Consider the following 119,433-nt stretch of genomic DNA (forward strand, 5'->3'; position numbering starts at 1 on the left):
CAGAAGGGAATGGAACTGACATGCTAAGTGTTCTCTTTTGATCCTCACCCCATCTTGGGAGGTAAAGCATCATGAGATGTGTTTTGTCCTGTGGAATCCGAGGCTTTGGTTGATGGATGCTAGGTCTGCATTGCTCCTAAGCACGCTCTTCTCTCTGTCACTCTGGAGTGCCAGAATCCTTTTCCTCTTCAGTTTAAGCTTCAAGGACATTTACCACTTCTCACTCACCCATCCAGCCATCCAACTTATGTTAAAAAAAAAAAGAAAAGCTAGAAATTATGTTTTTATTTCACATACACACACAAATGTGACAGGAGATACCCATCCTGTAACAAACTACAAATTTATGGAATACAGAGCAAAAAGGAAATCCAGGCAGTCTTGAGGAGACCAAAATTGAGTTTCACAACGTTGAAAAATCCATTACAAAGTCTCTGTTGTATAAATATAGTCAGTCTTTAATATAGAGTGAGACTGAAAAAAAAAAAAAAAAGGTTTGTTAACATAAGAAATCCCCTGGTCCTTGAGTCACCATCTTCTTCATTTGTATTCCCAGCCACATACAGGTGACACCTGCATGAGGAGAGTTACATGTGTCTTCTTGGACTCTAGGTAACCAAATAGGATTGAGTATTTTATCTCCCGAGCCCACATTCCCTCTCCCAATTGCTTGTGCAAAACACTGTAGTTTTTTCCCCACGTAAAATGTCTGTTCTAAATTTGAGTGTGATAATGGGTGCACAGTTCTGTGAGTATGCTAAAATCTATCAAATTATACTTTATTTTTTTTTTTTTTACAGCTGCACTTGCAGCAAATGGAAGTTCCCAGGCAGCTAGGGGTTGAATCAGAGCTGCAGCTGCTGGCCTACGCCACAGCCACAGCCACGCTAGATACTTAACCCACTGAGTGAGACCAGGGATCAAACCCGCACCTCATGGATACTAGTTGGTTCCTAACCCACTGAGCCACAAGGGGAACTCCCCAAATTGTACATTTTAAATGAGCGAATCGTATGGTATTTGAATTACATCTCAGCAGAGCTATTAAACAGTATCTAATGTGTCTAAGCTGTTTAGGGAGCATCAGGTGACCCCGATAGCATAGCTCATGAGTTCCTGGCAGGACACAGGGACGATCTGCTGAAGCATTATGACTAAATCAGTGGAGTTTGAGGTTGCTCTGGGGGAACTCACTTTCAAGATCAGAATAAAGAAGTCAGCAGGTATGTACTTTTTCCATCTGACTCTAGAATAATCTAAAGACCTTCTGTGGCTTTTGTCACAAAAGAAAGCTGTTCCCTGGAAAAGCAGATGCCTGGGGTATTGTTGATGCTACAGAAAACTTTAGGCTGGAGCTCAGAAGCTAGCTATCTGCATCCATCAGGAGAAATTCCAACACAGCCACAGGTTCTGAAAGCCTGAATCCTACAAGAGGAGGGAGGATTTAGATACCAAAGAAAAGCTTCTAGATTTATTGAACCAAAGGAACAGCCTGCCTTCAGTGGTGCTGTTGTTGGCCAGACATCGAAGCTGGGATCCAGTTCTCACTGTCTCTTTTATAAGACCATCTGCAGGACAGCAGTGGCCAATCAGATCAGCAAAACATCATGTGACAGACAAACCACCTAGAAGTGCCATTTCCGTCCTTTACCTAACATCTGGTCAACAAATGGCCATTTGAGAAAAGGGACAGTCACAAACTATGGGCAATTGGACCCTTGACCAAGGACGGTCATTTTAGTCTGCTAGTGAGGGAAAGAGAATTGCCATTGGTAGGAAGAAAAAGAGAATTTAAACTCTTGCTCCAGTTTTACCATTCTAGATGCATAAAGGTCATTGCTTATACTTGGTGTGGAAGTGGAGAAAAGGGCCACAGAGGAGGTTCACTTTATTCACCTTTCAAAAGTGGGTGCTACCAAAACCCGGGGCCACAGGTCTCTTTAGTTTTTTAGCACATGAAGGAAATGAGAATGGGAAAAAGGGGAGGACAGGGAATTGAAAGTGGGAAGGGTCCCAGTTTGGTGAACACTTTGTCCATCTCCCCCAGGCTTTCCTACTTGAAGACTTGATTTGGATCTGGTGCTGGGGCAGGGACTGGAAGTCCATGCCTTTCTTGGGCAGCCTAGAGGTTGTTTATTCTGTGGCTGAGCAGATGAATTCAGGTTAGAAGCAGACATCATGGCCACCTCAGGCCCCTCCTGTTGTGGGCTGGCTCCCCCACATGGCCCCATTAAAACCTTCACCTCCGTGTGTTCTTTCAAAACATGATACACCCGTGCCCTAATATGGCCCAAGCCTCTAGGAACAGGGGCCTCAAGGATGAGGACTCTTACTCACTGGCAGTGTGCTTCCTCTCTGGGGTGGTGATGGAAGAATGGATCCATCAGGGCATTTTCTCAAGGAACTTTCTCTGTGACTCTGGTGAGAATATTTATAGCTTCCTTAAGAAAAGGGAATGATGTACCTAGTTTAAAAAACAAAAAACCTTCCGCCTTGCCTCTTTTTGTGCTTATCAAGTCTTTTCTCACCCAGGCCTTACTCCTCTGCCCTCCACCCATCCATTATACCCATTTGCGCTGGTGTCCAGGAGAGCTGAGTCCAGGCCACCACGAGGGGATGCCAGTACCTCCTGAGCCAGCCTCTCCTAAGTCATGGGCTGAGGGCAAGTGGTCAGGGAAACTCCCAGCTGCCTCTGCCCTTAAATAAGAGGCCAGAGGAAGTCATCTCTATACTTAAGAAGAGAGAAATAGTTTCATTCCGGAGCTCTAAGAAATATGAGCCGATGAAGCGATGGTTCCGAAGGCTGGACCATTTTGGGAAACAAGATGCAAGCAAGGGAGTAATATAAACAAAGTGTGGGTATATTTGGCAGGTTTGAGGCAAGCAGAAAGGAGGGTTCAGGGATTCTATTAAAAAACAAAACAAAGATCTGAAATTCAAACTTCTGATAAGGCCACAATGAAGAGGTTTCCAGCAGTGGGTGTGGCAGGAAGCTGGCACCCACATTGCCACAGGTTTAGAAGGTGCTGTGCCGGCGAGGAGGCAGGTGCAGCAGGGCAGTGCCCCTCACAGGTCCATGTCTGGGCCTCCTGACGAGGTCTTCAGTGGCACCGAGTCAAATCCATCAGGAGTCCTCTGAAAGAGAGATGGTGACAGGAGCTGGCTGCTGCACGTGGACAAGTTTGGGGAACAAAGGAGAGAAATGGAAAAACAGGTGACAGAAGGAACCCTCAGGAAATTCCTGCTTGCAGTGCCTTTGTGGAAACATGGCCATAAGATCTCTTCTCTTCTTCTTGTTCCCTTCAGTCAGAGGATAAGAAGCATCTCTAAAACCCTTGCTTCACATCTTTGCAGTTTCTAAACTTCCAGAAACACCCAAGGATCCCAGGGTAAGTTGTTTTCCCATTAAAAAAAAAAAAAAAAAAAAAGTCAAGGTCTCGGGGAGGCCGGGGGAGTCACCCTGGAAGGTCAGTACAAAGAAGTGAGATTCAGCAAAGCCAGTACCTACCTGCCTGCCTGCCTTTCCTCGCCATCCCTCCAGTCCCGTCCTTTCCCCTTCCCACCCAGTTTGGACGAACTGGTTCAGAGCAGTAGTGAGCTGTGGGTGCTGGCAGAGTAGGGCTGCAGAGGGCAGTGGCCCTGGAGCTGTTGCTGGAATCCTTTCTGCTTGCCTCACGCCCAGCAACAGTGTTGCCTATGTTACATGTATGAGCTTCCAACTCATGCACCTGCCCACATAGAGTCAACTCTCCCAGCTCAGAATTGCTCAGGGATGAAGAGCTTAAGACTTGGCCATGACTCAACCCCAAAGGACTGCACCCTGATATCTGGATTACAGCACCCTCCACTGGCCAAAGGAGAGCCTCACTTCACCAGAAGTTGATCCTAGAGATCACCACCCCCCCCAAAAAAAAATGGGGCAGGGGAGGGGAGGATTTTTACAACACGGATGGTCCAATACTCCTAGAAGTTAAAAGGCCCAAACAGTCCATCCCTGGGAGTGCGTACTGGGAGAGAAGGAAGCTTGTAAAGGGCCCCAGAAGAAAGCGTGGAAGCACAGAAAGCAGAAGCCAGGTGCAGAAGCACAGAAAGCAGGACAGTGGTCCCTAAATGGCATGGGGCCATTCGGTGTCCCAGGACTGGTGTCTTCTCCAGTGCTCCAGGCTGAGCTCAGTGCACTGGCCAGGGTCCCTACCTTGGAGGTAAACGATCTGATCTTGCCAAAAAGTGACTTCTTGCTGGTGAAGATAAGGTCGTCCTCCACGTCCTCGCCTTCCATGATGGCACAGCTGTCAGCTGCTGGCAGGTCACAGTCCTTGAGGGTAGCGTTCATCACCAGCTTGGAATACTTGTACTCCAGTCTAGGAAACAAGGGGATGGGAAAGATGGGACATCAAAGTATGGAATGCAGGGGGAAGAAGGAGAAAGGCTGGGCCATAAACAGATATTCCCATGCCGTGGGTAACAGAGCTGAAGCGTACCACAATGGCATTGGGCTGGCCATATAGCTAAGGAATCTTGTCTCCCAGATCAGTGATATTTTTTCCTTAAGTCTAGCTGTTTCTGTGACCTCAAAGCTTAATAGAAATAATGGAACTGTGAAGTCATTGTTTTCATTTTTAACAATAACAAAACTAAGAATTCTCTTTGCTTTTCTTTTGAGAATCTAACAGCCATTCATAGAATGCCATGTGATACCATCCCTGTTTAGGAGTCAGGATAACTAAGGAAAAGTGGCTCAACAAGTCTCTGGTTGAAGCCCCAGAGAGAAACCCCAGGAGTTCCCTGGTGGCCTAGCCGTTAAGGATCTGGTGTTGTCACTGCTGTGGCACGGGTTTAATCCCTGACCATGGGTGGTGGGCACGACCAGAAAGAAAGAAGGAAAGCAAGGAAGAAAGGAAGAAGCAAGGAAGGAAGGAAGCAAAGAAGGCCCCATCAGTTTGTGCTCTCTCTAGACGCTCTCCTCCCAGCTCAGTGATCCAACCCCAGCCATCCCCACACTCCAACATCCCACCACGTACTTTCGATTCTTTTTCCAGAAGTAACAGGTCAAGACGGTGAGCAGGATGGCAGTACAGGTGCCTGCAGAGATGCCCACTTTCAGCCAGAAGTCTATCGTTTTGCAGATGGTGACTCTCTGCTCAGGCAGGGAGATGCCACCCGAGCACAGCTTTGGTTCACGCCACACGTAAGTGGTCTTCTATTGGGGAGAAAAACAAGGAACTCAGACACCACCTTCCCGTCTCTCCTGGGAAGCCCCCACACAGCGAAACCTACCTGGATCCCGGCTGTGCAGCTACTGACGATGGTATGGTAGTCGGCAGCCGAGCAGAGCGGGCAAGCGGCCACGCTCTCCCACAGGAAGTGGAAGTTACAGCCGTCACAGGTCCCATCGGAGCATGTGCTGGCAGAGCAGAAAGGAGATGTGAGCACTCACTCGCTGGGCTGCTGGGAAGATCTGGCTGAAGTCCTCTCAGATAGAGCTTGCCTGATACATCCTCTCCTTGCCAAACTGTTGGCTCCACCAGGATCCTTCCAACTAGCCCTTAACCCAGGCTTTGCTCTCCGATTTCCCTGATGAGAAGAGGCCTTCCTGGCCTCCCCCAGGCTCCGTCCTCTGCCCACTTTTGCTGCTGACCTCAGATGAGAGCTAACGTAAGCTGTCTGAGCTCTAGCGTGGCTGCCCAAATAAGCCCTCAGAGGCTCCGCTTCTCCCCGTGGACATGTGACATTTTCCAAGAGTCACTTTGATGCAGCTTCCCTGGTGGGGGAGGGTTCAGGAATGAACCTCAGGCTATGTGTCACATTCTTTACTGAGATGTTCGCCACAAGGACAGGATTCTCAGGGTGAGGGGATAGAAGGGTACGGAGGGTGGGGAGCAGGACAGTGTTTTGACACCACTGCTGAGTCAGAAGATCCTGCTCGGCTCCCCGTCTCCCTGATCAGTGGTTGTCTATGAGCAGCATCTCCCAAACCACCTTCCTCAAGACACCAGTGCCCCTCAAGAGGTTAGTTGGTGTTATATGAAATAAAAGGGAGGTGGGGGGGTCTATAATCAATCAAATTAGTGCACTCAGCTATTAAACTCAGACGTGGGTCTTTCAGTTGGGGGGAGATTCCTAGGATTTCCTAAACCTTTACTCATCCTCATGATAATAGCAAGTCCTGCCAGACACCAGGGCAAGTCCTCAAACTTCATTGCCTCCTTTAACCCTCACAACGACCCCCTGAAGAAATGTATTACTATCCTCATTTTACAAGAAAGGAGGAAGAGCCCTAAAGAAGAACTGTATCCGTAACAGAGCTAGTAAGTGGAGGAAGGGAATTGGATCTGGCTCTCAGCCGCAGCAGTTAGTCACTTTGCTGGGTTGCTGTCCCCATGGTGGTCAGGGAGAGCCAAGGTAGCTTTGACTCTTCCTTCTGCTCCCTTCTTGACATCTAAAGATCAAGGGTTTAGAACCGTGACTGCATTCCCAAGAGCCCACGAATAGATCTTGGATGGTCTCCTGTTCTGATCTTTTTCAGTCATCTTTGGTTCCTGGGACCGAATGAGGCCAAGGAAGGGAGACTTTGTTACATGCCTTTACCTTGGCAGCAGCAGACTTCCAGGAGCAGGTTTCAGGGGACTGCATCTGAGGCGGATGGTGGTTGATCTCCCAGAACTGCAGGACTGGGTCACATCATTGGACCTGCAGAGAAAGCAGCCACCATGGGGGAGCGAGTCACTCATCTGTGCCATTGGAGAGCCACGAACTCAACATGGAACAGTTCCCTCGCTGGGGAAGTCAGGACTTGTGTCTAGCCTGACACACAGGAGAGAGTGGGGCTCAGGGAGATCTGGTTAAGGGGAAATGCACTGGTCTAGAAAGGCTGGCAAGTGCATGAGCCTTCCTAGGAGCCTCCTTAGGTGGGAAGGGTTGTCATCCAATACTCCTCCCCGCCGCCAGGGGCAGACCTGCCCCAGTAAGGCCCAAGAAGCTGGCGTGGGAAACTCCCAGCCTTTCGTGCTCATGGCTGGGCGGATCTGCTAGACCTTGGATGTGTTCTGGCTTGATAAGTAGTAGGTGGCGAGAGAGGGAGGGACGCCACAGAGATTGCAGAGGAGCCTGGGTTGCACTGGCCTTTGCCTGGCCTCTCATTTTCACCTATAAAAGAAGATCACGTCCGGTATTCCCAAGGACTCCGGGTGGAAAAGTTCAGCTGGGGAGGTGATTCCATCCAGAGTCATAGCTGTTGTCACCCCTGCCAAATCAGAGCTCCTGTTTAGTTCTCACTAGTAGCATTTAGCTGGCACCCACTTCAGTTCTTTCAGTACCTGCCCACATCCCTCCTTCCTTCATCCCCTCCCATCCCTGGGTGGCTCATGAAAGAGGGGACCACAGGTTTGTCAGTGGCCCCGTGGGCACTTGGTCCCCCAGCATGGAAGAGAAACCAGGTCGGGAGGTTGGGTCCCTCCTCTGGGGCCTCTTCCCTCAGAGCCTGGCAGCCTCACTCCCTCTCCTACAGATGCACGCTCACACAGGCTAGAGCACCTGTGCTACTCACCGATGAGTCGATCGGCGAGGCTGACAGGCTGCGAGGACACTCCGGCCTTGTAGCCTGTCACCTCCGAGGGAATGATGACTGCCTGGCAGATGTAGGCCGAGATGGATTTGGAGAAACCCGACTCGCCATCAGGAATCCGGAGGTCGGTGACATTGTCCGTGCACACAGACATCTTCTTACCCTGGGGACGTGGGGAAAAGTGTGGAGGGGTGAGTGGTACAGAGGAACTCCCACAAGCTCCCCAAAGGCAATAGGGAACAGTTTTCGCACATCTAAAATTTCAGCCTTCCAGGAGTATGTTGCAGTGGAATGATTCATCCCAGTTCTAATTGCAAGACAGATTTAAAGCTGAGAATAAGGCCCAGGTGTCCTAGTTTCTCACACTCTGGCTCAGAGATCCCCAGTCTTGTTTGCTTGGAGTCCCCAGGGAGCCCTGTGTGAGAAGGGTTGTGATGGTGGCAGCCCATGTGGGGATCCGACCTACCAGCCCACCTGTTAAGGGCCTTCTGTACCTAGATACTGAAATGTGTAACTGATCCCATGAGAATTACTTGAACACCTGGCCTGGTTCACATTCCTTCTCTGGGTCTTCCTCGGAGCTCATCTTGGGAGCTCTTTCCAGACAGAGTCTCCCAGGGGGTTAAAACAGACCCCATAGTCAGCCCTCTCTCTATCTCAAGGGAGCACATCTTAGGACCAATTGGAACCTATTCCATTTAAAAGTATTTATCAATAGAAGATTGCTTCTCCTCCAGTCTTTAACAACCCAAACTGTACAGAACTCTAGAAGACGGTAGGATTGAGACGCCTTCCTCGAGATTTTGTAACAAAAGAAACATTGAGATATTGTTCCTTCTAAGGTCCTTAATTTTATAGAATATCAATATACAACTTGCTTGCTAGTATGAAATCATTTGTTCAATATTTGAAATTTAAGTGGGCTAAGCATTTATTTTTTAAATTATTGTTATAGTTGATTTACAATATTCTGTTAATTTTTACTGTACAGCAAAGTGACCCAGATATATATACTTATATATAGGCAATCTTTTTTCACATTATCTTCCATCATGTTCCATCACAAGTGGTTAGATATAGTTCCCTGTGCTATACAGCAGGATCTCATTGCTTATCTACTCCAAAGGAAATAGTTTGCATCTACTAACCCCAAACTCCCAGTCCATCCCACTCCCTTCCCCTTGGCAACTACAAGTCTGTTCTCCATGTCCATGAGTTTGTTTCTTTTCTGTAGATAGATTAATTTTGTGCAGTATATTAGATTCCAGATATAAGTGATATCGCCTGGTATTTGTCTTTCCCTTTCTGACTTATTTCACTTAGCACGAGAGTCTCTAGTTCTATCCTGGACTAAGCATTTAGAATGTAGGATTTCAATGTTATAAATTTTAGTACAAATAGAGCTAAGCTGCTAAATCTGTTATCTCAGTTTATTTTTAGAATTGTAAGAAGTAGATAAAGAACATGGGAATGGAAGGAAATCTTTACATTATATAAGAATAAGGAAATAGGAGTTCCCGTTGTGGCACAGCAGTAACAAACCCCACTGGTATCTATTAGGACATAGGTTCGACAGTAGGATAAGGATCCGGCCTTACTGTGAACTGCGGTGTAGGTCAGAGACACAGCTCAGGAGTTCCAGTCGTGGCTCAGTGGTTAATGAATCTGACTAGGAACCATGAGGTCGTGGGTTTGATCCCTGGTCCTGCTCAGTGGGTTAAGGATCCAGCGTTGCCATGGGCTGTGGTGTAGGTCGCAGACGTGGCTCGGATCCCACGTTGCTGTGGCTGTGGTGTAGGCCCACAGCTACAGCTCCAATTAGATCCCTAGCCTGGGAATCTCCATGTGCCACGGGAGCGGCCCTAGAAAAGGCAAAAAGACCAAAAAAAAAAAAAAAAAACCAAAAAACAAAGATGCAGCTCAGATTTGGCTTTGTTGTGGCTGTGGTGTAGGCTGGCAGCTGCAGCTCTAATTGGACCCCTAGCCTGGGAACTTCCATATGCTGCAGATAGGGCCCTAAAAAAGACCAAAAAAAAAAAAAAAAAAAAAGACTCTCCAAATTCCCATCTTCCCTCTCCCAACTCACTGAATGAACTTTTACTTTCTGGGCTTGTTTTAATAAGCCTCAATTCCCAAGTTATCACTGTCACTTCTAAGGCTTTCTTCTAACTTCTTCAAAGACTTTCAAAAAACAAGATAGAGACATCTGTCTCTAAATTTTCACAGATTAGTTTATTTTTTGGCATGTTCTCTCTATATACACAAATCAACTTTTTTTTTTTCTTTCCTTTTTGGCTGTGCCCACAACATGCAGAAGCTCTGGAAGTTCCTAGGCCAGGGATCAAACTTATACCACAGCAGTAACCTGAGCGACAGCAGTGATAATACAGGATCCCTAATGCACTGTGCACCAGGGAACTCCCAACAAATCAACTTCTTTGCATGCTGCTGTGGTATAGAGGCCTTAGCTCCACCCAGAGTCACAGACTCAAGATGCTCTTGATTTTGTAATATTTGAAACTAACTTTCCAACCACTAAAGACTTGTTTGTAATTTAGTCAAGTACAGTCACGGTGTGATTTCCCTTTACATGTCTGCCTTTGAATTTTGGACCCACAATATTTGCAACAGTGTGAAATGCTGATGGTAACATGCACTATCAGCAAAGATACATATAGATGAACTAAGAATATTTTATCCAGCCTCTAGAAAACAAGTGACATGTGCCATGATTACTGAAGACTACTTTTTTTTTTTTTTTGCTTTTTAGGGCTGCACCCACAGCATGTGGAGGTTCCCAGGCTAGGGAGAGGTTGAATCAGAGCTACGGCTGCCAGCCTACACCACAGACACAGCAACACAGGATCTGAGCCATGTCTGCGACCTACACCACAGCTCATGGCGAAGCCCGGATCCTTAACCCACTGAGTGAGGCCAGGGATTGAACCTGCATCCTCATGGATCCTAGTCACCTAGTCGGGTTCGTTAAGCGCTCAGCCACAAAGGGAACTCCTTGAAGACTACTTTCTTAAGGGGAAAAAAAATAAAAAGCTCTATCCTGGGTAGTTTTTTTTTTTCTTTTAATTGAAGTAGAGTTGATGTACGTGCATAGTTTTTGTATAATCATTTTGAGGGAAAAAGGTCAGAGAAGAGTAAATGTACACCTTATTTTAAATACTTTCATTTTCCTAAATGTTTATAATCCAAATGATTTGATTTTAGAGACAAAAGTCCCCAGGGAAAATAATAATTTAAAAACCTCTGTCGGCTCAGTGTTCTGCAGTAACCTATGTGGGAAGAAAGAACGGATATCTGTTTATATATAACTGATTCGCTTCACCATACACCTGAAACTGATACAACATTGTAAATCAACTGTACTCCACTCCAATACAAATATTTTGAAATATATATATATATATATATATTTTTAGGTTCACACGTGTGGCATATGGAGGTTCCTAGGCTAGGGGTTGAGTCGAAGCCACAGCTGCCAACCTACACCACAGCCACAGCCACGCTAGATCCAAGCCATGTCTGCAACTTATGCCACAGCTTGCAGAAAGCCTGGATCCCTAACCCGCTGAGCAAGGCCAGGGATTAAACCCAGATCCTCATGGATCCTGTTGGGTTCTTAACTGGCTGAGCCATAATGGGAACTCCTAAAATTTTTCATTATAAGAAAAAAAACAGGAGTTCCCATCGTGGTGCAGTGGTTAACGAATCCGACCAGGAACCATGAGGTTTCGGGTTTGATCCCTGGCCTTGCTCAGTGGGTTAAGGATCCAGCGTTGCAGTGAGCTATGGTGTAGGTCACAGACGAAGCTCGGATCTGGCATTGCTGTGGCTCTGGCGTAGGCAAGCAGCAACAGCTCCGATTAGACCCCTAGCCTGAGAACCTCCATATGTTGAGGGAGTGGCCTTAGAAAAGGCAAAAAGACAAACAAACAAACAAACAAAAAACAACCTTTGAATCTCTTCAATCCTCTGCTTGAATCTCCTGTGTCCTCTCTGGCCTCTGATCCACTGCCCCCACCCCTGTCCTCACACCATCAGCACCTGCGCACCTTACCTGGTTTCCGCAGAGACTGAGGGTAAAGTGGTGGAAATACTTCAACCCTTTGGAAGTGAAGCTCGGCCCTCCAGCCAGAGAGACAGTGTTTCCCAAAGCCAAGAAGTTGTAGTCAAAAGTCCGGGTCGTAGTGTTGACTGAGAAGGTACAATCATTGTAGCACAGAGAGTGGATCTGAGAGGAAAGGGGTGTGTTAGGCCTTGAGGGGGCTTGGCCGAGAGGGGCAGGACTCTCCCCAGCCTGGTCCAGCCCACAGAGGGGGGTGGGGTAAAAGAAGAGGAAGAACGGATTGGTGGGCAGTAAAAGATGTGAAACAGAGTGCCCTGGGGGTCTGGTGGTTGGGGGTTCAGTGCTTTCACTGCTGTGAGCCAGGTTCCATCCTTGGTCTGGGAACTGAGATCCCATATCAAGCTGCTGCGGGCTGCAGCCTACACAATAAATAAAAGAAAAAGAAAAGACCCAAAACAGAGGCTAGTGGGGTCTATGTACCTCTCGCCATTCAATCATTAGCATATATACAATGTACAAACCCAGACTTCTTTTTCAGTAGGTAGTTTGGTCACATTCTGGAGCCTTCTTCCTTTGCCTAGGTTATATCTCTGAAGACATGAACTAGCCCTTCTTACGTGCAAGCAGAAGACAACAGGGGGCTAACTGGAAGAAGGGTGTCCAGATGGCAGAAGAGCAGCTACAAGCCTGGTCCCCTCCCCCATTTAAAAATCACTGAGCCCCAGGCTCCTTTGCCCCAGGCTTTCTGCGAGAAACTGAACCATAAACCCCTTCCTTGCTTGTCTTAAGGTCCCCATGCAGGAGTGGCCTTACTGTCAGTCCCTCCCCGAGCAGCAGAGGGAGCCCTGGAGGAGGATGTTTGTGGCAAGTCCAAGGTGCCCCAGAGAGGCCGCCAGGGATCTGCAGGATTGATGCATTTACTGCACAGCTAAACTGAGCGATGTCTGCAGACTCTATAAACAATGTCTTACGCACAGGGATGTGTGTCCCTGTGGTTGTGATCAGTTTTAAACAAGTTTGTTTAAAAGCATTAATGAATCACTAAGAGCTTTTGGTCGCAGTATGTTCTTAGATTCAGACAGCGTGTTGGGGCAACAGCACTGCTGTTCCACTTTAGAAGAAACCCCTGAGAGAGGAGATAGCACTGCCAATTAACGGTATGTCCCAGCAAAGCTAGGCTACCTTCCCCCAGAAGAGGGGGCATGATAAGGGGCTGCATTGAAGTTGGCTGAATTTGAGCCACAGGTCCCATTACTCCTTCCCTTCAGGTCACTGCACAGATGCCAGAGAACCCTCTGCACCAGGTCACAGATCTCCCATCCCCTGAAGAGGAGACTTGTCCATGACTGAGGCCCAGACCATGAAAACCAAGCTAAGAACTCTCCACCCGAGGTCAGAGCCTGGATGGGCATCCTCTAGGAGTGTACCGGGCGGGGGAGTCCTTGGGTATCAGCCCCTCGAGAACCCCCACCCTCTGAGGTGGCCCATCCAGATGGCCAAGGGTAGCATGCACGGCCCACTGCTGGCACCTTGTTGCTCTTGGTCCCTGGACCACAGCGTATGCAGGCTTGGGCGCCGTAAGGCTGGTGGGCTTTCAGGATTGTGTTAGGCGGGCAGGAGTGGCAGGTTCCTGAATCCCGATCAATATAGTAGCCGGCAGGGCAAGAGGTGCAAGAGGAGCCCAGGTCAGAGGCCTCCAGGGCACAAGGACGGCAGTAGGAAGCCACCCCATCCATAACGTTGGTGACATTGATGGAGTAGATCTTGGCCACGTCATTGGTGTACTTTCTCCCCTGGAAATAAAGAGACAAGAGGAGAGTGGGCCAAGGCCTGAGCAGCAGCAGTTGAGTGCTCTGGACCTAGAGCATGAGCTAACCTATGATGCCTGAGAAAAATCTTTAGAAGCATTCGTGTCATTTTATCTATCTATCTATCTATCTATCTATCTATCTGTCTATCTATCTATTTATATTGGCCACACCCACAGCATGTGGAAGTTCCCGGGCCAGGGATTGAACCTGAACCACAGCGGCAACCCAAATCTCTGCAGTGACAATGCTGGATCCTTAACTCATTGCACCACAAGAGAACTCCTACATTTGCGTCTTTTTTTTTTTTTTTTTTTTTTTTGGTCTTTTTTTTAGGGGGCTGCACCCGCGGCATATGGAAGTTCCCAGGCTAGGGGTTGAATCAGAACTGCAGTTGCCGGCCTACACCACAGCCACGGCAACATGGGATCCAATCCATGTCTGTGACCCACACCACAGCTCACAGCAACGTGCCAGATCCTTAACCCACTGAGTGAGGCCAGGGATCAAAACTCATCCTCATGGATACTACTCAGATTCTTAACCCACGAAGCCACAAGGGGAACTCCCCATTTGTGTCATTTTAAAATGAGACTGAACAGTTTAAATGACATATAAAAATATTAAGTACCATGGGGATATATGCAGTAGATACTCATATTTTAAAAAAGCACTTTTTTCCTTATACAAGAAAAAAAGTATTTATGGAGAAATAAAGGCTAGGAGATACTCCATATGTTAACTGGGTTATCTCTGGGTAGTAGGATTGTGGGTGATTTTCTTCTTTTTTGCTCATGTCTTTAAAAAAATTTTTTGGTCTCACCCACGGCATGTGGAAGTTCCCATATCAGGGATCAAATGCATGCCACAGGAGCGACCTGAGCCTCTACAGTGGCAATGCTGGATCCTTAACCCTCTCTGCCACAAGGGAACTCCCTGTTTCTGTCTCCTAAGTTTTCTTGCAGTGAGACTGCATTACTCTGGGTTAAGAAGAGAAAACCGAGTTACTATTATTATTATAAACAAGAACAGGGCTGAATAGGGTATATCTGATCAGGCATCACACGTGGCCTCAGGGCAGGGTCTGCTCAGGAGGGAGAGGTAATTTTAGGAGTGTGCAGTGTCATCTTCCCCTGGAAGTTATTTGGACAAGGCGAGATGCTCCTTAGGGGGCCGGAAGAGGCAGTTCTCTGCTTGACTGCTTAGAGTCTTCTAATCCTTGGATTCTGAAGCTCAAGCTCATACTTAAGCTAATGCTAGGCACTCTCCCAGGTCAGAGGTCCCCGCTGGGAGCTGGGGGGGTCTGAGGCAGGGGAGGGTCTTACTGTCTCATGAGATGTGGTCCTCTGGAAGGCCCAGGTGAAGCTCATGGTTGTGTTCTCCTGGATGATGTAGGTATAGGACTGTTTGCCTTTGGAACCTTTCCAGGTCTCCACCGGACTGTTGGTCCTAGAATTCACACCCTGAACCCAAGACAGATGAGTGAAGAAGGCATCATAGCTGGGTGGCTGGAGGGGGAGAGGGTGCCCACACTGCTGCCATCCTGGGGGCCAGCAGTCAGTTAGACCCACGCTAAAGGGTGCAGCCCCTGACAGAGTCGGGCCCTTCCTCTGTGAAATCCCCATGAGCAAGGATGTCCGTTCTGTTGGTGCGCCAACGAGGCAGGGGGGCCAACCCTCCCAGTAGTCCCTGGAAGCACCAAAGCAGGCAAAGCCAGGACCACATACCACCATGAAGTAGAGCTCACAGTTCACGGAACAGTCGGTCTCAAAGACAAATGTGATCCTGGCCACCTCTTTATTCTCCGTGTCTGCCATCACCGACTGGGGACGTCTGCGGGGCAGAAATCCAAAGTCAGTCCCAGAGGCTAGATGGCAGCAAAGGGTCTGCTGGGGGATAGGACGAAGTTCCGAATATGTTGGAAAGAGCGCGGACTAAATCCAGTTCTGCCACACTAGCAGTGTGACCTTGACTTAGCCAAACTATAGTTTCCTCACCTGTAACACTAAAGTGATATCTTTCTTGTTTTCCTCCCATCATTGTGCTGAAATCCAAAGGCCCAGAAGATGTGGAAGTGCTTTGTAAAGCACTGCATGGTCTCGCTAGCAGGTGGTCTGCAGACCCACGGAATCAGGATCTATGCACTGCTGTGATTCCCAGGTGATTCATATGCACATTAAAGTTGCAATGTCAGGAGTTCCCATCGAGGCTCAGCGGAAATGAATCTGACTAACATCCCTGAGGACACAGGTGTGATCCCTGGCCTCACTCAGTGGGTTAAGGATCCAGCATTGCTGTGAACTGTGGTGTAGGTTGTAGATGTGGCTGGGATCCTGCATTGCTGTGGCATAGGCCGGCGGCTACAGCTCTGATTCAACCCCTAGCCTGGGAACCTCCATATGCCATGGGTGCAGCCTTTAAAAAAAAAAAAAAAAAAGTTGCAATATCATAAGATGTCAATTATCTACAGTCACTGGGCAGCTCAACACCCCCACCCCAGCCCCAGGATAACAGGGGTTTTGCCTAGGTCGAATGAAAAAGTACTTCAACCTGTAATTTCCTTTATTTTTATTTTTTTGGCCACAATTGCAGAATCCAGAGATTCCTGGGACAGGGACTGAACCTGAGCCACAGTAGTGACAATGCCAAATCCTTAACCATTAGGCCACCAGGGAACTCCCAACTTGCAATTTCCTTAGCATAGTGTTCAGGCTGGTCCTTTTGGGAAAGAGAGAGCCTTGCCCAGTGGGTAGGGTGGTGAGGTGGGTGGAGTGAGGAAGTGCTTTGGGGACTGTTATCCCTCAAAAGTCTAAGAAGTTTGAGGAGTTCCCTGGTGGCCTAGCAGTTAAGGATTTGGCATTGTCACTGCTGTGGCTCAGGTTTGATCCTTGGCCCTAGAACTTCCACATCACATGCCATGGGGTGGCCAAAAAAAATTTAATAATGTTTGCTCACCTCATAAACATGGGATATAGCTGTTCAGTTCTGAGTAATGTAAATTAAGGGAAGGGAAACTAATACCATTTTGTCCTTTTTTTTTTTTTTAGGGCCATGCCCAGGGCATATGGAAGTTTCCATGCTAGGGATCAAATCAGAGCTACAGCTACTGGCCTACACCACAGCCACAGCAATGCCAGATCCGAGTTGTGTCTGCAACCTACACCACAGTTTATGGCAATGCTGGATCCTTAATCCACTGAGCAAGGCCAAGGACTGAACCCAAGTCCTCAGGGATACTAGTAAGGTTTGTTACCACTGAGCCATGATGGGAACTCCCAGAAACTAATGCCTTTGGAGCAACTACCATAGGCTGAGCATTGTGCCAGGGATAGAAATAAGGGAGCTTGAAGGAGAGAATGGAGAAGCCACATTGGTAATAGGGAAGCCCATTCAGTGGGTCCCCTTCATCTTTTAAACACATACAGGCATAAGAGTTCACTTTGGTTTGAAAATACATTCATGGCTTTTCTTTTGGCTTTGGCCATTTGCTTGAATTCTGAGGACCTCCAGTTCCCAGCTCCTGTCTACATGGTGGTGCTGATGGACTGGAATAATGGTCTCAACCTGAGCTAGTCCAAAATCAGACTAACAGACAAAGAGCCTAAAGCCAATGGGGCACAGTGGCTTTCCCAAGTTCACAAAGCCAGTAAGTGGCAAAGTTCAAGTGCCCTGTCTTCTAGTTCAGTGTTCTTTCCACCATACCACACTGCCTGTAGTATTTTTTTAAATGGCAAACAAATTGCTTATTATCTTAGGTCTTCTTGGGATATGGGGATAAATATAACAGTAAGAACAATCTCTCCCAATCTTCTTTCCCCAAATAAAGATGAATTACCTATGGGCTCTTCTGGCCGTATTTTTTATAGATTTTAAAAAAATCTTATCTGATGCTTTGAGGAGGAAGAATTTGAATAGCATGAGGCCAAATGATGGGAGGAGCTAGATGGGATGAGAGAGCAGTAGGCGACCAGCCTGGGCAGCAACTACGAACGAGTGTTAGCACTCAGGAGAACTTTGTCAGACCGTTACCGCGGTCTCCTCTGCGCTGTGCTGACACTTCCACAAGCCAGAAGCCCTCTCCTCCCCAGCACTCCAAGCTCTCGGGGACTTGGATGTGGCCACAAGTGGCCTGGGCTTCCCCTTAGCTTTGTAATCCTCACCTAAATCCTGGCACCACCAGAGTGAGAATCATGAAGTCATTGTCTGAGGCTCCAACGGCTGTATAAATGTGGTCGCCAGCCACCTCCCAGCCTGGAAAAGGAGAGGGGGGGATTAATGCCCAGGGGTCTCGGGTGCAGGGCAAACCCGCACCCCGGTGACACTCTGGTCAAAAGATAACACCAGCCTTTAAGGCAGCACTGAATATGAACCGTGTTATTTATTGTGCTGCTCTGGTCAAAGAGTCTAAACCCTGAGCCTGACCTTTGGAGTGAGTGTACATTGTTTCCAGTTCTGTTTCTGTGTCTAAAATTAAGTTTGGCAGAATATATGTATATGTCCACAGGGAGTGGAGCTTCAAGGGAGAGCATTTTTCTCCTGACATCACTATTGGGAAGAAACGAGAGGTGGGAGGAGTGCCTGTGGCTGTGCAGGGAGTCGAGAGCTCAAGGTCAAGGAGGAGGCGCTTACCTGTCATGCCCTTGTACTCAAAGTTGATCCCACTGAGGACGGTCGTCTCCATGTTCGTGGGCAGCGTGTTCCACCATTTGTATTCAAACCCCACGGCGGGTTCAGTCCCCGCTGGGCAGTGGCTACAATCTGGGGGAGCCATAAGATCCATGCATTCAGAAGGAAGGCTGCAGCCACCCTGACTCTGCTGCCATCACACAGACACAACAGCAGTGGGCTGCCTGACAGGGTGGGGCGCAGTGCCACGAGCTGACTCTGACAATGTATTTAATTAACAATGTATTTAATTAACAATGTATCTAGGAGTTCCCGTCTAACAAATCCAACTAGGAACCATGGGGTTGTGGGTTCTATCCCTGGCCTTGCTCAGTGGGTTAAGGATCTGGTGTTGCCATGAGCAGTGGTGTAGGTCGAAGACTCGGCATGGATCCCTCGTTGCTGTGGCTCTGGGGTAGGCCGGTGGCTACAGCTCCGATTAGACCCCTAGCCTGGGAACCTCCATATGCCGCAGGTGCGGCCCTAGAAAAGGCAGAAAGACAAACAAAACAGAACAAAAAAACCAACAACCAATGTATCTAACACTCCGACAATGTATTTAACCAACTCAGGGTGTAAATACTGACCCTTCATTCCAGTATTCAGCCGGCCTACTTGTTGTCCATCAGATTGTCCATTTCAAGGCTGAAATGTCTCTTCTAGTCTGATACATAGAGTTCCCATTTTTTGTCACAGAATTATCAGCACATGCGTTTCATATCAGTAGCAACACAAATCCCCCACCTCCTTTTTGCAGAGTGGCTTACAAGTTCTGATTGTGTCAAGCTGGCCATCCCCACTCCCCAAACCTTCCTTTTAGCATTCCTGCTACATGCTGGAAGCTTCTGGGTTCTTGCTTTTGTTTTGTCTTTTTAAGCCCGTGCCCTGCGGCAATATGGAAGTTCCCAGGCTAGGGGTTGAGTCGGAGCTTCAGTGGCTGATTTACACCACAGCCGCAGCAAATGCCAGATCCAAGTCACATCTGCGATCTACCCTGCAGCTATGGCAATGCTGGATCCTTAACCCACTGAGTGGGGCCAGAGATCGAACCCGCGTCCTCATGGATACTAGTCGGGTTCTTAACATGCTGAGCCAGAATGGGAACTCCCTGCATGCTTCTGTTTTGAGGATCAGGTCCCTTCAGCCTGAGTCCCATTCAAGGTTGGAATGAAGAGGAAGGCAGATATTCTCAAGTGTGACTCAGGCCTATGGTCAGGGCCCACCCCAGCCTCTCCTCTCCTGAACTCAGTCCTCAGAGGTGGCCTGGCCTTTGCTGTGTCCCTTGGAAGGACGAGTCCAAGATCGGCTGCCCCCCAGAGTGTCCACGTGGGCCGCCCACAGGGGTGGTGTGGGAAGGGATGTGGGGGTGGAGTGGGGCAGGAGAGGGGTTACCGGAGCCGTTGGAGTAGGAGCCATAAGGGCAGGGCTCGCAGGTGCTGCTGTTGGTCTTGAAGAAGCCTGGGTTGCAGGGTGGGCAGTGGGTCTTCACACCAGAGGCGGGCAGCTTCACCGCCCCCTCCAGGTCCTCGCTGCAGATTTTCGGCTGGGCCCACTTGTACATGAGCTGCGTCTGCAGAAACAGGGACCGACTCAGCCTGCCTGCCTGTGTGGGATTAGCTCACCTTCAGGCATTTACCTTAAGGGTGGGGGATTCTGGGCTCTAACAAAAGCTCCACCAGAGTGGGAACTTTGCTTTGGCCACTGACACATCCCAGGCGCCTGGCCCCCTGCCTCAATAAGTATCTGCTGAATGAATGTTTATTGGATGAATCGGGATAGGCTGAACGAAGACTCGTGTTTCAGAGGGAGTGGGGTGACCAGCTGTCTCCAGAGAAAGCTCTGACTCTAGAGTAGAATCTTCGTATTACCAGTGTCGCAGGAAAAGCAGCCAGCGAAAAAGCCCAGAACACAAAAAAGCATGGAGTGGAGATGGTTTCCTTAGCCCTTGGGGAAAGAGGGGGTGGCTGAGGTGTCCCAGTTTGACTTCCAAATGTTTTCTTTGCCTTTTCACTTCTTCCGTAGGCATTTATAGAAAGTCAAATACATCGACGTGCCCCAGAGATGAATGCGACATGAACCCTGCCCTGAAGGGGCTTACCATCTAGCAAGGGCCCCTGTCCTCGTGTGGGTACACACACTGCGTTCTCTGGGACATCAAGGCAAGAGGAACGAGGTTGATTAAAGAGTGAAAACTTCCAGTTATAAGATCCGTAAGTTCTGGGGCTCTCAGGTACAGCATGGTGATTAGAAATGAATAATACTGTATTACATACTAGATTGCTGCTAAGAGAGTAGATCTTAAACATTCTCTCTACCAAAAAGAAATGGTAGTTGTGTGACCCCATGGATGGATGTGTGACCCAGCTCTACAGTGGTCACCACTTTGCACAATATAAATGTATCAAATCAACAGGTCATACACCATAAACTTACGCAATGTTATGTGTCAATAATATCTAAAAAAACTGGGGAGGGGGGAATGCCAGAGTAACAATCAGCCACCAGATCAGTGGACAAGAGAAGAATTGTGTCCGGCACTTACTAGCGCCACCCTAGTCTTGTGATGCATTGGCCTAGTCTTAGAGGCATTGGATAGAGCAGAGATGAACAGCAGGAGGTCCCTGGTGAATCAGGGCTGAGGCTGGGCAGCCCCAAGCTTCCTGTGTGGCCCTCAGGCAAGTCAGAGACAGGAGGATGGCCCTGAGGGCATGATGAAAATGCTCTGTGCAGCAAACTGTGCATGTGAAAAGGTGGGCGAATAAGGCATCGGTTGGTTTTATTCAGGGTAAGAAACAACAAGATGGGAAGTTCCCATGTGGCACAGCGGGTTAAGAATCTGGCCTTGCTGCAGCTGTGATGCAGGTCACAACTGTGGCGTGGGTTCACTTTCTTGGCTGGTAACTTCCACATGCTGCAGGCGTGGCCAAAAAATAAAAATAAAAATAAAAAATTTTAAAAAGAAATGACAAGATCTTAAAAGGGGCTCATGCTGCCTTCATTAAAGGTGAGCAGATAGACATCTGCTGCCCTGCCCAGATCAGCCTGCCTCCCTGTGAAGAGCAGCCAATGGCCAGAGCCCTGGCCTGGGGCTCTAACCTTATTTACCTGCTTGTCTCCTGGAGTCTCATGGAGAGAAGGGTCTGGGGAGCCAGTAGACTGACTTGGGCCAGTTCTCAGAGGTGCACACTCAGCAACCCCAACAGATTGGCCTTCTGAGTCCCTGAGAAACCTCGGAGGCACAGCAAAGGCCACACAGGCAGTCATAGGAGTCGGCTTGAGATGTGTTTCTTTTCTTTTCTTTTTCTTTTTTTTCTTTTCTTTTTTTTTTTTTTTTGCTTTTTAGGGCCGCATCCATGACATATGGAAGTTTCCAGGCTGAATCAGAGCTGTAGCTGCCAGCTTACAATGCAGCCACAGCAACTCGGGATCTGAGCCATGTCTGCGACCTACACCACAGCTCATGGCGACACTAAGATCCTTAACCCACTGAGCGAGGCCAGGGATCGAACCCACAACCTCATGGTTCCTAGTTGGATTCATTTCCACTGCGCCACGACAGTAACTCCAAGATGTTTCTTGATCTTAAAATACAGCTTAGGGAGTTCCTGTCGTGGTGCAGCAGTAACGAACCCAACTAGGAACCATAAGGTTGTGGGTTCGATCCCTGGCCCCGCTCAGTGGGTTAAGGATCTGGTGTCACCGTGAGCTGTGGTGTAGGTCGCAGACACAGCTCAGATCCCATGTTGCTGTGGCTGTGGCATAGGCCAGTAGCTACAGCTCCAATTTGACCCCTAGCCTGGGAACTTCCGTATGCCACAGAGGTGGCCCTAAAAAGACAAAAAATAAATAAAATAAAACAATCTATAGCTTAGAAGACCATGTGAAATCATGAGACAGCAGAACCAGCGTAGGCCTGAGGCATGAGGCCTCTGTCAGGCCCTCCCGGGGAATGTAGGTTCTTGGGCACTGCTTACCCTGCCTGTTCCAGGGCTCCTCCCTGAGCAGCACTTTGGCGGGACCACAGGGTGGGAGCACTGGATCTGGCCCCACCCAGCAGCTAAAGGCCCCCAGGTGGTCAGGAGAGGGCAGACCCCAGGCTTGCATGCATCAGAGCGCACCAGGGATCTAGCAGGCTTTGGTCTAAGTCAGGAGGGGAAAGAGTGGGGCAAAAGGGACATCCCCTGGCAGCTCAGCCAGTTAAGGATCTGGGGTTGTCACTGCTGTGACTTGGGTCACTGCTATGGTGAGGGTTCAGTTTCTAGTCCCAGAACTTCCAAATGCTGCGGGCACAGGAAAAAAAGAGTGGGGCAGAAGGAAGCAAAGGCAACCATAACTAGCCACCGATTATGTCCTGGAGGGAGAAGAAGAACAGGATTGTCCTCGTGTAATTAGTGAGTCAGCTGAGGCTGAGAAAATGACCATTTTCACAAGGTCAAACAGAACATCAGACCCTGGAGAACTGCGTGCAACTGACACGGTATTTCACCCCACTTGGCTGCTTGGGAAGGGAGTTGGCTCAAAACAGGAGAGCTGGGCGAGGTGGGGCGGAAGGAGTAAGAGATGACTGTAAAAACAGTCCCCCTTAAGGACCAGACTTTCTCCCATGCTTCATTAGCAAAAAGAGAATTCAGCCACCTGTCCGGCCAGCAAACATTTATGCATCGTAAATAGCCGAGCGTATGCTTAGTGCTGAATGATGCAGAATTCCCAGCTCCTCTTTTCTGAGAGGCTCTGGTTTAGGATGCAGATAATTCATCCAGAATGTCTAATCTAAGACCAATCTCTCCACTTGTGCCCTTGAGCCATCTCTGCTCTTACCACTCTTCCTCGGTATCACCAGACCCACGCCTGCCTCCTCCACACCTACGATGCCCTCTGTCTGGACTGCACTCTGGCTCCCTCTCACCCCACTCAGGTCTCTGCTCCGATGTTACCTCCTCAGAGAGGTTATCCTAACCCTCTCTAAAGCAGCTCCTTCATTCCCTATCTCTTATCTCTATCTCTTTTGTGTGTCTCTCTCTACCACTTATTACCGTCTGATATTATTATACACCCATTTGTCATTTATCTGTTGTCCCTTCCTCCACTCACTCCCTGACAATAATTAAGCTCCGCAAGAGTAGAGGTTCGCTTAGTTTTGGGAACTGCTGCATACCCAGTGCCCAGCATGGTGACTGGCCATAGATGTGAACAAATGACCTCCTCTGAAGGGCCTTCCCTGGCCCCAGTCCTGGTTGCTCCTCTTCTGGGTCCCCCCAGTGCCCTGCATACCCTTCTCTCTTTTTTGGCCACGCCAACGCATGCGTTTGTTCCTGGGCCAGGGATGGAACCCTCACCACAGCAGTGACAACACCAGATCCTTAACCCGCTGAGCCACCAGGGAACTCCTGTACCCCCTCTCATCACCTCAGTCTGGCCCATCTTTCTCCTCCCCACCCTCTCCCATGGGACCTGGAGGTCCCTGGGGGCAGAAGCCCTTCTTACTCGCTTTGATTCCCCAGCTGGAGCACAGGGCCCAGCACAGAGGCTGATACTAAAGAATGCCAGCTGAGTCGATGGCCAGGCAGACGACAAAGGAAAGTCTTTCTGAGGCAGACAGCCTGGGGGCAAGAGGAAACTGGAAGGGCCTGAACAGGTCAGGCCACTCTCCTGTGAGCCAGGAAGCAGGAATCCTCCCCTTTGCCCGCCCAGAAGGGCAGTGCCGAGGGGCCAAGTCTGATGAGTTCCGTGAAGAAGCAAGCATGCGTGGACGGGCAGTCATTGCCCAGGGGGGCGAAGCAAATGGGAGAAACCAAGCAAGAGAAAAGGAAAGCATTTTTTGAAATAGAGCATATGTGAATAATCAGCGGAACAAATGTGGCAAAGAGAGTTTCTGACCTGAAAGTGAATGAGGGCATCTGGCTTTGTCTCCCCACTGGCCCCGGCTCGCGGCTGGGGTCTGTAGGGGTCTCTCAGCTGCCAGCTTCCCTGATCGCTGGAGCTCCGAATCTGGCAAAGCCCAAGGAGCGGGCAAAGGGGCTCCGAGACTGTGCTACCCACCTCTCCGCTGGCATCACAGGCCGTGTGAGTGGAGAAGTAATCTTTGTCCGTGCAGGCTGGCCGCACTCTGCAGGTGGACGATCCTTTTTCTAAATGGCAGAAGCAAGGACAAACGTCTGGAGTTACACATTAGCAAGCAGAGCTCTTGACCACTTGATGCTCCAATGCCTGAAACCCCGGGGGTGCAGCACGACAGAGATATTGCAGAAAGGACAAAACCCTGCACACCCACCTTCCCTCTGCCTGCATGGCATCATTTCCAGTCCCTAAAGCCTGCTCAGATAGCCCCTTTGTGCTTCTCCTTGATGCTGATGAGAAGCCACCGGGCTTGCCCTGAGGAGCAGGGCACGGAGAGGTGGAACGGCCGAAGGACCGGCAAGGAGGGAGGGGCCGGAGGGAGCATCTTGCAGGTTTACCTACAACCCAGTTCCCTGAAACCCGCCAGCTTCCAGGTGCCTCAGAACCCTGATTGTGCAGGTGGTTTTTCTACTCCTGAAGGGTTGAAGCAAAACATAGGAGAGCTTAGGCCAGTGCCTTCGTCCTCTTATTCCGATTCTCTGGCTTTTCTCTTAGTATGTGCCCAGAAGAAGGGCCTTCCTCCTTTGCATTTCCCTGCTCCATGCAACCATCCTACCCAAGTAAGGTGATGGTTTCATCTAGTCCTTTCCACTTTCCCCACGCCCAGGCCTCATAGCACTATCCCTAACCCTTGACCTGGACTTAATGAAAAGTGCTATTAACCATCATTGTATTTATTTTACTCTCTGTATGTACTTCTTATACCTAGGTTAGTTCTGCTTTAACCCTATGATTAAAGGGGATGGCAAGAACTATTTCAGTGACTCACTCTTTAACACAATGGATTTCACCTTATTTTGAATTCACGGTATCATAATGAGATTGTTGATGATGTTTACAGACAATTCTATCAGCAATGAGAAGAAAAATAACATCAGGAATTCCTATCATGGCCCAGTGGTTAACGAATCCGACTAGGAACCCTGAGGTTGCGGGTTCAATCCCTGGCCTTGCTCAGTGGGTTAAGGATCCGGTGTTGCCATGAGCTGTGGTGTAGGTTGCAGACACAGCTCCGATCCTGCATTGCTGTGGCTGTGGTGTAGGCCGGCAGCTATAGCTCCAATTAGACCCCTAGCCTGGGAACCTCCATAGGTCGCAGGAGCAGCCCTAGAAAAGGCAAAAAAAGAAAAATAACATCAATCTCTTTTTTGTGTGGGTGTCTTTTTAGGGCTCCACTTGCACATATGGAGGTTCCCAGGCCAGGGGTGGAATAGGAACTGTAGACACCGGCCTACACCACAGCCACAGCAATGCCAGATCCTTAACCCACTGAGCGAGGCCAGGGATGGAAACTTCATCCTCATGAATGCTAATCAGATCTGTTTCCGATGAGCCATGATGGGAGCTTCCCTAACAATATCTAACTCTTCAAAACATAGTAGGAGTAAACAAGTATGAGTCACAAATGTTAGAGTGCTGGCATTTTACATATTTCTAAAAATATTTGTACATAACACGGAGTTTTCAGAGAACTGTTATGTTTTACTGGCCAACAAGCATATTTTTCCTTTTAGGTTTTTACTAAAATGTTGTTATTGCTATGCTAGTTCTAGAAAATTAATAAATTACAGTGAATAAGAAAAAAATTCTCTTTTGAGAATTTGGGAAAAGATCTGTTTCCTTACATCCTAAAAAATATACCTAGTTCATGCAAATAATGTTTTTTAATTTCCAGGGAATTTACTTTCTCCAGTATAAAAGCCATTGCTTTATAAAGTGCCAGTACAGTATTGCTACTTTTACTACTGTCACCACTATTTCTTTTGTTGTTGTTGTTGTTGTCCTTTTGCCATTTTCTTGGGCTGCTCCCACAGCATATGGAGGTTCCCAGGCTAGGGGTCGAATCGGAGCTGAAGCCACCAGCCTACGCCAGAGCCACATCTGCGACCTACGCCAGAGCCACATCTGCGACCTACACCACAGCCTATAGCAACGCCGGATCCTTAACCCACTGAGCAAGGCCAGGGATCAAACCTGCAACCTCATGGTTCCTAGTCGGATTCGTTAACCACTGAGCCATGACAGGAACTCCTTTCACCACTATTTCTAATATGACTATCGTGTTACCTGGGGAAGCAGGTGATAATGGTGAGACCTCCTCTCTCTGCATATTATCTGGCAGGTAGTTTCGTAGAGTGGATTGAGTTTTTTTTTTAGGGCTGCACCTGTGGCATATGGAAGTTCCCAGGCTAGGGTTCGAATTGAAGCTACAGCTGCTGGCCTACGCCAGAGCCACAGCAACATGGGGTTGGAGCCGCGTCTGCAACCTACACCACAGCTCACGGCAACGCCGGATCGTTAACCCACTGAGCAAGGGCAGGGACCGAACCTGCAACCTCATGGTTCCTAGTCGGATTCGTTAACCACTGCGCCACGACGGGAACTCCCTATGTCAGATTCTTAACCCACTGAGCCACAACAGGAACTCTTGGAATGAGACCTTTCAGCCAGATAGATCTGGGTTTGGATCTTGTTTAAGCATCAGTAGCTGTGTCACTTTAGGCAAGTTACTTAACCTCTCTTAGCCTTTGTGTGCTAATCTGTAGAATAGGAGTAACAACATCTACCTTGCTGGAGGCAACACATACTTGACACACTGTAAGTAGGAGCTTGCTAAATGCTGGTAACTGTTAGCACTTGGGTCTGTGGAATTATTTTGGTTTGGTAACTGTCATGGGATTTTTATTGAGGATTCAGAATCTCCTTTCTCTTCCAGTTCAGGCTTATTTCTCAGCTGGTCTCTTCTTCCTCCCAAGGCACCAAATGAGTTTCTACATCAGAGAATGTCCTAATTACCGTCCTGTTGGCCAGCACTGGGGATTTCCCTCAATCACACATTTCTCTCTTTTTTTTTTTTTTCAGGGCTGCACCTGCAGCATATGGAGGTTCCCAGGCTAGGGGTCGAATCAGAGCTGTAGCTACTGGTCTACACTACAGCCAGAGCCATGCCAGATTTGAGCCGCATCTGCGACCTACACTATAGTTCACGGAAATGCCAAATCCTTAACCCACTGAGCGTAGGCCAGGGATCGAACCTGCATTCTCATGGATGCTAGTCAGGTTTGTTTCCACTGAGCCACGACAGGAACTCCATCAATCACCCATTTCTATGCCTCTTCTGTCGCTCTCTTATTAGCCTGGGCAAGAGCAAACTACTGCCTGGAAACAGCTGGGGTCCTCTCGGCTCATTTACTTGGTTAACAAGCCAAAGGCTTCTTTCAACATAGAGGGATCCAGGGATTCCTGGTTTTGACAGGCTTGGCCACAAGAAATTTGGGGTGAGAGCTGAAAACACACCAGTTCCCAAGACCTTGCATATTAGATCTAGCAAATTGCAAGTTACGTGTTAAAAAGTGCATTCCACACAGGGATCTTTCTCTGCTTGTCAAATATTTGTGCAGCCTGACACCCCAGCTCTCCAAGTTTCAGCATAAATTGTCCAGCTGTTTACACACTGACAACTGCTAAGATGGTTTTAAATAAATGATTAACCCCAATGCTAAGCCAGACCTCACTTTCCTAGCTCAGGTTTCATCAAGGTGTTGAAACTGGGGACCAGTTGAGTTGGGAATTTGGCTTAGATGTTTGGTGAGAGAATGCAAAGTGATTCCTGTAGGATTGGCCCTGGGCAAAAGTGCATGAAGATAAAGTTTATCTTGGGGACTCCAACTGCTCTTTTTCTTTTCTTTCTCTCTCTCTTTCTTTCTTTCTTTCTTTCTTTCTTTCTTTCTTTCTTTCTTTCTTTCTTTCTTTCTTTCTGCTTTTTAGGGCCGCACCTGTGGCATATGGAGGTTGCCAGGCTAGGGGTCAAATCGGAGCTATAGCTGCTGGCATACACCACAGCCGCAGCCATGCCAGATCTGAGCCATGTCTGTGGCCTACACCACAGCTCATGGCAATGCCAGATCCCCAACCCACTGAGCGAGGCCAGGGCTCAAACCCACATCCTTATGGATACTAGTTGAATTCGTTTCTGCTGTGCCACAACAGGAACTCCCACCCAGCTCTTAATTCTTTAATGGCTTCCACCGTTGATAGGCTCAAGTTCCAGTTCTGTAGCAATGGCACAGAAGGATTCACGCATAACCTGTTCCCTGCCCACCTCTTAGTCTTGGATGCTTATTCTCTCCAAATAAGCTCCAGCGATGCTGAGTCACTCCCAGATCTCCAAGCCTTCTGGCCTTGGCTTCTTCCAGAACATCCTGCCCTCATCAAATGATCAACTCATCTTTCAAGACTCAGCTTGTCTTTCAAGAGCCCAGCTAGTGAGGCCTTTCCTCCCTCCCCAGAGGGGACTGACCACTTCCCTTGTTTTGCTTCCTCTGCCCGTTTCCCTCAGCACTCCTATCCCCGCACCACCTGTACCAGGAGTTCTTACTTTTAGTGTGGCCACTTCTGATATAAGCTGGAGAGCAGGCACCAGCTCTAACCCGAGCATCAAGCCTGAGCCATGGCACCTGGTGGGCGCTCAGATTGTATTTGCCAAGAATGACTAAATGGTCACAGGGTCTCCTGTCCCTCCCTCCATGTACCTTCCATTACAGGCTCTCATCAGACCCTCTTTGCATTTTCCCAGCCTCCCACTGACCCTGTATTCTGGAAGAGTCAAGTCCCAAAGAAATATGTACCCCAAGCTGACCATATTCTTCATAGTAAAAACTCACTTTCCAGTCAAATGGGTGGATTGAGAGATCAATGGCAAAAGGAGAATAGACTCCAAGAATTTGAACTCCCAAACACTTTCTGAACAGCTCTTTGGATAAAAATCAGTTTACATAGCACTGATTAAAACACTCGCAGGCAGTTTTTCTAGAACTACCTTGCCATTCAAAGCCTGTACCGCAGCGGGGCTGGAAAGGGAGCTGGAGACAGAAACTAACAAAGGCTGCCATTGATAGGACCGGGAAGAGGAGTAAGAAATTCAAGTGGAAAAACAGGAATTTAGACTTAAGGATAAAAACTTCCCCCAAGTCCTAAACATTTCTGGTGTTGCTGCAAACCACTCATTTGGCAAGATCTGTGTAGATAATAGGACTTTTGTTTTAGGAATAGTGTGGAAACAAGCAGTTCACAAGGTCAGTGGCTGGTCTTGGCTGAGCAAACACGCTCTGTAACACCTGTGTGAAGGGTGATGGGGCATCTGCTCGAGAGAGGGCCTTGAGCTGGGTTTGTGTCTATAGTTTTGCGTAAAAAGGAAAAAATGGAATAGTTATGGGCATTTGCAGGGGAAAGGACTCTTTCTCCCTCTCTGCTTGTTCATTTCAGAACCTGTCTTGGACATGGATCCTGGGCCAACCACTAGACCATCTGAGCAGAAGGCCCTCTGGGGTCATCACCCATCTTACACCAGAGCCCTGGTACCCCCAGGACCCCCTCAAATAACCAGGTCCCATCTCTCAAGTTGGGATGTTTTGGGACACTATCCGAGGGCTGCAGAAATAGGTTGCTTCCAGCTGTCTTAGTGTCCCTTAGAACGGTGGTTTTCAAACTGTGTTCCGGGGAACCCTGGATTTCCTGCTTTGAATTCAACGGATGCTTTGAATTCAACAGATATGAGATTGTAGCTTCTGTTTTTAGCCCTTGCTATCAACATGTTTTGCTCATAGATACAACTGCATGGCTCTTCTAAATTAACTTTGATAACAATTGTTACAAATTAAGTTATGTAAATATATACTTTTATTGCCTATATTTATAATTATAGTCTTATTTAAGGTTTCATTTATTTATTTATTTATTTTTGTCTTTTTGCCTTTTTCTAGGGCTGCTTCCTGCAGCATATAGAGATTCCCAGGCTAGGGGTCTAATCGGAGCTGTAGCCGCCGGCCTACACCACCACCACGGCAACATGGGATCCGAGCTGCATCTGCGACCTACACCACAACTCTCGGCAACACCGGATCCTTAACCCACTGAGCAAGGCCAGGGATCGAACCTGAAACCTCATGGTTCCTAGTCAGATTCATTAACCACTGAGCCATGATGGAACTCCTATTTAAGGTTTCATTAAAAAGCAAATGAACAAAAAGATTGCAACCCCTTTCCTAATCCTTCTATTCCTGAGCTGCTTTTTCTTTTTGCTATGCTACCTGCACTTTTTTGCTAACATAGTATAAAATTTATTCTTTATTGTATTTATCACTTATTGTCTGTCTTCTCCCTATCAGAATGTGAACTCCGTGAAGACAGGGACTCTTGTCTCCTTGTTCACTGATGTATTCCAAACACTGAGACGAGGGGCTGGCAGACAGTAGGGGCTTAATAAATACTTGAAGGAGTTCATTTCAAGAGTGATGAGTGGAGTGTGGTTGGGTAGGGCTCTTCCAGGACCCAAAAAGCAAGGGCTTCAGAATTACTGCCTTCAGTTTGGCCAAAAAGGATGGCTCCACTTCCTGTTTCTCCCTGTGGATGTGTTGGGTCCCCCACCAAACTCTCCCCATCCACAGAAACATCACCTGAATATTTGTCAGGGTCGCACTGGTGGCAAGAAGTTTCTCCCTTATTGGAATAAGTGTTGGCTGGGCAAAGTTTGCAGAAAGAGGAGCCCTGCTTGTCTGCATATGTGCCTGGTTTGCAGGGGAAGCATTCGGAAGTGTAGGCCACACCTAAGGAGGAAGAAAAACATAGAAAACAAAGATTGGAGTTCCTGTTGTAGCTCAGTGGCTAACGAACCCGACTAGTATCCATGAGGACGCAGGTTCAATCCCTGACCTTGCTCAGTGGGTTAAGGATCTGGCGTTGCTGTAAGCTGTGGTCTAGGTCACAGATGAGGCTCAGATCCTGCATTGCTATGGCTGTGGTGTAGGCCTGTGGCTACAGCTCCGATTCAACCCCTAGCCTGGGAACCTCTATATGCCGTGGGTGTGGCCCTAAAAAGACAAAAACAAACAAACAAAAACAAGGATTGAGCATGGGAACTGAAACCCCTGAAGACTGATCTCATCCCCTTTGCAGAGGTACAGGGTCAGGACGTCCACCCCAGACCCCTGACCCGACCCTACTCTGCCCTCCATACCTGTTATGGCGATGTTTCGCACCAGCACAGGCTTGGAAACTTTGGACCACACCGAGAAGGCGGTGGTTCTCCAATAGAGGACGTTATTGCCTCGATTTAGCTCCACCTAAAAACCACAAACGGGAAGACTTAGTTCAGCCACAGAGACAGGCATGGCTCATCCATCGCGTTAGCCTCCTGTTGTGAGCCTTCCTCTTGCAGTCTGCTTGGAAGTGCCTATTCTGTTCCTTTCTCTCAACTTCCTCAGCTTGGCCCGTCCTCCCATCTTGGCTTAGCTCGTCTCTCCTTCTAAGCCTCCTCTCGCAGCCCTCGCACACCCTCTCCTTCCACATTTCCCTCGGTCACGTACGCCAGGAGTATCTCCATGGTGAGACCCTGAAGGGACCTGAAGGTCCCTAACCACAGAATGACTGAAATTCCCTCACTCTTCTCCGGTTCTACTTATCCAGCCCCGGAAGACCGGGTCCCTTAAAGCCAGAGAGCTGCTGGTCCAGAGGGCCCTTCCAAGGGGTCAAGCCAGTGAATCCACACCCATATTAGGTCACCTCAAGAGGAGAGGAATTCCCACTGTGGCTCAGCAATGATGAAACCAACTAGTATCCATGCAGGTTGCAGGCTGGATCCCTGGCCTCACTCAGTGAGTTAAGGATCTGATGTTGCCTTGAGCTGTGGTGTCGCTGTGGCTATGGCATAGGCCAGCAGCTACAGCTCGGATTGGACCCCTAGCCTGGGAACCTCCCTGTACTGTGGGTGCGGCCCTAAAAAAAGAGAGAAACTGTATCATCTTCATCAGGTCTGACCCCTGGGGTCTAGGGAGAGAAGAGTGGAGGCCCAGACTGGGAAAAAGCACCCTTTGGAGGAAAGGCCCTGGGTCCCTTGTCTTGAACCTCCAGGGAGAAGGCCGCTGTGCTACTCACGCTGTGGAATTCCCATCCTTTCTCTGTGGTTTTCATCCACCTGGAGTCATCTGCATTGGGCTGGCACTGGTCATTCTGAACCTGGGGCAGCAGAAGTTTGAGATCTGAGTCTCAGCTAAGGAAATGAGTTCCTTACCCTAAGATGCACCAGCCTTCCAGAGGGCCCTTCTGATGGGAAAAGAGTTGCCAGTCTCCTTGAGGGACCGAGCTCAGAACACGTGAGCCTTGAACGAGGGCCGGAGCTAGTTACACACACACAATGTCAGTGCACTGACACAAAAGAAATAATGTGTCGCTCAGAACTGTTACCTGCTGTTTTCATGTCTGAACCGGGCAAAACACCTGGGAATCTCCCCAACTCTACTCTTCCCTCCAGGGCCCTCTGCTTCTGCCTTTCTCTCCACCTCTTGAAGCCTCAGCTGGTTTTGCCCACGGTTCTCGCCAGGGGGAAGACAGCTGTGGGAACTTCCCAAGCAGGACTGTGTGTGTGATTCCTGTAAATGAGCCTGATCCTGGGAAAGTCTTGACCTCCCACTTCCCCTTTGGCCAAGGGCTTACAAAAAACTCGAAGATGATGCTAGAATCTGGGTAGTAGTACTCAAAGTTAACGGTGCCAGACTGCTTCAGGTTGACGGCGTACATCAGCGTGGCTGTGCACTCATCCGTGTTGGAGGAGATGTAGTCGCCCAGAGGAACCCACTTGGACCTGTGGGGGGAACGGGAGCTAAGTTCACAGTCAGGAGCCCAGCCCACCAGGGATGGTGTGATATGCAGGTCTCACGTCCTGCTGAGTCTCTACGAAATTCCAGAGTTGTTGAGTCACAAGCGGAAGCTTAGACCTGAAAATGCTCAGTGAAAAATGACCTCCAGATCAAAGGTCTGACTAGCATCCGTGAGGACGTAGGTTCAATCCTTGGCATTGCCGTGAGTGGTGACGTAGGCCGGCAGCTGCAGCTCCAGTTCAACTCCTAGCCTGGGGACCTCCACATGCCGTGGGTGCGGCCCTTAAAAAAAAAAGAAAAAGAGGAGGACAGGCGGGTGTGCCCCACGTTACGCAGACCTACCCAGAAGATAGATGGCAGGTAAGGCTGGGGGCAGAGGTAGATAACATTTACTGGTTGCTTACCATCTCTCACATAATCAACTCTGCGTTTTACCTCCATGATTTCTTTTTATCAGTAAGAGGCAGGGTAACTTGTTCCACCACCACCACCCCATTTGATATAACTGAGGCTTCTGAGAGTTCACATTGTGGCCTAGCAGGTTAAGAACCCAACATAGTGTCTGTGAGGATGTGGGTTTGACCCTGGCCTCACTCAGTGGGCTAAGAATCCAGTGTTACCACAAGCTGTGACGCAGATCCAGTGTTGCTGTGGCTGTGGTGTAGGCCGGCAGCTGTAGCTCTGATTTGACCCCTGGCCTGGGAACCTCCATATGCCCCAGGTGTGGCCCTAAAAAGACAAATAAAATAAAAAGGGAGAGAAAGAGCCTCTGCTGCTCCATATTCTCCTGTTTGCAATGATCAGACGTTAAAATTGTTGCCAATAGGATACAGTCGGAGATAGTGTCTTACTGGGCTTTAAAACTTAGTTCCTTGACTGTTAGTGGGGTGAAGCTTTCTTTCTTAGTTTGTTTGCAATTTGGTTTCCTCTTCTCATTGTACTTTAATTCTTCTTAAATTGCCTGTCTTCCTGGCAAACTTGACTTGCTCACTGCTGTATCCCCAGCACCAAGCCCTGGACCTGGCATGTGGGGGCCGGGGCTCAGGGCATTAAACAGATGAGTGTAGGAAGTGAGTGATCAAACACAATCCCACTATTTCACTGTTTTGCCCAAGACCAGCCCAGGTACCCAATGATTAATAATGGCCAGTTAAGGGAGTTCCCATCGTTGCGGCTTGGCAGTCACAAACCTGACAAGTATCTATGAAGATGCGGGTTTGATCCCTGGCCTTGCTCAGTGGGTTAAGGATCTGGCGTTGCTGTGAGAAGACGTGGCTCGGATCCTACGTTGCTATGGCTGTGGCATAGGCCAGTGGCTGAAGCTCTGATTCCACCCTAGCCTGGGAACCTTTCATATGCTGCAGGCATGGCTCTAAAAAGACTAATAATAATAATAATAATGGCCAGTTAAGAGGACTTAAAATTGGCCCACCGGTTCCCCCAGTGTTTCTCAGAATACCATGCTACTTCCGGCTCCCCAGCTGTTAGTGTTCTTCTCAAATGGAAGCATATCCAAAATACCCAAGCTGAGTGCATCCAAGCTATCCAGCTAACGGTATTGATTTCTCTTTGTAAAAATAGACAGCACTCAAGGCAGAGGTGCTCCCCAGCATCTGCTATAAATAACTCCCGAAGGTGGATGAATAATTAAAAGGATGCCATAAGTGGGTTACCTTTGCAAAATGCATTACAATTCTGATTTTCGTCAGAGCTGTCCCTGGTGAAGATCATTTCACGTTCAATAATAGCAACATGTCCTGATTGATTTCTAAGGCCAGGCATTGCTCCAAATCTTTACAAGTATCATCTCATTTCATCCTTACCACAGCCTATAAGACGAGGGCTATCTCTTTTTGGCCACACCTACAGCATGCAGAAATTCCTGGGCCAGGGATTGAACCTACGCCACAGCAGCAGCCCAAGCGGGTGCCGTGAGAACACTGGATCCTTAGCCCACTGCACCACCAGAACTCCTAGAAGGGCGCTATCTTCATCACTGGTTTTTAGGGTGAGGACACTGAGGCATGAGAGCGATAAGGGGAACCTGTCCTTGGTTGTTTAGCTGCTTTGTTTTGCGGTGGTCCTGGGAAAAGAGAAGTAGGTTTTCAAAGAGGAATTTTCACATGGGCGCCACTCAGACACCGCGCCAAGCTCACGCTGTGTGGTACTGCCTAAAACGTCAGGTTAGAAAGAAGAAACTGTACAGGAAAACGCAGATGTCCCAAAGTTTGAGACCCTCGATGATGCTTCCGTCTATCTTTCTCTCATTTTATTTCACCTTCGCAGTGTTTGCGCTGTTTTTCCTCCTCCTCTAATGTACATCCTCCTCTCTATTCCTCCCTTTTCCCTTTTTGCTTATCCTGGTCTTGGATCGGAGGGCTCTTTCCAGCATCTTAATCCTGGGACCTTGACCCAGGAACCAAGGATGATCCCTTGAAGGCTCAGGATCCTGTCTTGGAAGCTCCATTCAGTTGGCCTGTTTTGTTCCCCCTTATTTATTGCGTGTCTGCTTTGTGCCAGATGTCAGACCCAGGAAAGCAGGAGACCGCCTGACCCCCTCCCTTCTGGAGCTTACATTCTGTTTCTAGTGGAGGAGACAGAATCTTATCACACCACTGATCCCGCGGTAATAGCTGTGATGCGTGTCCTAAGGAGAAACACAGGAGGAGGCACATGTGTGTCACAGGGACCCTCCTTTGAGGAAGTCACCTCTGAGGGTGACGTGGGAGTCAGCTGGGTGGAGAATTGGAGAAGAGCAAATTCAAAGGCCCCTGGAGGGAGGGGGCATGGTGGCCCTTGTGGCTGGAGCATGGAGCACAGTAAGCAAGAAGAGATGTCCCCCGGAGAGAGGCTGGAAGAAGGGCAGAGGGCAGAGGCCAGCCCAGGCAGGGCCCTGCAGTCCGTGACAAGGTATCAGAGTTTCTTCTAAGAGCAATAGGAAGCCGTAGGACACAGAGTTTAGTGCAGGAGAGCACTGTGATTGGGTTTGGGTTTAAGAAAATCAATCAGGCTGCAGCCTGGAGGAGGCTGGGGGTGGAAGCCGAGACCAGGTGGGAGCTGCCAGAGACAGAACAGGCAGGAGGGGATGCTGGCTGGGCTCAGGATGGAGGCAGTGGGCTTGGATTCAGGTAAATACACAGCAGAGCAGGAAAGCCAGACACTTGGTGATGTGACAGCAGCTGTCATTGCCTTTCTGGGGGGTGATGAGGAAATCACACACCCTGTCTCGGCAGCTGTTTCCATTCCTCCTTTTCCCCTCCCAGCAGTGTCATGAGATGCCCGAAGATCCAGGCCCTGAAGCCATCTGAGTGGCGGGGACAACGAGTCGTCATTAACAGGCCCACATCCCGCCTCGCTGAGAGAGAATGATTCCTGCAGCCCCCAGAGAGTGAAAGCCTTCCTTGGTGCGGGTGGGAACAGAGTGAGCCAGGCTGCACCCGTCCAGAGTCGCTACGTTCTCTTTGAGGACTAAATTGGGGTTACTTGTCTAAACCCACATATTCCCTCTCCTTCCAGCTTGATCTCTGCTGCCAACATTGTCATGCTCCTGTTTTTGACTCATGATACTGAACTCTAAAATGACATTAAAGTTGAACTGTTAAAGGCCTGCCGCCTGGCTCGGACAGTGGTGTTTCTAGGAGATATAGGATACATATATATATGAATGGGAGACGTTGCTCCCACCTTTAGAAATCCAGGTGTAATAAAATTATTAACTCTTCTTTATCCTTTTGATTGCTTGGGTATAAGAGAGACTTTTGTGGGCTTTTCCCCTGTAATCATTGTCAATATTTAACAAAGAGCAGTGGAGAACTGTCTTTTATTGCAATGCATCCCCCCACTTTTCCTCTCTGGGACCTGACATTGTCAGGCCTAACGACACTAAACATCACTTGAAGGTGGCAGCATGGGGCAGTGGAAAGCTTGGTTGTGGGTGTGAATTCTAACCTCCCCAGGTGGAAGCTGGCTAACAAAGGACAAGTCGCTTGATCTCTCTGCGCCTCCAGTTCCTCATTCGTGTAATGGGAACAATGATGCCTATTTCGCCCTCACAAGGGTCCTTGTGAGGATTAGAGAAAATAATTTATGTAAAGCAACCAGAATGGTGCCTGAATTATAGACACATAGCTCATCAGTTCTCTAAGCACCCTGGGCTGAGCTTTTCTTTTTCTTTTCCCTCTTTTTAGGGCTGCACCTGTGGCATATGGAGGTTCCCAGGCTAAGGGTCGAATCAGAGACACAGCTGCCGGCCTTCACCACAGACACAGCAACCTGGGATCCCAGTCGCATCTGTGACCTACACCACAGCTCATAGCAATGCTGGATCCTTAACCCACTGAGTGAAGCCAGGGATCGAACCTGCATCCTCATGGATACTAGTTGGGTTCGTTATTGCCGAGCCGCAGTGGGAACTCCCTGAGCTTTTCAATTACTGCAAAGATCGCCTTCTGAGTTGGAGAATTTTCTGGTCACTGGAGTCGCAGAGGATTTGGAAGATCTTCACCACCACTGACCAAAGCTCTGGTCTTACCTTATCCCTGCAAACCCGTAAACTCAGGTTTAGCTGATCAGTTTCAGAAGCTAACACCAAAGCCAGGAGGGTACCCAAAGCTTCACACATTGTGTTGCAATCAAGTAGAGGAAGTGTCTTGGCTGATCCTAAATTCCTTGGATTTTTTTTTTTTTTTCTGGCTTTGCCCATGGCATGTAGAAGTTCCCAGGGCCAGGGATTGAACCCGTGCCATAACAGTGACCCAAACTGCTCTCATTGACCATGTCAGATCCTCAACCTCCTGTCCCATGAGAGAACTCCAACTGGATTTTGTTTTAAATGGACTGGGCCATTTAATTCTTGTCCATCTCATCCGCCTCTATTTCCCCATGTGTTTCACAGTCCCAAATGCCTGTCAGTCACTTAGGTCAGTGAGGTTGGGCTGAGGCAGATGTCGTGACCAACAGTCACAGAGGCCCTGCCCCTGCTGTCACCCCAGCAGTACTGCCCCAAGGAGCAGGAGAGGAGGCAGTGCTCCCTGAAGCCCCTTCCCCAGCATGGGGAGCAGGGAGCTAAGGAGAGTGTCGGGCTAAGGGAGGAAGCAGGGCCCGGGGAGAGGGGAGACTCACGAAGTGCAGTTCCCGGTGGACCCAATGGTGCTGTCTTCAATCTCCATGTTGGTTGAGAGGCTGGCAAAGCCATGGGGCAGCTCATCCCATTCGTCGAACCGGATGCCTGTGCCAAGGGAGTAGCGGCCCTCAGCGCACGGCTTACACGACTGGTCCTTCATGTCCAGAAACTCCCCGGCTTTGCAAGAGAAGGCTGGAACACAGAGCAGGGACAAGGGCTGGTGGTGAGGCTGCTGCCGCCCTGGAGAAGTGGGCAGGTCGCGGGCATCCTGGGGCAGGGGGGTGCAGAGGATGGGGCCCTAGGCGTTTGATCCACTAAGGTTTAGAGCCTGGGCACATCTTGCATGATTGCACTGCCAGGGTCAGACAAGGCAAATCCAGAAAGACAGAAAGGAGATTTGTGGCGCCAGGGACCTGGGGGAGGAGCATGGGGAGAGAGCGCTAATGGATATGATGCTTCCTGGGAGATGATGAAAATGTTCTGAGATTAGATAGTGGTGGTGATCATGCAACTCGGTGAACATTCTAAAAAACCACCGAATTTTGTAACTTACAGCAGGGAATCTGATGATGTGTAAATTATATCTCAATAAAGCTGTTATTAAAATGAAAAGATTGAGGGCCTTGTCGCAGGACTTTGGGCTTGTCCCCATCAGTCTCATCTCCTGGGAGGAGCCTCGGCCATTCTAGACCTCTCCAGTGAAGAGGGCACCCCGGTCTGTCACGCTGACTCTCCGAATGGTGCCTGGCCCTTCAGCCTTGACGCTCCCCCTTGAGTTTCTGGCCTCTGTCTTCTCCTTTCTCATCCCACAGCCCCCGTGTAGGTGGGATTCTCACCACCTGTTATCTCTACCATCGCCATGGCCTCCTGACCAGTTCCGATTCTTGTTTTTCCTCATTCTGTGGTCAGAAGTATTTTTCTAAAACAGTGAAATATACTAGCATTCCTATTGTTTAAAAAATAATCTGGCACCCCCCACTTTTGGTTATAGAACTAAGCTCTCAGCCTGGCATTCAAAAGTTTCTGGCTTTCCCTCACCCTAACTTTCCAGCTCGATCTCCCATGATAGACTTTTCTCCACCCGACTCCCGCCCCGTCTCCTCCCGCTCTTGCCCTCCCCAGCCCACGTGCTCTTCCCTGAGTGTGTCTGGTGTTCTCCCACCTTCAAACTTTGTGTATGTGTGTGTGTGTCTTTTTAGGGCCGCACCCAGAGCATATGGAGGTTCTCAGGCTAGGGGTCCAATCGGAGCTGTTGTCACTGGCCTACACCACAGCCACAGCAACTCGGGATCTGAGCCACATCTGTGACTTACACCACAGCTCACAGCAAAGCCAGATCATTAACCCACTGAGCGAGGCCAGGGATCAAGCCTGCGTCCTCATGGATTCTAATCAGATTCCTTTCCGCTGAGCCATGGCAGGATCTCCCACTTCCAAACTTTTGCTCCAGTGGTTCTCCCAGCTGTTCCTGATCCCTAAGCATCCATAAGCCCCATTCTTTTTCACTTCATGTTAACACATGATACTGATACACGCCTCCCACCAGGTTCTGCTCTCCTCCAGAGACACACAGGCAGGCACAGACAGAGCAGCAGCTCTGTAAAGGTCTCCTGGAGACATGAATGGATGAAGGGATGTCTGCTCCCTCCACCAGACGATATGCTTCTGCAGGCAGAAACTGTGCCTAATTTATCTTTATGGTTCACATAGCAGGTGCACGTGGTGCGCAATAGCGTTGGCCAAATTTACTGAAGATACCTCATTTGTTTCCATTAGTCACAGCCCAGTTCTACTCAGATCTTAGCAATATCCATTCATTGATTTAACAAGTATTCATTTGCTCACCTACTGAAGCAGGCATTATGCTAATTTTAAATGCCCTCAACTTCCTCTCCAAATCTTCAAGTATGGCTTGACTCTAGTCCCTGATTTTTTTTATTGTTACCCCTGCCCCCACTTTGCATTTCTAAAAAGAACAGAGCAGGGGAAATAGCTGCCAACAGAAGAAAAGTTGTAGCTACAGCATCCCAGAGGTAGGGGTGGGAGCTGCAGGTCAGTCACTGCCTCTTCCGGTTGCACCATCAGCTTCACAGTCAGGGAAGGTTTTTGGTCCTTGAAGTGATGCCCAGTGCTTTTTAAACCATTTTTTTTTTTTTCTATTTCTTGGATGGCTTCCGGAGCATATGGAGATTCCCAGGCTACGGGTCTAATCGGAGCTGTAGCCACTGGCCTACACCAGAGCCACAGCAATGCGGGATCCGAGCAGCGTCTGCAACCTACACCATTGCTCACGGCAACGCCAGATCCTTAACCCACTGAGAAAGGGCAGGGATTGAACCCGCAACCTCATGGTTCCTAGTCGGATTCGTTAACCACTGTGCCACGACGGGAACTCCCCAGTGCGTTTTAAAGGTCTGTCTCTGCAGAAATTCATCTTCTCTGGCTTCCTTTCCAAGAATGACTGCAAATCACAATCTTTCCTAATGAGTGATTGTGGCTGGTGAGGGTAGATTGGAAAGGAATGCAACAGGCAAAAAAGAGAGAAAATGTATGCAAACAAAAAAATATCTAAGTGGCACACAGCTGCAGTTATTTTTGCTTTATACCCTGATGGGATTTAAATTTTAAAATAAAAGTAAATTGAGATCCCTAGTTTGTATCCACAAAATAACACTTCTGCACCAGATCTCAACAGGGCTCGGGATAGGGAGAGACTGGGGGAAGATCTGGTTCCTCATACGGCAGCCCCCAGCTTCAGCATGGGGTACATAAAGTTTTTTGGTACATAAAAAACTAACTTAGATGGATGGCAGGAGGCTGGAGGCAGAGGGGCAGGGCCGCTTACAGCACTCGGTGCCCTTGACTGGGTCAGGGAGGCTGGTGCACAGGCCTGGGGTGTGTGGCACGGCGACTCTCCACCTGGAACCCGTGCTGTCACACGCAGTGTATTCGTAGTGGTACTCAGACTGCAGGGGAGAGAAGAGTGGGCAAAAGGTGAGTTAGCAGTGGCCAAAGAGTAACAGCTTCCCACCCCCTTCCTGCCACACCCATCATCCTGACACCCACCATCACAGTAACCGGGCCCTAGGACCCCAATGGGGAGCCAGGCAGCATGGAGCCGAAATGACTGCAGTCAAGGACATGAGGAGCTACAGTTATTCGGATCATTCCTTTCCATCGGTCATGGTCTAGTTCCTAGAAATTTTTGACTCCCTTTGCTGTTGTGTATAAATAATGTCCTGATAGGCCAGAGGAAGGTGGGAAGGTAACTAAAGAACAGGCTAGTAACAGGTGGAATATCTCTTGCCCCAAATTTATGAGCAAGGACTGGTCCATAAACAGTTTATGGAGGATTGTCACAGAATTTTTATTTTCCTGATTTCCCTGTGTCCTTTCTTTCTTTCTTTCTTTTTTTTTTTTTTTTTTTTTTTTTTTTTGCCACACCCATGGCTTGCAGAAGTTCCTGGGCCCGAGGTTGAACTCAAGCCACAGCAGCGACAATACCAGGTCCTTAACTGCTAGGCCACCAGGGAACTCCTTGCTGTGTTCTTTATGGGATTTTTTTTTTTTTTTTTGGCCCCAAAAAGTTATGAATTCCCAACTTGAATTTTGTGAAAATGTCATACTTAGCCCAGGCAGGCGATGGCTTCTCATCACATGAGCCTATCCACACCTAATTTCTCTGTGCAATGAAACCTCATAGTTCAGTTGCTTTATCTGAACGAAAGAAAAACTGAGTAGCAACAACAAAGCAACCAAATCAAGTGTGAAATAAAACAAGAGCCACAACAAAAACCATAGAGAACACTATTTGGGAAAAAGGAAACACACTAGATGTGCCAAATACCCTGAAACATTTCTTACTCTTTTAAATCCCATAATCAACAACAGACCACAGAATTAATGTGATTTGGGCTCTGTTTTACAATCGTCACTTACTGAAAACTATATTCAAACCCTAAAGTATTTTGTAGTACTATATCTGTAAGAAAAATAGAATTAGGAGTTCCTATACCCATATGAAGGATGATTGCATAACATGTATACATATATGGAGCTGAGATTAAAACTGAGACAGTTGAAAGTTGGCTCATCTAAGAAAGCATCAGAACCAAAAGGAGAAATCTATTTTTTTTTCCAAAGGGGTAAGTAGCTTGGATTTCATCTCTTCTAAGATACATACTTCTTCCGAATTTTGACACCTGCGAAATCAAGGTGTGGTTTCTAACGGACACAGGAAGCACTGTGTCATGTTTTAAGAGATGGAACTTTTCCTTTCTTTTTATTTATTTATTTATTTATTCATTTGTCTTTTGTCTTTTTGTTGTTGTTGTTGCTATTTCTTGGGCCGCTCCTGGGGCATATGGAGGTTCCCAGGCTAGGGGTCTAATCGGAGCTGTAGCCACCGGCCTACGCCAGAGCCACAGCAACGCGGGATCCGAGCCGCGTCTGCAACCTACACCACAGCTCACGGCAACGCCGGAGTGTTAACCCACTGAGCAAGGGCAGGGACCGAACCCGCAACCTCATGGTTCCTAGTCGGATTCGTTAACCACTGCGCCACGACGGGAACTCCCTTTCTTTTTGATACATAAAAACAGGTGTGTCTTAGAAGCAGTGGTATCTCAGACTTGTGGAAATAGAGTAAACATGGTCTGTAGTTTCAGAAACGTAGGGTGATGAGAGAGCAATTTTAGAGCTCTGTTTTTATTATCCTCTCTTTATTAATATTTACCAAATACAATTGTCTGCCCAGCACTTAGAGATACAAGGTGCTGCCCAGTTTGGCTCAGGACAGCCCCTGGAGCCGGAGGGAGACGATGCCGAAGAGGAGGGGGATTGGGGGAATCGTGAGCCTGACTTTTGCCGAGCAGCTTCAGCTTTAGCTGAGATGTCGGAGTCCTCTAGGAAAGGAAGACCATCTGAGGGGCATTCTTTATGCCCGTGGGCTGCCGTCACTCTGGGTCTAGTTTTCCTCTTAATTCCGCTCTTTATCCTAGGGGACCCTGAGGATAAATAGAGCAACTACACATATAAAAACTCCAGGTCTAAAAATGACACTCTCCAAAGGGTTTTGCCATGAGAAAGGGGGGTAAAACCCACAGCATGTAAATTAAATGGAGAATTGAGTGAAGCAGGCAGAAAGGAGTCGACGTTCTGCAGGTGGACCTAATAATGCCTGTTGTTTGCCTAGTGCATTTATAGCGCCAAACATGATCTCATTTGATCATCAAACTCCCCAGAAGGCGAGCAGAAGCCTCCCCACGGGGTGAAATGGTTTGTCCCAGGTCGCACAGCTGGTAAGTCACTGAGCTAGAACCCAGGCCTTCCCACCAGGAATCCTCCACCCTCTTACATCCTATCAAACTCACACTGACCTGAATCTAACAGCCAAATCTAAAAATGAAATAAGACAGTGTTGGTTGTGGGCCGGCAGCCAGGCTCGCTTTTGAGGTCTGAGGCTGGATGTTAAAATATCCAAACTGAGCAGATCCCGGCAGTCTCCCTGTCTGCATTTGGCCTCTTGGAGACCCAGGGGCCGAGTCTGCTTCTTTGCATCGTCTTTCATTTGATGTCCCTTGGGTCCCGCCCAGGTGGGAGGTTTGCTGGGAAAACAGTGGTTTGAGCCTTAGGAAATTTCCCTTTGAATATGTGCAAATTTACTTGATGTCTCCTGGGGATCTTTACCCCATCCTATGTGGCTGGCTCTGCTGCCGCTATTTCAAATCTGAACTACCCTTCGCGATCTTACCATTCAAGACATAAACTTAGACGGACAATTAAATCCAAGACATCACTGGCAGAGCTCCGCAAGCACATTCAGAGTTCTGTGAACAAGGCACTTCCTCAGTTTACCCAGTCTGCCTTTGAAAGCCTATAGTCTGCAGAATATACAGATTCACAAAGAAGGCACACGAATACATTTAATACATATGTGCAGCTCTCCCCATGTGGCGACATGACACGTATTCAAATGGCAATTTTATTTATTTTTATGGCAGTATAGTTGATTTACAGTGTTGTGTTATCTGCTACACAGCAAAGTGAGTCAGTTACACATATAAACACTTTTCTTTTTAGGGCCGCACCTGCAGCTGGTGGGTGTCGAATCGGAGCTTCAGCTGCCCGCCTATGCCATAACCACGGCAGTGCCGGATCCGAGCTGCATCTGTGACCTACGCCACAGCTGGCAGCAATGCTGGATCTTTAGCCCACTGATTGAGGCCAGGGATTGAACCCACATCCCCATAGAGCCAATGTCAGCGGGCTGACCCACTGAGCCACAAGAGGAACCCCTACACTCTTCTTAAAAATATTTCTTTTCCACTATAGTTTATCATATGATATTGAATATAGTTCTTTGAACTATACAGTAAGAGCTTGCTGTTTATCCCTTCTGTGTGTATCAGCTGATATCTACAAACCCCAACCTCCCAGTCCATCCCTTCCCCATCCCTGCCCCCCACCAGCAACTACAAGTCTGTTCTCTGTGTCTATGAGTTGGTTTCTGTTTTGCAGATAGGTTCATTCATGCCATGTTTTAGATTCCACATAAAAACGATATCATTTGGTATTTGTCTTTCTCTGTCTGACTTACTTCACTTCAGTTTTTCATGCTAGGCAGCGTGCCCAGAACAGGGGTGCATTTTTCCCATGGATGGTAGGTAGGTGGTGAGCACAGACAGAATGATAGAGGTCTAGCACTTGGCATAGGAGGTTTTTCAATCTTCAAAACGTCTTAATGGAGTAGGCACTATTATGTTACCATTTCACAGGTGGGAAAACTGAGGCAGCAAGCGGTGATGTCACTTGCTCAAGGCCACATGCCCAGGAAATTGTCAAGCCGGGACTGGACCCAGGCAACTGAGTCTGGAGCTCATGTTCCAGGCTGCTGGTGTTTGAGGGCAGTCGGTGTGGCCTCCAACCACACAAAGTGTGTCTGAGGCCCAGCACTGGCTCTCCAGCTGCTGAAAACTTGACAAGGAAAGCCAAGGATATAAAAACCTTTGCAGGAGTTCCTGTCTTGGCTCAGCGGAAACGAATCTGACTAGCATCCATGAGGACGGAGGTTCAATCCCTGGCCTCGCTCAGTGGGTTAAGGATCTGGCGTTGCTGTGAATGGTATAGGTCTCAGACATGGCTTGGATCTGGCATTGCTGTAGCTGTGGTGTAGGCCGGCAGCTACAGCTCTGATTCGACCCCTAGCCTGGGAACTTCCATATGCCGCATGTGCAGCCCTAAAAAGACAAAAATAAAATAAAATAAAAATTTAAAAATAAATTAAAATCTTTGCAAAAAGGACCCAAAGGGGAGGAAGTCTGGAGCCGGGTGGAATGAGAAGGCTGAAAAGCACTTTACATCTGGTTGGAGGGCCTCCTGTCCCCCTGTCTTGGACATCTGTTATTTTTGCCTGCCCACCAACCTCAGCGCCCTCCTATGGCAGCAGGACCTCCTTAGGAGGACACATCTCTTTGTAGGGTTGTCAAATGAAGTGGCCAGTTGTCCTCTGCTGTGGCCCGGACACATGGCCCACACGAAGCAAATCAGATGCTCTCCCTGGGCAAGGACCCTTAGCCACGAGGAGGGACCCGAGGTGGGTAGGAACTCGGGGAAGGATGAGGGCAGAAGGTGGGGGACTGGGGGTAAGCCCCTCCTCACCTCTCAGCTCTACCTTGGACTGGGGCTGAGGCTGGTGCCCCCTTCCAACCAAAATCCACAGTGGAAATAAAAATGAAAGTTACACCAAGTGAAATAAGCCAATCACAAATGGACAAATACTTCTGATTCCACTTACAGGAGGCGCCCAGAGAAGCCAAATTCACTGAGAGAGAAAAAGTAGAATAGCCGTTGCCACTGGTGGGGCCCCAAGTGCAGTGTTTCAGTTGAAAGATAAAAAGAAGTCTGCAGGTAGATGGTGATGACGGCAGCGCAGAAACGTGAAGGCGCTTAATGCCTGAACTATATACTTAAACGTGGTTAAGATGGTACATTGTGTGCCTTGTTTCTTTTGCCACATTTTTTTTTAAAGCTATGCTATAGGAACATGCCCAAGCTCTGACTTAATCCTATTAAGTCCCCCAGAGAGTAGAAGCCAGATCATCTGGTAGTCTAAATTTAAGAAAGATTCCCCACATAAGATTATATATGTCATCCGATTGGATGGCCAGATTCAAGAGGGAGGAGCGGAGGAAGGAGTGGACATCCTGACAGTCTCCCTGGAGATACCCACGGCGCTTCCTGATGCTTATGTTTTGCCATTGAAAAGTTTGAAAGGGAGTTCCCGTCATGGCTCAGCAGAAACAAATCTGACCAGCATCCATGAGGACACAGGTTTGATCCCTGGCCTTGCTCAGTGGGTTAAGGCTTCGGTGTGGCCATGAGCTGTAGTGTAGGTCACAGACACAGCTTGGATCTGACATTGCTGTGGCTGTGGTGTAGGCCAGCAGCTATAGCTCTGATTTGACCCCTAGCCTAGGAACCTCCATATGCCGCAGGTACAGCCCTAAAAAGACAAAAAAAAAAAAGTTTGAAAGCACACTGCATTGCAGTTGTACACACAAGTATTAGTACTAAAAATACTTTTTTTTTCAAACATTCTATTCCTTTGGAGTTAAAATGTTTAAACTCTGAAAATACATTGCATTGTAACATTTTATTATATTCTTTCCAAGTTCATTTTCTATACATGCATATGCATTTTCAAAACCAAAATGAAGATCATACAGAATGCAGTTTCTTATCCTGACTTGTTTTTATATTTTAGGTCACAAGCAACGCTCCTGTGTCTTTAAGTTTGCACCAGATTTCTTTAAACATTCTCCTATTGTTGAACATTGCGTTTCGTCCAATTTTTCCTTATTTTAAATAGCACTACAATGAAGCTTTCTGTCTATCTCTGATTATTTTCTTTGGAGAGAGTCCCAGAAGTGAAATTATTAGGGTAAAGGGTATGAGTTTCTTTAAGATTTTTGGTTAGGGAGGGAGATTTCTAAGAGAAAACAAGACATTTCTAAGTCTTATTTCTTCACTTTTTTTTCTTTACTTTTTTATTATGGTAAATTTCAAATATCTATTTTATTTATTTATATTTTGGCCACACCCCCAGGCATGTGGAAGTTCTAACTCAAGCCATGCAATGACAATGCTGGATTCTTAACCAACTGAGCCACCAGGGAACTCCTCAAATATGTATTTAAAAAAGACAGACAAGGAGTTAAGGATCCAGCGTTGTCCCTGCTGTGGCTTGGGTCACTGCTCTGCCTAGGATCCATTCCCTGGCCCAGGAACTTCTGCATGCTGAAGGTGCAGCCAAAAATAAAAGTAAAGTTAAAAAAGATAAAGATATAGGGACCCCCAGGTACCCATCACCGGCTTCCATACACACCAGTTTCTGCCATTCTTGCTCATCTGCCTCTTCTACTCCCCTTGTACTTCTACCCACTCCTCCCCACTCGAAGTTGTTCTTTGCGTATTTTTTTTTTTTTAGAGAATGCACATATATTGAAATGCACAAATCTTAACCTGTTCATTTTGGATAAATGGATACCCTTGAAGAAAACATGGACAGGGCTAAGAATCAACGCCCAGAAGCTGCTGCAGGAAAGGGTAAGCTCTTGCCACTGCCCCCCTACAGACAAAACAAACAGAGCCAAGCAGAGTCTCATATCCTGAGTCTCAGAGTCATCCAGCAAGTGTTGCATAAAGTCACAGACACCAAGGAAGCAGGAGATCAACAACGAGGGTTTGTCTTGGCTGGAACAGGGCTTGTGTCAAGAAACAGGTTCTTAAGTAAACCCGGATGCCACCTAGAGGCCTCGGGGTCTGGAGGAGGCCCCTCTTGCTCTTCCCCCAGCTGCAGGTTCAGCCCTTCTCTCTCCATCCCTGAAAGGCAGATCCTTTGCGGGGAGTGTCAAGATGGGGGCCAGATGCGCCAAGCAAATGCCCGAACTGGTACAGTGGGATCAATAGGTGTTTGTTGACTCAGTTGCGAATGCCTCTTTGCTTGGAAAGCATGTGGCCCAGATGGGAGCAGATCCCATTACACAATCCTGACTGTGACTCGAGACCAGCCCTTTGCTGGCAGGGAGGAGTGAGCGCCACTTAGCACAGAAACTGGAAAACCCCGGTGACATGTGAGAATTTGAACATCAAAGAGTGCCCCCCCTCCCTCCGCCGAGAGACTCTGTCTGCAGCCCCAGTTAGAGGATTTCCTAACCCCCCGTTCTCTGTTCTTTTGGCTTTGGTGCCCCTCACTCAGGTTCGACATTCAGGGGCACAGTGACCTTGACTTTGCAGGATCTTTCCTATTGTTCGCCAGCCGTCAAACTAGAGAGACTCCCTTTTTCTCCCCTTTTCTCCCTCCCTCCTCCCCACCCTCTTAAGACCTCGGACTCAACAGCAGTATCTCCCGGGCCTTAAGGGCCTAAACATACAGCCTTCAACCTCTGGTGCCTACGTCTTTTTTTTTTTTTTTTTTTTTTTTTAATTGCTCAAAAGAAAGCCTACCTCTGTCTGATCATCACAACTGCCTAGAGATCAGGTTGAAAATACAGATTCCTGGAGTTCTCTTGTGGTGCAGGGGTTAAGGATCTGGCATTGCCACTGTAGCAGCTTGGGTCCCTGCTGTGGCTGGGGTTTGATCCCTGGCCTGGGAACATTCACATGCCTCAGTCATGGCCCCCCCCAAACAAACAAAACAAAAAAAGACAAGATTCCTAGGCTCCACCCCCAAGATTCTGATACTTCTCTAGCTCTTTTTCTCCTTCCTCCCTCTTTCAAAACTCGGTCTTCTATGCTTTAAGACCTAAATATTAATCCCATTTGGAAGGAAATCAGAAAAATACATCTCACATAAGACAAGGGTCCTTAATGTAGGATCATGGACCACTTTCCCTATACAACCAATGCAGAATTCTAGGAATATGCATTTTTCTGGGCACAGTTTTCATCAGATTGTCTAAGGAGTCTGTTACCTATCCCCTCACATACAGTAAAATCATGAAAATCTGTAACAATGCATTTGTAATTTTTAAATGGCTTAATATTTTATCCCAGAACAGGAGGCTGCAATATTTTAAACCAGGGGCTTTCAAATCCTGCTCCAGAGTCTATGAGTTTCGAAAGCCAGCCCCTTCAAGGGGAGTCAGGATTCCCCACTGTCACAGAGCAATGTTGTTTTTTGTTTGGTTGGTGGGTTTTTGTCTTTTTAGGGCCGAATTTGCAGCATGTGGAGGTTCCCAGGCCAGGGGTCAAATCGGAGCTGCAGCTGCCGGCCTACACCACAGCCACAGCAAAACAGGATCCGAATCGCATCTGCGACCTACATTCGTTACTGCTGAGCCACTGCAGGAACTCCACAATGTTGTTTTTTAAAATATTTTTAACATGGTTATTCTTCTCAGTCAAGGCTTTATTTGAATCAAAAGCTCTGCACTCAAAAAAAGTTTAACACCAATCTTTACTTGAAAAAGCAAATCACTAAAGGTGAAATTGCAGGCATGAGGCTGACTCACGGGGTCAAGGATGCCTTTTTGGCCTTCCTTTAACCAGTCGACGTGGTCAGTTGTTTCCTCTACCTGCAATCAGTGCTCCCTCTCTCCTGGACGAGGTACCACAGACAGACCCGAGCGGGCGGACCCCTGCTGGATGTCCTCAATCTGTGTGCTGTTGCCTAGCAACAGTGCCAGGAGCCCTGGGGCGCTCAGTGTGAGGGAGTATGGGGAAGCCCTGCCTTATACTGCCCCTTCTTTTAGCATTTTTTATTTTTTAATTTTGCTTTTTAGGGCTGCACCTGCAGCATATGAAATTTCCCAGGCTAGGGGTTGAATTCAAGCTGTCCGCCTACGCCACAGCCACAGCAACACGGGATCTGAGCCGCATCCGTGACCTGCACCACAGCTCACAGCAATGCTGGATCCTTAACCCACTGAGCGAGGCCAAGGATTGAACCCGCATCCTCATGGATATTAGTCAGGTTCATAACCCGCTGAGCCAGGATGCTCCCAGCAGTTTTTATTCTACTCTGGATTTCCTGATTCCATTTTTATCAAAAACAACAGAGATGGTGCTTGGTCTCCCCGGCAGGACCTGCCCTGCTGCTGTGGCCATGGATATATCAAGCAGAGCAGAGAGGGGCCCCCACACCCAGCTGGGGCAGTTGGTGGCACCACACTCTGGGCCAGACAGGCCCCTGACCTTGCTGTCTAACGTGTCTGTCACTTAGGCCGCTTGTCCAGGGTGGCCACAGTCTTGGCCGGAGATCTCTTGGGAGACAGGACTGGTACGGTGATAAGAGCCACCACTTGTGAGCACGTTTGAGCACCCATGTACGGGGCCCTGGACTGGGCACTTTACGTGCATCTTCCTTTAGTCCCTACGGGCCCCGCCCCCATTTATCCCTCCTGCCTGGACCTCCCTGTTTACATTGTAATCCACTCCCCTCAGTCCTGCTGAGCCTCAAGTCCCAAAGATGACTTTTTTTTTTTTTTTTGTCTTTTTGTTGTTGTTGTTGTTGTTGCTATTTCTTGGGCCGCTCCCGCGGCATATGGAGATTCCCAGGCTAGGGGTCGAATCAGAGCTGTAGCCACCAGCCTACGCCAGAGCCACAGCAACGCGGGATCCGAGCCGCGTCTGCAACCTACACCCCAGCTCACGGCAACGCCAGATCGTTAACCTGCTGAGCAAGGGCAGGGATCGAACCCGCAACCTCATGGTTCCTAGTCGGATTCGTTAACCACTGCGCCACGAAGGGAACTCCCAAAAGATGACTTTTTTTCCCCATGGCACGTATCACCTTCAAACATACTTTACAGCTTAGTGATGGAGTTCCCTGGTGGCCTAGTGGTTAAGACCTTGGTGTCATCACTGCTGTGGCTCATGTTCAACCCTTGGCCCAGACCTCTGCATGCCATGAGTGCGGCCAAAAATAAATAAAATATATAACCTCTTCATTGTGTTTATTATCTATTTCTCCCCTTGCCTTTACTCCAGATTAGATGTAAGCTCCAGAAGAACAGGGATCTTTGTTTTTGTTCACTGACTTAGCCAGAGAGCCCAGAAGAGGGCCAGCATACAGCTCAGTAAGCATTTGTTGAGTCATCGAACAGTGGGCAGAAGGCATGACTGGAGAGACGGTGGGGAGCTGTGCAAGGCACTCTGGGTTACAGCCCAAAGACCCAGATGCTCATCTTGCTCTGCCACCCCCAGCTATGACTGTGAACCAGTATTAAAACCCCCATACCTTCCCGTTGTGGCTCATCGGAAACTGAATCTGACAGGCATCCATGAGGATGCAGGTTCGATCCCTGGCCTTGCTCAGTGGGTTAAGGATCCGGGGTTGCCATGAGCTGTGGTGTAGGTGGCAGATGCAGCTCGGATCCCACGTTGCTGTGGCTGTGGCATAGGCTGGCGGCTACAGCTCCGATTCTACCCCTAGCCTGGGAACCTCCATATGCCACGAGTGTGGCCCTAAAAAGATCCAAACAAAAACTCCCGTACTTTGGTTCCTTCCCCTATAGAACAAGGATGATAATACCTGCACCGTCATCCCACACTGAGTGACATCCAACTAACAGGACAATTAGGAGATTAGGTTCAGGACAGCTCTTTGTGAACTGGTTAAAAAAAAGCAGGAGCCGCCAGGTACTGCTGTGGCCCTGCCTGGAGAGGACACATGGGGGGTGCGCCCAGGCCCTTCTCTCCTCTTTCTGGCAATAGGGCAGGAGGAAGGAGCCTGGGGACATTTCTGGCCGAACAGCAATGGCGACAGCAGCAGTTAGATCCTCCTCGGTCCCCCTGATGTTTATCTCCTGCCCTGACTCACCCTCTTCTCTGATTCCAGTCCACTCATACATATGAAACAACATCTGTCCTGTCTCCACTTTGTTCCCCCAGTGCTAATCTCTCTAAGGGGAAGGCTGGCCCCTGACATTGAGGACGCTTGGTAACCACGGCCAGTCCATCAGGGACAGAAGGCTTTTCATATTGCTTGTAAATATCCCTGGGATTGAAATGGCTTTGTAGCCAGGAGATGAAATGCCCCTTTATAAGTTCCAATCCCTTTCTGATAGGTGAGAGTTTGGTGCACACAGCTGTCTACAAGGCAGGGCTTTATGAGATTGTATTTCAAAGATGTGCCTTTCTTGGTTTTTAATGAGATCAAAATGTTCCATTACATGTTCTCACCTGAGATTTTAACTACACATGAAAGAAACAGGCCAACTAGGTCTTGGCCTGTGCAAAGCTCTCCAAGGGCGGCTTGACTTTTGGATGTGTTAGCTGTTTATGATGGAGAACTTGAACCTGGAGGAGAGACTTCTAGCCTAGAGAACCAGGGCAACAGACAAGGCTTCGGTAAACTCCAGTGGAACAAATATATATGAGCAGCTGCAACACCATGATACCCTAGTATGCTTTTTCTCAGACTGGATTTTTTTGTTTTTGTTTTTGTTTTGCTTTTTAGGGCCGAACCCATAGCATATGGAAGTTCCCAGGCTAAGGATCTAATCAGAGTTACAGTGGCCAGCCTACACCACAGCCACAGCCACACCAGATCTGAGCTTCGTCTGTGACCTACACCACAGCTCACGGCAATGCTGCCGGACCATTAACCCACTGAACAAGGCCAGGATCGGACCTGCATTCTCATGGATACTAGTCGGGTTCATTTCCGCAGAGCCACAATGGACTTCCTGAGTCCTCGAATTCTTATTCATTCCCAGGCACTCACCATCTTCCCCACCCCCAGCTCCTGGCAACCACAGATTGTCTTTATGAACTGTCTGCCTTTATGAACTGATCTGTTCTGGACATTTCCTATCAAGGGGATCAGACACTCTGTGGCCTTTTCTATCAGGCTTCTTCTACTTAGCATAGGGTTCATCCATGTCTTAGGTTGTATCAGTATTTAATATTACGGCTCCGGAGTGTTCCATTGTATGGATGTACTGCATTTTACATATCCACTCATTAGCTGATGGACATTTGGGTTGTTTCTATTTTTCTGGCTATTATTAATAATGCTGTAATGAATATTCATGTATAAATTTGTGCGTGAACGTATGGTTTCGAGTCTCTTGGGAATGTACGTGGCAGTGCAAGTGCTGGGTCTCTGCCTAACTTTCGGATGAACTACTAAACTGTCTTCTGCCGTCATCGCACCATTTTACATTCCCACCAGCAGTGTGTGAGGGTCTCAATTTCCCCACATCCACGCCAGCACAGGTTATTATCTGTCTTTATGGCCACACCCGTGGTTCACTTTTATCTCTTAAAAAGAGAATCCTCTGTTTCCATCAGGACCACATCCAGCTGTAGGCTAGAGTTCCCTTGTCTGAGATCACAAGAGCTGATTGTGCTTGTTTCTTCCCAGATCCTTGCTGGGCGACACTGATAGCTAGAAACTATGGCTATGATGGGAGTAGCCACATTGTGGGAATCAGCAAACATAAAAGCAGGGCTCCCTTCACCTCCCTAGACAGCCAGTTGTTAAACATTTACCATCACACCAGTAACAGCATCCACTTACTCTCAACTCCATCGCTTTCTTCGGCTTGTAAATCCACCCTTCTACCTACACATGCTCTAGTTCAATTAAAATCCTAACCTTGGGGAGAGATAAATTAGGAGCTTGAGATTATCATATGCACACTCCTGTATAAAATAGACAATCAGCAAGGATCTACGGTATAGCACAAGGAACTCAATATCCTGTCATAACCTGTAAGGGAAAAGAATCTGATAAAGAATATCTGTATGTATAACTGAATCACTTTGCTCTGCAATTGAAACTAACACAACATTGTAAGTCAACCATACTACAATTAAAAAAAAGGAATACCCAGCCTTTTCCAAGGTTCACTTCAACTCTCTTACACAAAGCTATTTGCAGAGTTTCAATTGCCTTCGTGGACTGATGACTCCAAGTTTCTAACTTGAGCTCAGCCCTTATGCTTGAGCTCCCAATTTGTATCTGTAACTCCCTATGGGGGATTCCTCAGGCACATCAGATCTGCATTTAAAAATAGTTTTCATCATACAATATCACTTACATGCAGAGTCTTTAAAAAGGACACAAATGAACTTATTTGCACAGCAGCAACAGATCCACAGACTTTGAAAACAAACTTAGAGTTACCAAAGGGGACAGGTGGAGGGGAGGGATGGACTAGGGGGTTAGGGTTGGCATATGCACACTGTGGTATATGGAATGATTGGCCAATCGGGACCTGCTGTATAGCCCAGGGAACTCTATCCAATACTCTGAGATATGGGAAAAGAATCTGAAAAAAAAATGGCCATGTGTTTATGTATAACTAAATCCCTGTGGTGTACAGCAGAAATGAGCACAGCCCTGTGAATCGACTATACTTTAAAAAAACTTTTAAAAATGAAAACAAATAAAAATAAAAATAGTTCTCAACTTCTCTCCCCACTGGCATTCTGTATCCACCTGAATGGCACCATCATCCACTTTGCAGTGTATGATGTATCTGCTAACAGCGTCCATGTTTCCATTTTTATAAATGTGTATTTTACAGAAAGGACATTTGAACTGCTTAAATATTTAGTTTTGCTCATTTCTTTAAAATAGTTAATAAATTCTGAACACTTTAAAAAATAGAATATCACTCTCGGAGTTCCCGTCGTGGCTCAGAGGTAACAAACCTGTCTAGTATTCATGAGGATGCGGGGTCAATCCCTGGCCTCTCTCAGTGGGTTAAGGATCTGGCGTTGCCGTGAGCTGTGGTATAGGTCGCAGACGTGGCTCAGATTCCATGTTGCAGTGGCTGTGGTGTAGGCTGGCAGCTGTAGTTCTGAGTCGACCCCTAGCCTGGGAACTTCCATATGCTGTGGGTGTGACAGTAAAAAGACAATAAAATAAAATAAAGATATCACTCTCCACATGGTCCTTTCTCCCCGATATTGACACTGCTCCATTCAGCACCTCTTCAAGCCAGAAACCATGTTTTGACACCTTTCTCTCTTAGGCCCTGTGTGCCATCTAATCAGAGACCTCTCTCTTTTCTACCTCCAAAATACCTCCTGAATCCATCACCCTCTCTCCATCTGCACTGCTACCGATAAACCAACACAGTGACTTCTTGCGTAGAAGAGCCTCTTCATTGGTCTCCCAGGCTTTCCTCCCTCCTCTCCTCCAAGCCACTCTCCAGGCTACAGCCACAGAGATCCATCTGAAGTGCAAACCAGATTGAATCACTGCCCCACTGCAGTCCTCAGAGTTGGCACCAGACTCCCTGCAAGATCTACAAGGGCCTGCAGTCCCTGGCCCATTTACCTCTCCAGTCTTCTCTCTTTATTCCCACTCTATGCCCCCAGCTATAACCCTGAGATGATGCCTACTTTACTTCAAAGTACCTCAAAGCAATTCAACAAGAAAGATTCACTAGGTATATGGTGAGGGCATACAAAAAATATCAAGGCAGTCCTGGCATATCCAGGGACCTCTGTATACAGCTGAATAAGTTGTGCACTGCACATTCCCAGGGAGTGCTATTCACATAGAAGTCCACAGGTACTATCGCAAAAAATACATACAACAAAATAAGCATACTATAAAAAAATATAGATACATAATATCAGGAAGAAAGTGACAGTAAGAAATAAGCTTTAAGAATCTAAAAAAGGGAGTTCCCGTCGTGGCGCAGTGGTTAACGAATCCGACTAGGAACCATGAGGTTTCGGGTTCGGTCCCTGCCCTTGCTCAGTGGGTTGACGATCTGGCGTTGCCGTGAGCTGTAGTGTAGGTTGCAGACGCGGCTCGGATCCCACGTCGTTGTTGTGGCTCTGGCGTAGGCCGGTGGCTACAGCTCCGATTGGACCCCTAGCCTGGGAACCTCCATATGCCGCGGAAGTGGCCCAAGAAATGGCAAAAAAAGACAAAAAAAAGACAAAAAAAAAAAAAAAAGAATCTAAAAAAGGAGTTCCCTAGTGGCTCAGCAGGTTAAGGATCTGGTGTTGTCATGGCTCTGGCATGGGTTTGTTCAATTCCTGGCCTGGGAATCCCCAAGCCCCACCCCAAATCTAAAAAAGAAGTGATTTCTGGGAGTTCTCTTATGGCATGGTGGGTTAAGGATCTTGCAGTGTCACTGCAGCAGCTTGGGTCACTGCTGTGGTACAGGTTTGATCCCTGGCTTGGGAACTTCTATATGCCGCAGGTGCAACTAAAAAATAAATAAAATAAATAAATAAATAAATAAAAAATAATAAAAATTTTCTTTTTATTTTTTGGCTGCTCATGACATATGGAATTCCTGGGGCCAAGTGTCAGATCCAGTCAGCTGAAGCCATGCCAGATCCTTTAACCCACTGCACTGGGCCAGGGATGGAATTTGTATCCTGGTATGACAGAGATACCTCCAGTCTCATTGTGCCACAGCGGGAACTCCAGAGGTAATTTCTTTAATGCCTCCTAGCTTTCTTTTGACCTCCAATCCATGTCTATAATCTCCTGGTTTATAGTATCTGGCATTCAGTCCCAATTTGAAACATTGCAATTAGTTTAAAGGCGCCCCTCAGAATTTGAATGTGATATTTTGATTTCATGACCAGTGCGTGGTTCCATGAGCATTCTCCTGCCTCTGGTTTTGTTCTCCCAGAGAGGGAAGCCTATGGTCAGGGTGCCATCATGTCTTCTGTGTGTCCCCAGTGCTGTGGGCTGCCCGGGAGTGCAAATTAACTTCACTAGTAAGTCTGAAGGCAGCAGGGATTGAGCCCAGCAGGAGAACTGGTGGCAGGGGACAGAGGTGGCAGGGACATTTACTTTTTATTCTGCACCCCTTTAAACCTTTTTTTTTTTAGGGCCGCACTGTGACATATGGATGTTCCCAGGCTAGCGGTAAAATCAGAGCTACAGCTGCCGGCCAACACCACAGCCACAGCCATGCAAGATCCAAGCCAAGTCTGCAACCTACACCACAGCTCATGACAATGCCGGATCCTTGACCCACTGAGTAAGGTCATTGAACCCGTGTCCTCATGGATAATAGTCAGGTTCATTACTAGTGAACCACAACAGGAGCTCCCCCACTGTATAGTTCAGAGCCTTGTTCTGCAATTGCCGTGCAACAAATATTTGTTGAATCAGTGAACTCTGTGGGGTAGCTACTATTTCCCCCATTTGAAGGATGATGAACCCAGGGCAGAGATGCTCAGGCAACACCCCAAAGCCACACAGCTGGTAAGGAAGCTGCAGGTTTGGGACTCAAGCCCAAGCCTACCTTTCTTCAAAACTCTTGTCATTTCCATTAAATTCAAGCAATGGTTCTTAAAGTGTGTTTGCAGGACCAGCAGCCTCAGCAGCACCTGGAAGTTTGTTAGAAAAGCAAACTCTAACAAGCTGAGTCAGAATCCACTGAGTCAGACTCTCTAGGGCAAGGCCAGCAATCAAGGTTTCAGCCAGCCCTCCACGTGACCCCCCACAGCTTGGTAACCCCTGCACTAAACTAAGAAGCAGCTGGAAGAAGTTGAGAGTGAGTGTGGACTTAGAGATTGGCCTGATTTTTTTTTTTTCTTGTCACCTATGCAATTCCAGGATTTCCAGAAACCTTGCCTTCTATTCCAACCATTGTTTTTTGTTTTTGCTTTTATTTCCTTTTTTGGCTGCACCTGAGGCACATGGAAATTCCCAGGCTGGGGATCTAACGAACAAACGAACCCTTGCCGCCTCAGCAACAACGCTGGATCCTCAATCCACTGTGCCACAGCAGGAACTCAAACCCTTGTTACCTTTTGATCCTGAAAGATTACATTACCCTGCCATTTTCAAAAAGGAGGGAGTAGTGCCCAGAGGTGATTATTCAAATCTGAACTCTTCCAGTTTCTTTCCTCTACTGGAAATGAAGACACCCTAGGAGACTTTTCAGAGGAAAACACTACGGGAACTGTCAAGTTCAGCTTCAGCTTTTCCACCCAGAAAAGAGCACTGACAGTCCTCTGGAGGATAAAGTTGGCAAGATGCTTTGAAAGCTGCCAAAGGGCTTCCACGTTGAATGAAGTCATGATGAAGGGGGCATTGACTCAGCTCCGCAGAATTCCATCCACACGATCACGAAAGAAAAGAGCAGAGCAGCAGGTGCAGCAGACGGCTGAGCAGATACATGTCTCTTATCAGTAAACCAACAGGAGGTGATCATAAAAGCCAGCTGTTCCCTGGACAGAGGGCCGGGACTCAGGAACCCTCTGTAAGAATGACCTGGTTCTCAAAGAAAGGCTCTATTTTTCCCAAGGGTCTTGATGGCAGAAGAGGGTGACAGTCAGATGCCAGCTGGAGGGGAGAGGCCCAGAGCCCAGTGAGGTGGAGCTGGCAAGGGGATCCGCCTGGAGAAGGTGATGAGGCTTTGCAGCTAAAATGAGAGGAGGGAACGGGGTGCTGACTCGACCCCAATGCTCTCCTTTGTGAAACTCTAATATTGTCCATCACGGAAAGGGGCAGTGCGGAGGGGGGAAGGGCAGCTGGGAGGAAAGACAGGAGCTAAAGCAGAATGCTCAGCTTCAAGCCGCTCGCCCAAGTTCACTTTCTGGGCTGGCATCTGCTACAAGATAGAAATGAAATGCTCCTTTATGGGCGTGAGTACCAGCCTTCCTCTTCCCCCTCCCACTGCCAGGCACAGGACAGCGCCAGAGGCTCTGGCAACTAATGCACAGTCACTTTCAAAGTCTTCCCTGGGCCAGCCCCGGCATCATCACGGGGAACAGCGTGGCCCACATCACCCCCTCTTGCTTTGCCAAAGCAGAAACGGCCCGAGTCCGGGGGTGAAATTTGGTGGAAGAAATTAAGATAGGATGCCATTCTCCCTAATTTTCATGAAGGCCTCAGATGATCCTCCTGCTTTTTTAGCAGTCATAGGAGAAATAGGACAAGTCTTCCTACTTCTTGACTTTTATACCTACTGATGAACAAAACATCTCATTTTTCTCGCCCAGTCTGAGCTCTGCTAACTTCTGTCATGGTTAATAGATAGTAATTAAACATCATGTTCCCTGCTATTTCAACTTGAGACTAAAGGAAATTACTCTGGCTTAAAAAAGTTTCGCATTCCTGATAGATAGATAGATAGATAGATAGATAGATAGATAGAACCATCGATCGGGATAGAGATATACAGATATGTAACAAAGAAATAATCACTGGTCCCATAATAGTCTTTGCAGATACTGGGAGATAATATCGGTAGAGCCTATAGAATGTCTCAGTAACTATATTAACTTATCAGTGAATCTTTCTGCAATGACTTCCTCTAAGGCCCCTAATTGTTTCCATTCTCATGCCACAGCCTGGCCATCAATAGATCTTTCTGTTGCATGTGCTTCAGAAAGATGATCTTCCCATGTGCTTCCTTCATGTGCTCTGAGCACTACACTGTAAATCAACTATACTTTAAAAAAAGTAACAATAGGAGTTCCCGTCGTGGCGCAGTGGTTAACGAATCCGACTAGGAACCATGAGGTTGCGGGTTCGGTCCCTGGCCTTGCTCAGTGTGTTAAGGAGCCGGCGTTGCTGTGAGCTGTGGTGTAGGTCGCAGACGCGGCGCAGATCCTGTGTTGCTGTGGCTCTAGCGTAGGCCAGTGGCTACCGCTCCGATTGGACCCCTAGCCTGGGAACCTCCATATGCCGCGAGAGTGGCCCAAGAAATGGCAAAAAGAAAAAAAAAAAAAAAAAAAAAGTAACAATAAAGAGTTTAATAAATATAGGATGATAGCAATGACTTTGTAAAAGCCTTAGATTTTGAGGTTTTCTGCACATTAAAAGGATGTCTCCTCTTGCAGAGAAGCTCCTGAGAATCCATCTGCATCCTCCCTGTGGTACCACCTTCACCCGCTCATCCTCATTCATGTCCACGCCCTTTAGTGACTCATCCTCTGACTGAAATGAGAATGCACAAGCAAATCCTGCATTAAAGACAATCAAGGGCACTGGCCACTGTCACACATCTCTCAGAAATCATACATGAATCTGTCTCCATGTGGGAAATACTAGCTGGAAATATAAAAATCAGGAGTAGGCTTTTAGATAATCCAAGACTAAAAAGGCTATATATTCTTTTAAAAAATCTGATGCTGCCCCCCCCAATAGTTTGTTGTTTTCTTCTGACATTCTGCTGTTATTTATTATATTTGGGCACAGCTCCTTTTTTTTTTTTTCAGATGGTTTACGCGACTGATTTAATATTTGTAAATGGAGGCTCTAGCCCTAATCTTTTAAACTTTCTTCACGTGGAAAATAAAAGTGCTCAGGTGAGCCCTTGGGAAAGGTCAGTGGGTCAAGCCCTGTGCCACACACAGACGAGATGCTCCATACATGCTGAGTTAATGGATCAACTTATTTTCCCCGTGAAGAGAGTTTAAAGGATTAGGGCTGAAGCCTCCATTTACAAAGAAGTTGATCCGTTAACTCAACATACATGGAGCATCTGGTCTGCGTGTGGCACAGGGCTTGAGAATCTGAACAAAATCAGATGAACAGATATAAATGATATTCTTTTTTTCTTTTGGTCTTTATAGGGCCGCATCTACGGCATATGGAGGTTCCCAGGCTAGGGGTGGAATAGGAGCCTGTAGCCACTGGCCTACACCATATCCACAACAAGGCCAGATCCGAGCCTCATCTGAGACCTACACCACAGCTCATGGCAACGCTGGATCCTTAACCCATTGAGTGAGGCCAGGGGTCAAGCCTATGTCCTCATGGATGCTAGTCAGATTTGTTTCCACTAAGCCATGATGGGAACTCCTAAATGAGGCTCTTTTTATCTTTTCTCTTGGGTGATTACTAGCCACCTTTTTATTTTCATATTATTGGAATTGGAGGGTGAAGCAATCAATTTCAAGCAGAAAATTAGTCAATTTCAGTTTCCTTTCTAATTCAGACATAGCTTTCCTTTATTATTTGGCATAGAGTAAGAAGAGGGATGCTCCAATTAGCGTGCAGGCTTATTAAAGTCCACTTACTATTTTGCCTTTTATTTTATAGCATCAGTAAGAATCTGATTTTCAAAGTCACATTCTAAGCCTATTTATTTCTCTTGCTGCATAGATCTGGGATCTTTTTTTTTTTCTCTGGGGCCAAGCCCACTGCAGGTGGAAGTTCCAGGGCCAGGGATCAAAGGCTCTCCACAGCAGTGACAATGCTGGATCCTCAACCCACTGAGCCACCAGGTATCTCTCTGTAGGTCTCTAATTTTTAATGCCTTTAATAGTACATGACAGGAGTCCCATCGTGGCACGGTGGTTAACGAATCTGACTAGGAATCATGAGGTTGCGGGTTCGGTCCCCGGCCTTGCTCAGTGGGTAAAGGATCCGGCATTGCCGTGAGCTGTGGTGTAGGTCGCAGATGCAGCTCGGATACCACGTTGCTGTGGCTCTGGCGTAGGCCGGTGACTACAGCTCCGATTGGACCCCTAGCCTGGGAACCTCCATAGGCAAAAAGACAAAAAAAAATAGTACATGACAAATCAAAGAAGAAAAATAGATGATAACCTCATATTAGTCTTCTCAGACTTAAAGGAATGTGAAAAGTAGAGAGTCTGGGAACTATGAAAAATAAATTTTCTTTCAGACGCTATCAAAAACTAACTATAATGATCTGTTCTGTGCTTTGTCCGCTGTGACATAGAAGGAGAGCTTAAGAAGAAATGTGATGAATGAAACAATTTTTATCACTTACAAGAGGGACAATACAGACTGAGAAAAAGTTATGAATTTGAGCCACTTATTTTCAGAAAATTTGGCAGAATTAGCACCAGGCCCAGCTCCCCTGACCGAGACCAGCTGGCAGCTTGGTAAGGCCCACAGGCTCTCCAAGAGGGTCTCTGTACTTCCCTGGGTGAGGACAAACTCTGGCTGCCACCCTCCCAGCCAAAGCCTCCCTCCTCCTCCGACTGGCTACAGATGGAGACTAATGCTGCCTTTGAAAATCCATGCTGCCATCTTGACACACACCCGTCACAATGTTAAACACTTAGACTCTTTGACCTACTCTTCCTATTTTTAAGAATTTGTCTACAAATGGACTCATCAGTATGCCGCACGGAGGGGGGCTTCGCTGCAGCACTGTTAGCATATAAGCAACGGGAAGCAGCACATTCAGCAAGTTTCTGTTCCAATAAATCACTGTACGTACATATAATGGATCACAGTAGAGCTACTGTGATGAAAACAGTAAAATACAGGACAGGACAAAGAGTTTGATCCAGTTTGTACAGAAAGGGCAAAAGAACAGACAGACATGCTTGTATAGGCACAAAACATTTCAAGAAGAATATATTTAAGCAAGTGTTGACAGAGGTTAGCCTTTGGGGATTTGTAGGTGGGAGGGGAAACATGTACGCTTCAGCTTACACCCTTGTACAATTTGGATTGTTAGCATGAACCGGCAGAAAATATCACGGTTAAGAGCTCAGCTGCCTGAGTTGCTGCTCTTTTACCTGCCCTGTGAACTTGGGCAGGTTAAGCCTAATTTTCATCATCTATAAAATGGGGTTTCTGAGTTCCCTGGTGGCGCAGGTTAAGGATTCTGCTAGTTAAGGATCCAGCATGGTCATTGCTGTGGCTTGGGTCATTGCTGTGGTGTGGGTTCAACCCCTGGCCTGGGAACTTCCACATGTCTCAGGCACAGCCAAGAAGAAAAATGAGGTTTCATGCAGGAAACTTTTTTTTTTTTCTCTTTTGGCCATGCCTGCAGCATTCGGAGCTGCCACAGCATCAATGCCAGATCCCCAGCCCACTGCACCACCAGGGCACTCCCAGGAAAATTTTCAAGTACCTATTATATGGCAGGTACTGGAAATATAGAGACCAATAAAACATACAAGAATACCAGCCCTGGTGCTCCCGGCGTGGCTCCATGGTTAAGGAATCTGACTAGGAACCATGAGGTTGCGGGTTCGGTCCCTGCCCTTGCTCAGTGGGTTAAGGATCCAGCATTGGCCGTGAACTGTGGTGTAGGTTGCAGACAAGGCTCGGATCCCGCGTTGCTGTGGCTCTGGTGTAGGCCGGTGGCTACAGCTCCGATTGGACCCCTAGCCTGGGACCCTCCATATGCTGAAGGAGCAGCCCCAGAAAAGGCAAAAAGACAAAAACAAAGGGGAGTTCCCGTCGTGGCGCAGTGGTTAATGAATCCGACTAGGAACCATGAGGTTGCAGGTTCGGTCCCTGCCCTTGCTCAGTGGGTTAAATGATCCGGCGTTGCTGTGAGCTGTGGTGTAGGTCGCAGATGCGGCTCAGATCCTGCATTGCTGTGGCTCTGGCATAGGCCGGTGGCTACAGCTCCGATTCGACCCCTAGCCTGGGAACCTCCATATGCCGCGGGAGCGGCAACAACAACAACAACAACAACAACAACAAAAGACAAAAAGACAAAAAAAGACAAAAAAAAAGAATACCAGCCTCATAGACTTGACATTCTTATCAGAAGAGATGGACAATTTAAATATATACATATATGTACACATATGTATGTATGTAAATATATGTCAGAAGGTAGAGAGTGCTATGGAGAAAAGTAAAGCAAGAAGGAGAAGAGAGGTAAAGGTGTGGGGTGGAGAAGGGCTGGGGTATTAATAGTACCTACACCTGGAATAGAAAAAATAAAAATCTTAAAAAACATAGTCGCTACCCCACAGAGTAACTGTAGAGACTAAATGAGTTAATATGCTCAGTCGATTAGAACACTCGATAAATGTGAGTTATTATTATTGTAAAGAGCATATATCACGTTAACATGTAAAAGTAAATAATAGCCTTTAGACAAACCCATGGCCCCAGGAACCTTTGATTAAAGTCTCACCTCTTTCTTTAATAGTTTTTGAAACTTAAAAATGGGGATATCCTTTGCATTTACAAGTGTAAAGTGATATGGTCCAGCCACACTGGCCGTCTCCCATGCCCTAAGCGCTGGACTCTCTCCTGATGGTCAGCCTGTCCCCTCCTTTTTCACCCACCGAACTTCTGCACAGCCTCAGCTCGATGCTTAAACTCACTCCTCAGAGAGGCCTGCTCCAACCTACGTGATCTAAATCAGGTTTCCTCGTCATAACCTCTCAGCGTATCCTTCCCTTTTCTTTCATAGCACTTAACCAAATGTATAAGTTGGCTGGGGCGGTTATTTGTGAATATCTATTCTGTTTGTCAAGCCCCACAAACTCCTTCCCGAGGACCACATAGGCAGGGGTGTGTGAGCAAGAGCAGAGGGGAGGCTTGGCATAGTGTGATGGGCGAAGAGCAGAGCGTTTTCATGCCAGGTGAGGTGGAGGGGGAGGCAGCTGAGAAGGGATCCAGGACAAGAATGTAAATCTGCAGGGATTTTTACATTGTTTGCTGCAAAATGAGCAGTCTTCTCCCAGTCACAGTAAGAACCTCCTGAAACATTCTGAGGTCACTTTGGACCTAAAGACGGGGTCCTTCTTGAAACACACAGGGTCCGTCAGCTATAGGCCAAGCAAGAATGAAGGGGTGTGTGTGTGTGTGTGTGTGTGTGTTGTCTAGTGATGTGTCAAAGATCAAAAGGAATGATAGCTTTGCCAAGGATATGAGAAACCATGAGGGTGTGCAAAGTTAATGGGAAGCAAAATCAATGTAATTTTTCCAATAAAGGACTTGGATACTATGGAACAATATAAAGTGTATGTGACTTTAGCTCAAGGATTCCCATTTCTTAGGAACATAATTTAAAGAGTTAACTGAATGATCTTACTCTCTCACCCAGCAATTCTATTTCTAGGAATTTATTCCAAGGGCGTAATGACATATGTGTTGAAAAGAATATGCAAAAAGAGGCTCATTTTAGCATTAACTATAATAGCCAAAAGTTAGATAAACCTATATGTTCACCAACTGGGAGGACATATAGATGACATAAATAAAATGTCATCAGTGGAATATTATTCATCTATTACATTAATTTATTGAGGCCCCACAGTGTGCCAGATACTAATTTGAGCGTTGGAGACAGCATGAAACACCACACAGAAAGCCCTGCCTTCACAGAGCTTCCGTGTTAGTGGGAAAAGATAGAACCAAGTAAAATAAATAAAATATGGAGTACATTAGAAAGTGCGAGGTGCCCTGGAGAAAATAAAGCAGAAGATAGGTGAGGGGAGACAAGTTAGGAGGTAGGGATTAACACATACACAGGACGATGTATGAAATGGATGTGTAACAATGACCTCCTGTACGACACAGGGAAATCTACTCAAGGCTCTGTAGTGACCTATATGGGAAAAGAATCTGGAAAGGAATGGATACATGTATGTATATGTACAACCGATTCACTTTGCTATACACCTGAAAGTAACACGACATTGTAAATCAACTATACTCCAATAAAAATCTTAAGAATAAAATCAAAACCTGAAAAGTAAAGGAAAAATCAAATGTTACCATTACAGATGAAAAATAAAAACCTTTTTTGTGGAATTCCCATTGTGGCTCAGTGGTAACAAACCTGACGAGTACCCACAAGGACTCGGGTTCGATCCCTGGCCTTGCTCGATGGGTTAAGGATCTCATGTTGCTATGGCTGTGGCCTAGACCAGAAGCTGTAGCTCTGATTTGAACCCTAGCCTGGGAACTTCCATATGCTGTGAGTGCAGACTTAAAAAGCCAAATAATTGGAAAAACAAACAAATAAACAAACAGAAAATGGGATGGGGAGTGGGATGGCATTTTAATACAGACTTGAAGGGGATTAAGAAATAAGCCAGATATCCTGGAGAAGAGCCTTCTAAGCAGAGAAAACAGCAGGCACCAAGGCCCTGAGGGGGCAGGTCGCCCCATGGGTCTGAGAAAGAGCAAGGAGGCTGGTGTGGCTGGAGAGGAGGAGGTTAGGATTAAGTAGTGTAGGGCCTTAAATGCCAGTGTAAGGAGTTTTCTACTTCGAGACAGGAAGCCTTTAGGAGGAGAAGCAACATCCGTCTTATTTTCAGCAGGTTTACGCCGGCTGAGCACTAGACAATATGTGGGCAAGGTGGAAGCAAAGGAACCAGGGTGGAAACTTGCAATCTTCTGCGTGAGAGGTGATTGTGCCTTGGAAGAAGGGTGCCTAACAGCAGAGGTGTAAGAAGCAACCAAATTCAGAATATGTTTTGAAGGTAGACCTTACAAGATTTTCTGAGGAGTCAGATATAGGGAGTAGGAGAGAGAGGTCAGGATTTGGGGCCTGAGCAGTGCAAGGATGGGGTTGCCATTAGCTGAGATGAGGAAGATCCTGGGAGGCATGTTGGTGATGGTGGTAGATGTTTGGGACATGGTAAATCTGAGGTGCCAATCACGTGTGTACAGAGAGAGGTCATGGGTGCCACTGTATGAGCAAGTCTGCAGTTTGGGGATGCAATCTGGATTGGAAGTATGAATTTGAGAGTCATCGATATCCAGATGTTTAAAGCCATGGTGCTTCATGAGGTCACCAAAAGAATGGAAACAGAAGAGGCTGGAGGGAGAGAGGATAGATAGATAGATAGATAGATAGATAGATAGATAGATAGATAGGTAGATAGGTAATGCATATATACATACATACATACCTAATGGATGGTCAGCGATAGTCCTGAGGAAGTGCTAGATTTAGAACTCAAGGGAGTTCCTGCTGTGGCCCCAGGGGTTAAGGTTCTGGTGTTGCTGCAGCTGTGGTTTAGGTCTCACAGCTGCGGCTCAAATTGGATCCTTGGCTGGGAACTTCTATATGCTGCACGTGTGGCAAAACAACACCACCACCAAAAACCCTCAAGGACACGAGGGAAAAATCAATCAAGAGAACAGAGGAGGAGCCCAAGGAGTACACAAAACTAAACCACCCAGAAGAGATGGTGCCCTGAAAGTCTTGAGCAGAAAGTGTTCCTGGTGGGTGAGAGTGATAACTGCTTTACCAGACGCTGGTGGATGAAGTGTAGTTGAGACTGAAGAGTTACCATTGATTGAGTAAGAGTAGTCTTGGTAGAGTTGTGGGGATGAGCGTCAGCTTGGAGTGGACTCAAGAGAGACGGGAAAGAGTGGATTTAGAGACAGTGATTTTAGACATTATAGGAATTCAAAGGCTTTTGCTCTAAAGGGGAGTGGAAAAACAGGGTGGCCGCTGGAAGGGGAAGTGACCTTCAGGAGAAGTTAGGTTGTTTTTTTCTATTTTTTATGGTAGAAATAATAGCATGTTTGAAGATTGATAGGAACGATTCAGCAGATGGGAAAAATGGGTCACTCCAGAGGGAAGGAAGACTTACTGACCTACACTGAGTCAAGACGGGATGGGTCGTTGGGGTGGTCAAAGAGAACGGGTTGAGGGCAGTTCCCATCCTGGCACAGTGGAAACAAATCCGACTAGGAACCATGAGGTTGCCGGTTCGATCCCTGGCCTCTCTCAGTGGGTTAAGGATCTGGTGTTGCCGTGAACTGTGGTGCAGGTTGCAGACGTGGCTCAGATTCCTAGTTGCTGTGGCTGTGGCGTAGGCCAGCAGCTGCAGCACCAATTAAACCCCTAGCCTGGGAACCCCCATATGCTGCATGTGCAGCCCTAAAAAGACAAATAAAATAAAGGCTTTAGTGTATTAAAAAAAAGAGAGAGAGAGAGAATGGGTTGGCATTAGAGATTAGCCCAGGGTAGTTCATCCAGTTCCTCATTAAAATGACGTCATGAAGACTATCTAATGATTTAGAATGATGTTCCTATGACATTTTATTTTACTTTATTTTTTATTTTATTACTTTTTTGGCCTCACCCATGGGCATATGGAAGTTCCCAAGCCAGGGATGGAACTGGCACCTCAGCAGCAAACTGAGCTGCTGCAGTGACAACACTGGATCCTTAACCCTCTGTGCCACAAGGGAATTGATAGATTTATTTATTTATCTAATTATTTATTTAATCTGGGGGGCTTCCCCCACAGCATATAGAAATTCCCAGGCTAGGGGTTGAATCAGAGTCACAACCGGTAGCCTCCAGCCACAGCCGCAGCCATGACAGATCCAAGCCGCATCTGTGACCTATGCCACAGCTTGCAGCAATGCTGGATATTTAACCTGCTGAGTGAGGCCAGGGATCAAACCCGCATCCTCACGGGTACTTGCTAGGGTCTTAACCTGCTGAGCTACAACAGGAACTCTGGAAGTTGATTCTTAAAAAGCAGATCAGGAAACAGTAAGAAGCACAGCATTTACTGAGCACTTACTATGTGCTCTGCATTTTGCAAAGCACCTTTCTGCATTATCTAGCTCTGGAGCTCCTGCTGTGGTGCAGAGGGTTAAGGATGTGATGTGGTCTCAGAGGTGGCAGTGGTTCAATCCACAGCCCAGCGCAGTGGGTTAAGGATTTGGCCTTGGGGAAGCTCTGGCATAGGTCGAAGCTGCAGCTCAGATTCAATCCCTGGCCTGGGAAATTCCATATACTGCAGTGGGGCTGAAAAGGGGGGGGAGCATTATCTTCCTCCTACCAATTCACCCACCCCCTTCAATCAGTTGTCACATCCTTTATCCTCTACCTTCAGCACGTTTTTCATATCCATGACTTTCTATTTGTCCCTCTGCCCCCATCCCAGCGCAGCCCCTCTGTTAACCTCCTCCTTGACCTCTGTGAGATCTCCTGAGCTGGTCTCCTTGCCCCCGTCTCGCTGCTCTCACCTTTCCGCCTACCTCACTCTTACTTACTTCATACGCTGCGCCCCTCTCTCTGCTGGAACTCCTTTAGCCACGCCCCACTTAGGTTCTCACTTTCCCTCCTTGAGTCCTTGTGTTCCTCTCACCTACCCCGCATTTCAGCCATGTGGTCTACTTGCAGTTCTCAGGATCTTTTTCTCGGGCTCCTCCCGCTCTCTGGAAAGCACTCTCCCTCCATCTCTGCCCGTTGAACTTCTACTGATTATTCCAGAAGCAGATTAGGTGCCAACTGTTCAAATATGTTTTCCTTTCCTATCAACTTCTCTATTGCCACTCCCGCGCTGCTTACCATATGTTAACCTTATGTTATCCTTAATACGTCCTTTTGGGGACTTAACTTTCTACTCTATACCCTACCAATATATTTCTACTATATACCCCTATATATTTCTACTACATACCTCTAAAATGCCTATGGCATGTCAGGGGTATATAGTAGGTATTTTACATGCGTTATCCAATTTAATTTAATCCTCACAACAGCCTTGTGATTTAGGTGTTACCAACCCCATTTTACAGATCAGGAATCTGAGGCTGTCCGAAGTCAATTAACTTGCTCCAAGTAGCATCTTTACTAAGCGACAGAGTCACCGTTCATTCGCCAAATTGTATTCCAATCCATGCCTGCCAGATCCCTAAGCCCTATGGGCTTTTCAGAACAGACTGGGAAGTCCCTTTGGGGACTATTAGCGCTGGAGCCTCAAGACAAGACAGATCCATGAAAGGCAGTTGCCTGCTCCTCTCTCATTTGATGCAGATGCGTTATGCTGTAGGAAACGCTCCTTTGGCTCTCAGTCAGCACTTAGCCTGGGCTAGCACAGGGCTAAAGAAATGATTCATGAAGCCAAACATCACACAAGGATGTTTAGTTCCACTGGTGACCCTGATTATTGTAAAACCGTGAAAGGAACACCAAGCCCCGGCACACGTTCAGCAATCTAGAACTCCCAGCTCTCGGCCTCCTCCACTTAGGCCCTATCCTAAACCTCTCTGTTTTCTGATTTGATCCAGACGGACGCCGCAGACTTCAGAAACAAAGCGGGAAGAGCATCGCTGTCACTAGGGTCAGCCTTGGTCGAGAAGAATCCCGGCTGTTAATACCTAACATAGACGCACAAGAAATTCATATGAAGATTGACAACAGGAAAGGGTTGGTCTACTCCGAATTGGTTTTTTACCATGTAGGCTTGGAAGTCCCCCAAACTTGTCGGGTCAGTTCTTATTGCCAAACAAACATTATTACAATAATGGGTTTATTCACTTCCTTATTGTTTTGGAGTCGAAGATGTTCAGCAGCGGCCACTGTTTGCTCAAGGGGAGTGTAAACAGGACTTGCTGACGCCTGGGACCAATGAGCATGATTCCTAAGTGGCTTCTACTCCAGCATGGGGTGTGGATCTCATGGTAAAGATGCTGAAAGGGGAAGAGGGCCAGATAATTCTAATTTGTGTTTTATTTGAATTTTCTCTTTCAATCCTCAAAGCAGTCTTTCTTGAGGTAGGTGTTAATGAAATACCCATTCTACAGATGCAAAAACTGGGAGGTACATAACAAACAGGGACTGGAACCCTGGCATAATGAGTTCCACAGCTTTCCACTGCCTTCAGCTGCCACAAGGCCTTTTGCTTAGGCAGATGTCAATCAGTTTAAAAGGACTAAAGAGGAGTTCCCGTTGTGGCGCAGCGGAAACGAATCCAACTAGAAACCGTGGGGTCACGGGTTCGACCCCTGGTCTCACTCAGTGGGTTAAGGATCCGTTGCCATGAGCTGTGGTGTAGGTCAAAGATGCGGCTTGGATCTGGTGTTGCTGTGGCCATGGCATAGGCTGGCGGCTATAGCTCCAATTAGACCCCTAGCCTGGGAACCTCCATATGCCATGGGTGCAGCTCTGAAAAAGATAAAAAAAAAAAAAAAGGACTAAAGGTAAAATTTGTACACAAGTTAATGCTCTCAAGTATCAAAATTCTGCCCTCCTTCTAAAGCAAGATGGTACAAAGTGTTTAATTGCTTAAATGTCTCATGTTTTCCATCGTCCACAAAGATCTCAACAAGAAGTGGTCATTGAACTCTAAGATTCTTACCTTCCATTCTGGGGACACCCATGTTGGATTCTTAGGCAAGTGAGTTTGCTTGTTGGAACTGGTTGGGTAGACCACAGGCCACCAAGGCCAGTAAGCCACAATCACTGACAAAATCATCCTGTCCTCAGTCAGCTTTAAAATAGGCCATAAAGTGGCTGTGTGGAAATGTGGCTGGCCCAGGGCAGGTCATCACTGGAGCTGATACAAGTTACCAAAATTCCCACTGACCGTAGTCACTCATACATATTCATGAATGAAGTCAAATCTCTTTATTTACACAAAAACTCTCTCCTCTCCCCTATCCTTTCACTTTGTAGTCCATAATTTTGTATGTAGAGTCAGAAAGCCTTCACAATAATGTATTGCCACAAGAGACAGGCTCATTGTTGCTAATCAGTAGCTAATAATGACTTATAAAAAAATTTCAATCTCTCAAAACCTTAACCAAGTATGACATTTCAGATGAACTGTACTGGGCTAGACTCTTCATGTATTATGAGTTTTTTACATGCGACATAGATAACAGAACTTTTTTTGCTTTCTCCCCTGCAGTTCTTGTAAATATGCTGTTGCTGCCTCTACCATATGGTTTAAAAAAGTTACTCAGAGCAAACCAATTATTATTCCAATACCACAGAAACTGTTTTTTTGCTCTTTAATGCCTTTTTGTATCCCTCCAAAAGAATGTTCAAAAGGCAGTTTGGCTTGGGAAGACATTCAGTACTTATTCTCTGAATCATGTTAGCAAAACTTTAGAAACACCTTGAAAAAGGCTTACGACATATGTAAGCAAAAGTCCAGAGAAAGGAAGTAGACATTGGCAGAATGTGAGATATTAGAGCTGAAAGTCTGGTCAAAGGTGGATCATACACTGTCAGGTACATTAAAGAAAGTGTGTATGGGGGGGGGGGCGCAAACTATAAAAAAAGATCCACGTTTAGGAGCCAGCAAGGTAACAGGATGTTTCATACCCAGGGGAGAGAGGAGATGGGGTCCCTCTCAACGACCTCCCACCTTCATACTGCTTTTTTAAAGCCATGATCAAACCACAAGGACTCCCATGTCCATCCACTGTTTTCTGCCGGCCTTCCAAACTCGTCTTACCCCACTTCTCTCTTTTCCCACTTTCTATTTTGCCCCTCTATACATCATCTTTTTGTTTTCAATCACTTTAAAGGTAATGTCATTGCAGCTGGGAAAAGTCCATGTCTTCTTCCCTCATTTCCGAGTCCAGGGACTCAGTTCCCTCCTGAGCTCCTTGGAGCTGGGACCTTTCCCCTGAGCTCAGCAGCCCAAGCTGTGAGGATGATCTATTCTGTGAGTCCTCTAGTGGGTTGGCCTCTCCATGACGCCAGTCTGCTCCTCTTCCCCCCACCCCCGCGCCTTATCCCCAAAGAAACCTAAACTCCGTGGCCTCTGAAACTGTCCGTGCTCAGATCCCAAGGTCTCCGCCAGGATCCAATATTTTGTCGACCCAAGTGGGGTCGGCCGGGGAGGACAGTACCTCTTTGCAGGCGTGAAGCTCCAGTCCCGCTCCCTGAGTCACCTGGAAGGCGGTCCCAACCCAGAGCAGCAGCCGCAGAAGCCGGAGTGTGCGCCGCTCAGTTCTTCCCCTGCCTCTGGCAGAGGGATGGAGGCTGTGCCCAGGCTCAGCCATAGTGTTGTTCTGAGCGAGCGGCAGCAGCGGCTCAGGTGCTGCGTCTGTAGCTACTGAAGGCGGAAAAAAAGGGGAGGGAGGTTCACAGGGGGAGGATGCAAGGGGCTGGGCTCGCTTCAGTCACCTCCCTGCGGCTACGCCAAGGCCGCCCATCCTTCCTCCTCCCTCCTTCCTCTTCTCCTCCTATCCACGTCGCCTTGGCAACCGCCTCCTCTTTGCCTCCGCGCGGGTGGGGCAGGGACCACGCGCTCCTCTGCCGCTCACCTGCCGGTCGCCATAGCAGCCGCCGCCGCTGGCGCGCGCGGCGTGAAAATGCACGCGCCCAGGATCTGCAACGGGCCCAACAGGCGCGCACAGGGCTCGTGTAAAGAACGCGGTGGAAACCACCTCCAAACCGTCGCCATCTAATTCATTATTTCGGGCCATCGACTACTTATGAGCATCTCTAATTTTGCAGACGTGGCACTTGATAAATCCTTATTAAGCACTTCTGTGCGAAGTGATAAATGATTGAGATGCCGCCTCTCCTCCAAAGGTTATAGCCTAAAAGAGTGACCCCGGTACCGCAACAGCCACTTCTAGAGATCTTCTTTCTTCTTTCTCTCTCTTTCTTTCCTTCTTTCCTCTCTTGTTTTGCCGCAGCGGCGGCTTGTGGAAGTTCCCGGGCCAGGGAACGAACCTGCGCCACAGAAGCGACCTGGACCCCTGCAGTGACAACGCCAGATCCTTAACCCACTGTGCCACAAGTGCACTCCTGGAGACCTTACTTTTATCCCGTCAAACCTATCCGTGCCTTGACAACAGGCTCTATGTGAAGCCCTGAGGCTCGCGTAGTTAAATAGAGTTAAAGCAAGGAAAGTTTGCTTTAGCTAGCAATTTTCCAAGCACAGCAACTGGATTCTTCTGTCTCTTGACATCCTCATTCTCTCATAGCTTTGAGAAATCCTTTTGTTAGATGCCAGAGAGAAGAACATTTCTGGGGCATCTTTTAGGAATTTTTTCCACAACTGAAATCTTTTGCAGAAGACCCGTACAATGGGACGTCGACGTTTTTCACCGAAGACTCAGGATTGCAAATCCAGCGCTCCTTGGCATACTCTGCGGTGCTTCACGCTGTATTCCTGATAGTTTCTTCCGAGGGGCCTCCCGCGTTGGACCGCCAGGTGGCGCCCTTCTCCGAGGGACTTCACCTCAGTCGCAGGGGGCGGGGCTGTTGCCTGGCAACTGAAATCGGGCGTTCCAAACAATTGGGACCCGCGATTCTCCGCGCGCGAAGGTGTGTGCGGCTGCGCGGGCCTCTCGTCCCTCTAAAGAGCGTCTCGCTCGGCATTTTACCATGCCTCTCACCCGAGACCCTTTCCAGCATTCCACTTTGGATAACGATGATTCCTACTTGGGAAAAATACGGGCTTCCAAGGTACTGAGGTTTCTTGCACATATTCCCCGCAGTGTCGACGGCATTCTTTTTTCTGTCAGCGTGACGGGAAGAGATAGTAACTTAACCGGGCTCTGGTGAGGACGGTGAGTTAGGGACCGGATAAGTCCGCCTTCTGCCTGCCTCCATGTTCCCATGTTCAGGTCTGACAGCGTTTCAGAAGTGCTTTTGAGCAGAGAGAAGTAGAGCTTTAGTCCGGGAACCAGGAGCACTGGCAGCCCCTTGGTATAAGGGGACTTACACAAGCCACGCCCAGGTTCCGCCCAGCCACCCTTTACCCTCTTTGGAAGACTGTTCTCTGAAGAGGTAGGATCTGTGGAGTGGGAAAGAATCCTCTGAAAACCACAGGTCATGCTTTATACATGTCTTCTGATTCATGCTGGAATGTGTATATATAAGTGTGTTTAATGTTGGTGGCCAGTGATTTGGGAATTTAGGTGAATTTTTTTTCCTGGTAGAAGCATTTGAGATGTTTGAAGTGGTGCAAAATACAGATAATAACAAAATCAAAGAACTCCCTTTTGTTTGTTCAACATTTATTATGTACCATATGCCAGGCCCCCTACTAAACACGGAGGATGTATAGATAAATTAGATGTAGCTCCTGTTCCCAGGGAACTCTGGTAGAAAAGCCAGACGGGCAACAGCAACAGCAAAAGTGCTTGCACAGCAGCACATGTGTTGTGACAGTCATATGTAATATGTCGTGGGAGACAGCAACTTTAAAGGAAAGCTTCCAGAGCAGGTGAGTTGTGACATCCAAATATGAGTTAGCTGGACCAGGGGAGCGAAGAGGTGGAATGTGAGTTAGGAAGAAGGAAACAGGAACCAGACATTCAAGGCAAAGGAAGCAGCAGCTGTATAGACATGGAGAGGCAAGTCTCTTAGAGGACAAAGAGTCCAGAGTGGCTGAAGTGTTAGTGTGAAATAGAGGAGCGGAGGGGCGGAAGCTGACTTGACCCTGTTTGGAGTGCGTGTGCTGAGCATACCATGCTGGTGAACTAGGTTTTCGTCCTGGAGAATCCTTACATCCAGCACTGGAGTGACATACTGGATGGGTGTGGTAGCAAGCACAAGTGGCAATGGATTGGATAGGATGTCAGTGGGACAAGAGGAATCAGCTCAGAGGCTGGTGCAGTGATCTCCAGAAGGAGTAATGGATCTAAAACAGTGATGCAGGCGTTTCCATGTGGCACAGTGGAAACGAATCTGACTAGTATCCATGAGGATGCGGGTTCCATCCCTGGACTCTCTCAGTGGGTTGGGGATCCAGTGTTGTCGTGAGCTGTGTGTAGGTCACAGACTCAGCTTGGATCCTGCATTGTTGTGGCTGTGGGGTAGGCCAGGGACTACAGCTCCGATTCGACCCCTAGCCTGGGAATTTCCATACGCCTCAGGTGTGGCCCTTAAAAAAAGCAAAAAATAAAAATAAAAAATAAAGTCGGAGTTCCCGTCGTGGCTCAGTGGTTAACGAATCCGACTAGGAACCATGAGGTTGCAGGTTCGATCCCTGGCCTTGCTCAGTGGGTTAAGGATCTGGCATTGCTGTGAGCTGTGGTGTAGGTCGCAGATGTGGCTCAGATCTGGTGTTGCTGTGGCTCTGGCGTAGGCTGGTGGCAACAGCTTCAATTGGACCCCTAGCCTGGGAACCTCCATATGCCGCGGGTGGGGCCCTAAAAAGACAGACAAAAAAAAAAAAAAGTCATGCAAGTGATGCAGGGGGTGGCAAAGACACAAAGGACAGGGACTGTTTGGGCTTTGTTGCTAAATAGATGTGGGCCCAAGAGAGGGTAGGGTAGCTCCTAGATTTCTGAGGACTTAGTTGATACCATTTACTGAGTAAGGTGTCCAGAGGAAGCAGGTTTGGGGAGAAAGGTGTTGAGATTGTGTAGCTGCTGCTTTTGGGGTGCGTGTGGGACAGCGATGAGTAGTTGGCAAATGGTTGAGAGCTGGGGGTTGAAGATAGCTGGAAGCTGTGGTTTTCACATGGTAGTTGAAGCCATAGGAAGGAATGAGCTCATCCAGTGAATGAGAGTCGGGCTGAAACGAAACCCCTGGAGAATACCACGAAGGGCAGAGCCAGAAAGCAGAGCTGAGAAGGAAGCTGAGAATAGCCAGAGGCAGGAGGAAACCCAGGAGGAGCTGGACCCACATAGGATGGAGAGAACATTTCGTGGAATCAGAGTCGTGGTGCCAGAAACTGCAGAGGTCAAATAAGATCAGGTCTGGAAAGGATCCACCTGGCCTTGCCACAAAGGCCACTGGTTACCAGCAAGAGCAGTTTCAGGAGGTGCTCGAAGTAGAGGCCAGACTGCAGTGGGCTGAGGAGGGGATGGGACGGGAGGAAGTGGAGGTGGTAAGTCTCAGCTCAGGAGGGAAGGCCATAGGGTGCAGCCGGATGGTGAAGGGATAAGAAGCTGGTGCCGGGGATGTGAGGAAAGGAGGAGGACCCTGGAGCACCGGGAAGGACTGGGTTCAGGGGAGAAGCATTATTCTTGGGTAAAAGGGTCTTCCCTTGCTCTGAGATGGAAGGAAGGTGGATGTGGACGTGGCCTGCATGCTTGACAGGCTGGATTTTCTCCGTGAAAGACCATGTCACCCTTCTGCTGACAGAAATGAGCCTTATGTAGCCTTCGGGGAATGAAAGGAATGCTGCCTGTGCTGGAATCATATGTATATTTGTAGTTTTCCCATTTCATTTTTCATCTTTCTTGGAGATAGCATAGTGCCTGGTGCATACCATTCAATTAACGCCTAATTGAGTGAAGTCACACAGCACTTCGTAATATACAAAGGGGAAGAGGACGGTCCAGCATCAGATAGGTTGAATGAGGTTTTTTCCTAGGTTGTAGTTGTACTCACTAGAAGTCGGTCACTGATTCAATCAATATTTCATTGTTTTTATTTATTTTTGCTTTTTTAGGACCACACATGCAGCATATGGAGGCTTCCCGGCTAGGGGTCGACGTAGAGCTGCAGCTGCAGGCACAGCAATGCAGGATCCAAGCTCTGTCTTCCACCTACACCTCCTGTCCATACCTCTACACCACTGTCTACACCACTGTCCACAGCTCCTGACAACGCCAGATCCTTTACCCACTGAGTGTCTTCCACCTACACCACAGCTCCTGACAACGCCAGATCCTTTACTACTGAGCAAGGCCAGGGATTGAACCCGCATCCTCATGGATACTAGCTGGGTTCTTAACCCACTGAGCCACAAGGGGAACTCCCCAGTGTTTCCTTTTAGAACACCACGTGCTAGGTTCTGGGGATGCAGTGGTGAACAACAGGGCACTTTACACGTGATGAAGACATCAGCTATGCGCTTTTCACACTCATACGTGTGGGGTTTCATTTGGAGGACGGACTGTCCAATGAACTTCTGACATTCCCACAGTCATAGTGCGCCTTCCCTGCTTACTGAAACATTTTTCCTCACCTGCCTAGGCCCTGCACTCTCCTGATTCTGTCTCTGATTGCCCCCTGGTGTGTCCTCCACCTGCCCCAGCCCAGTTACAACCTCGTGCAGTCCTCAGGAAGCATCTCTCCCTTTTTGAGCAGGCTCCTTTTTGCAGGCTGCAGCCACCAGGTCATGTGGATGACCCCCAGGTCCCCATGACTTGTTCTGAGCTCTCCCATTTCACACCTGTTAACTGCATCAGGATGTCTCACCTTTTCTTCAAACTCAGGACTTCTGAACCTGAGCTCATCCTCTTGCCCATCTGCTCCCCACCCTTCACCCCCTGTCCCACCTCATCCCTTTCCCTGTATTCCTGGCTCATTTCACTCAGTTCTAAGATAGAAAACTTAGGAGGGTCACAAGCCTGGGAGTCTTGCCCCATATTGTTCTTCTTGTAGATGTTGGCGATTCAGTGCAAACAGGATGGAATAAGGGGATGGATGTCAAGGAAGCTACCGCATCACCAAGGCCTCCTGTAACCAGGTCCTGGGTGTGGTTTCTTTTGCAGAAACTGCCATATAAGAACCCAACTCACCTCGCTCAGCAACAGGAACCCTGGTGTCGGCTCAGCTCAACTGCCACAATCACCTCAATGAGGCGGGATGCTTGTTTTTTTGATCCTGAGGTACCTAGCATGGGAATGCTATTTCTCTTTATATCCACTTAGGATTAATTAATATCTTTTTGGAAAGGTGATCTGTCCCTGACTGCTTTAGCGTCTATGTCTTGTCCCCAATCCAAGATCCTATCAGATCTAAAACCAAATACCAACTTACCTGGCCTCTAGGAAGTTAGAAAGCTTGGGTTTTGCTCCAGTTGATTACCTGGAGCACATCATTCTCTCGTTATGCCTGTGAATGAGGTAAGGCCCATTAAGCTCAAGTCAAGGACATTTAGTGATTCCCTGGTCCCCAGGACAGCTCCCCACTCCTTGGACCAAACCAGGACAGTTCTGAACGATTAAGAATTACGGAGTCACCAGGTACGCTAATTTGGTGTGTAAGGAACTGGTGGATCTCAGGCCCAAAAGGGGTTCACCTGCTTTGGGGAAAGAGTAGAAGAACCCAATAGAAACCGACTAGCGCGGGTGCCAGGGTGGCAAGTTAACCCTGGGGGGTTGGCTTCCTCTGTAGATACCGAAGGATGACCTGGATTTCCGCTTGTCAGCCTTATACAACCACCACTCGGGGACATTCAAGAACAAGAGCGAGATACTGATACACCAGGAGACCATCCAGGATACGCATGGGTAAGTGGGTGGAGGCGGAGTCTCTCCCACTAAGGACAGTGCCATCCAATCGTGTAAGGTAGTGGCACCTGGGAAATTAACCATCAATTGGAACTTGTCTCTTTTTATTTATTTATTTTTAACAGCTGCTCGTGTGGCATATGAAAGTTTCTGGGCTGGGGGTCGAATCAGAGCTGCAGCTGCCTACCTATGCCTATGCCACACCGATCTGAGCTGTATTTGTGATCTATGCTGCACCTTGCTGGATCCTTAACCCATTGAGCAAGGCCAGGGATTGAACCCAAATCCTCATGGACACTATGTCAGGTTCTTAACCCACTGAGCCACCACGGGAACTCCCTGTAGTTTTTGTGTCTGCATCTGTAATACAACTTGTTTTTGTTTCCTAAAATGAACACACATCCTCCAAGATTGTGCTCATCTGCATAAACACAATTTTTGATTAATTCCACAGGGCCTTTGGCTGCTTTTCTTTATTTTTTGGCCACACCCACAGAATTTGATCCTGGGGCCGGGGATCAAATCGAGCCACAGCTGCAACCTACACCACAGTTGCAGCAATGTCAGAGCCTTGACCAACTGCACCATAGTGGGAACTCTTGCTTTTTTTTTTTTTTTTTTTTTTTGGGGGGGTCTTTTTAGGACCACACCTGCAGCATAGGGGTCCATTTGGTGCTTTGGCCACCGGCCTACACCACAGCCACAGCAACACAAGATTCAAGCCGTGTCTGCAACCTACACACCACAGCTCATGGCAATGCCAGGTCCTTAACCCACTGAGTGAAGCCAGGGATCGAACCCGTGTCCTTATGGATACTAGTTGGGTTTGTTAACCACTGAGCCACAATGGGAACTCCAGGCTGCTGTATTTTTGAGGTTGCATGCAATTTTTTTCCTCCTTACCTTCCTTCTCCGAACTGACTTCACTCTCCCCTGTTCTTCCCCATGTCATCTTCTAGAATCAAGATCCAGTTCCCTGGAGAATCTTTACCCCCTCCCCAGCCACCCCCCATCACTTCCCAAGCTAACATCAGACACTGGATCAACCCTAAGAAGGAGTCTATTCACAGCATCCAGGGATCCATAGGTAAGGGTGAGAAGACTGAAGGACCAAAGGCAGATGGGTGGTACAAGAGCTTTTCTAAAAGGATACGAGAGGAGTTCCTGTGGTAACGAACCTGACTCTCTGGGAGGACTCAGGTTCGATCCCTGGCCTCACTCAGTAGGTTAAGGATCTGGCCTTGGCCATGAGCTGCGGTGTAGGTCACAGATGAAGCTTGGATCCCTCGTTGCTGTGGCCAGCAGCTATAGCTGATTCGAGCCCTAGCCTGGGAACTTCCATGTGCCGCAAGTGCTGCCCTAAAAAGACCAAAAAAAAAAAAAAAGAAAAAGAAAAAGAAAAAGAAAATCAGGGAGTTGAGGTGATTGGTTATTAGGAACATCAGGCGTAACTGAGAGTCTGGGAACAGCAGTGATTAAGATGGCACTTAATACCAGGGGACATGCTGACCAGAGAGCTAGAAGTAAATTCAGTTTTTCAGAGCCTCTTCATCAGCCTTACGTCTAGGAGGCAAAAATATTCAGCAAAAGACAAACCTGAGAGTGGAAGACCTATCGCTAACCTCCCATCAGCCCTCTCTGTGCCAGGTTCTGCCATGGTTAGAACCGTCTCCATAGTGCCCATAAACGTATGGGTGGTGACAGGTTCTCAGAAAAGGCAGAGCGTCTGAAATTCACAGCCCACTCCTTCTCTCTTCTCCACAGTGTCCCCCCACACTGCAGCTACCAACAGAGGTTATTCCCGGAAGAATGACGGTGGCTTTTTCTCCACCTAAGTGTTGACAGGCCCCAGACTAATTAATCGTGTGGGACATCCTTCGCCCGCCTACATTAAAGAGGTTTGTGTAAGACGAAGCCGTTGTGTGTTATCCACAGACTGCAAGGTGCCACTTGACTACTCTTGAAATATGGACATTTCTCAACTTCCAGAAACTAGTCCTGGTGGGCATATTTGCAACTCAGAAAGTGATCTTGCCAAAAAGATACAGATCTAGGACAAAACAGCACTGTTTTTGGCAGGAGACAGGGATTCACATTTTGTCAGCTGGAGTCAATCCAACCAACAGATATCACCCATTCGACATTTCTTGCAAACCTTTATGTGTCTGGCACTAAGTGTTGGGGAAACAATGAGCTTATAAACACTGTAATTTTAGTAGCACTAACATTCATGCTGAGGTCAGACTTAACTGATTTCAGACCTCCTGGATTTAGTCACCTGATGGATTCTACCTTCCCATGAGGACTCTATCTTCCTGGTGCTGGCTCCTTGCCATTGTTCATTCTCTTCCCTCTGCTACTTTTTGCCTGGGAGTCAATTCCCTTTTCTCTGCCTTGATTTGTGCTGTGATATATAGCCCCCTAGTCTTAGAAACAGGACTCAACAATCTGGTGCTGGGGTCTAAAGGTACCTAAAAACTGATGCATTAATGTGGCTTCTTAAATCACCAAGTAACTCACAGGAACCTGCTGTTAGAATGAGCAAGAAATGGCAGACCGGAGTTCTCGTCTTGGCTCAGTGGTTAACGAACCTGACTGGCATCCATGAGGACTCGGGTTTGGTCCCTGGCCTTGTTCAGTGGGTTAAGGTTCTGGCATTGCCGTGAGCTGTGGTGTAGGTTGTAGACTCAGCTCAGATCCTGAGTTGCTGTGGCTGTGGCGTAGGCCGGTGGCTACAGCTCTGATTTGACATGGGAACCTCCACATGTCACTGGTACAGCCCTAAAAGACAAAAAAGAAAGAAAAAAAGAAATGGCAGACCTTTTAGAATTATTGTACTAAGTTCCCATTTCTCTTCACCTCCCCTTTTTTTTGGCCACCTGGTGGCATGTGGAGTTCCCTGGGCCAGGGATCCGATTCCAGCCACAGTTGTAACCTAAGCCACAGGCAACAGGGGCCAGGGATCAAACCTTGGTCCCAAGGCTCCCAAGATGCTGCCAATCCCATTGTGCCATAGCAAGAACTCCAGGTTCCCATTTCTAAGCCTAGACAGCATACGCATTGCTGAATAATTCAGATATAAAAGGGCTTCTTCCTGGTACTCAGGTGCAGGGCCCTTAAATCACCAACCCATCACAGCCCCTCTTCCCCAGAGATACTCCAGTCTATTCAGTGGCAATATTGTTTCAGTTCTCATTATTTAGAATGGCTCTGGTTCATCACCTCACGTGGGTTGATAACATCAAATTTATTATTGCCATCCATGCATGGCAGCTTTTAAAAATACAGATTCCTAGACGTCCCTGATAATTCTAATTCAGTAAATCTGGTTGCGGGTCCCTGGAATCTGAGTTCTAATAAACTCTCCAAATTCTCTTAGGGATATACACACATCTAGACATGCATGTAAACCTCTATCCCTTTGCGGCAGGCACTGTAGAGTGCCTTTATACCCGGGGCACCAGTGTTGGCACCATACAAAAGAATCATCGTTGCAAGGCGGGCCTAAAGAAAAGGAGGCGGCTAGGGAAGAAAAAAAGCTGCAGCAGGAACAAGGCCTCCGTCGACGTTTAGCTTCCGCTCCCGCAGGCGGGGAGATGGCTCATTCAACCTCCACCAGCGGCCCGGGGCCGCCGACCGTTGACACGTTAGCCCCAACGCCGCGGGCTGCCGTGCACTGGAGCCGGGCTCAGATCAGAATCGCCTCGATAATCAGCGGCCCGGGACGAGCCCGGCCTCGTCTATCTGATCAATTCATCACGTCTGAGCGCCGGGCCCCGTAGGCTCGGCTCCGGGACCGCGGCGTTGCCACCGCCCATTGGGCCTCGCTGCACAGCGCCCCAAGAAAAGGGCTTCGCAGGAGGTGAGCCTTTCATTTCGGGTCGGCCCGGCGGGGCTGGAGTCACAACCCGATCAAATAAGATCAAGGTGTAGGCCGGGGGAGGGGCACGGGGGCGGGAGCACGCACTCGCCTTGCACGCACCACGCGCACTCACATTCACGCATCCACTCACACATTCGGCCCGCACGCGCCTTCCACGCAACTCCTCATCACAGCACACTGCAACCTCACCCCCGGCCGCTCTCCCTCCGGTTCCGGAGCGGAAGTCTGCACCCTCCTTTAAACCCTCTGCACGCCCTACCCCGCCCCGGAGGATTCTGAGAGGAACCATCCAGCACAGGCCTTCCCCGTGTGCGCACTTTGCTGCCCTCGCGTGGCTCGGAGGGGAACCCAGGGCCCAGGTAAAGGCGGAACAAGTTCCCACAAAACTGAATCGTGAATGCCTTTTGATCTTTGTGCAGCTACATATTTATAATCCATATCTATAGCTTTTCTTTGATCTTTGATCCAAGTACTGGATATAAGATGATTCAATCTCCGGAGGTCTCTAAGTGAATGATTCCTTTCCCAGGGAGAAGGCAATTCCTGGTCATTACCAACATCAACTTCCCAGGAGCTCCTCCAAAGGACGAAGGCAAACATCATTTTACCAAAGACAAAGGTGAGCACAGATTACTGAAATCCAAGGACTAAGTAGTCAGACTAGCCTTGAAATGAATAAAGATAGGAAGGCATATCCTTATCTTCAGAGAGCCCTCCTGCCATCTGGAACTTGCTTTGGTAGTCATATTGCTGAATCGTTTACTTTCAAAGTCATTAAAACATCTTTCAAATTCCAGAATGATTTCAAAAAAAAAAAAAAAAAGGAACAACTATGTAAGTAGAATTAGTTCCTTTCACACCAGAGAGCACACGTTATAATATGGCCTTGTGCCATTGCCACCCAGCAGGTGGAATAAACAAATAGGGAGAAAGTATCCATTGTATTTGCCAGAATCCCACTGGCTCAAGGATTTTCTAGGTATGTGGCTGGGTAACCTGATAATCTCGCTTGAATGAATAAATTTATGGCTGGTGGTGGCAGATGATAATTGTTTTTTTTTTTTTTTTGTCTTTTGTTGTTGTTGTTGCTATTTCTTGGGCCGCTCCCGCGGCATATGGAGGTTCCCAGGCTAGGGGTCTAATCGGAGCTGTAGCCACCGGCCTACGCCAGAGCCACAACAATGTGGGATCTGAGCCGCGTCTACAACCTACACTACAGCTCACGGCAACGCCGGATCGTTAACCCACTGAGCAAGGGCAGGGACTGAACCCGCAACCTCATGGTTCCTAGTCGGATTCGTTAACCACTGCGCCACGACGGGAACTCCGGTAATTGTATTTTAATAGCAGTAGTAGGTGAAATGTATTGGGGGTGTGTTATTTGCATTATTTAATACGCCTCAAAAATGTATTTATATATATATATACACATACATACACACGAATATATATATGTAAATATGTGTGTGTATAAATGATTACACATATATCAGTTCTCTCAAAGGAGAGAGCTATGCCCTCATAGATTCTGAACTCTATCATACATTCAGTGACCATCACAGGGGGTTCACAGAACTGATGGCATTCACTAATGCAGACTAAAAGGTATACTATGGGCAGAACCCAGGGGATGCTGAACAGTTCAATAATTCAGCATGGGGGAGTTCCCATAGTAGTTCAGTGGTTAACGAATTTGACTAGGAACCATGAGGTTGCAGGTTCGATCCCTGGCTTTGCTCAGTGGGTTAAGGATCCAGCGTTGCCGTGAGCTGTGGTGTAGGTTGCAGACACGGCTCGGATCCTGCATTGCTGTGGCTGTGGCATAGGCCTGTGGCTACAGCTCTGATTAAACCCCTAGCCTGGGAACCTCCATGTGCAGAGGGTGTGGCCCTAGAAAAGACAAAAAAATAAAAAATAAAAAAAAAATCAGCATGTATTTGACAAATGGACAAAATGGTAGGGAAAGAAATTTTATTTTCAAGGATTTGTGCAGACAATGGTGAATAAAAAATTTTATTTCAACTATAAAAAGCTGATTTCATTCCACCCCAGCATACTGGGTTTATGGTGATGCCAGTTTGAATCTGAGGCAAAACTGCTAACCCCGTTCTTCTACCCCTAAATGGACTCCTTTAGAGAAACAACTTCCTACAATTTTCAGTCAAAAATAGATGACACACCAACCAAAGTGACAAATTAAGCAAGTTTCTGCTTATCTGCTTACATAAAGTCAAGACATGAAATAAACTGTGTGTTTGTTATTTGCTTTAAATTACCTTCACGCTGTGTACTTTTTGGTACATTCTGGTATGAAGACATCTCAAACATAATAGTTCAAGAGTTTAGGTCAAGATGACCCATCCAGGAGGCTGTAAAAACTGGTTTGAACAACTAGAGCTGTGAAATGGAACTAGTTTAAAATATGAAGCGGCTCTAAGCACCAAGCTTAGAGATGTTAGCCCTATTAGAAAACAAAAGTCATTAAAGCTACAAAATAACAAGTGCAAAACATGCTGAACCTGTATTTCCAGGGAGTGACATTCCCATTGACCAGCAGGTTCCAAACTCACACCCACAAGGTGTAACTCTTCTTTCCGTTCCACTAGCTTTCCTTTGTCTTGTGTGAAAGACCCTCAGAAGCAACAATGGAAAATACATGAATCATTGAAATTTACCCTGTGGATCAATTGCTGAAGACAACAGCCACAACTCCGAGATGATTAGAAATGTAGTGTTTACTTGATGACTTTCTATACTTCTAGGAACCCTTAAAAGCACCAAACTCATATTTCAGAACCTGAACTTCCTAGCAGTTTTTGTTCTTTTTGGAATGAGACAAAAGACAGTTTACTGCCACAGTCAACTTGTCCAGTCAACTTGTCCACAGTCAAGTTTTACTGTAATGAACAATTCAACTGATAGACGTATGTCTATGCTTGCTCTTTACAATAATTTAATTTTAGATCAACTCTCTTTTTTAATAGAGAAGATCTAGGTTTCATAAATGCAACAGCTGACCTTTTGCAGGCATAAAGATGAGGGAATGGAGACGTTTTCCCTTCAAATGCAGTCACCTAAAATGATTTGCTCAGGAGTTGCCATACCCCATGGAAAAGCCCGTCAATCTCAACTGCAAACTTCTGTTTTCTTTTACTTCAGGAAACACCCCCATTTTATTCACAGATTCTGTGAACTGTCCAAACATGTCTATGAATGTCAACAACTTCTCTCACTTATTCAAATTTCTCATGTTCTTCTAATTTCCAAGAGATAGCTAAAGAGTATTGCAATACGAAGAAAATTAAAGAGTGGGTTAAGAAACATGAGTAAAAAATAAAATAAAAAAAAATAAAAAGAAACACGAGTAATCAACTAAAAATTGTCATGATAACTCAGATTTAAACAAAGACTAAGTCTGTATCTTGGATAACATGACGGAACTTCCACCTAACATCACAATAAATTCCAGATGACTTTACTAGTATATGAACTAATATACTAGATTTATTTATTTCTTCTACCCCACTGCAAATATATTAAACAATTATTTCTTCAATAGTTTCTCTTTCCCCTAGTGGTGGCATTTAAAACTGAGTGACAATATGGAGCACTCAGTAATATTAAAAGCTTTCGGAAATTAGCCACAGTTTCCATTTAGCATGTGCTGGGGGTAAAGTTTCCTTTTGAGAAAATTGGCGAATAGAACATTGTTTCCTTCTCACTACTCCTTTCCCCTCTCATCACAGACAGGTCATTTCCAAGTCATAGGCAGGCCCAGATTCTCCGTGTAAAACTCAGAGTTGTGTCATCTGTTCTTTTGTGCAGTGAGGATCATGCCCTCTCCCTCATGTTCCCAGGTGCGTATATGAAAGGTAAATTTCCAAAGCCAAATTTTTTGTTTTGTATAACTCCTTTTTCCCACCCAGTCCCCCCACCCCCTGCAATTTGTCAAATCCAAATCAAACAGGAAAAAAAAAAAAGTCAAGTCTTGAAAATTATCCCTCCTTCCAAGAGGTTTGAGCACAGGTCTTCCTTAATGAGCCTCAGTTTGAAAAGATCCCGATGAGGGGCTGAAGAATAAAATCGGTGACAGGTTTTTAAGCAGGAGGTATGTAATCATATCACTGATGGATGTAATTTGTCTGGACATTATATACTCTCTGCTGAGGACTGATTTACACACAGGTCAAAGGAAGGTGGCTTCCTGGAGTCCCCTGAAGCATAAATAATGTTTGTAACCACGAGGAGTTTTCCCACCATACGGTAGGGGCAGATGCGGTGGTCTCATCCTGGGGGCTTGGATGATTTTAGCTGAACTCTCCTACACTGGGCCCAGGCCCCCAACATCTTCTTCACCCTTGTCCCCTTGGTTGGCGGCTGATGAAATGGATGCTTTGGAATTCATTTTATAAACAGGACGTAGAAGGCCATTACCACGCAGGCAATTGCCACAGCAGCATGTAGCCTGGTTCCAATCACAGCGGCTAGCAGGAAAAAATAAAAAGAGAAAGAAAAATCACACCTTGCCTTTCATATAAGTCCTCATTTTCAAGGTGATATTCTGAAATCTCTAGGCACAGATGAAGAGACCTAGCAAGGGTCTCAAGACCCCACCCAGGGATGAAATTAAATACGACCCTTAAGCCCTGAGTTCTAGGAGAATATACTGTTTGTTTACATTTTGCCCTATTTTGAAAAAAGATTTAGGTAAGTAGGATTCCAGATAAAGGTGCCCAAATAAGAAGTAAAAAAACATCCGAATGAATAAAATCAAAAAAAATTTTTTTGTCGTTTCTAGGGCCGCACCTGTGGCATATGGAGGTTCCCAGGCTAGGGGTCGAATCAGAGCTGCAGGTGCCGGCCTACGCCGCAGCCACTCGAGATCCGAGCCATGACTGCGACCTACGCCACAGCTCAAGGCAACGCTGGATCCTTAACCCACTGAGCGAGGCCAGGGATCAAACCTGCAACCTCATGGTTCCTAGTTGGATTCGTTAACCACTGAACCACAATGGGAACTCCTGAAATCAAAACTTAAAAGAGGCTCCAGTTCATTCTTTCTAGAAATTCAGAAAAATGTTTCATCAGGAAAATATTCCTAACAATGCCAGTTCAGTCTAAGCTTGTTTAATATACATACTTTTCTCCATAGAGATTACCAGATTATCTTGGGGCTTAAATAATTATGTCAAAGTGAAACCAAATAACGATCCCGCCCATCCCACCCCCACTGTGTAGCGCCTCACTGTCCTCTCCTCCCCCTGACAGATATGATCTCACCTTTGTAAAACACACCCCAAACTCCCTTCTTCTCTGAGAGCAGCCAGGTTTTGAGGCGAGGTACCTTCTTGAAGTAGGCACAGGTACAAACAAAGAGCAAGCCGAACACCAGAATTCCATCCAGCGAGTACACTGTTAGAGAAAGAGGAGAAGACCTTTGGTGCTAATCTAGCTGGGGAGAGGGGAGCCCACAGAACAGAGTGCGACAGAATATCAAGATGATAACCTCGACTGCAGCGCCAGCCGGTGACATGAGGGAGCCATGGTCCTGGGACTCACAAGGTTACTTTATTGTTCCTCAAAATCACTTGTAGATATTTCCCCAACAAAAATCTCACTGCTCCCTTCCCTCCACTTTCAAGAACTATAAATTCTGAGAAGGGTGCTTTGCTTTATGTGGAATCAGCCTACTGGGAATGCTGACTGGCAATAGGTTGAGAGAGGCATAAGAACCCTTGGTGCCTGAATGGAGAGAATTAAACATGTTCTTATTATAAAGAACTCATGTGATAAAGGAAAGCTAGATATTTAGCCACATCTCTCAGGTCAGCATCCGCTGGTGAACAACACACAAGGCAAATGTAAAGCTTAATGGAGACTGCAAGAGTTCAAATCCATATGACTAAAATTTTCCAATGCTTATCTTACACTTCACATGTAAATTTTCCAATGCTTATCTTACACTTCACATGTACTCTACTTACAAACCAAATTTCTACCAGAATAACATTCTTGAAAAAAAAAAAAGTATCTGAGGCTTGGACATAGTGGGACGACGATTGTGGGGGAAAAAACCTTTGAACAATTAGTTCTATTTCTTACATATGTAAACCAAAACAGATCCTTTAACCTGCTGCAGCAGGCTGGGGATTGAACCTGCACCTACACAGTGACCTGAGCTGCTGCAATCGGGTTCTTAACCCATGCACCACAGTGGGAACTCCCCAAGCTGTTTCTTATTAACACAATGAATCACCTAAGTGCAAAAAAATAAATAAATAAATAAAGGGTGATGGGTCATGAACATTTATTCAATAATTACTGTGTTCCAACTGCTCTCTTATTTCTCAGTTTAGATGATTTCTTCCTCTGGGTGATATCCCTTCCTGTACTGTGCCTAATAACCTCGGACCTCTGACTGCTCCTGAAGCTCCAAAAGGATATTTTACAAAACCAGCATCTGCCAGTTCTGGGCCACCAGTGTACCGCCCTCTCTCCTTCCAGTAAAACTACCCCACAGCCAAATTAAAACAAGCGTCCAGTAAATTAAAACATACACTAAGTTTTTATGCTGAACAATATTTTACTTGCTAGTCTTTTTCTACCATAAATTCTGACAGGTAAAGCCAAAAGCCACAAGGACGGGAAATGTGAACCCTCAGTACCAGGTTTATGGAGAAGTACTTTTGAGAGATGCTCTCCTATGCGCCTCAAATTATACTGCCTAAGAAGCCTTCTCATCTTTCTTGTTAAGGTTGATGCTAAAGACTGCAAAGGCTTTGTTTCTTGCCCTTCCCTGGAATTCGGTAATCATGTCCATAAAGTGTTTGAAGACACCTGAAAAATTAGGTCAGACAAACAGGGTAGCAACTGCCACATCATTTAGAAGAGGCAGTGTCTAAATGCAAACCCTGCAACACTAACCATGGTCTCCAGATGGGATCGTCCAGGCAGGACTTTAGAATCAAATAAGAGAAAACTTTAAAGCATTTTTGCAAAACAAGTAGAACTTTTTTTTGAGTCTACATTCACTGCCCCCCCAAATGTGGAGCCAAAAATCCTCTGATTTTTTTGTCCTCCCTAGGAGCTTACTATCCAAAAGTATGAGAACGCAGAGGGCTGTGAGAAGGATCTGTTTTTCACTGGTGCTAAAGCGACATTAAGGGCCAGAACGAACTTCTAGAAAGGGGACAAGGGAAAGCACAGGGTAGGGGCCAAGGACTCGGGGAGGGGGCACATGAAGCACTGAGGGTTCCAGATGGGCACAGGGCGGAGGAACCCGCAGAGGGGTTGAGGGAACAGGAGTTACGGCCCCAAGAGAACAAGGGGGGACTGGGCTGGGAGGGGGCGGGGAGAGCGGCCACGTCAGTCCCGGCTCCGCCCGCCACGTTTCCTCTCGCTCTGCTCTCTCCTCCGCCGCTCTGGGCATTGGTTCTCACCGTTCGTCATGGCGGCTGGGCCGGGGCCTGGGTATGGCGTCCCGGGATCGGCGGTGGTAGCGGCGAAGGCGGGGGAACCCCAGCTCCCGCTTGACACTTCCCGATCAGGGCCGCAGCGATCAGGGCAGGAGTCAGAGTACGCAGGCGCAAGGGCAGAGAGGGGAGCGCCGAACGCAATCAGGGGTGGATAGTCGATTGCCGAGCTAGGGAACCTGCGTGGGAGGAATTGCGCTAATATGTGTGGTTTAGAAAAACGCTATCCCGCAGGGTTCCTCCGTGGCCATGGTAACCAAGTCTCTTCTGAGCGCCCCTGAAGAGTTAGTGTTGGGGCGTAACCTGTCCTGCTAGCGTCGTGGTTGAAAAAGGTAAAGGCTTCAGTTTTGCCCTTTATTTTGCGCTTTGGTAGCTGCAGTGTCTGCGTGTGTGCGTTTGGTGTGTCTGTAAGCGGCTGCCCGCCTGCAACGGAGAGGTGCCGCCTGCAACGGAGAGGTCTCCGTCTCAAGCTTCCATTTAAAAGAAGCCGCGCTTGCTGCGTCTCTCCTTACTCCTTAAACAAATCTGGAGAGTGAGGTTGCGTTTGGACTTTCAGTTAGGAACCTTATAACGCTAAAACTCTACATTGTTGGGAAACGTTTAGATAATTGCCTGTTTGCATCAATTTTTCTTTAAACTATCAGGATAGTCTCAATTATCTCTTGTATTTAGTTATGCAGGGGTCACCTCAACTTCTTTAACCGGGAAATGGAGATATTGGGACAGCTCTTCTCACAGCATTTTAACAACCTGACCAAATACACCGTCAGTTTAATGTTAGCGCGGGGTTGAGGAGACGAAGCCACAGGTCCCATTTTGAACAGCGAAATCCTTAATTACACACAACGCGACCTGCCTTTATTAGAGTCGGGGCGAAAGTGCGACTGAGTTGTTGGGAGCTGAAGGTTAGTTAAGGTTAGTAATCCGCAGATGTCTACATCCTAAAGGGATTCTTTGTCCTTCCTCCTGCAGAGCCACCTGCTGGCTGCGGCCTGCTTGGTTTTGAGGAAGAAAAGCTATCAAAGCCTCCTAGGAGTTGGAGTGGAAAAGCAAGCCAAAAAGTCTGATTAGGACAGACTCCTTATGAAAATACACATAAATGCAAATGAACTTATTTACAAAACAGAAATAGACCCACGGGCATAGAAAACATGGTTACCAAAGGGGAAAGAGAGGGAGGGATAAATTAGAATTTATAATTTGTAAATTATCTTTTAATCAGTTAACTCTTTTTCAAAATATCATTCCTCTTGCCCCCTTTTCCGTTCTACATCCATCACCTTTGTGATTTTGCCATTTCAGTCACTGTTTTTTCTTTTTTTTTTTTTTTCTGGCCACACCTGCCTTGTCCTCCAAGGGTATGGAAGATCCCAGGCTAGAAGTTTTTAAGCATCAATTAAATCCTCACAGCAGTGAGAACGTGCATTTGTATAACATTTTGACATTTTCAAAGCAAACACACCTTGTCATCGTACCTGAAGTAATCGTCACAACTGCCTCATCACCTCTATTTTAGAGATAATCTAAGGTTTAGAGTAAGGACTATCCAGTATCGACAGTCTTCTGGTCTTCTGAACTCAGAACTAGAAAATTTTAGTCCACACCATGACTGCTATTTACTTTAACACAACCGCTGCCTGCTGAGTATATGTCTAACTCCTTGCCTGCTATACAAGGCCTTCCAGCAGCATTTTCTATTGTTCCTATATGTGGACTTCAAGCTTCAGCTCTGAAAAGACTGTTCTGCGTTCCTCAAATGTACTCTCTGCTCTCACATTTTGGCTCATGCCATCTACTCTTTTGGAGATAACTTTTATCTCCTCGTTTTTACTAGACGGAAGCCATTCCAGTTTTCTTTTTTCTTTCGTGCGCTGAAAGGTAAGTCTCTTCTCACCTGTCACTCTCAGAGTTTAAGAATTAAGTTTAAGGACAAAAAAAAATCACAATTGAAGAACTGGGAAGAGTGATTGTCTCCTTACTATTTCAAAGGACGGTAATGGACATAATACCTTACTGTTTCTCCTTGTGTCTGTCTTTCTTCTTCTTCCTATTCTTTCTTCTCACGCTTGTATTTATTTCCCTTCTTCCTCTCTCCACCATATTTTTTTTATTCCAGGTTCTAAGTAGTATTTTACCTTTTTTTTTTATTGAATAAAGTGAATTTCACCAGATTTCTATTTCAAAATTAGTTAGACTAAGAATTTTATATTTTCAAAAATTATATTCTGCTTTGTCTTTGTCAAATTGGGTTATAATGGTGGCTTCTTTCTAGGGTGGTTGAAGGAGTAAATGAGTAACTATTTACAGCAATACCAGGCGTGATGTCAGTGCACCATAAATGTTAGCTGTTACTGTTGTTCACTTGTTTAAAAAATATTTACCAGTGTCTGCTATGTGGTGGGCACTTTATTACATTTTGCAGGAATAGAGGCAAAAATGAGTCTCTGCCCTCAGGGAACAAACTATATTGGGAAAGACAGAGGAAGAAACACGTTTTAGTAGAGCACAGGCATTAGCTGTGTAAAGACGTTGTCTTTGATCTCCACTGTTTTGCAGAATGCTTTTTTTTTTTTTTTCAGTGAGAAATCGGGCTCAGCGGAGGCACAGTGGTGAGACCACAGAGCTAGCGTGTTTGACTCCGGAGCTCCCTTCCCCTTGTTATCGCACTGTGTCAAATGAGGATGCTGGGCCCTGATCCTGATCTTTGAGGATTTTGTTCCAAGCATTAGTGTTTCTATCTTCCCGAAAAGACCCACAAGCCTCATGCCAAAGCTGGGTCACCGGCTCTTGCGGCCCAAATACAAGGAATCAATAGAGCCCGCTGCCTGGGGACTCCATTCAGACAGTCCATCCTCAGTTCATTTCAGCCTCCGCCGGGAGGACGGGCAGTTGTTGCCAAACGCCTGTCAGTCAAGAACAGTGGCCTGTTTGTTAGGGCTGTTGCAGTCCCTGTGGCGAACACTCATCAGTCATGGGGACCCTGACGGTGGCATTCTGGTTTAACCAAAGAGTAAGTTCAGTCCCAAAGGCACAGCCTGCAACAATAGCTTCATTTGAATGACAACGTCTCTGAAAAGGGATGTCAAACCGGCCTTAATTTATGCTACAAGCATTTGTTCCGGGGACTTGGAAGTCTAAGGAATGTGCTGGCCATTGGGAGCTCAAAGGGAAGAGAAAAAGACTGTGTTCTTAGTAAGTTTTAAGATTTAGTCTATAAACAAGCTGCGTGTCTAAAGAATCAGAAAATACAGTAGAAAGAAGTGTTGAAGGAAAGCGAAAATAAGTGCTGTGGGAGTGTTAGAAGGTGCCTTCAGCCGGAGGGCCTCGTGGACGAGCAGACCTCTTGGCTGGGCCTGAAACGCATGTAGCCTGTCAGTGGAAAAGAAAAGTATCCTAGTGGGAAAGTAGCTGTGTAATCAAAGGCTTGAAGATCAGCTCAGCTTGGGGCAGAGCACACACTTCCCTTCCTCCTTCACGACCTGACTCCATCCATCTCTCGGGTCGCAGCTCAAACCTTTTGCACGAGGGAGGCGTCTCTGCCCTTCCTGGGTCCCCTTCCTCCATCATAAGCTTCCAAAGCATACAATTTCTATTTCACTCATGGCCCCCTGCTGCATGGTAAGGTTCAGGAAGCCAGGACTGTGGGAACTGTGTATGTACATTGTCGTTTTATCCACAGTCCCACAGCAAGTGCTGAATGTTTTACAGGTGCTTGATACATACTGGTTGTATGAATGATTGAAAGTGGGCTTGTGGAACTGGGCTGTTGAGTTCATGAAGGTAATGCTGAAAAGTAACTTATCGTAGAAGGTATTTATTGGAAAAATAGTGTATATATTATATAAAATATAATGTATAATATAAGCAGATCTGTGCAGTTCAAACCTATGTTGTTTAGCGGTCAACTGTATATTCTTCTCCTCCTCTCTGCTCCTCTTCACTTTTCTTCTTTTATCTTTTGCTGTGTCTTGGACCATTTCTTGTCTCTTTGTCCCTTGATGTACTGTTTCTGAGGATCTGCCTGTTGCCTCTCTTCTCTCACTTTTGTTTCTGTGCAGTCTTAAAACTATTGCCCTTGTACTGATGTCTCCTGTGCCTTTTTTTTCCTTCTTTTTATGGCCACATCTGCATCACATGGAGGTTCCCAGGCTAGGGGTGGAATCGGAGCTGTAGCTGCTGGCCTACACCACAGTCACAGCAACGCCAGATCTGAGCCATGTCTGCAACCTGCACCACAGCTCACGGCAACGCCAGATACTTAACCCACTGAGCAAGGCCAGGGATTGAACTGGTGTCCTTATGGATACTAGTCGGGTTTGCTACCGCTGAACCACAATGAGAACTCCACTCCTCCCCACCCTGCTGTTTTTTTTTTTTTTTTTTTTTTTTTTTTTGCAGTGCCACAGCATTGGAAATTTCCTGGGGCCAGGGATTGACAGGGATCAAGCCCTTGTCACAGCAGTGACACAAGCCACAGCAGTAACAGCACTGGTCTTTAACTAGTAGGCCACCTGGGAACTCCCCCCAAGCCAGTTTCTCTAGACTTGATTTCTCTGCAGATATCTAGACCTGTAGGTCTGTCTGCAGGACCTCTGCAGACTCTTAAACTCAGACTGAATTCATTTCCTTTCCAGCGTAATTGCTTTTCCCTCTTACTTTCCAATTCATATTAATAGCATTCCATCTGGATATAAACCTCTCTCCAGAGTGCTCAGATTCATTCAGATACAAAGTCCTCTGAATTCTACTCCTAAAGTTCCTTTGTCTTAATTCAGGTTCTAATCATCACTCATCCTGGGTGGTTTCCCATCTGAAATGATCTTTTTCTTAAAGATGGGTCATGTGATTCTTCTGCTTAAAGACCTACCAGGAACTCTGCCTTTGAATGAAGTTCAGTCTCTGAACAAACCAACTTGATTCTGGCACCCACTGGAAACATCCTGTTGAAGCACAGTTTTATTTCTGCTACTCACAAACTGCATTTTTCCCCCCGTTTATATCTGGATCTCAGGTTCAGAATGTTCAATTATTCACATTTCACTGTTCATGACATACTGTCGTAACTGACCCTTCTCAGGCCTTCACTTGTTATGTATTATGCATTCCCTTTATCCCTACTCTCATTTCTGCTACCTGCAACCTTACTAATGTATTTGATGTCTATGCTTTTTTATTTTTTTATTTTTATTTTTGGCCACACTTGAGGCATGCAGGATTTCTGGACCAAGGTTCAAACCCATGCCACAGTAGTGACCCGAGCCACAGGAGATCCTTAACTGCTAGGCCACTGGGAAACTCCTATACTTTTTTATGTGTTCCTGTAAAATATGTGCTTTTTGTGTGTATGTGTGTTTAATATACATAAATGGTATTTTGTTATAGATCTCATTATGTTTCTCACTTTTTAAATGTAGCACTGTGGTTTTTTTTTTTTTTTTGTCTTTTTGCCATTTCTTGGGCCACTCCCGCGGCATAAGGAGGTTCCCAGGCTAGGGGTCCAATCGGAGCTGTAGCGACAGCCTCCACCAGAGCCACAGCAACGAGGTATCGCGCCACGTCTGCAACCTATACCACAGCTCATGGCAACGCCAGATCCTTAACCCACTGAGCAAGGCCAGGGATCGAACCTGCATCCTCTTGGTTCCTAGTCAGATTCATTAACCACTGACCACGATGGGAACTCCAGCACTGTGTTTCTAAGCTCTACTTATGGTGCTAGTCTGTTGCTTCTTTTCAAAAATTTTTATTTTTTATTTTATTTTCTTAGGGCCGCACCCATGGCATATGGAAGTTCCCAGGCTAGGGGTCAAATCAGGGCTGCAGCTGCTGGCCTACCCCACAGCCACAGCAACACCAGATCCAAGCTCCAGCTGCAAACTTGTTTGCATCTCACAGCAACAAGGGATCCTCAACCCACTGAGCGAGGCTTGGGATCAAACCTGCATCCTCATGGATACTAGTGGGATTCGTTTCTACTGAGCCACAGTGGGAACTCCACCAGTCTGTTGCTTCTGATTGCTGCATAGTACTCCTTGGTGTGTATCCTTTCCCCTGATAATGGACACCGTGGATATTTTATACAAGATCCCTTGGACAATTCCAGTGTTTCATCACTGCCTGATATAGCAGTTCTCAACCCTTTCAGACCCAACAGTCCTCCCTAAATAACAAATATAATATCTCCCTTATTATTCGGAATCAAAACTCACAATCTACCCTACCATGATAGGCAGCTTGTCAGGTAGCTTCCAGTGATGTGTGCCACCTAGTAATCTCATCCTTGTGTAACGACCTAGTCTTGAGTGTGGGCTGCACTTATGTCTTTTAGTGAATAGCACAGGGCGAAAGTGGTGGGGTGCTAGTTCCAACGGTAGGTTACAAAAAGACCTGTGGTCTTGGGTATGCTTCCTGGTTCTCCCCTTCATCTGCGCTGATAGAGGCGTGCTGTCAGCTGCCCTATGAAGAGGACTGCGTGGCAAGGGGTGGAGGGAGGCTTCTGGCAATAGCCAGTGAAGAACTGAGGTCTTTAACAACCTGAAGTATTGGATCCTGCTGAAAACAGTGTGATTTTGGAAATGGATCCTCCGCGTCAATTCTTCAGAGGAGACTGTGTGATAAGTGTTCATTGTTTTAAACCACTAAGTTTGGGGATAATTTGTTACACAGTAATAAATAACCGATAGACCTAAGTACCCACATAACTAAAAAGTATAATGTCCTAACTATAATATAAAGGTAAAATAAAGACAGTAAATTATAATAATATGCATTTTGATATATGAATATATATTAAATATATTTATAAATATATAAATATATTTATAAATATATATAAATGACTAGCTAGAGGGTATAATGATCTCAGATGCTTGCACGTATATGTAGAGTCCCCGTGAATGCAAGGAGCTACAAATGCAGACTGATTCCAGTGCATATTGGCTACCCAAATTATTACAAGTGATGTGGCTTTTCATGACATTATTTCCTGAGTAGTTCACAGCTCTTGGTGAGATGCAAACAAAACAAAGTACTATCTCTGTCCAATTTCAGGGTAGTTGCTGTTTTGGGGGGAAATTCCCAGTTCTTTCTTTTCTATGTATCTTTCTCCATTACTTTCACACAGAACACTTCCTTTCTGGTGACCAAATATGTGGCGTATCCCCCCCGACGCATACACACACACAGCAAACAATTGTGTGACCTCAGGTGGGTGTCCTGCAGTTTAACTCAATGCTGACACTGTTGAGCTGGAGAGAGTGTAAGATCCCACTGATGAAGGGCTTAGTCCCACTAGACTGCTCCCAATTTTAGATGCCAATCACAAGTAGTAAGCCCCCAGGTTACCCCCAACTTCTGTCTGACTGGACTACAAATCAGAGGGTCCCATGACCTCCTCCCCCCTTGGATTTGGTTATTTCGTAGAACAGCTCACAAAACTCGGGGAGACATGTTTACCAATTTAATTAAAGGATATGATAAAGGATACAGATAAAGAGACACACAGGGCGCTCTTTGGGAGGGTCCTGAGCACAGAACTTCTGCCTCCATGGAATTAAAGTGCATCAACCTCCAGGTAAGTGGATGTGTTCCCCAACCTGGAAGCTCTCTGAACCCCTTACCGTTGGAGTTGTTATGCCTTGAGTAGGCATGATCGATTACTAACTCCATTTCCAGTCCTCTCCTCTCTCTAGAGAATTGGGAGGGTAGTGGCAGGGAAGAGGCCTGAAAATTCCAAGGTTCTAATCAAGGTTTGGTCATTTTGGTGACTAGTCCCTATCTAAGAGCCGTCCAGGAGCCCACTCAGAGATGCCTTTTTAGAACAAAGTTGTGTTCTTATCACTTAGGAATTTACAGGGGTTTTAATAGCCCGGTGTGTGTGCATAGAGGAGGTGTGGGATGGATGTCAAAGACCAGATATTAGAACAGGAGATGCTCCTAGTGCTCTTATCACTTAACAAATTACAAGGGTTTTAGGAATTCTGTGACAAGAAAGGGAGTGCGGTTGAGACATATATATATATATATATATATATATATATATATATGCATTCCTAGGAAATTCAGTGTGGGAGTTCCCTAGTGGCTCAGTAGGTTAAGGATCCAAACAAAGAGATACAGGGAGTTCCCTTTGTGGCTCAGCAGTTAATGAATCTGACTAGCATCCATGAGGACACAGGTTCAACCCCTGGCCTTGGTCAGTGGGCTAAGGATCTGGCGTTGCCGTGAGCTGTAGTGTAGGTTGCAGATGTGGCTCGGATCCTGTGTTGCTGTGGCTGTGGTGTAGGCCAGCAGCTAAAGCTCCAATTGGACCCCTAGCCTGGGAACCTCAATATGCTGCGAGTGAGAACCTAAAAAGCAAAAATAAATAACAAAAAAGCCCAAATGCAAACACAAAGCATTTTCCTGTGTTTTTAAGGTACATTGAATTTTCTTTCTTTTGTGGTGGGGTGGGCAGCAGTGACAAGGCTGGATCCTTAACTGCTAGGCCACTAAAATGCCAGTGTTTATATATTAACAGTTATGTTCTTGGCCCAGATAATTATGAACTGATTTTTCACTCACAGGAATGTTAAGAACATTCAGAAATAATGTAGTTTGGGAGTTCCTGTTGTGGCCAAAACGAATCTGACTAGTAACCATGAGTATGCAGGGTTCCATCCCTGGCCTTCTCTGTGGGTTAAGCATCTGGTGTTGCTGTGAGCTTGGGTGTAGGTCACATAGCAGCTTGGATCTCAATTTGCTGTGGCTGTGGCATAGGCCTGCAGTTCTAGTCTGATTCAACTCCTAGCCTGGGAACTTCCATATGCCTCAAGTATGGCTCTAAAAAAAAAAAAAAGAAAGAAAGAAAAAAAGAAATAGAGTATTGTGGGGTAATCTTTCCCTGTGTGGCCTTGCATTGCAGAACAGCTTAAACACCTAGCTTTATTTAGCCTTCTAAAATCCATGGTTTTCCCAAAGTTCTGATTAAACAAACAAACAAACAAAAACGCCCCACAAAAGTTAAGTCCCCAGTCTAAGGGATGATAACACCCCCTTGAGAACTGCTTTCAAAGTACATCCTCAGTAACCAATACAGACCTTAGTAATAAATAACAGTGGAACTCTGAGGGGCTGAAGATGTTTAAACGAACCCCTAGCTAGCCCTGAACGATACATAGCTTCGCAGTCGAATCAGGAAGCAGAAATCCGACGTACGGAAGCAAGAGATACACGCCACCTTGCCCGAGATTTCCTTTTTCCTTGCTAATTTTTAATTTTTTCTTGACAAGACGTCATCCTCAACTAAGTGCCCTCTCGGTCCGGCCGCTAGGTCGGACGAGCTGCTGTCCCCTGCGCAGGCGGGGTCGCGACTAGGCCCCGCCCCGGCTCTGCGCGTCACCGGAAGTGAGGTAGCGGAAGTGATAAAACCCGCTGGGTGGTAGGCAGGCGAGTCCGGGAGGCGGCTGGCTGGTGGGATGGCAGATGAGGAGGAAGACCCCACCGTGAGTGACCACTTGTGTTCCAGCCCACGTTTTTCTGCACTCTTTCGGGCACTTATAGCGGAGGCACAGTTTAGAACTGGAGCTTTTTTCCGTAGTGTTTTCAGAGGAGAGCATCAGAGACTTTGCTTCATACTAGCCTTTCCCTTCAGATTCATCTTTTTGGTACGCGGGGCGGGAAGAGTGGGAGCGTGGCTCCCTGCCTGCCCTTTGCTTTTGGTCCATGTTTGCCAGACACTCTCTGAAACATCTAGAGAATCATCAGAGGACAAAGCTAGTATGTTAGCGCTCATTATGAACCGTCAATTCAACTGCTAACAAAACTATATACTTATTGTAAAATAGTGGAAAAATAATGGACTCAGAGTCAGGGAACATGGATTTCAAAATCTCTTTTCTCTGTGAGCAGGTTATTTGAGCCTCGGTTTTCACATCACAAAATGGGATTAAGGCTTCCTTGAGGAACGTTCTTAGGGCTGTGTTAGCAGTGCTTAGTAACTTAGTTTTGCTTGCTTTAATTCAGTATCAACTCCTTTACTAGCAAAACTGTCTAGAAATAGGCCAGCTTAGTTGGTTTAAAAAAAAAGAACGGTGTGGGGAGTTCTTTGTGGGCAACAGGTTAAAGATCCAGCGTTGTCACTGCAGCGGCTTGCGGCGCTGCTGTGGCGCGGGTTGGATCCCTGACCAGGGAACTTCCACATGCCTTGGGCTCGGTAAAAAACAACAACAACAACAAAAATATGGTATTGGAACTTTTCCAGGAGAGACACTACGGTTATTATGGATATTGTAGAAGCCATTCCTGCATGAGTCTGAAGTTGGACTGATAGTTTTTAAGGCCTCTGAAATTCTAAGGTTTCATGGGGTTTTGCTGCCTGCTTTAGGCTTTCAGGCATGATATCATTGTTGAAGGTGGGGAAAAAATGTTAATTATTTAAAAGTCCAATGCAGTGCTTGACATCTCTATGTATACATTTTAACTTCTAGTTTGAGGAAGAAAGTGAAGAAATTGGAGGAGGTGCCGAAGGTGGACAGGGTAAAAGAAAGAGACTTTTTTCTAAAGAATGTAAGTAGTATTTGGCAATGATTTCGTTATAGATAAAAACCTTTGGAAATGTCTGTTCAAAGTAGACTTACTGTTCTGAATGTGTTTCCTTGTAGGGACAATATTGTCAGACTTAGCTGTAAATTTTGTTTAACCTGTGAACCATAGTAATGATTCTTACCCCAGTGTATGTATTTATATATGTATATGTATGTATATGACACACTTTTTTTTTTTTTTTTTTTTAAAGAAATGTGGGAGTTCCTATCGTGGTGCAGGGGAAACAAATCCGACTAGGAACCACGAGGTTTTGGGTTCAATCTCTGGCCTTGCTCAGTGGGTTAAGGATCCAGCGTTGCCATGAGCTGTGGTGTAGGTCATAGACATGGCTCAGATCCTGTGTTGCTGTGGCTGTGGTATAGCCCAGCAGCCATAGCTCTGATTTGACCCCTAGCCTGGGAACTCCCATATGCCATGGGTGTGGCCTTAAAAAGCAAAAAAAAAAAAAAAAGAAAGAAAAAAGAAATATGATCAGTGTTTCAATTCAGTACCTCTGTTACTTTTTCTGTCCCTTACCTGTGCAGTAGTAGGAGCAGGGACTCCTTTGATTGTAAGCCAAAGGTTATGTTGGCTCCTGGAACAGGTGCTGAGAATAGGAATTAAGTTGGGGCTTTGGACTAAGGCAGTGGACAAGGAAAGTGAACAGTGTGAGGCAGTCCAGTGGCATAGAGATAATAAGGTTTTGGTTCTCTGTTCTACTCTCTGAGTAGAGAGCTTTACCCTTTTTGGCAGCAGCAAGGAGAGCAGCTGCTGCTGCTGCTGATCCAGGCCAGCCCTTGAAAGGCACCATGAGAATGTGCGGGCTCTCTATCTCCCAGTCCCAGTCCTTTTCATGTAACATGGCTGACCTGATGAGGCAGCGCCTGAATACTTTGTTTACTTATGCTGGTTTGCATGTAAGCAGTTCCTAAATGCTCTTGAAACTGCAGAGTCAGTATGTCTTTTTCTTCCTTAACCATTCAAATCCCTTGTTATATCAGTTTCTCATTGAAAGTGGACCACTCCTGGAGTTCCCATTGTGGCTTAGTGTAACAAACCTGCCTAGTATCCGTGAGGATGAAGGTTCGATCCCTGACCCCGCTCAGTGGGTTGGGATCCAGCGTTGCCATGAGCTGCAGTGTAGGTCGCAGCCAGGCTGAGCTGACGTTGCTGTGGCCGTGGCATAGGCTGGCAGCTGTAGCTCTGATTCTACCCCTAGCCTTCGAACTTAATATGCCACAGATGTGGCCCTAAAAAGCAAAAAAAGAGAAAGTGGATCACCTCTTATTCTATCTCTGATGTTGTTTACTCCATTTGTATGTGGGTTTGCTTCTCTTTCTAAAAAAATTTTTTGGATTGCAGTCTATTGTCAGTTTCTGCTACACAGCAAAGTGGCCGAGCCATACATCCGTATACATTCTTTTTTTTTTCACATTATCCTCAATCATGTTCCAACACAAGTGGTCAGATATGGTTCCCTGTGCTATACAGCAGAATCTCACTGTTTGTCCACTCTAAATGCAATAGTTTACACCTACTGACCCCAACCTCCCTGTCCCTCCCCCTCCCTCTTATGGTTGGTTTTGCTTCTTATGTTTCCATAAGAAAGGGATTCCATATCAGAGTGTCCCATAGTGATGATTATATAGTCAGTTCTTACCAGAAGCCTTTGTTCCACTTGGATTGCTTTGTTTTGTGATGACAAGAGTTCAGAATCTTCGAAGCCTTTTCCTTGTCTTACCTGAATCTTCATATACCTTCCTGAACAAGATCTGTTCCTAAACCTTTTTTTAAAAACGTTTTTTTTGCCAATATAACACAAAGTTTCAAAGCATTCACTGCTGGTTTTTATATCCTTACAGTCTCTATTTATTTATTTATTTATTGTCTTTTTAGGGCCGCAGCTGAAGCATATGGAGGTTCCCAGGCTAGGGGTTAAATCGGAGCTGCAGCTACTGGCCAACACCACAGCCACAGCAGCGCTGGAGTGCAGCTGCTGGCCTATGCCACAACCACAGCAATGCTGGATCCAAGCTGTGTCTGTGGCCTACACCACAGCTCACAGCAACACCGGATCCTTAACCCACTGAGCAAGGCCAGGGATCAAACTCATGCCCTCATAGATACTAGTAGGGTTCATTAACCACGGAGCCACAATGGGAACTCCTTTACAGACTCTTTAATCAAAACAGTTTACAAACTTCCCATCTAAGTTTTTCCTTTTCCAGTGAAGTGTATTTCCCTACTGATGAATTCTTCTCATCAAAATGTTAATGACAAGATATCTTCCTCAGAACATTTAAGGAAAAAATTACGTTTGCAGTGGAGAATCCTGGCATGCATTACTTTAGCAAGTCATCAAAGTTTACATTACTAGTAATGTATGTTGGCATTATGTACTCATGATATGAGGCATTAAGAGGTACATCATCTCGGTGTACCCTTTCTAGTAATGCATAATCACAACCTAACCATGAGTGAACATCAGACAAACCCAAACTGAAGGACATTCTACAAGATAACTGACCAGTATTCTTCAGAAGCATCAAGGTTCTAAAAGACAAGGAAAGTCTGAGGAACTGTTGCACAACAGAGGAAACCAAGGAGGCATGACAGCTGAATAGTGTGTGATCCTAGAACAGAAAAAGTACATGAGTGGAGAAACTGGTACTTGTACCACTGTTAATTTCTTAGTTTTGAGAAATATCTTTGGTTATATAAGATGTTAACATAAGGGGAAACTGATAGAGGCATTGGGGAACTTGGTACTACTTTTGCAACTCTTCTCTAAGTCTGAAATTACCTATTTAAAAAAGGTGGGGGCAATGTTCAGAATCCAGAAAAGAGAGGGGAGAAAATACTGGCTCCTGTGTTTGTTTTCTCCCTCCTGTATCTGGGCCTAGAGACTTTTGCCAGAATAAACCCTAGGGTACTTCTCTATCCCAGGCTGGCTTCCAAAGTTACCCTTTCTTTTCATCTGCAGGCCTTGTCTACTCTTTTCTCCTAAATAGGAATTGCTCTTAATGTACTCATTCCTGCTTTTAGAAGTGTTCTAGGAGTTCCTCTTTTTTTTTTTTTTTTTTTTTTTTTGTCTTTTTGCCATTTCTAGGGCCACTCCTGCGGCATATGGAGGTTCCCAGGCTAGGGGTCTAATCGGAGCTGTAGCCACTGGCCTGCGCCAGAGCCACAGCAACTTGGGATCTGAGCCACATCTGCAACCTACACCACAGCTCACGGCAACGCCGGATCGTTAACCCACTGAGCAAGGGCAGGGACCGAACCCGCAACCTCATGGATCCTAGTCAGATTCGTTAACCACTGCGCCACGACGGGAACTCCTTTTTTTTTTTTTTTTTTAATGTAAAACTTATATACAATAAATTGTACTAGTCTTGGAGTTCCTGCTGTGGCTCAGCCACTTACAAACCCGACTAGTATCCATGAAGACATGGGTTTGATCCCTTGCCTCGCTCAGTGGATTACAGATCCGGTGTTGCCGTGAGCTGTGGTGCAGGTCGAAGCTGCGGCTTGGATCCAGCCTTGCTGGAATAGGCAGGCAGCTGCAACTCTGATTTGACTCCTAGCCTAGGAATTTCCGTATGCCACGGTGTGGCCCTAAGAAGCATAGATAGATAGATAGATAGACAGACAGATAGGACTAGTCTTCAGTGAATAGCTTGATGAATTTTACATATATATATATATATATATACATATATATATATATACACTTGTAACCACTAGTCAGATCAGGATATGAAACATTTCTAACATGTGACAGTTTCTTAGTATATACACCTTTGAGAATCTTATGAGTTGATTTTTCTTCCCAGAAAAACACACACACTCAAATAATGTTTAAAATTTTTTTGCATATAATTTCATTAGAGTCCCCTGACTTCTCAAAGCTTATCCATGAACTAACTGGGAGTTTATAGACTGTAGGATAAGAATCCATATGGCTCCCATCTTCCCTAAACTACCAAGAAGGGTAATCCTGTTGTGGGAAGGAGTATAGACTCTGGAGCCAGATCATCTGGATTCAAACTCAGTTTCCATCTCACTATCTTATGACCTTGGATAAATCATTTACCTATGTGCCTCAGTTTCCCCATCTATGTAGACTGGGGATAATAATAGTTTTTGCTTCAAAGAATTGTTGTGGCGATTAAATGAGTTTAGTCTTTTTTTTTTTTTTTTTTGTCCTTTTAGGGCCTCACCCTCGGCATATGGAGGTTCCCAAGCTGGGGGTCTAATTGGAGCTGTAGCTGCCAGCCTACACCACAGCTGCAGCAACACCAGATCCGAGCTGCATCTGTGACCTACACCACAGCTCCTGGAAACACTGGAACCTCAACCCACTGAGCAAGGCCAGGGATCGAACCCGCAACGTCATGGTTCTGCTGGACTATGACAGGAACTCCAAATGAATTTAAAATAACTCCTGGCATGTTAAGGGCTATATAATTTTTAGCTACTAGGAGTTATTTTTATCACTCTGTATTAGACTTTTCTTCTCTTTTGCATTTTCTGTGGTTCCTTCAGTTGAAACCTGAAGGGGCTTTGCTGGCAGTTGCTTTGATCCAGGGAATGAAATGTCAAGATTTTGTATAGTAAGCCCCTTGCTTTTTCCTTTTGATTACCTTGTTCTTCCTATAAAGAAGGTAATTGGAGCACTTTCTCTCATGTCCACTTCCTTATGGTAGTATCAGAAAGACTTTTACCTTTTTCCTACCTCCCCACTGCCACCCCCGACAACACACACAAAACAGTCCCAGTAAAGGGTAAACCATGCTACTTATCCTGTTCCTGCCATGGAGTGTCTTACTTACAGGTGTTCTGGGTTTGTTGGTGAGCAGTTCAGAGGGATGAGGGAAGGAATGTTGATGTGAGGGTTCAGTAACTGAGAGGGAAGGGAGTCCTACCTTGGGAAAGCTAGGTAGGAACAGCCAATTATAAGCTGGCAGTTCAAACCTTTTACACCAAAATCTGTACTTGGAGGCAACAAATACAATGTAAATGTGCTTGATGATGCAAGACATTGGGAATAAACTGGAGGCAAAGATGGATAATTTACAGGAAACACTGAGCAGAGAGATACAAGATATAGAACTTAAAACAAGAAGAGATGCAAAATACAATAACAAATAAAAATTCATTAGAAGCAGCCAACAGCAGAATACAGGAGGCAGAAGAACGAATAAGCGAGGTGGAGGACAGATTAGAAGAAATGACGGATGCAGACAGAAAAGAGAAAAAGATTGAAAACAAATGAAGAGAGTCTCAGGGAACTCTGGGACAACATTAAATGCACCAACATCCGTATTGTAGGGGTGCCAGAAGGAGAAGAGAGAGAGAAGGGGACAGAAAAAACATTTGAAGAGATAATAGCTGAAAACTTCCCTAACATGGGAAAGGAACTACTCACTCAAATCCAGGAAGCACAATGAGTACCATATAAAATAAACCCAAAGAGGGACACCCCGAGACATTATTAAATAATGTAAATATGCTTTTATACCAATACCTTCTATAACTTGGTTCAGTTCTATTTGAAAAAAAAAAAAAAAACTTGTCAAATTTATTTAAATAAGCAAAAGCAATTGTTCTTTTACAGTACGGTGTATGATGTATGGGTTTGGGGATGACCAGAATCCTTATACCGAGTCGGTGGATATTCTTGAAGATCTTGTCATAGAGTTCATCACTGAGATGGTAAGGTTTTTTTTTTTCTAATTGGTCTTAGGTAATTGAGGAATAGATTTGAAATTCTAACTTTTAGATAGGACTACAGAACTATGGCATCCTTTAGAAATAAGCTATCCATTTGAGTGCCTGTTTTGTGGAAGTTATTGGTTACTATTTATCATTAAGGATGGAGATACACCCACACACACACACACACAATATATTCTACCCCCTTCTTTGAATTTTCTTTTTCTTTTTAGAGCTGCACCCACAGATTTTGGACGTTCCCAGGCTAGGGGTTGAATGGCAGCTAGAGCTGCTGGCCTACATTACAGCCACAGCAACGTGGGATCCGAGTCTCATCTGCGACCTACACCACAGCTCACAGCAATGCCAGATCCTTAACCCACTGAGTGAGGTCAGGGATTGAACCCAAGTCCTCGTGCATACTGGTCAGGTTATTACTGCTGAGCCGCAATGGGAACTCCTAATTTTTATTTATAAGGAAATAATTATAAGATCCTTCAATAAAATTTAAAATATTATCTATAATCTCATCATCCAACATAAATTTCCTCCTTCCCAGACTTATGTTAAGGTATGTAATGTTTTCCATAGGGTTGATCAGAATAACATTCCTTTTTACTCAGAGTTTTATAGTGTATATTTCCTGTGTTCTAAACACTATTATTTTAGTAGCTATATAAAATTCATTCAAATTGTTTTCTAATATACTTAACCATTTCCCTATTGTTTAAATTATTTACATATTATTTTAACTGAATAAATAAATGTGAATGACTTTTGTCTTTTCTAGGCCACACCCTGGAGATTCCCAGGCTAGGGGTATAATCACAGCTGTAGCTGCTGGCCTACGCCACAGCCACAGCAGCGTGGGATCCGAGGTGCATCTGCGACCTACACCATAGCTCATGGCGGAGTTCCCGTCGTGGCGCAGTGGTTAACGAATCCGACTAGGAACCATGAGGTTGCGGGTTCGGTCCCTGCCCTTGCTCAGTGGGTTAACGATCCGGCGTTGCCGTGAGCTGTGGTGTAGGTTGCAGACGCGGCTCGGATCCCGCGTTGCTGTGGCTCTGGTGTAGGTAGGCCGGCGGCTACAGCTCCGATTAGACCCCTAGCCTGGGAACCTCCATATGCCGTGGGAGCAGCCCAAAGAAATAGCAAAAAGACAAAAAACAAAACAAAACATAGCTCATGGCAATGCCGGATCCTTAACCCACTGAGCAAGGCCAGGGATGGAACCTACAACCTCATGGTTCCTAGTCAGATTCTTTCACCACGAGCCACAATGGGAACTCCTGAGAATGAGCATATTCATGAGGTCTCCCGCCTCTTTGAGTATGATCTCAGGGATGGGAATACTGAGTTTGGTTGTGTTCAGTTCTTACGAATTTTTATGCTGTATTTTGGATTGTTTCCTTTGTACAGAACAATAGAAGCAAAATATGAAGAATATAGATTTAAAAAAAATTATGCTTATAAAAGTAATAATGATTCAATTTAGAAGGTATTAAAAAGTGCAGGAGTTCATGTTGTGGCTCAGTGGGTTAAGAACCCAACTAGTGTCCTTAAGTATGTGGGTTCAAACCCTGGCTTTGCTGCAGTGTAGGTCACAGATGTGGCTCAGATCTCCCATTGCTGTGGCTGTTGTGTAGGCTGGCAGCTGCAGCTCCAGTTCATCCCCTAGCCTGAGAACTTCCGTATGCTGCAGGTATGGCCTAACGTGGGTTAGATCCCACACTCCTACAATAGGCTGTATTTTCTTATATCATTTTCTCCTCAAAAAGAAACACAAACCAGGAAGTTCCTGTTGTGGTTCAGCAGTAACAAGCCTGTCTAGTATCCATGAGGATGTGGGTTTGATCCCTGGCCTCACTTGGCGGGTTAGGGATCCAGCATTGCCGTGAGCTGTGGTGTAGGTTGCAGACACGGCTTGGATCCAGCGTTGCTGTGGCTCTGGCGTAGGCTGGCTGAAGTTCCGATTCCACCCCTAGCCTGGGAACCTCCATATGCCATGGTTGCGGCCCTAAAAAGACAAAAAAAAAAAACAACAAAAAGTGCAGGGAAGAAAATAAAAATCTGTACTCCATCTACCTACAGGTAATTAATGCTAAGATTTGTGCATATTCTTTTGTCTTTTTGCACACACTTTTAAACTTTACAAAATTGGAATCACATAGTATTTACAGTTGTGGAACCTACATTTTACTTAGTTAAGTCTATACCATTTTCTGTGTCATTGCATAATACTCAATATTTTTGATGGCTTCATAATATTAAATGACTAGATGTACTCAAATCTGTTCATGGCCTTATTAAATATTTAATTTCCTTTTTTTAGTGACTAAAAATAATGCTATGATGAACCTTGGTTTTGCATAAAATGAGTATATAATGATAGGGGCTGAGATTTAACCTTAAGGAAACCCACCAATATTCATCAGCTACTGAGGTGGACACAGAGTTTAAATAAAGTGGTTACAAAGAAATTATAAATTTTTTTGTACAAAGGAAGACAGAAACTTCATATATCAAAACACAGAAAAGGAAACATCATGAAGTTGATAATTTTAATGTCGTTATTAAAAAATGTCTATAAAGCATTGAAACATTGCTCATAACAGTAGAAAGTGAGCAAAGGATGTTAATAGACAATTCACAGACGACTAGCTGTAATAATTAGAAGATAGTCCGCAAAGTCACCAGTATTACATGAATGTAAGTTAAATGCTATTAGACTTTTTAAAAACTAATTGAATTTAATATGTTTCTTTGCAATAGACTCACAAGGCAATGTCAATTGGAAGACAAGGTCGGGTACAAGTTGAAGATATCGTCTTTTTGATTCGAAAGGACCCAAGAAAGTTTGCTAGGGTTAAAGACTTGCTTACTATGAATGAAGAATTGAAACGAGCTAGAAAAGCATTTGATGAAGCAAACTATGGATCTTGACACCTTTTGTACTTTCTGAAGCTTCCTTATCTCCTGGGAAAATCATATTTAATAACCATATTTTCCATAATAAGGTCTTGATGCTTAGCCACGTGAATGAAAAATGGAGACACAGTTTTCTGTCTTTGTTTTCATGTCTTCAATTTTAGAGTGATATTTGAGTCTTTGACTGCTCTTATATTACCATACTTGGATTACTTAATTTGATTTTAGTGACCACGGTTAAGTCAAAGTACCTTGCAAACGTTTCAGTTCCTTCTAGCTTTTGATCATCTAAATGATGAAGGAGTATTTATATATTAGGTATATTTGTGCCACTGTAGGCTGTGCTATAACAGTTTAATATGTGAACTCTAAATGGCACCTTTGATTTTATGATAGCTAAGACATATCTTTCATGTATTCTAAAGATTTTAGACTACAGTAGTCTGAAAAGTTATTAAAAGATGGTGAACTGATTTGTATTTCTTTTTTGTTGTTGATTTTTAGGGCCACAGTATGGAAGTTCCCAGGCTAGGGGTCACATCGGAGCTGTAGCTGCTGGCCTACACCACAGCCACAGCAATGTGGTAGTGTGGGATCCTTAAACCACCAAGTGAGGCCGGGGATCGAACCCACATCCTCATGGATACTAGATGGGCTTGTTACTGCGGAGCCACAACAGGAACTTCCTGGTTTGTGTTTCTTTTAAGGAGAAAATGAAATATGAGAAAATACAGCCTTTTGTAAGAGTGTTTATTTGTCTGAAGATTTTTTAATACTTTTGTTTAGATAAGAGCGATTTTTTATTTTTATTTTTTGAGAAACTAAAAGTTTCATGTGAATGCATGTTGGAAGGCTTATTTGATTTAAAACTTTTTGGGCTTATAGTATACTATTTGTCAAGTTTTAAGAGAACTCATTTTCCTAGGTCAGATTATATCTTCTAAAAATAAGTGCTTTCAGTAGCAGGAATGGCACTGCTGAAAAAGCTGATGGCAGGATAAGCATTTAGGGTAGTGTTTTATTAACATATTTGTTAGTACTTGTTCATTGTGAAAATGTGTACTTGACTAAAACCATATGTGGCTGTGGAAACCACTTCTGTAGTTCAGGATATACAGGTTTTGTGTGTATTTAGCCTATTATACTGCATTTAGCTTAAAGTAAGGATTAAAATTGCATTTAAAAGGATCATTGAATATTACTCTTTGTATAACTTAATGTTTTGTGTGCCACTTGTAAAACATTATCTATGAATCAGTACTTAGGAAAATTTTACTTTCATAACCTATCAATATAAGGAATAAAGTATAAAACATTTAAAAGATTAATACTTGAATTTGACTATATGATTTATCAGCTTTTCTCCCCTATTACTGGCAATGAAATTGTAGCTGCTTAATCTCACTAAAAACTTTTCTCCCCACATTATTCTTGTAATGTTCCTGGATTGATAATGAGATTCCAGATAGATGGCCTGATCTTTTTGTTATTTAAAAAAGTAAAAATCAGTTAAAAAGCTACTTTAGTCTAAACTGACATAAGGAATGAAGAGTTGATCAGTACATCCCTATTTTTGCTCATCAAGCTCTACTTCACCCTGATGAAGGACCTGGTAGTATCTGGCACTATGGGACTTATTATACTGGATGCCAATATTAGCTTAGTCTGCCATAACAAAATGTCAGACTGGGCAGCTTAAACAACAGAAATGTATTTTCTCACAGTGCTGGAGGCTGAAAGTCTGAGATCAGGATGCCAGCATGGTCAGATTCTGGTAAGGACTCTTTGTGGATTGCAGGTACCTGCCTTTTCACTGGGTTTTCACATGGCTGAGAGGGACCTCTCTTGTTTCTCCCTTTTATAAGGCTGTCAGTTCTGTCGGATAAGGGTTATATCCTTATGACTTCTTTTAACCTTAATCACCTCTTTAAAAGCCCTTTCTCTAATATAGTCAGATGGGGGTTAGGGGGACAGTTCAGCTTATAATAGTACCATTAGTCTTGCTATTTTGTTAATGACCTTGGCATTAAGAACTTTTTTTTTGTCCTTTTGCCTTTTCTAGGGCTGCACCAGCGGCATGTGGAAGCTCCCAGGCTAGGGGTCTAATCAGAGCGGTAGCTGCCAGCCTACACCAGAGCCACAGCAACGCGGGATCTGAGCCGCATCTGCAACCTACACCACAGCTCATAGCAACGCAGGGTTCTTAACCCACTGAGCAAGGCCAGGCATCAAACCTGAAACCTCATGGTTCCTAGTCAGATTCATTAACCACTAAGCCACAACAGGAACACCAAGAAGTTTTTTTTTAAGACTTTTAAGGTTGCAAGTGTTAGAACTTAACTCAAAAACACATAAGCCAAAAAAATAAATAAAATAAAAAATAAATTACTGGCTTATCCAACTGAAACAAGGGAAACAGAATGGAGTTGACGCCACATTTGACTTGAAAAAGAATCAAGTCTGTGCATCATCCTAATTTTGGTTTTACTCTCTTAGGAGCCTCAGTATGTCAAAGGAATATGTTGGCTAGCAGTTCTAAGGTTCCATCCATACCACTCCTGATCCAGAGAGCTACATCACTTCCTAATAAAGAAGATTCCCAGCAAGGAGTGTGATTGTCCTGACTCTGGTCATTATTCTTGGACCAGGAAGATGTTGTACTGTAGCCTGGATCTTATGCCCCACCTCTGAGGTGAAGAAGGGCTTGGAGGGGAGCTGGGAGCTGGGTTCTGCTGTTAGCAAGAAAGGAAAGGCTGGGCAGATAGAAACAACAGGTGTACACTGACTTGATCTATGAGCTTATTAACTGAATTCTAACAGTAAGGCAGCATGGCTCTCTTCCAATACCTAGAGCTGCACTGAGTAACATGATAGCCACTAACCACATGGAGCTATTTAAATTTAATCAATTAAAGTCAAGGAGTTCCTCTCTGTGATTCAGTGGGTTAAGGATCTGGTATTGCTGCAGCTGTAGGATAAGTCTCAGCTCCAGCTTGGATTTGATCCCTAGCCTGGAAACTTCCATATGCCTTAGGGTCTGCAGAAAAAATAAAAAGTAAAATTGAAATTAAAATTCTTCAGTGGCATTAGCTATACATCGAGTGATTACTAACACCATGGCTAGGGGCTACTGCATTGAACTAGGCTAATACATTTCCATTATCACAGAAAATTCTTTTGGACAGTGTTGATCTGTAGTGTTCAGGTGCACTCTCCTTTTTTTAATTTATTATTTTTATTATTACTCAGTAATTTATTACATTTACAGTTGTACAATGATCATCACAATCCAATTTTATAGGATTTCCATCCCACACCCCCAGTGCATCCCCCCACCCCCCAAACTGTCACCTTTGGAAACCACAAATTTTTCAAAGTCTGTGAGTCAGTGTCTGTTCTGCAAAGAAATTCATTGTGTCCTTTTTTCAGATTCCACATGTCAGTGATAGCATTTGATGTTTGTGTCTTATTGTCTGACTGACTTCACTTAGCATGATAATTTCTAGGTCCATCCATGTTGCTAAAAATGCCAGTATTTCGTTCCTTTTAATGGCTGAGTAATATTCCATCGTGTATATGTACCACATCTTCTTGATCCACTCCTCTGTCAATGGACATTTAGGTAGGTATCTGTTAAAAATGTCCAAATACTATTATCATACCCTACCAAAAATTAACCTTAATTCCTCAATATTCCATCTAATACTCAACCCCTGTTTAAGTCTCCTGATTTGTCTCAAAATATCTGAGTTTGTGTATCCGTTTTCTAATGCTGCTATAACAAGTTACTGGAAATTTAATGACAACACAAATTCACTATCTTACCAGTTTTCTAGGTCAGAAGCTTGACACAGGCCTCACTGGACTAAAAATCAAGGTACCAATAGGGCTGCATTCCTTTCGGGATGTTCTAGAAGAGGATCTGTTTACTTGCCTTTTCCAGCTTCTAGAGGCTACAGTCTTTGGCCGGTGGTCCCCTTCCATCTTCAAAGCCGGTAATGTTCCATCTCTCTGACCCCTCTTCCTTAGTCATAGCTCCCTCTCACCCCCAGCTGGGGGAGGTTCTCTCATTTTAAGGACCCATGTCATTATATTGGGCCCACCTGGATAGCCCAGGCTACTCTCCCCATTTCAAGGTCCTTAACTTAATCACACCAGCAAAGCCTCTTAGACCATGTAAGGTAACGTTCACAAGTTCTGAGGATTAGGACACAGGCATCTTTTGGGAGTTATTATTCTAACACAGTTTGTTTGCAACAGGATCTAAACAAGGGGCTGCCCGTTGCACTTGGTTGGTATGTCTAAATTTTAATCTATAATAGTTCCTCTCCCCCACTTTGTTCTCAGTGAAGCTCTCTCTTTGACAATATTCACACCTTTTTTTTTTTTTTAACTAGCATGTTTATTAGTTGCTCAAGCAGAGTATCTAATAGATATCTGTGACTCACTTGAAGTGGTTGTTTTTACTGTGTTTAAACTGGTTGTTTTAAGTAAAGACTGTAGTATTTATTTATTTATTCTTTTTTGCCTTTCAGGGCTGCACCTGTGGCATATGGAAGTTCCCAGGCTAGGGGTCAAATCAGAGCTGCAGCTGCCAGCTTGCGCCACAGCAATGGAGGATCCGAGCCGCTTCTACAACCTGCACCACAGCTCACGGCCACACCAGATCCTTAACCCACTGTAATATTAATTGTAATTGTAGAAGTTTTAAGATGGGGAAATAGGCACTTGGCATCTCATCAGTGAAGAGAAGTGTTGTTGGAGAGTCATTTGGCTGCTTCCCAAGAGGCCTCGGGAAGTTGCTTTACTGGGAGAATGTATTTTCCTGGGTCCAGAGTTTGATTTGCAGCATTGCAGGCTCAGAAACCTATTTTATTAGCAAATGAGAGCACATCCATCTCTTGGGGTGGACTCAAGTTCGTAAGATCAAGGTAAGAAAATGGATGCCGATTTATAGAGGTTACATCTCTGGCCAGAAAATTCTCACTGAAACATTAACTATGAGAATGAATCAGAATTGGAGTTCGATGAGTGCTTTGCCTAGAGCATCAGGTAAGATAAGTTTAGGGCTGATACAGAAACAGGAAAAAGGCTCCCCAGGGTGGGGAGCAGTGCAGAGGGCTGTGCAGCCTGGGAATCTGCCTTCAAGACTGCCTTGTTACTGATGCTAGAAACAGCTTGAGTTTCACTTCCATCGACAATACCCACCCAAGCATTGTCTGTCCGTCGGCTTTAAGGTGACTTTGCACAATTCAACTTGAATTCATATAAGTGTTGATCTTACAGGTAGTTCAAAAAGGGCAATTTTATTTCTAAGTTCTTCAGGGAAGCCTCATTGTTGCTCCTAAGAGCTGACAACACTGAGCATTGTGCCTGAATATCGAGAACTTTTTAAGAGCTCTCCCTCTGCCCAAGAACATTCGCAGTTCTCTAGGCCCGACTTTCTTAGGTCCCTAGGCTTTTCTTCTTAGTGCAAATAGAGACTGAGGGGTGGGTGACCAGTGAGCAAGGTGTTAAGTGTGATGTTAAGGCTTCTGTTTTTTCCTGGGTTCTGGTAAATGGCTACATGATCTAGTCAGACTGTTTTGTTATGGGATAGAATCAGGGGAAAGGTTTTGATATATGAGACAAATATTTAAGCACCTATTGCACTTGACGCATAGCGCAGATAACATTTTGCTACAAAGTATCTGGATAAATCATATTCTAAGCTTATAAAATTAAAGTAAGGAGCATATTTTTTATATGTTACCAGTAGATGGATAAGAGTTTCAGTTTGAGCTTTTGTACAAATTCCCAATTCATATGTTATTTGTAGTGCTAAGACGTCTATGTATATGCTTCCTTTGTGTTTTTTTTTTTTTTTTTTTTTTTTTTTTTTTTTTTGCTTGTTGTCTTTTTAGGACCTCACCCACAGCATATGGAAGTTCCCAGGCTAGGGATCAAATCAGAGCTGTAGCTGCTGTCGTATGCCACAGCCAAAGCCATGCCTAATCCAAGCCGAGTCTGCGACCTACACCACAGCTCGTGGTAATGCTGGATCCTTAACCTGCTGAGCAAGGTCAGGGATCGAACTGGCTCCCTCATGGATGCTAGTCAGATTCGTTTCCACTGAGCCACAAAGGAAACTCCCTAGGCCGATTACTTTTAAGAAACAAAAGACTCAGAAAGTCTTTCTTTTTACCTCTCCCTTAACTGCCTAAAAGAATTTAGATAAAGGGCCTGGTCCAGGAAGAGCACGCTCATCAGAGAGATCTACACAGAATGGGGGCTGAATGTGGTAGGAGGAACTCTGCAGGGCCAGCAGACCAGTGTCCTCTCTGTGTCCCACTGTCTCCCTGGCTCAGCAAACATTTGTTTACCAAACATGTCCCATCCTCCTGTAAACTATTTTTCTTTCTTTTGAAGTCCCAAACCCGTACGCCTTTCTCCATCTCTCTCAGATGGACTATAAACTGCAATTGCCTAATTTGTTTTTGGGCCTCATAGTCTTAAGGAGCCCCCATATGTAGGTAATTAAATTTGGTTCTGCTCTTGTTAACCTGTCTTATGTCAGTTTAATTATTGGACCAGCCAAAAGAACTCAAGAAGGGTGGGGGGAGATGTCCCCTCTCTAACAGCTCATGTAGTCTCGCCAGGATGATCTTCACTGGCTGGAAACGGCTTTCTCCCACAACTGCTGCCAGTGAAGAGAGCCTGGGCTTGCTAACAAAAGCTGGCAGAAGGGAGTTCCCGTTGTGGCTCAGTGGTAATGAACCTGACTACTATCTATGAGGCCACGGGTTCCAACCCTGGCCTCACTCAGTGGGTTAAGGATCCAGTGTTGCCATGAGCCATGTGTAGGTTGCAGACGCAACTCAGATCCCACGTTGCTGTGGCTGTGGTGTAGGTCGGCAGCTCCATTTCGACCCCTGGCCAGGAAACCTCCATATGCCTCGGGTGCGGCTCTGAAAAAACAAAGAAAAAATAAAGCCAGCAGAAGGTAAAATTTCGTACTGTGTAAGCCTTCCAGATCTCTGTCTGCGGGGTCCAGTGAAATCAAAGGTGGTGAGAGCCCTTTTTCTCTCTTTCTATATTTAGATTAGCAGGAGCAAATATTTGTGGAATAAGGCCCTTGGGCACGGCAACTCTGGTAAAAATTCAGTAGATGAGTATTCTCTGTTTTTATTGATCCATTTCCTTCCACAGATGGTACCTATTTTTCTTCGTCTCAGCCCGTTGTGTCCTTTATCTTTTTCTATGTCTTAAGAGCTTGGCTTTATGATCAGTGAGCATCCTCTCTCTGGTCTCCACCGTCAGGAAGGTGCATGTATGGTGAGCATTTGGCAGTCAGTCAGTCAAATGCACTGGGATTCTGAGCAGCTGGAGCCTATTGGTCAGTAGCACAGGTAACAAACAGCCTGAGTTTGCAACTGGCTTCTCTTTTTCCAACTGTGTCAGCTTACAGGGAATTTGTTATAAGGGGTCCCAGGCCATAAGGGGCCTTTGTCTTCTCAATCTTTCTTGTTTTGTAGTGCTGCAAAAATCCAATTCCTGTAGCACCTGCTTGGTGTCACAGATTATTAGGTCTTTGGAGGCATTTCGTGTTCTCATGGGAAACTGGAGACATTGGAGTCCACCCTTCTTACCTCCTGTGACAACAAAGCTCCCTGCTTTCTTGATGAACTCTGGGAATGGAATTTCTGGGTCTTATGAGGGCTGCATTCTTTGCACCTCTTGCATCTTTGGTTAAACCATAAAATGGCTTATTGGTTTGAGTTGCTGTTTGAGATTACTATAAGATCCTACTCATCAAAGGCCAGATGATGGATCCTTTGAATTGCCTATATTTAAAAGGAAAAATTTTAAAGAGCTCTCATCCAAAAAACAAATTAAAAAGTGCATTTAAAAATATATATATATAGGAGTTCCTGTGGTGGCTCAGTGGTTAATGAATCCGACTGAGAACCATGAGGTTGCAGGTTTGATCCCTGGCCTTGCTCAGTGGGTTAAGGATCCGGCGTTGCCATGAGCTGTGGTGTAGGCCACAGACTCGGCTTGGATTTGGCGTTGCCGTGGCTGCAGCATAGGCCAGCAGCTGAAGCTCCGATTCAACCCCTAGCCTGGGAAACTTCATGTGCCATGGGAGCGGCCCAAGAAATGGAAAAAAGACCAAAAAAAAAAAAAAATATATATATATATACATATATATGCACATATGGAGTTCCTGCTGTGGCACAGTGGGTTAGGGACCTGGCATTGTCTCTGAGGCCAAACAGGTTTGATCCCCAACCTGGTGCAGTGGGTTAAGGATCCAGCATTGCCACAGCTGCCGTGTAGGTCACAGCTGCAGCTTGGATTCAGTTTCTGGCCCAGGAACTTCCTTGTGCTGCCGGTGTGACCAAAAAAATTTTATACACACACACACACACACACACACATGCACACACACACACATAATGGCTACTTTTAGGGACTCTGTTAATAAGATAGAAAGAAAAAAATTATAACAAAAATCAAAATCCACTCAGACCCCTTCCTATTTGTCCTCAGACATTTGCAGATATTATAAGAAAATTAGAACATTAGAAGTTCAATTGTCCTGTATTTAGGGAAAAAAAGAAAAGAAAAACTATTTGAAAATGGGGGGAGGGTCTTAAATGACTAAGAACTATGGTCCTGGAAGTTATAAATATCTACCAGAAAAATGACTGGACAAGAATATGGGTTGCACCCCATTTGTAGCTGGACAGAAAATGCAGGTTACACTCCATTTGTGACAGGGGTCCTATCCAAACTGCTGCCAGCCCTCAGGGAAACTACAATGGCCATTATGAGGACTGTTCCAATTAGATAAGGTCATTTAAAAAGTGTACTTCAAAGCAAAGGCTTCCAAATCGAACAGAACTGGATACCCATTTTAACTGGTAGGCGGGCACTGCCAAAAGGCCTAAAAATTTCAAAATAGCTTCATTGAAAGACTTGTAAAAGACAGAAAATAAGATGGGAAGCCACTGGTCTGAACACATGAGCCTATCTGATATTCAGAGCATAATAGGAAAATTTTTAGGCCTTCTCCCTGAAGCTTCATGTACCCAAATAGAAAGAAAAACATTCCACCATAAGTGGATGGGCATGTCATTCCTATGATAAGCAACTAACCTCACTGATTTATCCCAAAAGGCTTCCAAGCATTCCAGCCTTAGGAAATCAAACTCCTCAAGGAACTTGTATTCTTTCCCTATGCCTTTGAGATGTAAACGTTTTACAACTTTAAGAGAGGTCATCTTTAAAAATTGAAGTATAGTTTATTTACGATGTTGTGTTTCTGGTGTTCAGCAAAGTGATTCAGTTTCTGTGTGCTGTACAGTCAGACCTTGTTGTTTACCTATTTTATATATAGTAGTTTGTATCTGCTAATCCCAAACTCCTAATTTATCCCTCCTCCACCCTCTTTTCCCTTTGGTCCCAATGTCTGTGAGTCTGTTTATTTTTTATTTTTGACATTTCTTGGGCTGCTTCCGTGGCATATGGAGGTTCCCAGGCTAGGGGTCTAATCGGAGCCGTAGCTGCTGGCCTACGCCAGAGCCACAGCAAAGTGGGATCCAAGCTGCGTCTGCAACCTGCTCCACAGCTCAAGGCAACGCCAGATCCTTAACCCACAGAGAGAGGCCAGGGATCGAACCCGCAACCTCATGGTTCCTAGTCGGATTCCTTAACCACTGCGCCACGACAGGAACTCCAGAGTCTGTTTCTTTAAATAAGTTTATTTGTGTCAGTTTTCTAGCTTCTGCATATAAGTACTGTGATATGCTATTTGCCTTTCTACTTTTGGTATTTTAAAGATCCTCCACCCTGTTTTCCATAGTTGCTATGCCAGTTTACCTTGCCACCATCAGTGGAGGAGGGTTATGAGATGTCATGCTTGCAAAATAACAAAAGGGGGAAAAGCTCATTTGAAAACATAAATGAATGAAAATTCCTGTCTTCTCCACTAGTATTAGAAAAAAATTTTTTTTTTTTTGTAGGACCACACCCTTGGCATATGGAAGTTCTTCAGCTAGAGGTCAAATATGGAAGGTCCCAGGCAGGGGTTGAATCAGAGCTGCAGCTACCAGTCTACACCATAGCCACAGCCATGCCAGATCCGAGCTATGTCTTCGACCTCCACCGCAGCTCGTGGCAATGCCAGATCTATAACCCACTGAACAGGGCCAGGGATCGAACCTATGTCCTCATGGATACTAGTCAGGATTCATTACTGATGACCCACAATGGAAACTCCAGTAAATGTCTTTAGGTTTACAAATAAACTTAACTTTTTCCAACTGCCAAT

The 119,433-nt window shown here is 46.1% G+C and overlaps 4 protein-coding genes across 13 annotated transcripts; 2 read left to right on the top strand and 2 right to left on the bottom strand.

Moving 5' to 3' along the window:
- KIAA1324 (KIAA1324 ortholog) lies at positions 271–72,593 on the bottom strand. Of its 8 annotated transcripts, none has more exons than XR_001308467.2 (23): positions 72,255–72,581; positions 40,857–40,977; positions 38,011–38,203; positions 32,726–32,873; positions 32,168–32,248; positions 31,251–31,356; positions 30,691–30,840; positions 24,158–24,246; positions 19,511–19,688; positions 18,083–18,211; positions 17,614–17,704; positions 15,181–15,286; positions 14,779–14,916; positions 13,175–13,438; positions 11,637–11,810; positions 7,547–7,727; positions 7,147–7,243; positions 6,589–6,690; positions 5,278–5,404; positions 5,022–5,200; positions 4,196–4,361; positions 2,338–3,135; positions 271–474 (listed from the first exon to the last, which is right to left on the bottom strand). XR_001308467.2 is itself a non-coding variant. In XM_013997295.2 (22 exons), the coding sequence occupies exons 1-22, from the start codon at positions 72,405–72,407 to the stop codon at positions 3,067–3,069; spliced, it is 3,042 nt and encodes a 1,013-aa protein (XP_013852749.2). In that variant the 5' UTR covers positions 72,408–72,593; the 3' UTR covers positions 271–3,066. The 8 variants fall into 8 exon arrangements, 5 of the variants coding, with proteins under 5 accessions (XP_013852749.2, XP_005663649.2, XP_020945747.1 ...); XR_002343534.1 differs by having other exon boundaries at positions 2,338–3,166; XR_002343533.1 differs by having other exon boundaries at positions 2,338–4,361.
- Positions 72,691–80,973, top strand: C4H1orf194 (chromosome 4 C1orf194 homolog). Of its 3 annotated transcripts, XM_013997298.2 has the most exons (5): positions 73,624–73,824; positions 77,814–77,930; positions 78,439–78,554; positions 79,514–79,641; positions 80,319–80,468. In XM_013997298.2, the coding sequence occupies exons 1-5, from the start codon at positions 73,744–73,746 to the stop codon at positions 80,387–80,389; spliced, it is 513 nt and encodes a 170-aa protein (XP_013852752.1). In that variant the 5' UTR covers positions 73,624–73,743; the 3' UTR covers positions 80,390–80,468. The 3 variants fall into 3 exon arrangements, with proteins under 3 accessions (XP_020945750.1, XP_020945749.1, XP_013852752.1); XM_021090091.1 differs by lacking the exon at positions 79,514–79,641 and having other exon boundaries at positions 72,691–73,824; positions 80,319–80,973; XM_021090090.1 differs by lacking the exon at positions 80,319–80,468 and having other exon boundaries at positions 72,691–73,824; positions 79,514–79,829.
- Positions 84,392–90,010, bottom strand: TMEM167B (transmembrane protein 167B). Its single transcript, XM_001926138.5, has 3 exons — positions 89,877–90,010; positions 87,718–87,849; positions 84,392–86,921 (listed from the first exon to the last, which is right to left on the bottom strand). Exons 1-3 carry the CDS (start codon positions 89,884–89,886, stop codon positions 86,839–86,841), a joined length of 225 nt encoding a protein of 74 aa, XP_001926173.1. The 5' UTR covers positions 89,887–90,010; the 3' UTR covers positions 84,392–86,838.
- On the top strand, positions 99,317–110,442 carry TAF13 (TATA-box binding protein associated factor 13). The gene is given in 4 exon segments (NM_001243639.1): positions 99,317–99,391; positions 100,376–100,454; positions 106,090–106,187; positions 108,963–110,442. Coding segments are annotated over 4 exon segments (375 nt in total). The 5' UTR covers positions 99,317–99,364; the 3' UTR covers positions 109,134–110,442.

The sequence above is a fragment of the Sus scrofa genome, chromosome 4 (assembly GCF_000003025.6).
Source record: "Sus scrofa isolate TJ Tabasco breed Duroc chromosome 4, Sscrofa11.1, whole genome shotgun sequence".
NCBI lineage: Eukaryota > Metazoa > Chordata > Mammalia > Artiodactyla > Suidae > Sus > Sus scrofa.

Coding starts and splice junctions, on each gene's coding strand:
- KIAA1324 (XM_021090086.1), bottom strand. CDS start 72,407: ATGGCTGAGCCTGGGCACAGCCTCCATCCCTCTGCCAGAGGCAGGGGA. Junction 24,247..30,690: donor CGACCCTGACAAATATTCAG/GTGATGTTTCTG, acceptor TCTGCCATTTAG/AAAAAGGATCGTCCACCTGC. Junction 19,689..24,157: donor CCTGTGATGCCAGCGGAGAG/GTGGGTAGCACA, acceptor CTGTTTCTGCAG/ACGCAGCTCATGTACAAGTG.
- C4H1orf194 (XM_021090090.1), top strand. CDS start 73,744: ATGCCTCTCACCCGAGACCCTTTCCAGCATTCCACTTTGGATAACGAT. Junction 77,931..78,438: donor CTTGTTTTTTTGATCCTGAG/GTACCTAGCATG, acceptor CTTCCTCTGTAG/ATACCGAAGGATGACCTGGA. Junction 78,555..79,513: donor ACCATCCAGGATACGCATGG/GTAAGTGGGTGG, acceptor GTCATCTTCTAG/AATCAAGATCCAGTTCCCTG.
- TMEM167B (XM_001926138.5), bottom strand. Junction 86,922..87,717: donor TTGGGGTGTGTTTTACAAAG/GTGAGATCATAT, acceptor TTTTCCTGCTAG/CCGCTGTGATTGGAACCAGG.